Source organism: Ictalurus punctatus, chromosome 4 (assembly GCF_001660625.3).
Source record: "Ictalurus punctatus breed USDA103 chromosome 4, Coco_2.0, whole genome shotgun sequence".
Lineage (NCBI taxonomy): Eukaryota > Metazoa > Chordata > Actinopteri > Siluriformes > Ictaluridae > Ictalurus > Ictalurus punctatus.
The window spans coordinates 6,245,097-6,389,275 of record NC_071284.1 but is presented as its reverse complement, the minus strand read 5'-3'; the positions used below and the strand labels follow the sequence as shown (position 1 = coordinate 6,389,275).

At 37.7% G+C, this 144,179-nt stretch overlaps 1 protein-coding gene across 3 annotated transcripts; it reads left to right on the top strand.

Moving 5' to 3' along the window:
• The first annotated feature begins 25,493 nt into the window (after positions 1 to 25,493).
• b3gat1a (beta-1,3-glucuronyltransferase 1 (glucuronosyltransferase P) a) lies at positions 25,494 to 140,688 on the top strand. 3 transcript variants are annotated; one of them, XM_017465208.3, is made up of 10 exons: positions 25,494 to 25,978; positions 82,797 to 82,966; positions 117,846 to 117,992; positions 118,708 to 118,825; positions 119,803 to 119,945; positions 124,475 to 124,546; positions 124,639 to 125,153; positions 135,579 to 135,875; positions 138,264 to 138,367; positions 140,112 to 140,688. In XM_017465208.3, exons 5-9 carry the CDS (start codon positions 119,834 to 119,836, stop codon positions 138,348 to 138,350), a joined length of 1,083 nt encoding a protein of 360 aa, XP_017320697.2. In that variant the 5' UTR covers positions 25,494 to 25,978; positions 82,797 to 82,966; positions 117,846 to 117,992; positions 118,708 to 118,825; positions 119,803 to 119,833; the 3' UTR covers positions 138,351 to 138,367; positions 140,112 to 140,688. The 3 variants fall into 3 exon arrangements, with proteins under 3 accessions (XP_017320697.2, XP_017320696.2, XP_017320698.2); XM_017465207.3 differs by lacking the exon at positions 117,846 to 117,992; XM_017465209.3 differs by lacking the exons at positions 117,846 to 117,992; positions 124,475 to 124,546.
• Positions 140,689 to 144,179: the final 3,491 nt, after the last annotated feature.

The window sequence follows — 144,179 nt, the reverse complement described above, 5'->3', positions numbered from 1 at the left end:
TTCACCGGTTGTCCTTCCTTGGACCATTTTTGGTAGGTACTACCCACTGAATAGCGGGAACACCCCACAAGACCTCTCCTTTTGGAGATGCTCAGTGGTCTAACCATCACAATTTGGCTCTTGTCACAGTCTCTCAGATCCTTACACTTGTCCATTTTTCCTGCTTCCAACACATCAACTTCGAGAACTGACTGTTCACTTGCTGCCTAATATACTGTATCCAACCCTTTAACAGGTGCCATTGTAAGGAGATAATCAATGTTATTCACTTCGCCTGTCAGTGGTTTTAATGTTATGGCTAATTGGTGTAAATTGTGAGTAAAGAATTTATTTAACAAGAGTTTATTTAACATTTTAGGTAAATTATAATAGTGTTCTCATTCCATTATCATGGCCGTAACCAAATTTGCTGCATTTGCTCATTCGACTTTTTAAAAACACTGAACCCTGTTACTCATTTAAGAGCAAAATGCATCCGTAGACTGAAAAGAAGTGTTGTAAAAATGAGATGTTGTGTGAGATATTTGTTGTTCTTACAAGGTGACTGAAACCTTTGCTCACTTGCTCAAATAACATTAACCACATGTCATACTAGCTGCTATATTGTAAGTAAAATGATTTTTTTTTAAAAATGGAAACATTTTTATACAGTTGTATACAAATGTGACACTTTTTCACCCTTTCTTTTAAAAATACAGTATATGTCATTCAGGTTAACTTGTTTAGTTTAAAATGTATATGAAATCCTGAGGCTATGTAATATTCTTTTTATTTGTGTAATTAATTCAGTGTTCATCATATTGCATTTCACACAGGTCAGATAATGGCTTGAGCAAAGCTTCATAAAAATAAATGTAAGTGAAAGGCAAGAGTACATTAGACTAATGAAGGCTGATGAAAGATGAGACTGGCTGCAGCAGATTGACCCATTTTGTTATAAAAGCAGCTGAGGTATGCGCCGTAATTTAGATGTATCAGCAAATCTGTCTCACTGTCTGAAAACGTATTGTCCCCTGAGACCATATGCATAACACCCTGAGAAACAAAACAGGCAGCCAGGGATTATGTCGAATCTTTAAAGAGCGCCGATTCTTACTGTTGCAGGATAAACGAATAAAAAAAAATTGTCTGGAATAAACAGATAATGGGCTTGAAATGGATATAAATGCACATATGAAGAGGAGCTGCACTATTGTTTTTAAGGTTTATACAGATTCACAGCCCTATGCTGGTGAGATACTGTACATCCCTGTTGCTTGAGTGTGAAATAAATCCTTCTATATCATACCGAAATACAAAATTGTACTTGTATGGTTTAAAGTGATGATATGAAGGCAAGGAATAAAACATGATGCTCTCAGTTTATTTCCCAATAATGGCATGTACTAAATTGTTTTATTCCTTTCACAGCACAGCAATTTTCCAATTACTTTTATTTATTTATTTATTTATTTATTTATTTATTTATTTATTAAAGAATGACACATCAAACTCCATATAAACAGTTTTTCCTTCATCAGTCTCTCATATTTATTCCTCTTGATATTAATAATACAAAAAAAAAAATTTTTTTTTACAATTTTACTCTAATTTTATTTCTAAATTCCTCTGTCCTGAAGAATCTGTTGGGTCAAAAAATGTCAAGGAACAGCTTCACCTCTGACTCTGGGTACTCCATTCAAAAGTGAAAATGTATTGTCTCGTTATAGGAAACTTGACCATATAAACAATGACACATATTTTAATCCATTTCATGGACTGTGGAGCATCCACTCTACAAGACCTTGTATGAGCTGATACTATAAAAATGATCAAATATTCAAACATGCAGTGATGTAAGCCTTGAAGCCAGAACTGCTGTCAGAACTGAAATGAACAGTGCTGTGGTATAAATAGATTTTAAACATTACATTTTCCTATTCTGAAGCAGCAGTACTACGGTAATCACACTAGTGATGCAGTTCTTGGGCCTCAGTGGAACTTCTGATAAAATCAGATGAAGGAAAGGTCACTGTGGACCTTATCTGATATGATTAGCAGCAGTCGTACAAGCCAGTCATAAATGTTACACACCATGAAATCAGAAAATCACAATGGAAATATACTGTATAGTTCAGCTACATGATATAGACTGTACTGTATAGTGCAGACAAGACATATACAGTGCCCTCCACTAATATTGGCACCCTTGGTAAATATGAGCAAAGAAGTACTGTGAGAAATTGTCTTTATTGATTAACCTTTTGATTTTTTGTTAGAAAATTTCACAAAAATACTCTGCTCTCATGGATATCACACAATCGCAAACACAACACAGGTTTATCAAAAGAAAACTTTGTTAAATATAGGTGTGCAACAATTATTGGCACCCCCAATGAAATCATGTGAGAAAAATATAGTTGAAGTATATTCCCATTGATATTTTACTTTTTATTAGTATACCTGATTGTCTAGGAGCCAGAAATTGTTCAACCATGATAAATATCAGTACAAAAATAAAATCGGGATCTATTCATCCCTACTAATGACAGCAGATGCACAGTAATTAGTCATTAAGGAACTGCTACACCCCACAATATCATATGATATGATCTCCTAGAATTGGTCTTGGATTTTGAATGCTTTCCAGGGAAACCTTTTGTGTTATTAGCTTGAGTTAATTTAGGCTAATGTCACAGCAGGTGGTTATTATGACTGTGTACACATAGTATACACAGCAGGACAGAAGGTTTACTGGTTAAATAGTGCTGCAAATACACAAGTCAAAGGAATAAGAACATGACAGTGCTGATTGTTAATGAGTTTCAAGTTATAGCTTTTCGGTCAAGAGGTGCCACAAAGGAACTATTGAAAAAAAAAAAACATGCACACAAACACACACAGTGAACTAATATATGGTTAACATCCTGCAAAATAATTCAACTGTGACAATATGACATCTGAACATATATCCATTTTATCCTTCAGATACAAGGAAAGCTGTGAGCTCCTGCAGTGCTTGGCGAGACATGCTGGCTGAATTATGGGAAATTGTTCACTCAGAAGGAAAATTATGGTCAGTTCCCCAACTGACACACTGCTGACAGCCAGAAGGCAGAGAAAACACCCTGGCATATACAACAGGGCATAGCAGGAGGTGGATAGAGCTTGTTTATATAAACCAAAGAGAACAAGAGACAGGACTGGAAGAGTGCATTGAAGACATGTGAGCATATATCGGATTGAAACAGAAGTATGATGGAACTTGCCTTGAAGATGACCTGCACTTTTCATATGTATGTATATATGTATATGAAAATATATATGAAAATAAAGGCACGTTAGCACGTTCGCCTCACACCTCCAGGGTTGGGGGCTCGAGTCCCACCATGGTCATGTGTGTGTAGAGTTTGCATGCTCTCCCCGTGCTACGGGGGTTTCCTCCAGGTACTCCGGTTTCCTCCCCCAGTCCAAAGACATGCATGGTAGGCTGACTGGCATGTCCAAAGTGTCTGTAGTGTATGAATGGGTGTGTGAATATGTATGTGTAGATGATACGATGGATTGGCACCCTATCCAGGGTGTACCCTGCCTTGTGCCGATGCTCCCTGGGATAGGCTCCAGGTTCCCCGTGACCCTGAAAAGGATAAGTGGTGTAGAAGATGGATGGATGGATGGAGACTACTCTCTCTCAGACTCTTTTTCAGGAGGAGTGTCCAGTGAGCTGGAATCAGCATGGCATTTGCCAGTAAGTTCACTCCCATCTCTGACCAGTGTCTGACCATAAAAATTCAATCCAAGTCAATTTAATTTACTTCCCTAATCCCAAAGGGAGGGTAACATGGTGGTAGCGTAGGTAGTGTTGCCACTTCACAGGTCCAGGGTGGGTACTGTATTGATCCTGATCTAGGGTTACGGTAGAGTTTCACTTGTTCTTCCTGTAATCGTGTGGGTTTTCTCTGGACTTTCCCAGTTTCCTCCCATCTCCCAAATACCTGGCAGTAGGTGAACTGTCTACTCTCTATATTGCCCTAGATGTGAATGAGTATGTGAGTCTGTGTTTGAATGCTGCCCTGCAGGATTTACAGTATCCATGCCCAGTGTTCCTGTGACAGGCTCAGAAACCACATACAGGCATGTTTTTGAGAGATAGGAAGAAACTGAATAACACAGCACAGACCCACATACAGTGGGAAAACATGCAAAACACAAAATACATCCACACAGATAGTAACCTGAGCTCAGGATCAAACCTCAGACCTTGGATCCATATATTGACCACTCAAACCAAAACAAAATCAAGAAGGATGTTGGTTGGAGTTTAAATTGTAGAACAATAAAATATGGACAAGTTCAAAGTTCAAAAGGATGTGTCAGAGAAGCAAATCTTCTGAGGGTTTTAGGTAAGTTCCTAACACAGGTAGCATAGCCTACATAGCCTACATCTATGTTCTGGTCATGTGACCTATAATGAACAATTTGTGCTGCTAACATCTCTACAACAAGTGACTATTATAAAGGTTACAACATACAACATACCATATTAGACATGCAATTTTTTGTGTGACGACCGTGCGTACATTTTACATACATATTGAAATTTTATCCAACCAAATAAAACTTATGACACCTGCTCTGACATCGTTACACATCAGGTAATGTGTAAGTCCAGCATAGCTCTCAGCTCAGAGAAAATGCAGCATGCAAATAAGAAACTAATGGAAGTAATGATGGTTGGCTTCACAGCTCTTGACCTAATGAAGTCTTGTCCCAGTTGGTGCTTGGACATGATTAATTGAAGTAATATTTCTTTCTTATGAGTGGCTAAGGGGAAAACACAGCAGTTTCCCCATATAACCTTGGGAAGGCCCACCAGCTAGTTTAGCTTCGTGCACTCATAAAACAAAAGAACACTTTGACAGCGGGTTTTGTTTATAAAGAGCATTTTTCATCTGATTTGTTGCTCTCTGTTTTGGTGTTAACGAGGTTCACTATATCTGTCTGAAATATCTGCACCATAAATCACTGGTAAATATCCACCAAGAACTAAAATAAGAGCCTTTTCTGCTCGTTACTCTGGGAAGCTTTAAAAGTTTTAAAATCTGACCTCAATGCCAGGTCACAGGTACAGGGATGCATGGGGAATAAACATCTTACCGGAACTACATGCTAAATAATTGTTTGCAAATATTTATTTAAACTATCATTCTGCAGGTATTAGGGGTGTAACTAAATCAATGATCTCCAGATTAGTCCACTAGTGCCATATCGGCTGTGTGTATGTAAAAAAACAACAACAAACAAACAAACAAACAAACAAACATGGTTTTGTGAATTCCAGAGCATTGTTATAGTGAAATAGAAAAGCTTGTTTTTCACATTGTAAATTTAGCAGTTAGTAACAATTATGAGCACTTACTACGGCACTGAATTGAACTTCTAACTCTCTTTGCATTTTGCTTGATGAGATATTCAGGTTTATAGTAAACCTGTTTTTCTGTACTGCATGCACCAATTAGTGCTCGTGCATTAGTAACTCCTATGCCTACTATGTCATACCTAAAAGCCTCTTTCCTGTGATAAAACCACTGTAATTCATGCCCTCGAGTGGCTTAGTGCATTTTTAAAAAAGGTGACAAAAACAATATGATAAAATACAGTATTTCATAAATAATTTAATTCATTATTAATAATACTAGCAAATAAACAATTCTTCCACAATGTAGTCTGGTAGCAGTAAGCTTTGATTGCTCAGCTAAATTGCAAAAAAAACAACAACAAACAAACAAACAAAAAAACTAGGACAATCCATGCCCTGCTAAAAAATAAAGATAAAAAAATTAATAGAAAGCACAACAGTATTTCTAATGGTGTCCACTATAAACACCATTACAAACCGTCAGCTAACCATTAAAACCTTTACCATTACTACTGTCGGTCCTTAATGATATCCACTAGAGGTAACATGCCACCAAGAGAAGGCAACAAATTACCAATAGAGACCCACAGGGACCAATACCGTTTCCACTGTTTCCATTATAACCATTAAAACAATTACAGATTCTATTAGACTTTCTATTATTATTATTTTTTTCAGCAGGGTGGACAGAACAATGGCTTGCGTTGTAATATTTTCAAAGAAGGTTTTTTTTTATATCTTCTTGGCTATGCATCTTGTAGTAAGAATAGTGCTGAGAAACAGATAATAAGATCATGTGCAGCAGAATCCTGAACCCATTTTCAAATCATCCATCTTTTTATGAATAAAAGTGAGAGCACAATGTAAACACAGTAATGTTGCTGCTATGATTCTAAACAATTATTTGTCATGTCATACCCAAATTGTTGTTAGATAAAAAATAAACACAACATGATTCCAGCTACAGTAGCTACATTTCTTGTAAATATACCGCCAGTTCTCTTTGCAGAACAGACATCATCATTGCCCACATCTCCACAACAAATCCGTCCTCTACATTTTTCTCTCATTTATCTTTTTTCTTGTTATTATTATTATTATTATTATTATTATTATTATTATTATTATTGCAACCATATAATGCAAAAATCAAACAAAAAGAGTCCTTTGAAAACCGTGTACTATTGAAAACACATCGTTTGATGTTTTAGTTTTGAAAATATACACTCATTTCATATCTGATGACTGAAACACACTCCAAAAAAGTTGGGACAGTCGATTGTTTAACACTGTGTAACATCACCTTTTCTTTTAATAACACTTATTAAGTGTTTGGGCGCTGAGTGAAGACACCAATTGGTTTAGTTTAGCAAGAGGAATTTTCCCCCATTCATCCATTATGCATTTCTTCAGCTGTGCAACTGTGCCACACATGCTCAATTGGAGACAGATCAGGATTGCAGGCAGGCCATGCTAATACCTGCACTCTCTGCTTACACAAACATGTGCTTGTAATCAGTGCAGAATGTGGTTTGGCGTTGTCCTGCTCTGGATGGCAGCATATGTTGCTCCAAAAGGTGTATATATCTTTCTGCATTAATGATGCCCTCACAGATGTGCAAGTTACCCCTGCCATGGGCAATGACACACCCCCATACCATGACAGACGCTGGCTTTTGAATCTGATGCTGATAACAGCTTGGATGGTCCTTTTCCTCTTTGGCAAAGAGAACACGATGGCTGTTTATTCCAAAAACTATTTGAAATGCTGATTCATTGGACCACAAAACACGATTCCACTGTGCTACTGTCCATCTCAGATGAGTGCGAGCCCAGAGAAGTCTACTGTGCTTCTGGACAGTGTTGATTGATGTACGACTTCTGCTTTGCCTGGTAAAGCCATAATTTGCATCTGTGGATGCAGCGGCGAATTGTGTTGTCTGACAAAGGTTTACCAAAGTATTCCCAAAAGATATCCATTACAGACTCATGACGGTTTTTAAGACAATAACGTCTGAGGGATCTGAGATCACGTGCATTCAGAAGTGGTTTTCGGCCTTGCCCTTTATGCCCCGAGATTTGACCGGATTCCTTGAATCTTAATTATATTGTGCGCTGTAGAAGGTGAAATGCCCCAAATCCTACCGATTTGTCTTTGGGGAATGTTGTTCTCAAAGTGTTGGATTATTCACTGACACATCTGTTGGCAGATTGATGAGCCTCAACCCATCCTTGCTCTTGAAGGACTAGGCCTTTTTTGGAGGCTCCTTATATACTATGATTAGATGATTGCCTCACCTGTTTCACGTCACCTTCTCATTTCAACTTGTCACAAATAAATGTTTATCTTCAAAATACTATGCTGTTGATTAGGTAAAACATCAAAAACTTGTCTTTATATGTTATTTGTTTAAATACAAGTCAAAGTATATTTACAAATCGCTCCTCTTTGTTTTTATTAGCATTTACCATACTGTCCCAACTTTTTCAGAATTGTGGTTGTATTATTATTATTATTATTATTATTATTATTATTATTATTATTATTATTATTAATTTAGTATTTTGTTGATCTATAATTATAAAATCATTTGCGTCTATCCTGAGAGTACCACAGTAAAACTCACAGACATTTTATTTTTGTGTAGTTTAAATTTATTTCCTGGAAATTTCTCTATTGCTTATTTAAACATTCCCTTTTTCTGAAAAGAATAGCAAAGCAGAAGGTCTGACTGTGGTTGATACGCAATGGCTCATTTGAAGCGCAAAATGTACTTAAAACACCTAGATACTGTTCTCTCCATGTGGCTCTTTTTCATCCCCCTGATCAAAGCCAGAGCTGCTTCAGATAGACAACGATCTAAAACGGAGAAGACACACCGTGGAGAGCTCAGGAAGCCTTTTCAATGTTAGACTTTGATTAAAAGAGTCTGATGACACATGCTCCACCATGATTCCCATTATCTTATCCTCGATAATAGGACTCGATAACTTTGAGTCCTATATAAACAGACAAAAGGACATGAAGGAGACATCATAATAGACTTGAGGCTCATTTTGAATAAGACAAAGTGATAAGATCACCTTGGTAAGGAATGATAATTTCGCACTTACAGAAATAAATCTCTCTTTGTTTTAACTAAATTCAATCCTGAGAGAGAAATGGGAAGAAATGAACAATACACAGCTCTTGTAGCCATTTCAAACCTATTACTGGCTTTTATAAAAGGCTGCAAAGACAGGAAAGCTGACAATCATTTCTGTGAAGAAATACTACACAATCACTATCTAGGCTCAATCCAGATATCGGTGTGTGAAAGCTGTACAAAACGGAGGAAAGCATTTTAGCCATAGAAATTGTAGGTCATTTCTGCAACATGATCTGGGATCGTATCGACTGAACTGCTTTAAATCAATATGACACTCCTCTGAAAAGTGTCACCATAAGAACAATATATGATTTAGATTCTGGAAGGCTAATAACTATAAAAGGTTTTTGGAGAACACTAGTAATCTCTTTAAGTAAAAACATTCATTTGCTCCATAATATCAATGACATTAAAGGCATAGTATATAATGCTATAATGTAAGTAAGGAATGAAACATGTGCTGTCATTGGACAATAAAACGATGACGTGTCAAACAATTATTTTAAATGTTCTTGCTCAAACGAGGTTGGCTTATTTGAGGTGTACTAAAAAGTCTATTTATATTTATTTAGAATTATTGAGTTATTTAGAGTTATTAAGTTAATATACAGATATAAAAAAAAAAACATTTTAAATGGTATTTTTAGTTAAGATTTGGTCGAGTAACTTGATTTTATTTTGTAGCATATTGGATGACATTTGCCCTTAAATGTGCTATCCAATAAACAAACGTGAGTGAATAAATATACAAATTATTCCAAATATAAAAATCAGGGGCATGTTGGCTATCTAACATGAGACTAGGATAGTTTTGTGTCCCTAGCCCAGAGGAGGAACGACTAAGCTATCACTGTATCAGTTTAGCTGGCTGCAGCACCATGCAAAGTATGTGACAGATGTGGCCATTGAGAATGCGTATCAATGGAAAAGGAATCCTGTGATTTCATGCGGTATCACGCACGTGCTGCGGGCACAGGAAAGACAAGACAAGTAGGGGCTGTCATGTTTCATTTGAACAAACACAGCTTGCTAGTAGATACAGTAGTTTTGCCAGTACATATACCGTATACAACATATACTCGTTTACCAACCAAACGTTGATGTTTCTTGTACTGAAGCACACGATCTGCCTGTGCTTGGCCCGCGGATCTGTGAACCTCTCTCAGTGTGAAAAAACAAACACGCATTCTTAAAGGCCACATCCGTCGCTGTCCTTATGCTCTGCTCATATCATGTTCACGTAACTTGGAACATATAGACATTTACACACAGTGTTTTCCTGGCTCAGCATGTGAGGAGTCTATTGTTTCATTTTCTGGTCAACATCCCTTAAAACCCCTTGTTTGGGTCTGGGAAAACATGTGTTTGAAACCATATTTGTAGTTCGAATCCACATTTGTACTTTGATGGGAAAATTTATGCTTAGTCTAACTACTTTTAATTTATCCTCAAAAGGCATTTTTAGGGGCAAAAAGTGTAAACAATCCACCTTGTTCATGTTCATTACACCCACGACTGTATTTTACATGCACTTTCTCAATCACTGCTGCCAGGGAACCTGGGGCCTAAGTCAAGGGACACCCTGGACAGGTTACCAACCCATCACAGGACACAATCACACACACATTCACATACTATGGAGAATCTGGAAATGCCAATCAGCCTACAATACATGCCTTTGGACTCGGGAAAGAACCCGAAGCACCAGGAGATCATGCAAACTTCACACACACAAGGTGGAAGCAGGATTCAAACCCCGACCCCGGAGGTGCATGCTAATCACTAAGCCATGTGCTAAACACTGAGCCACCTTGCTAAAATATGATTATAAAGAAATGTAGTGATGTAGTGTTTGAGAATGTGAGTGCATAAGATGTAGGGACTTTTCTTTTGAAATGTAGAAAGACAAGGTCAAAAGCCAAAAAAAAAAAAAAAATTAAGTAAACTACAGATATTTAAAAAAACAAAAAACAACAACAACAAAAAACGACTTTAGTAGTGTAAGAAAGCGATTGTAGTTTGTGTATCAGAGGAAGCACGTTTACCCTCTCATGTTGGTAGTGTTTGAGTGATAGGAAGATAATTACCTAGATTTTTATGCTTTTTTTCTCTCAATAATTCTAAGCATTCTTTAATGATGTCCATAAGGAGTTTAGTGTAGTTGAAAGCTGTTAGTAAGAAAATGTATTTACCCAACGTTGATCCACTAAAGCATCTTTTCTTTCCCCACTCAGTCCAGTTGTGTGAATTGGGCCATTGTGACATGAAGCCATGGGCTGTGAAGTGCATCAGGGAAATATCCAGCTGTGAAAATTTTATTCCCACAGCAGAAGTACAATTACGCCCTTAAGATAAACTAAATCTATGTTCCAGACAGATGATATTTGTCCACATTATTCGCTGGACATCCCTCATGCCATGTAATCTCCAGTTGCTCAGTTTTCTCCTGCCACAGTGTTTGACCTTCACACAATGCACAACTGTTTGCTACTGTATACAGGCTTTGTGGTGCCTAGAGAAGAAGTTACGTCATAATTTGGCCAGAAGTGTCACTGATACTGTGATGAATGAAATGGTGCTGTGAGTATACAGCTTATGCAGTGATCATGTACACAGCTTCACTGATATCAGGGGCTTTGTATACTATATATATATATATATATATATATATATATATATATATATATATATATATATATATATATATATATATATATATATATATATATATATATATATAACTTCAATGTATCTTTTGTTGTTGTTGTTTCTTTTTGAAACACAGGGGACTTAGCCTCACTGGCAATTTTCTGCTGTTGCTGCTGCAAAATGATATTTTATATTTTAGCAAGTGATAATGCTTTGAGTATAGTCACATTTATCTATTATGTCCTACAAGACTACACTAAAACAAATACAACATTATTAAACCTATTTATAGATGTTTGTTCAAGCTTCACATGGCCTTGTTCTATTGGTAGATACTTTTGCTGATTTTAAGCGTTCCTATTAAAAGAAGAAATAAAATAAGCAAAAGAAGCGAAATATTCTGTCAATAGAATACGAAAATGGAAAGCTTGAAATTAATAAATGTCTACAAATGGTTTCTTATATCTTATAATTGGCTTAGTGTAATCTTAACAAAAGAAATACTAGATACATTTGACTATATTCAAGTGTATTTAATTTACCTTATTTATAAAAGTAATTTACCTTATTCTAAATATTTATGTTTTACACATTTCATATATGACTTGAATCAGGACAAATCCAAAAAATATCCACCACCCAACTGTGATTATTTATCTTTTTTTTCTGCATTTTCAGTTTTAATTATATGTACCACAGATTTGCTGTTATAAAGATCAAATAACTGCCGTGAAGCATCGAGATCAAGTTGTTAGGAGGAATAAAGATGAAGAAGGTTATTAAAACATGAACAAAGCTTTGAATCCTACTGTGTACTGTGAAATCCATTATAACAAAAAACATGGCACAAACCAGACACTACCAAGATCAGGCCAAACTGAGTGGTTGAACAAGGAGGACATAATTGCCAGAAAAGTGTCCAAGAAACCAGACAAAACACTGAAGACGAGAACCCGTGCAGACATAAACATTATCATAAGCTCTCCACAGACCCAGCCTGTTTGAGAGAGTGACCAGACGGAAGCCACTCCTGGGCTTTGGGAAAAGATTGGAAGAAAATAACCAAATCAAGTCATAGAAAATCAAATTTGTATTTTCTGCAAAAGAACAATTCAATTTAGGGGGTGAATACTTATCAATATGGGTTTTTTTTGGTCTTTTATATTCAAATTATTTGACAGACATCTAAATATTTAATTTATTATTATTTATGGAGAGAGTCATTTCAAAAGGAGCAGAAAAAAATATGCATGTAGTTAAAAGCATATTTGATTTTGCAATACAGAAAAAAGAGAAATAACGAATGCGGGAAGGGGTGGGGGTGAATACTTTCTTGAGGCATTGATCTGTACATTGATCTGTAAATCCTGGATTATACTATTGGACTTCTGCATTATATATGAGAAAAGCTACAGCATATTCAGGCAAGACTCAACTGGATGATTGTTCAAACTTCTGAATTCAGAAGTGTTTTATTTAGAGTTTTATTTAGAGTGCTCAAATGCAAAGTCACTGGGGCTCACACTGAGGTGTTTAGCAGTACAGTCCATCCTTGCCTTTACTGAGCATAAGTCTGTATGGCTCAAATCTGGTCTTGGACTTGAGTCCAGTCTCAACACATTGCTTGCACTTGTTTCGTTGGAATAGTTTTATAGATTCATAGATATGGGCTTGTTTCTTGGGCACTGGTCGATTGAGTGTGTAAAAATAAGATTTGTGTTGTCTTTTACAAAGTTTGATGAGAAGTAATTCCGTCTTATAGAAAACAGTGTAATCACTACTGCACTGCATGGACTTGGGGTGGCTGTGGCTCAGGTGGTAGAGCGGGTTGTCCACTAATTGTAGGGTTGGCGGTTCGATTCGAACATGACTCCACATTCTGAAGTGTCCTTGGGCAAGACACTGAACCCCAAGTTGCTCCCGATGACAAGTTAGCACCTTGCCACTCACACACTTTGGTCTGTGAGTGAGTGTGTGAATGAGACACAGTGTAAAGCATTTTGGATAAAAGCGCTATATAAGTGCACCATTTACCATTTACAAAGCCAACTGGTTGAAGTAAACGCTTGACATTGACAAGGATTTGATGGTTTTTATTTGGATTGATATTGACCTGCACTCAACTCCCTTAAAGCTTGGCATTGACTCAATCTCGTTTAGTCATTGTCTTGGACTTGTCTTAGACTCGACAATGCCCTCTTGAATATAGCCCAACATAAGCAATACTTTAATACCAAAAAAGCTGAGAGGAGCAGTTTGAAGAGGAATGGTGTATGCCCCATCTACATCTGTAATCTACTTCATTCTCTCATGTGCTGTCTCTCCAAAACACCGAAAAATGAGACTGCCAGTGAGCATGCCAGAGTTACTCAGTACATTCATGCTTTAAAACACAAGTCAGTGAACTAGGACCACAGTATAAATAGCATAAGTGATGCGATGATGTTTGTTTTGAAAGCATTTTTTTTTTTTTTTTTTAATGCAGCACCAAATTCTAACAGTAGTACAAGGCCAGTAAAGGTTACGAGGGCTAAATTGAGAGTCAGTCAGGTTTCAATTTCAATTTAACTAGATACAATGTTAAGTGCATATTGTATAGAGTGAAAACGCAAATCAAAAATGATTGCCTGTGTAATTTGCCTGAGTAGGGTGTGATTTTCATCTGGGAAAGGTGTCAGCATCAAGCCTCAAACACTGCTTTAATAACATAGGAAATTCCGATACCTGCAAAGAACATGTCAACCTGATCTTTTTGAATACGGTGCTGTGAAATAGTATTTGCCCCCATTCTGATTTCTTATGTTTTTGTGTATATCTCATACTAAATCGTTTTAGATCTTCAAACAAAATACAACTTAAAACAAAGGCAACCTGAGTAAAGACACAATACAATGTTTCCGATAAATGGAGATCCGTCTTTCACAGTGCTGTGGTGGAATTTTGGCCCACTCTTCTTTGCAGAACTGCTTTAATTCAGCCACATTGGAGTGTTTAAGAGCATGAACTGCCCATTTAAAGTCCTGCCACAGCATCTCAATTGGTTCAAATCAGGACTTTGACTAGGCCATTCCAAAACTTTAATTATGCTTTTTTTGAGCCATTCACGGTGGACTTACTCATATGCTTTGGATCATTGTCTTGCTGAATAATCCAGTTGCGCTTAAGTTTCAAGTTATGGACTGAAGACTGGACATTTTCCTTTAGGATTTTCTGGTAGAGAGCAGAAATCATGTTTCCCTCAATTGCTGCATGTTGCCCAGGCCCTGAAGCAGCAAAGCATCCCCACACCATCACACCTCCACCACCATGCTTGACCATAGGTATGGTGTTCTTTTTGTGGAATACTGTGTTCGGTTTACACCAGATGTAACGGGAATCCTGTCTTCCAAACACTTCCACTTTCGACTCATCAGACCACAGAACATTCTCCCAAAAGGATTGAGGATCAGCAAGGTGTATTTTGGCAAAATTCAGTCAAGCCGTAATGTTCTTCTGGGTTAGCAGTGGTTCTCACCTTGCCATTCTTACACGGATGCCATTTTTGCCAAGTTTCTTTCAACTTTAGCATAGTGTGTTACTGGGTAAGACCTTTTACCCAACTTCATGCTGTTGAAAAAGTTCTATTTAAGTGTTGATTTGATTGAACAGGGTTTGTAGTAATCCTGCCTGGTTTCGTTTAGTCCAGCTGAACCCCATTATGAATTCAGTTTCATAGATTTGGGGAGTTGGTAACTCCGGGGGCAAATAAATTTTCACACAGCCCCAGTTAATATTTGATAACTTTTTTTTTGCTTCAATAAATAGGCCTAACATTATCATTTAAAAACTGTATTTTGTGTTTACTCAGTTTTCCTTTGTTTAATCTTAGATTTGATTTTAATTTCTGAAGTGATTTAGTATGAGATATACACAAAAACAGAAGAAGTTAGATACTTTTTTTAAAGAATGCAAATACTTTTTCACAATACTGTATAAAAAATGTCTTGCTTAAATCATTGCTTATATGATTGAGTTTGCATATGAGCTGATTAAATAGATTAAATGGTGTCCTTTATTATGAGATGACAGAAAGTTACAGATTAATGAAACATTTGCCAATGCTAATCAAGACAGCTAAATATACTCTAAGACTAGTCCATGAACAAGGATCTGTATTATGCACCACATTATGATTAACTCTAGCTTTCTCTCATGATGCTAACCATCCTCTCTATTTCAGTCTAGTTGCTGAAGGTTAACTATGAGGACACATCACTTAAAACCTCCGCTGACTACATTTGTGCAGTAATGGTTCCTAAAAACAGTGCTATCATCATTAGTGTAAACGGCACATGACTCAAATCATCTCTGTTTTTGTTTAATCATCTCAGTGATTCACTAGGGAAAATAGTTTTATATTCATCCTTAATAAAAATACTAAAGCTGAATGCAGTGTAAATTTGAATCATGTTGGCTTGACAGAGCCAACGTACTGTTCTCCATATTCTTCTTCTTATTCTGTATGAAAATTTGTACCGTTTACATGGGTTGCAATTTTTGATGTATTGTAAAGCCACAAATATTTGGCAGAATCATAGATCCCACATGGGAATAGGATGCTTGTGCTTTTGGGAAAGCACTTAAAACTTAAAACTTACGTGTATATTTTTTGTGGTATGTGTTATTTGTGTTATTTTATGTCTAGTGGATACCATCAAGGACCAATAATAGTAATGTGATGGAAATGTAGTGGAAACCATTTGAATTTCTGTGTTGGTTTCTACCGTTTGTTTGTTTTTTTCAGCAGGGATTGTAATATTGTTTAAGACTTTTGGCATTTTTAGCAGGCCCTCACAAGCTAACATCAAAGTTCATCCATGAACTTGAGCCTTTTAGTTATTTTACATATAACCTTTCCGTTACTTTAATACGACTTGACAAAACTTTGTTTATGGAACATAGATGTAGCAAAGAAAACAGGATGACAATTTTATGATCATAATCCAACTATACAAATATTAGGCTCATTATTTAAACAAGGAATAAACTATGACAGAGCATGCTGATATAGGAAAATAATCAGTGGCAGGGTGGTGTGATGTGGCCTGATGTAAAGAGTTACTGTTACCAACCTGAAGTTAATTATTTTCCAGTAACAGCTTGTCCTGAAGTGTTTTAATGCTCTTTTACTACAGCAATGTCAATGATCAAATTTTTTTCATTTATTAATCAACATCATGTCATGCTTTTACCAATATACAGTTATGTTTAATGTCATGAAACCACCATGAGACAAGTGCTTTATATTATTACTGATAGTATATAAGCAGCTGTAAAGTCTAGACTCTTAATAATTAAATGTAATAACAAAAATCACACCCGATTGGTTATGGTTCATGAAGTCCAACACTGAGAATCGATTTTTATTTATTTATTTATTTATTTATTTATTTATTTTTTACTGTACTTCAGTCTGGTTTTTAAATGTCACTTTTCAGTTATATGTTTATAAAGTCATACAGTGAGCTTTTTTCCAGCATCAGACAGCTTCACGGCATTGATCTAAAATCCTAACAAATCTAATTGCTAACTGATGTGACAGAAAGAATGAGACCCAATATTAATATTTACTGTGTCAAGGCAGTTTGTATTGTGACAGCTAACAATTGGCATTCAGCTAATTTAGTTATTGGAAAAAAAAAAAGAAAAAAAAAATTCACACCCTGCCAGATTTACCAAATATGGATTTCTATGTTATTACGGATGAAAACGTGTAGTTATTCAACCGAGCATGTGCAATTCTGTTAGGTTTTATTTTATTTAATTCAAACAAAGATAGGGTATAAATAAAATCTCTACATTAAATAAACACTTTACAATGTTTGTAAACTTTTATACAAATTGAGTCATGTGAATGACAAAATTAGAAAAATTAGATATGGTGGTGGGAAAGAGCAGTTAAGCAAAAAGAAAAAAGTAGCAAAAATTGACAATTGTTCCTTTTTGTTCTAAAAGACCTGATGTCCAGTTGTTCCGACTACCTACCAAATCACTGTAGCATCAGTGAAATTAATTCATCAATGAAATTAGTTCAGAATTCTTTGCTTTTATAGGTGAACTTTGACTCACAAAAAGCACTAAAAGATCTACTGCTCTCATCAGATATTAATATAATTGCGGGTCTTCCATTTCTTTAGAATAATGAATTGATGATGTGAGTTAGATGCTCAGAAAATAAGGACATAAGAACCAATTTTCTTCATATTTGTTCCTTAATAGATTACAACAATGCTGATCTGAGATGTCGCTCTGCCTAATGCACACAAGGTTCTTTATTAATAGTGTCATTTTTTATGTTTCTAAATCCATGGTTCTTGCCAAACTGTGGTTTGCAGTTGGGCTGAGTTTTTGTTCCCATGGTTACCAGACAGTCTGCCTCCTCGCATGCACAGCGACTGTCAATCGAAGATTTGAGGATGCCTCAAATCACCGACGCTCCAACTGAGCCTGATTTTATGTGTCAGTGCAAAAACATGAGTTTGTTTTCTAAGAAAACACTAGTTCAAGCGCAGCCCAGTTTTCTACCAGCATTGCCTAAACATGGCTTTTCGAGACATGGGGTAATGTCGGTGTGGAGTCAAAACTAAAACTTGGATATAGAACTCTTTATTTTGCTTTTGCTTAACAGGTAAAATTTATGGATGCCCATGCATATGTGAATGTCTGAGAACTGATCTCACTTAAAAAGCAAACCTCATGCAGTGGCAGCGGTGCAAGCTGGGTGAAGTAAAAACCAAATGACAATTTCCTTGTGATTTACCACCTAATTCATAAGATGTACTCCAAAGAAAGCCATATCAAAAGATTCTACTGCGATCTACTGTCTACTATCATAGTGACTGGTCTAAATCAGTGTTCACCAACCCTCTTCCTTGAGATCTACCTGCAGGTTTCATCTCCAACCACAATCTAACACACCTACTTTAGTTCATTAAGAACTTCCTAAGGCATTGATTACATGGTCAGGTGGGAATGATTATGGTTGGATCTAAAATCTTCAGGAAGGTAGATCTCCAGGAACAGGGTTAATGAACACTGGTCTAGAGTCTCCAGTAGACTTCAGAGAAATGTTTGATAGGAGACATCAAGCTGAAGTTAACAGGATCCACCTTACCATTAGAAATTTGCATCAATGTGCACAGCTTTTAAGTGTACCCTGGTGGACCCAGTATTACATTAATCCTTTTTGTACCTACTTACCTTTCCTATCAGTATCGCTAGTTACTAAATAATAAGCTTCATTATTTATTTTAATGTGATTTTTTTTTTGGCTTTCTCATTTGTTTATTTTCTATTTAAAATTATTCATATATAACATATTACACAGCAAATGTTTCAGTAAATCCAACTTGTATTGTGTGGCAGTACGTCCATTACCACTAATTGAAATATTTTTTAAATGACATTGCTTTTGCACACAAGATTGTGAAAGGCCTTTCGAGTAGGGATGCATCAGTACCAATAATGGTATCTGTTATCAGTCTGATATTGTTCTCATTTACTCAAAAAAAAAAAAAAAGCTCCTATACCAACATCTGATCAATTGTGAGAGTATGATACATAAGCTCAATAAACGGTATGCTGGCATGTAAATAAACAGATGACATGAAGTGACAGCAATCTAGTCTTATTTCACTATTAAAAAAGTTAGATCCATTATGTTATGGGTAAAAATGACTTCCACAGTTTAAATACACACACACACACACACAAAAAAAAAAAAAAAAACAGCGAAGAACAGCTTAAAACAGTAAACGGCTTGTTTTTATGGCTTGTCTGAGACCACAAGAAGAAGAAATATTTGCATATAAGTTCATGACCCTAAATATCAAGATAAGGAACTAGGGAATCTTCCTACAGTACAAGTAATACAAGTGGTAAACCATCTTAAACATAAAATGCAGCACTAGGAGTTCATTGCTAGCAGCATAAAGCAATAACCAATGCTGCAACAAATGCTGGTTAGCCAAAAATAAGTGACAATGCTAGGTGAGTAAAATAAGAGAATCCCTTACCAGCTATATTGCTCTTGAAGTTTCACTCAGCCGCTATTGCTCATTTGCTTTACTTACCGTTGTACAGAAGCACTTTTCCAAGGTGGAACAAAACCCACTCTTGACTCCAAACCATACTCTAATCCAAGGTAACTAATGTACCTAGCTAATAAAAGAATGAGCCTAGTTGAGCAAGTGATTAAACCAGATTGAAACTATTTAAACAAGAGAAACATAAACAGAAAAACATAAACAGAGCGGTGTTGGTATCGGTGAGTACCCCAAACCAGGTACTTATACTGGATCTAAACTCTATAACACTTTTATCATAGCTCAGTGACATTGAGTCTTCTAACATGTCTTATTTCAGCTTAACTGAAATCTTTTCCTCCGTGGTTTGCTATAAAACCGATTACAATGCATCAAACAATTTAGAGGAATGTTAAGAAGTTACACACCTACAAAAGTTGCCCCTGTTCATTAAGATGTGATGAATTTACAGGATATGAAGCTCGGTATGACCACACTTGGAAAATAATGGACGTCATGCATTTTTACACCACATTTTCACCATCTCCATCCAGTGTCAAGACAGAAGAAGCGAGCAGAAATTGTGTTGTTGCTTCTCTAATGACAGATCTCACGGCTGAAGCCAGCATCACGCGAGATATTACTGAAATTCATACTTGTCTATGTGTCACCCCTGACAGCTCATAACCATCACACTCTGAATTGTTAATTACTCATATGCAACACTATGTCTATTCCGATAGACGTCTGTCCCTAAGCCTTTGTGTGCATTCAGTACATGTGCATGTACACACACATTGATGCTAGATTTAATCATTATGGACATTTTCCATCCGTGATATCTTGTATATGCTGGCTAGGCAGCTCATCATGAAGTTGTAGCTGCCATCAATAGATGGCTCGCGTTCAGCACAACTCTGTCCTATCTTCATATATCATAACTGCTAATCAGGTCCTTTCTTCTTCTTGATCTGAATAACTGGCCACTATCTATAAGAAAACAGATGGACTCACACAGTGTAGTGTGTTCACCCTGTCAGAAGTAGCAGAAAAAAAAACATTTGATCTGTCTTCATAAGCAGTTTCAGATGCCAAGGAAATTTCATATCATCTAATTAAATAGTGGGAAGAAAATGCATAATTAATGTTCACATTAATAAATCGTTGTATGTTTTTTTTTTTGAGTGAGTGTGTGTTAGACAAAAACTTCCAAGGAAAGAGACTAGAATTTAATAGTGGCTACATACAATATGTTATGTAAGAAATAAAATACTTTGGGACGTCTTGTTATAGGAAAATAATCAGTGTCGGAGTGTGTGATATGGCCCAGTGTGAAGCGTAAATACTCTTACCACCCCAAAGTTGATTGATTTTGAATAACATTTCCAAAGTGTATTAGTACTTATTACACCATGGTAATTTGTCAATGATTAGAAATTTTGAAATTTATAATGAATATATCATACTTTTATTCATTTATAGATAGTTCCTGTTATTACTCATTATTATTCCTTTTTCACTTACCATGAAATAATATTAATAAGACAAAAAAACACAGTCATATCACTAAGAAATTGGAAAGCACAAAACCCTTCATTCTGAAGACTTTCCCCGGCACTGGAGACTCCTTCCATAGCTATTATGGAAGTGCCAGCACTGCCAAGCTGCCACTATTGGGCCCTTGAGCAAGGCCCTTAACCCTCAACTGCCTAGTTGTATAAATGAGATAACTGTAAGTCGCTCTGGATAAGGGCATCTGCCAAATGTAATGTATATATATAGGGTCCATGGTTGTCATAGCCGGGGGTGGTGCTGGGGATGAGCTCCCATCATATAATGCTCCCATGGCGTGCATCTCATATAGCCTCTGACAACCAAGTCCAACTCCTGGCCTGCTCGAGTGGCTAGTTTCTAATCCCAGCGGACCTGCTTTTACAGACAGGAGAAGGGGCGAAGACGGGTCACTGGCGCCTTAAAACCAGTTTCTCACGGAAGAAGGAAAACGTCAAACCTCCGCTGCCTTGCGGCTACATCCATCCTAGGCATGGAAAAGGCTTCAGGAGTAAACCTCAAGGTCAAATCAGGAGCCGGAGTCCCGAAGGCGGTTCAAGGCCAAATGTAGTCTTGTCCCAGCAACTCCTGCGACGTTATTGGTGCCAAGCTGTATCGGCTTGCGTCGTTCCATTGGGTTCACCAACTGCGTGGAGAGGGGGCGTCTGCTGCATGGGCAACAGCTGATCCTCCATATCACCCTGCCCAGGCTTTTGTAGCTCAAGTACAACCACTCGAGAAGATGCAAATAAATTCACCCGAAACGGATGCTACACCATCGTCTCCCGAAGACGGAAGGATGCCAGACATATATATATATATATATATATATATATATATATATATATATATATATATATATATATATATATATATATATATATAATATATATATATATATATTATTTGAATGTGTCCTTATGAACGTGTCTATACCATATCAACATCATATCAGATACTTTGCTTTGTTAAATAACGTTTTTTTTTTTATCAGTTCATTATTAGCCTTAAGCCCCATCCACAGGTTCTGTACTGATGGGTTCACTGTATTACAGTTACCATGTCATTTACTATTAATGACAATGTTTTAATCACCCAAAACCAGTTCTTTATAGAGAACCTTAATGATTTTAGCTCAGTGGCCTTGATGTACACAGGATCAGTGACTCACATAGTCACATTAGGATACTAAAAGCCATAACAAAGTCATCCCCAAAATACTACATAACACTCTTCGGACAAATGCAACATGAGGTTGCAAGATTATCTGAGGGTTTGCTTTGCTGGCACTTAAAGCATCAGCCCACTAACTGGCTCCACTTTAAGGAGAGCAATTTATTCCCACAGTGCATGCCACTGTATCTTCAACTTGGATGGTACAGGGTACTTCAGAAAGTGTTAGAGTAAAGGAGAATTATGCATGGTTGAGGAAGTATCATAGTGTTTATCTTTTAAAAAAAAGATTGATACAGGCCATTAGACCTCACTTGTTATCTGGTTCAAATACTTGACCATACTAAATAGAAACCATTCCTGCACAGAAGAATCTTTAAAGGATTTCGTTTAGTTCAAAATTCAAAAGTTGTCCCTGTTCATTAAGATGTGATGAATTTAGAGTATATGCAGCTTGGTATGAACACTTCACACTTGAAAATAATGGACGTCATGCCTTTTTACACCACATTTTCACCATCCCCATCCAGTATCAAGACAGAAGAAGCGAGCAGAAATTGTGTTGCTGCTTTTTTAATGACAGATCTCACAGCTAAAGCCAGCATCACGCGAGATATTACTGAAATTCATAGTTTCCTATGTGTCACCCCTTGCAGCTCATAACCATCACACTCTGAATTGTTAATTACTCATATGCAACACTATGTCTATTCCGATAGATGTCTGTCCCTAAGCCTTTGTGTGCATTCAGTACATGTGCATGTACACACACATTGATGCTAGATGTAATCATTATGGACATTTTCCATCCGTGATATCTTGTATATGCTGGCTAGGCAGCTCATCATGAAGTTGTAGCTGCCATCAATAGATGGCTCGCGTTCAGCACAATTCTGTCATATCTTCATATATCATAACTGCTAATCAGGTACTTTCTTCTTCTTGATCTGTATAACTGGCCACTATCTATAAGAAAACAGATGGACACACACACACACACACACAGTGTGTTAACCCTGTCAGAAGTAAAATAAAAAAAATATTTGATCTGTCTTCATAAACAGTTTCAGATGCCAAGGAAATTTCATATCATCTAATTAAATAGTGGAAGCATCATAGTGTTTACCTTTTAAAAAAAAAAGATTGATACAGGCCATTAGATCTCACTTGTTATCTGGTTCAAATATTTGACCAAACGAAATAGGACCCATTCCTGCACAGAGGAATCTTTAAAGGATTTCATTTAGAAATATAACAACAAAGTAAATAATTAAATCATTCAACTCATCCCACTGCGAGGAACTGTGTTCTACTGTATGTAGATGGATCCATCCCTGATTGCATGTCAAAGAGTGAAGTAGAACCATGAAGCAAAAAATTCTTAACGGTCCAAAGAACCCATTTCTGTATTCACTGTATATTCTCATTGGATATTTGTTTTGCATCCATGAATCTTAATGGGATCTGGGAATACTCGTAGAAAAAATGTTTTTTCAAGGGTCTTTTGGATGATTAACATTCCCACCCTTCTAAAGAAGTTCTATGATGAACCTATTCAAGGGGAACCCCACTGTTCAAAGTTTATATGAAGAAGGGTTGACGATCCTGTCAGAGGACCTGTCAGATGGACGTATGTACCCTTGTTTGTTGGACCTATGAATCCTTGGTTCATAACCCAGTGATTAAAATTCAGTGTTAGCAACCAGATCAAATCAAATCAACAATCAAATATGCCACTTATGAATCATGTCCTTTCTCAAGGGTGAGGCAGAGAAAGGTAAGCTTATTATTCTAGTTCTGGGTGGGTCACTGAAAGTTAGTGTTTATTCAAAATGCCTCACTATGTTACTGCTCTCACATGTCTATGATGGTCCAAGATCCTGGAAGTGTCTATGCCTCAATCGTTCTCTCTCGCTTTTTTCTTTCTGGCTGTCTACTTTGTAACATTTGTCATTCTCGCTTGATGAGCATGTGTATTCTGGGTACATTTAACCCACAAAATTACATTCCTATATAATTATAAAGTAAGGTGCACTATTTGTGCTAGTTTTCCAGAAACATCATCCTCATTAGAGGCCAATCACTGATAATATCCCCTGCAGTCTGTATCATCAGATGTAAATCAAGGGGTCTGTTGTTCTGGCTTTAGAGCTTAGTGCTTGATGGAACAATTGATTAAGGATTAATTACCTTGTGCTTGTTTATGCATTATTCATGAGCGTAAAATCAGATGTTTGAAACAATACAATGAGGCTGCTAGAAGTGAGAGTGCAACCTTGTTTAAGAATTCCAGAGTTGGCAGAAATGCAGGTGCTCCTAATCTGAAGCTAAGCAGGGTTGAGACTGGCCAGTACTGGATGGGAGACCTCCTGTGGAAAACTAAGGTTGCTGCTAGAAGTGGTATTAATGAGGCCAGCAGGGGATGCTCACCCTATGGTCTGTGTGGAGCCTAATGCCTATGTATAGTGTCCCTGGTGTATGCCTATGTATAGTGTCCCTGGTGTATGCCTATGTACAGTGTCCCTGGTGTATGCCTATGTATAGTGTCCCCGGTATGGTGCATTACGGATGCTGTTGCATCATCCAGGTGGATACTACACAATAGTTGTGGTTGAGGAGGACCCCTCCCCATACAATGTAAAGTGCTTTTAGTGTCTAGAAAAGCGCTATATAAATGTACCTCTAACTAACTAACTAAATCTGAAGAGATGTATTTGGAGTCTCGGGTGGTTATAGATTCTGTTGCAAGATTTCGATCAAGACCGAAATCGATCAAGATACGAGCTCCTACTAAGTGATCCTCAGATATACCCAAGCCAACTGTGAGATACAGTATAGTTTCTCCAGTGGGTCCTGAGTCTGCCCCGAGGTCTCTGTTCAGTGCTAGTGCCTGATATAGGTCTAGCTGGATCTGACCAGAGGGCATCCTTGTACGGTGCCCAAACCACCTCAACTGGTTCTTCTCAATTTGGATTAGCAGTAGTTTTACTCCAAGGTTCTTCTAGATTATCAAGCTTTTCACCCTGCAAGTAAGCCCCAAACCCTGTGGAGGGATCTCTTTTCTACCACCAGTACTTGAGACCTTATACTTCTGGTCTATACCCACAGCTTATAACCATAGGTGAGGACCTGAGAGCTTCATCCCACAAAATAGACTCTTTGAAATCTTTAAGAAGCATCCATTTTAACCTGGTGGTGGAGTGTGGATTAAAAAAGTACTTTTGACATAGTCAGGATTCATTGTGTATATGTACAGAGAATAAACCAGAAATAAATCCAGCTGCAATGCATTATTGCATTAACCTTACAGATTAGAGAAGGGAGAAGAGCTGAAGAGGGAGAAGTACCTACACACATATTACCCACAGAGTCCTTTACCTCCTCCTTTCTCCCTCCTCTCTCTTCCCCTCCCTGCCCTACTCTCGCTCCCCCCGCCTTTCTCATTTCTTTGCGACAGCCCACCCTGCTACAAGCTGTAATGGTACAGGCCATTAGCAAGACCATCGCAACTGGAGGAGGGGGGCCCCTCAGCCTCAGCGAGGAGGCGACTTTGGATCCACATGAACACATTCGCAGATGTCTCACCATGCGTTCTGACAGCCTGCCTCCACCACAGCCATCTCACTAATCAGAGAGCAAGAAAAAAGGACAGAGAGGGCAAGCATCACCCCGTTGTGCCTTCTTCTCGCCTACATCCATCCTTCATTAGTCTTTAGTCGTGAGAGGTGTGGAGAGAAAGAGAGCGTGTGTATGCCAGAAAAGGACATCAGGAAAATACGCCGGCAGCTTACGTCCTCAAGCATCAGATTATTGAATCCTGCTTTCCTCAATGCTGGACTCTGAACATTCCCAGCAGGAGAGAAATAAGGACATGATTAGAAGGCAGTCTGCAATTTGAAAGGAAACAAAGGAAGGAGGAAAAACAAGCTGGCAATAGAGTAGATGGTTTGAATGAATGAAGCAGAATGTGGAGGGAATAGAGCTGCCTGAACGAGGTAAGAGAGCTTTCTGTCTTGCTGTAATATATAGATTTTTAAAAAATCACAATGAAAACAAGTCAGAAATGTGCAGCATTGAATAAGCAGATAGTTATTACATCCTGAGACTGGAGACTCTTTCTGTTGACATTGTTATATTGAAGTTAACTGGAAAACAAGGCTGACATTTGTTAAGCTGACCACATGCATAGGCTGTTGACAGGAACCTTAAGCCCGGAGCGGAGAAATGACTGATTGTCTTCATTGAAGCAGCACACAAAGCACTGAGGTATTTGCGAGGCAGACTCATGTACCAGTTGGGAATGGTCATGGGCATAAATCTAAGTCAATGCAAACTATCTTTGGATGTAATATGATGAATTGTTACAAAATGCACAATTAATGATCACATAATGAAGCCAGATCAATTAAGGGTATCTTATTAAGACGTCTCCATTACCGAGAAGAAGAAGTTTTCTCTTGAGTCTGACGGCAAGCCGTACAGTAATGACTGCAAACTGTCAGTACTATTACCACAACAGTGTCCTCAAGACACACGTGAACGGTTTCACTTGAAAATTTACCTGGATAGATTGGGTGTACAGTTATTACAGGTTTATCACATTCTGTGCCCTTCCCCCAGTCTGACCCAGAGAGGCAACATGCTTCTCACGATGAAAACAATCCAGAGAACAAAGCACACGGGAAGATACAGTACATAAGATCAGTCATAGTAGGTCAGCCTTTTCTTTTCATGACACAGATCCTGATATGGATAAGCTGAAAAGCTCTTGATTACCTACCTGGCTATGATGTACTGATTACAAGCCTGGCTTGTGACTTCTGTTATAAATCCTTTCAGCATTTAATTTGTGATATATGTATTAGAATTAAAAAGCAAGGACTAAAATTCATTATAAGGGTTGATGGTGCTATTTTTTTTTATTAAGGAAAGTTACCACTGAAATATCATTGGAAAGTACTGCTGGATGTTGTTTCGAGCCCAGAAGTTTATGTCAGAATTTTTCAACGGACACTGGAACACACGGGAGAGAATTACTCATGATCGAATCGATGCCATTATGACTTCAGCGATTCCACACTAAAAAAAAAACTTTTCACTGAAAACAAGCAAACATCTGTTTAAAGCAGACTTTGGGCTACTGTCATAAACAGACGCTACCTATCCAGGTTAGTCTCATTTGTCCAATGAAATATTTCATGACTTGCCTCAGTGTGAGCCAAAAATCGAAGGGATTTCAACACAACTTCTTCTGCTGCCGTCTTTTCTAGGCAATTTTAACAGTACATTACAGACAGACCAGAAACCTGCTATTGTACTTGGCATGTAGTCCTGTGTTAAGTTGTTTCTCTTGAATGTGAGAGCCTAGGTGTCCATTTTTAGCCCGTCCTCTGGTCATGTATATGTCAGCGCATTGCCGAGAGAGCTTGGGTATATGTGGCTATGGAGCTTGTATTTCAACTTGCTAAATGTTATCCAGAAGTCCGGTCACATTCACACTGCACATGAAGTCATGAGTTGGGGTCATACCATTCATCACTTGGAAATAATAGGTCATTTATTTCAAAGCGGGGACAAGAGTGTGGTGCGATCAAATAAAAAAAAAAAAAGAATGATTTCCTCGGGAGCTTTATAGCAGAAAAACTACATTTTATAAGTCAAGTGTGCTGCAGACTCAAGCAGCAAGGTGTTTCTTAAAGCCATAATAAGGTTATTATTCCAGGAAAATTCATAAACAGATTTATGAAGCTGCAGTGATGTTGACTACTTTGTAGAAAACTTGTCTATAGGCCGGACACAAGTGTGAACTCAGTATGCGCTTTATTTGGGCAAATCAAAAAATCATATTCAGGGAAGAGTGGGAGTCAAAGCACAGGCAGGAAAAGGTAAACTAGCATAATCCATAATCAGAAACTCTAAACCCAGAGAATATTGAACTAGGAAACACAGAAATCAAGACTTGGACATAACAAAACAAATGGAAAATAAGATAGCAGGGTATAAATAAAAATAAACAAACTAACCAAGGGTTTACACAGAATAGGTTAACACAGCTACTATTGTAGTCGAATTATTCATATATATTTGTGTCGCCTTGTTTCGTTCTCCAAGAGATTTAGTTATGTCATTTGCATTGATAACCTATATTCTAGTTATGTTGATCTTTGGTTGTTGTGTTGTTGTTGGCGGAGTGATATGATGATATATCTATATTGTTACATAAAATGATTTTTCTTATTTTTAATTGTTGTGCAACATCTGGGAAACAAGTTAGTCCTGTTATCACTGATATTATAGCAGCTATAAACAGTCATTCCCTCATAAGCCTCTCCTTTTCTCTGTCCTAAGGCTATCCATCCATCCTCTATACCACTTATCCTTTTCAGGGTCACGGGGAACCTGGAGCCTATCTCAGGGAGCATCGGGCACAAGGCGGGGGACACCCTGGACATGGTGCCAATCCATCGCATGGCACACAATCACACACACACACTCACACACCCATTCATATACTACGGACACTTTAGACCTGCCAATCAGCCTACCATGCATGTCTTTGGACTGGGGGAGGAAACCGGAGTACCCGGAGGAAACCCCCGCAGCACGGGGAGAACATGCAAACTCTGCACACACAGGGCCACGGTGGGAATCAAACCCCCGACCCTGGAGGTGTGAGGCAAACGTGCTAACCACTAAGGCTAATAAAGCAAAAAATAAATCGTAGCTTGTCATGTTACTACGAAACTGCAAAGACTATCCTGTGTCAGAAAATGTAAAATGACAGCTATATTGCTATAAAGTGCTGACATTGGAGACTTAAAAACTTCACCATATCAATAATTACAAGGTTTTTTAATAAGTTTATCTGTAGTATCTGCCAAACATGTCCTTGTGTAAGTTGGTGCTATATAAACTGTACATTAGTTTGAGCATATTAATTTGCATATTTAATATTGCAGCCAGAACTACTATCATAGCTGTGTTATTATAGAAAATTAATCAACAACTTCTGACCAATCAGAATTGTGCATTAAACAGCGCTTTGGTATAATGGATTATATCAGAAAATCTACTTTACTTTGATGATGTTACCTCACATGGTAACAAGCCATTTTTTTTTAACTTTAATTTCATTTTCCTTTTTTAACGTTTCATTATTTCTTACATTAAATAATGAAATTAATTATATCAATTAATATATTATATATATATTATATTATTATATATTAATTATATATATATTAATTATAATAATATATGTTATTAAGCCTTAATATTATGATGCATTTCATGTATTATGACGAGATATTTTCCTCAATATGGTGCTATGATATTTGTCATTATATCAGCCATGTCTATGTTATGTAATAGTGTAACTTGCCAATTACATGACTTCAGGCAGAACGTTGGAGAAATCAATATATAACTTTTTATTTTTTCTCCAGAGCACTTTTTTAAATTACGGCAACACAGGTAACAGGAATAATATTATGTCAACGTGGCAGTCAAAATGATACAATAGACGGGAGAGTGATACAAGTAAATATCATGCAGAACGATTGAAAGAAAACTAAGGAAATACACATTAGCAGTTGCTACCTAACACTGGAGCCAATGACTGTCAACTCTGACAAATTATTCTATACTTTTGGCACTACTGGAATCTCAGAACTGGCTTTTGGCAGACTTTTTATTTGTAAATGCTTAAAAAAAAAAAAAAAAGATTTGTGTTAACACGTGCTGCTTATGGCATCAATATACTGTTTGGGTTCTGCTCCTATAAAACAGTTATGTGTTTCATGAGGGCCTCTGAATGTGCATGCTGTGAATTTTAACCAGTGCAATTGTTCCTTGAGTGACACTACCATGAATGCATTATTCATCTGGTCCAGCGCTGCCACTGAGAGTCACACTGATTCAGAGCAAGAGCGACCCTGTACCAGCCCTGAGAGCTCCACACACAGCCAAAGCCCCAGCGCGCTCTCTTCAATGGTCAGCTAATGAACAGCTGAGAGGCGGAATAAGAGCCGAGGAAGAGAGGAGAAAGCAGGGAAACAGATTGCCAAGCCTCAGGCTGAGATCTTATTGTAGCTTCTTGAATTCTGCACTGCAGGGTTTCGCGCTTGTGTTTGGCAGCATTCTCCTGCCTACATTACTTGTGTGCTTACAATAACATACACACTGTCATCCTTGAACCATGATAATACCCCCAGGAACGACAGCTGTTACCCCAGAAGAGTTCAGCTTATGGCATCTAATATGGGTGATGACGGTCAACTGAGGTTGCCAGATACTTTCCCCTTTGCAGACACCTCCTATTGACATGCTCACCAAATCATTGTGTTCTTAATTGGGTTTGGCAGATGTACAGTCTGTGCATAAACCCATTACATTAACTTTCTTGCAGCTGTATGTCCCCCTGGCTGCGTGAGATGGAGGTTATGATTAAAAGGCACAGTGCTAATTTGTGTGCATGTGTGTGTGTGTGCATGATGCCAGTCACATTCACATACAGAATCCTGCCTGTTACACCATATCAGTAGACATCACATTCAATGACTGTGATAATACATGCCTTTCTAGAACACACAACATGACAGAGCCCATCATGATTAATAACCAAATATATAATGTAATATAATATAATAATAACCACACGGTGTTCACACAGACAAAGCAATACAAAGCATATATATATATATATATATATATATATATATATATATATATATATATATATATATATATATATATATACACATATATGCGCAACACGGCACTGTGATTTCAGTGAAAGCAGTAAGCCAGCAAGCGACAATGAGACAAGAGATATTTGAAATAAGATTATCTCAATTGTTTGCAAATTACGTGTGGTGCGGTAAAGTGACAAATCCAAATGATTAGCTCAAATGATTTCTTGGACCAATTCTATTAATCTGACTGGTTCTGTAATAATATAGTCCGTCTCCCTAGGGGGTTAAAGACTTAAATTTAACCCTAGGGGGTTAAAGAGTTACTTATTGTCACACCTGACAGTTCTACTCCACACCACCAGAGGTCCCCATCAGTGGGGCAGTGGTGACTCAACGGTTAAGACTCTGGGTAACTGATCAGAAGGTTGAGGGTTCAAGCCCACCAAGCTGCCACTGTTAGGCCCTGGAGAGAGGCTCTTAACCCTCTCTGCTCCAGGCGTACTGTATCATGGCTGACCCTATGCTCTGAGCCCAACTTCCTAACAAGCCGGTATATGCGGAAGAAGAATTTCACTGTGCTGTAATGTATATGTGGCAAAATAAAGGCTACTTCATGACTTGAGCACTGTCCCACTTCTGGGTTACCTTGCTCACTTGATTCCCATCACCTCCTCATTCCGAAACACAATAGAAACACAGGTTTCTGGTTACTCTTTGTGAAATCTTACCTACTCTTGCAAAAATTCTTAGCCGTTTGTTATTACTTGATGGGCATTCTGTTATTTTGAAACTCAGACTGTTTATCGTGGATTTTTTGCCTGCTCCTTTGGATTAGTTCACTGGTTGACCTAGCTTGTTTTTCCAACTACAATTTAGTGTCAGATGTTGATCCACAATCTCTGCACTTGGACCATACACATTTGTTGTGTGATTGTTACACGTATATGTCTCCTTCTCGAAATGCTACAGCTGAAGTGTATGTCTGGTAAAGGCAAAAAGCGGGAGCAAGAAGACAATGGGACCAGAACAATTGAGGGCACATGACAGTTGGTGTTGTTGGTGAAGCAAATGTCCTCCTGTGGCAAACAAAATTGAATGTCTGTGTTACCACAATTGGCAATACACAGTGCTATTTATTCAAGGACTGCAGATGAGACCGTGACTGTGCCGTGCATCACCAATGACAAAGACTTTCAGGCCCACAAAAAATAGTAGGCACTACCTGAAATGAACTGAGACAGATGACCAAGACTAAAGGGACCCCATGTCCTGAGGCCAAGTAAGACCTGTCTTGGTGTGGTTTACTATTCTAGTGAGCACACTTGATTGACATCTCTTTGTCTGAGACTCCGAGCCTGCTTTACCAACAATAGTGCAAGAAATTCAGGATTGTTCGATCCAACATATAAAAGCCTGTTCGAGTCCTCAGCTCTAAGAAGCCTTACTACACTGCGGTATTGAAATAGCTTTATTTGACATGCATATGACAAAAACACTGATAATCATTCTAAATTGGATAATAGACAAATGACCTTTAAAAGCAATAAAATCTCCTGCTAGTCAATTTAATTCTGCTAAGTAGCAATCTTCCCTTGAGGCTGTATGTACGCCTGGTCTCAATTTATCCCAACATTCCCAGACCAGGAGCAGATTTGCCAGCCTGGTAACAGCATTCGATAAGAATTAAATTTGATTTTCTAATCCTGTAGTTTCACGTTTTTGTGATTATGGCTGTTTCGTCCACTGGAGTCAGGTCCAGTCATATTTAATTCGAGGCCTACATGCGTAGCATGAAATAAGATAAACATAACAAAGTTTCTGGCTGAAATTACATCTCCTGTTTTTTTAGGGGGGATGGGGGTTAAATGTTGATGCCACATTTGTTATAATGAGGCTTATCTGGCATGTCATCAGCATATGTTCATTTTGAAGCAGAATAGTGTTTGTGAGATAGATAAGTGCTTTGTTGTCACACTTCACTGCTCCTAACCCACCAAATCTGCAAACAAATAAAGCACCTTATGCATTAGTCCTACTAATTCCTTTATCGGAATTTGTCATACCAACCCATCTGTGCACAACCAGCTGACAGACTTGTATCTGTGTGTGAGGTTTTCCTGTTAATTTAGGAGCACAAGACACAACATTAACATAGCTTCATGCACTTCGTTGTTGGATTGTTGACAATGCACACCCTGATGTGATGCAATAGAAAAGCATTCACCCTTTCATCCGCGATCAGACGTTTGAGTACCGATGATGCCACAGCCATCCGTGAGAGCCAAGGGAAGCAAATTGTCCATGACTAATAACACAACTCTTTCATATTGCACCACAGAAGGTAGTCATGACAAATACAGCCTTCTAACAGCAACATGAGCGGTGTTTTGTATTTCAGGAGGATTAAAATTATGACAATTTCAGGGCCATCATTAAAAAACATTACTCTGCAATTTATATTCTGGATGATGTGATCAAATCTAATGGCAGTCCAGTCCCATGAAAGAAACCATAATTATGATGGAGAAAATTCAAATATCAAATTTGACTGAAACAGCCTGAGGGTTAAGTGCACTACAAAAACAGTCCAATATCTGTGTGTCTAAAAAGATCAAATATTCAGTTGCTGCCTCTTGCCCTCGGCTTTAATTGGCTGTTTAAAAAAGCAGGACTTTTTATTCAACCTCAATATGGCTGGCTTTCATTTACATAAGTAAGCATCTTCACATTCTTGAATACAGTCAGTGCTGCACAAATGTTAACAGGAAGAAATGTGAAGCACAATTACGACTCTTTCAGCTTAAATTTATCACTGAGAAAATTATTATTTAATATGGGTATCTCTGACCAGAGATACAGAACATGGTCCAGTTGTAATGTGTCCAGTTGTCCAGTTTAATATATATATATATATATATATATATATATATATATATATATATATATATATATATATATATATATATATATATTCTATTCTATCATTCTATCACTTTTTGATTTAACAATAATACAGTTTGAACAAACTGTATATTTTAAGCAATATATCTTCATATCTATCATTTATTTATTCACTTCAATACAGTGTAAAGAAAAAAAAACATTGTTGTTTATATTTGGTCAATTTTTAACACTTCAATGTTACAAATTATCTCTGTAATATATGCATTATTTTTAATATAAAATAAAATGTCCTTTAGTGTTTATTAGAGAAATGAGCAGTTTCTTAGGGAGCATAGGTTTAAAGTTGGAAAGATAATTATTATTAATATTTGAATAGTAATTTTCATTCTCTTCGCCTAGCACCTGAAGGTTGGCGTTCAATTCCCATCTCAATCCATTGTACACGCCCTTTTGAACTTGCATTTTCTCCCCGTGCGTCGGGGGTTTAATCCGGGTGCTCCAGTTTATTCCCCCAGTCCAAAGATATGCGTTGTAGGCTAACTGGCATTTCTAAATTGACTGTAGTGTGTGAATGGGTGTGTGGTTGTGCCCTGCAATGTGTTGGCACCCTGTCCAGGACATCCCCTGTCTTGTGCAAGGAGTTCCCTTTGATAGGCTCCAGGCTGTCCGGGAACCTGCGTAGGATAAACGGTACAGAAAATGAATGGATGGATGGATTGTATACTGATGTAGTAAAAATGGACCTAAATAGAACATTGAGCTTTGATGCGATCATGCATATCCAAATTTTCATGTTAAAAATCAGAATTTACCAAATATTTTAATATTTTAAATTGTATCACAATACACATTTCTGAGAGCATTGCAACAATTACAGTATCAATTCACTGACTGGATGTTAAAGTCTATTTTTGTACTGAATTTTTAAAGTTACTTCCTTATCCTTTTTAATAAACATTCATTATTCAGATATTGACTTTGAGATATATTGTTTTTGTAGGTATTTTGGTGCTACTGAATTGTGGCATTACCAAAATATCATTATACTTATCACATATCACATGTACAGTCATGTGAAAAAATAAGTACACCCCATGGATTTTTTTTTTACATATTTGCAAAAATATTATAAATAATATTTCACATATTATCTTCTTTGAAATAGTGCCTATTAATGAAGGTGTTACACTCCATAAAATTACATTTTCAGTAATTTTCAAAAATTAAATTGACAAAAAAAAAAAAAAAAAAAAAAAAAAACCCAGATCAGTGACATGGAAAAAGTAAGTTCATCCCTACATTTATCACACCTAATCCATAAAATTAGAATCAGGTGTTGAAGATTGGGTGCCAGTGATTAGAGCCTACTTAGGGAGTGCAGGTGGAACTGGTCTTATTTATACCCCACTCATACCTAGTGTCTGGTGTTCCCTTTGCTATTGAGGTGTATGGTGTCATCAAGCAAAGAGCTCTGTAATGCTTCAGAAAAAAAAAAGTAATGGATGCCTATGAGTCTGGGAAGTGATTTAAAAAGATCAAGAAATCATTTGAAATACATCATTCCACTGTAAGGAAATTCATATACAAGATTTCAAATGACCTTCAATTTGTCTAGGACTGGCCGTCCCAGCAAATTTAGCCCAAGATCAGACCGTCGGGTGCAAAAAGAAGTCTCGAAGAACCCCAAAATTTAATCAGGATCTGCTAGTAAGTCTTGCAAATGTTCATGTCAAAGTGCATGCTTCTACAATCAGAATGACATTGCACAAATTTGACCTGCATGGGAGGCGTGCCCGGAAAAAGCCTTTGCTGTCTAAAAAGAACATTAGAGCAATACTACAGTTTGCCAGTGAGCATATAGGCAAATACCAGGCCTTTTGGAATAATGTGCTCTGGACAGACGAATCAAAGATTGAGTTGTTTGACCACAGAAACAGCAGACACAGTAACTAAAAAGACAGCTTTTTAGGAGAAGCACCTCATACCAACTGTGAAGCACGGTGGTGGAAATGTTATTGTTTGAGGTTGCTTTCCTGCCTCAGAGTCTGGACAGCTGGCATTCATTGATTCGGCTATGAATTCTGCATCATATCAAAGAGTGCTTGAAAATAATTTGAGGCCATCTTTCTGAAAGTTGAAGTTGAACTGAAAGTGGACCTTTCAACAGGATAATGATCCTAAGCACACTTGGTAACAAATCCACCAAGGAATGGCTCAAAAAAGAAGAAATGGAGGGTTATGGAATGGCCTAGTCAAAGCCTGGATTTAAATCTCATTGAAATGTTGTGGGGGGAATTTGAAATGGGCAGTACATGCAAGAAAACCCTCAAAAGTCTTGCAACTGAAAGAATATTGCATGGAAGCATGGTCAAAAATTCCAGCAAGCCTGGTGGACAATTCTGCAAAACACTTACAAAAAGTTACTTCTGCTAAAGAGGGCAATACTAACTTCTGAGGCCAGGGGTGTACTTACTTTTCCACAGAAGAATATCATGTTTATTGATATCTCTGTTCGATAAATTATTGAAAATCTCATTTTCCGTGTGGTATTGTTCAAGTATGTCAACTTCATTAATAGGCACGGTTTCAAAGATAATCAAATGTTTGCTTGTACAAGTATATCAAAAAAGCCAACAATTTCCATGGGGTGTACTTATTTTTTTCACATGTATTGTGTCTTGTGTATTGATAGGTATTATGATATGATTTTTCACCTAGTCCTATTGGCAGTTCATATTTTTGTTTTTCCATCCTGAAACAAACCCAAAGCAGGTAATTTTTCTACAAGACTTGATTACCTGCTTCAGATATAGCACTGAAATAGAACAAAACCCAGAAAGTTGAGATTGAGGATTAACTGCCAGCATAACGTTTTGTTAAACTTGTTATTATCGTGTTATTATTTGATGCTTGTAGTTAACTACCTGAGGCTAATTCTCTATATTATGTCAGCCTAGCATACCACACCTTCAGGACATAATATATTCCACATTGCTGATATATTAAGCTATTAAGTCGAAAGGCCCAGGCGAACGTTTTACAGCACAGATGTTCGCATTTCAGGCTCATCTACTGAACATCAGTGGCCTTGAAACAGCGGTCTGTCTATGTAACAGAAAGACGAGCCACTGGCTACAATTTGGTTTTGCTCTCAAAGGCGACATAAGAAACGACAAACACTATTCACTGAGAGATATTTTCTAACCCTGGCTTGGTTTGTTCAGTGTCTTGCACAGACACTGCATTCTTAAAGTATTAATTAAACACACTTTTACATGATTAATTAAATACATTAATGCATGTACAGTAGTTGGAAGGGGTGGCTGGAAATTGTACATTTCTACTGGTGTATCCTATGGATCATGGCAATTCAACTCTGGGATCGGCTCCAGGTTCCCTGCGACCCTGTGTAGGATAAGTGGTACAGAAAATGGATGTAGAGATAAGCAGCGCAATTTAATTTATAATTTAGCATTGAACAGCATAAATACGTACATGATATTTGAAAATCCGGTTTTCTCCCTCATGCCATGTAAAGCTTTTTCCTGGATCCAACTTCTTATCAAGTAAATCTGTCACCAGCATGATTGACCATGGTCTTACACACATTTCCTGTGATTGCAGCATCGCACTGAGAATTGCTTGAAGCGCTTGCAGAACTCTATGGGAGCAAATTCAGTTCACTCATCCAGGACACACTCCATTCTAACAGACAGTCTATTTGTCTTATTTAGGCCATCGTTCAGTCTGGAAAGAGTATGCCATTTCAACCCAAAAGCCATTTTTTAAATGTAAGAGTTGAAAGTAAAAGTATTCAACCTTCCAAGGCAATGTGCTCTCTATAAGGGCCACTGTAACACGCTGATAAGTTATTACCTAAACATAAACTGTACAATGTAAGGAATAAAACACAACAAGGAATGTTGCTAGAGAAAACAGTCAGTGACTGTTACGGCCGCAAAATGGATTATTTTACAATAATGGCATATCCTAAAGTGTTTTATTCCTCTTATATCAAAGCAAATTACCAGTGGTTACATTTTTGATGAATTAAACAATGACGCTCAATACTTTATATTCATTTATATTTACATTTATTGTTGTTTAAAGCCCATAAGCAATTACATTATAGCAGCTATAAACATCACTCACTAGCCTCTCTTTTTTCTTTCTATTTTAATTTATATGTTAAATATAAATGTTAAAACTTAAATGTCAAATAAAAATCTCCACACAGAAAGCTTCATCATATAAGTTATTATAAGTATCTTTTTTTGTTGTTGTTGTTAAATAACAATGCATTGTTTTAACTGGTTTATCATTAGGCTTAGATTATGTGATGCTTCTGCCATACAAAGTCCCTGTGAAAGGTCTTACATATTAGAACGAGCACATTGATATGAACCTGAGCTCTGCCTTGCAGCCGAACTACTGTCAGAGCTGCGGTTGTAGAAAACGAATCAACACATTCTGACCTTTTAAAGAAAATCGTAAAAAAAATTATAGTAACTACAGACAAAGAAATGGATCTATTGACAAGTCCGGGAAGTTTATGGTGTTAATGTAACGATTGTTAAATTTATTCATTGGTATTCACGCATATATTAGAGGAACCACGTAGCAACCAAAGGAGAATTTATGGCAACATACTCACATGGCTTATTATTAAGTTATTCATCTTATAGCATATTATTTATTATACACTATGAATTAATAGGTAACTTCCATGAAATGTGTGTAGTTACGAGAGTGCGAAATGTAATTCGGAATATGTTTAATTAATTTGCACTATGTTAGCTTTATTTAAAAGGTATTTACATCTAAATTGGTCAAACTCAGTACAGATCATTTTCAGACATGGGAAAGTCTTTAGTGTGGACAGCTTGGCTTTTTCTCAGTAACATGCTGCATTTTGTGTCTTAACTTCAAGAAAGCAAAAACAAGAGAGATTATGAAATATCTGTGCAGAGTTGCTATAACATAACATAACATAACATAACATAACATAACATAACATAACATAACATAACATGACAACAAGAACTGCCTTGTTTCATGGACGTTCCATATCATTAATGTAAATACAGTATAAGCAGATAAAAGATCAGGACAATGATATATTGTTCTTTAATTGTAAAAAAAAAATGCAATTGGTGGCAAATCGTTGCAGTACAAGAGGAATAAAAGACTTGCTGTTATAAGAAAATATTCAACTTCGGGGTTTGTTCCTGTTATGTCACATCACACAACACTGTCATTAATTATATTCCTATAACAGCACGGCCCATTGTGCTTTATTCCTTCCTAAGCAGACATGAATTTCAAGTACTACAATTATAATAAATAATATGAATGACTAACTGCATGTACAGTATGTGGTCAGTTATGGATGTATAATAGTGGAAATAGGATGTTGTGTAATTAATACTTTAGCTTACAATGTAACCTGTGACTCACAGAAGAACATTGTTTAAGTTGAATGAATATGTCACATAATTGTACAATATAGGTAGCAGAATATAACATTGATCACTTTGAACCATCTCTGCAATGTCTTTTTGGATGCATTAGACGTGATTACTCGGATGAGTGGGATCCATGCAGACTTTCTCTGTGGAGAGCCTAGACAATGATGAAAGTAGTGAGGATGCTCTCTGTTATAGCAGAGTAAAAATTAGTCAGGAGAGACTTAAAAACATGGAGCTTTGTGAGTTAATGCTGGAGGAACAGCATGAGAGTGTGGAAATGATACTGCTTCATTTCAGTATGTTGCAGATGGCATTCCGTAGGAACCTGAATGACTCAGGCATACTTATAGCTGTGTCATTTATACCCAGGGTAACACACGCAGTTGAGTCTTTGCAGAACCTTTTTTGAGCGTTGAGCTGCAGATTGTGTGCCGAATGCGTACCATGACGCTAGATTTTTTTTCTTCTTCTTCATAGAATTCATCTATTAGACGCTGATATGGAAGGTGCAGGCATTTCCGAAATGTCTGCTGCAGCTTAATGAATAGCGGACAAATCCCATTAAAGTCCATCAGTTGCACAAATGATGTTTACACAAGAGCATTAAGCAGCTGCTGGTAATTTCTCTCCAGAGAGGTGCGGACTTTCTATAGAGGGCATTAAGGGATTTGCAGTGTGAGTAACAGACCGTGTGCATTTCCATGGCAAACGTTTCCGCACTGAGGAGTGATCTCTTAATGACATGGCAACATATTTCCCCAGGATCTGCACTCATTGGATTAGATTATTACATTGTTTCCTGAATATCAAGAAGCTTAATTTTTCATGTTGCTTTAAAGTACATCAACAAAGGGTACAGCAACAAAATAATGACCTTGTTAACTGTATGTAAGTAATGGTTGATTAATACATTAGTATCAGCCAGTGCACACAGATTTGTCAAACCGCATAAAGCTATGGACTTTATGATTAATAAACCTAAGCAAGTATTTACGAATCAAGTATTTAATTACGATGCTTACTTTTAATTTAAAATCTAATTTGTAATTAATAATACAGCAATTAGATTATTTGTATTTGATCTTCTATTTATTTTACTGCTTTCAAAAGGTTGGTACTTGGATTCATAGATATGAGAAGGTACAGTTAAGATGAATATTTACATAGATACGTACATTTAAGATGAATATTTATATTTACATCACATGCAAGATGTAAGTAATAAATATTATTACATGTATTACCACAACAAATTTTCAACCATTATTTTTTTTTTTTATATTAATAATAATAACAATCAACTACATTCAATCAGCTGCACTGTAGTATAAGTATAATTATATGATGACGCATGTAGGACGTATATTATCTGGAACAAAGCCAAATTTGTTTAAGTCTTTGTTTAAGACTCATCTTGACTTAGAAGTAGTCTCACAAGCCAGACCTTTACTACTTGCTAGAAAGTTTGGTGCATTTTATCAATAAACACAGCCACACTGCAAGTTCATTTAACTCAAAACATTTGAGGAAACTAATTACTTCAAAATTTTTAAGTCGATAAATTAAGTTCCTTAAGCCAAATACACTTAAATATAACAAAAATTTATTTTAAATTACAAAGTTTGAGTCAATTTTTTTTTGTTACACTTAACTGTATTTGGCTTAAAGAACTTGATTTATCAACTTAAAAATTTTGAGGTAATTAGTTTCCTCAAATTTTTTGAGTTAAATGAACTATCCAGTTTTACAGTGCAACAAAATGACCAACCCCAGACTTTAACAGCCTGTCTGTAAACACACAAGATTACCGTACTTCCTCACCACTAACTGCTTAAAGACAAGAATCTTTGAACATTTTTAGTCCAATGACTATGTTGCTCCAAAAACACTCATTGTGTTACCTACAAAACAAAAATTGTATACATGCACTGTAAAACTGGATAAGTTCATTTAACTCAAAAAATTTGAGGAAACTAATGACCTTGAAATTTTTGAGTCTATAAATCAATTTGTTTAGGGCAAATACACTTAAATATAACAAAAAATTAACTCAAATTTGTTATATTTAAGTGTATTTGGCTTAAAGAAATTGATTTATCAACTTAAAAATTTTGATGTCATTAGTTTCCTCAAATTTTTTGAGTTAAATGAACTTATCCGGTCTTACAGTGTGCACAGATATGTGAAAAACAAACCAGACTGTTACATTCAACATTCTGAAGCTTGCCACCAGAAAAGTGTACATGGCGTATTTGATACTTCATAACCCGTGGGCTGAGGCTAGCTGATAACTGAATCGTTCCACTGATATTGTGCTGTGCCTACTGTAGCAACGATGGCTAAAATTCTTTTGTTTTTGCTATATGCTGAAGACATATGTGTTTGAGATCAAAAGCTGAGCATGAGACAATCAATTGGAATTTCAGCTTTCATTTCCTGATATTTTTTTACATAGCAAAAGCAAAAGATTTGGCCTTGCCGTTGCAATACTTTTAGACGGGACTGAACATCCAAAACCACATGTAAAGAAATGCTGTAATTAAATGACAAGGTTAAAAATGTGGTCTACTACTTATTATGTTACATATTATGCTACTCTATATAATGATATACAATACAAGCATCTCTCTGCTACATTTCTGTCTCCTAACACTAATGCTGAAGGTATAATCAAACCTAAGGTAAAATTTCTATTAAAAATATTAGGATGTCTAAAATGTTATACGTTCCAAACGTATATGTATGTATACTACCTACACAGAGTAGTTTTGGCAGTTTACAAGGAAAATGTTAGAATTGTTAAATACTTGATCATCCTGCACTCACTAGTGAGTCATTTATATATTGAGCACATTGACTAAAATCCTGGTAATTGGGAAGGCCTGGGCATGAGAGCCAGATGTCATGTCATGGTATGTGGAGCTGTGTAGTGCTTTTACTGACAAATAGGCTACTGTAGAGCTTCTTCTAGCTGTTAAAGAGAATGACATACTGTATTCCTGCACACTGGCTCTATAAATCACACTGACTCCATGAATGCACAACAACGAGGATGAACGTCTGAAGTGCCACACTGGTCTGCCAGTTATCTTCCTGTCTCAGCATCATTATAAACGAAGCGGCCATTCTTCATCCCTTGATCTGTGTGGATTAAGAGAGCTAGTGTGTGTGTATGCCTCGCATAACCAATTACGTTCCATAGTTTCAGCTGATTTTAAGAGGGTGAACTTTTTTGAGTGTTACACTAGAGCAGAAAGATGACAGTGTGGCTCACTTCTTGGTATTTATTAGGTAAAAAAAAAAAAAAAGGAAGAATATGGAACATTATATTTGTTATTTTTTTCATCTTCCTCTAGTAGTTTAAAATTCTGGCTTTCATCAGAGCTGTACTCTTGCTGTTGGGCAGTGGCGCCTTAGTGGCTAAGGCATTGGGATGCTGAGTAGCAGGTCATGAGTTCAAATCCTACCACTGCTAAGCTTGTTCAAGGCCCATAATACCGCAACTGCTCAGTTGTAGCCTGTCTTAATTGTAAGTCACTTTTTATAAAAGTGTTAGCCAACTGAGTAAAATATCAATTTCAACTATCAGGTTGAATTAAAGAAACAAATATTGAAATGAAATAATACAACATTCAGAATTCTGATAAGGAATACAGTGGGGTTGCAATTCAGTCATTAAATAAAGGATATGTATGTTCTGAGTATGTATACGAGCAGTTAAGTGAGTAGGTAAGCGTACAGTAGGTAAGTAAGTAAGAGCAAGTAACTAAGAGTAAGAAAGTAATAAGAGCCATTATGTAAGTAAGAGTAATTAATTAATTAAGCAAGAATAGGAAAGTAAGCAAGTAGGAATGAATAAGTAAGTAAGAGTACGTCATTAATTACGTGAGCCAGAAGAGTAAGTAAGTTAGAGTAAGTATGTAAGTAAGATTAATTCATTACTTAAGTAAGAGTAAGTAAGTAAGACTAATTAAATATGTAAGGCTAATTAAATATGTACTGTAAGTAAGAGTAACACTCTGGAATAAAAACATGTTCTGAGCTTTGATTTAAAAATGGAAACAGAAGAGGTATGTCTGAGGTTTACTAGTAGAGAGACCCTGAGCTTTAAGCCAGTGATGTTAAAAGCACAACCACCTTTCTGTTTTAGACAAGATGGAGGAACAGTCAGCAGTAGCGGTGTGGTGGATATTAAAGAACTAGAAGCAATATGTATCCAAAGTTTATCTGCAATGCAACAGGGAGCAGTCTATGTAAACCAGGCTTCAACAACTCAGCGACGGTCTTCTTTTTGCAAACTACTTGTCGCATCAGCATCTTTAGGTTTGTACTTCTTTAAGAAGTCAATGATATTTTGTTGTATTGTACAGCATCAGCATACTTTAGCGAGAGCAAATCACTGTGAAATGCTATTAGTTTGAGGGAGTGATATGCCGCCCACTGTAAAAATGCTGACCCATGAGACAAAAGTTGACTCTCATATCATCCCTCTTGTAGACAGCCTGTTCCTTTCAGTGTGAAGTCCTATTTATCATGCCAACATCTATAATAGCTATTTTCAAATATGCTAATGCTATAGAGTTATGTTCATCGTCTTTTAACATTATTTACTTTGACATTATGGTAATAGTTTTACGGTTGCCATATGATGTATGTTTATAATGGAATAACCATTAGACAGTGAGCAATGAAATAAATACATTTTTACCTCTTGTGTGAGTGAAATGTAGAGAAAGTAGAGTGACTCATTAGTCATATCAGACAATTAAACAAAACCACAAAGAAATATTAGTAAATGCAAGAAAAGTTATATAAATCATTATGCAATTAGGGAAACAAAAGATTAAACCTGTAAATGATTAATGCACCACGACTGTAGTCTTGCTGTTGGCCATGAAAATGTCTGAATGAATGACTGAATTCTGGGTAAATCATTTCATAGGGCTAAATGACACCTACACACTTCCTTCAGGACAACTGACATTAAATTACATAAACATAAATCTTTATTCCAGCAGGTGCCAGCTATCATAAAGACTGTTTAAAAAAATAAAATAAAATTCTGATGTCAAGTAGCTGTAGATTCTTGTTGGCATAAGGTTGTCTTATGATGTGTTACGACAATTTCTGAGCTGACGTGCATTACAACATGACAACAATTGACTTTGTAGCTTAGTATAGTTCTGGTATGTTGATGTCACGTATACAGTCCCCTCTGAAACTATTGGAACAGGAAGGTCAGTTCATTTGTTTGTGCTATACACCAAAGACTTTTGGATTTGAGATGGATATGAGACAAGAGTTTAGGATTTAAAGCTTTTATTTCCTGGTACTTACATCCAGATGTGTTAAACAACATAAAGCTTTTATATAAGACCACTCAATTTTTATGCAAGCAAAAGTGTAGGAACAGATAAGCCTTGAAGTAAATTAAAGTATATAACAGGTAATATTTGGTTACATATTCCTTGCTTGCAATAACTGCATCAAGCCTACTATTTATTGACATCACCAAATTGTTGGTTTCTTCTTTTGTGATGCTTTCCAGGCTTTTACAGCAGTATCTTTCAGTTGTTGTTTGTTTTGGGAGGTTTCCCCATTCAGTCTCCTCTTCCTGAGGTGAAATGCTGCTCATCTGGGTTAAGGTCTGTTGATTGACTTGGTCTAAAACCTTCCAGTTTTTCCCCTGATGAAATCCTTTGTTGAGTTGGAAGTGTTTTGGATCATTGTCTTGCTGCATGATGAAGGTTCTCACAATGAATTTGGATGCATTTCTCTGAAAATTGGATGATAGGATGTTCCTGTAAACTCCTGAATTTGTTCTGCTGCTACCATCATGAGTTACATCATCAATAATAATTATTGATCCTGTTATAGAAGCAGCCATGCAAGCCCAAGCCATGACACTACCTCCACCACGTTTCACAGATGAGCTTGTATGTTTTGGATCTTGAGCGGATCCTTTCTTTCTCCACACTTTTGCCTTTCCATCACTTTAGTAGAGGTTAATATTGGCTTTTTATTATTATTATTATTATTATTATTATTATTATTATTATTTACACTTTTGTGGCTCATCTCTGTATTTCTTTGCGATTTCCAATCTGGCCTTCTGATTCTTAATGTTGATGAGTGGGTTGCATCTTGTGGTATGATCTCTATATTTCTGCTCTCAGTCTTCTTTGAACGGTGGATTGTGATAACTTCATCCCTGCCCTGAGGAGGTTGTTAGTGATGACACTGACTGTTGTTTCTGGGTTTTTCTTCACAGCTCTCACAATGTTTCTGTCATCAGTTACTATTGTTGTTTTCCTTGGCTGACCCATTTGGTGTCTGTTGCTCAGTACACCAGTGGTTTCTTTCTTCTTCAGAACATTCCAAATTGTTGTATTGGCTATGCCCAGTGTTTGTGCAATGCCTCTGATTGATTTTTCCTCTGTTCTCAGCTTCAAAATGACTTGCTTTTCACCCATATACAGCACTCTGATCTTCATGTTGGCTTATCCTTTTTAGCAATAAAAGCAGTCTTTACAGGTGAAACTGAAGGCTAAAGACAAGCTGAGATGTTCAGAGCTATTTATTGTTTAAACAATCAATCTAACAGGACACACCTGGGTAACAAGCTACACCTGTCAGTCACATGTTCCAGTATTTTTTCTCGCCTACAAATTGGGTGGTCTGATACAAAATGTGCTATGTTCTATGTTTTTTACATCTACATGTTGTTTACATTTACATACACAACCCCAATTCCAAAATAGTTGGGATAGTATGGAAAATGCTAATAAAAACAAAAAGGAATGATTTGTAAATGTACTTTGACTTGGACTTAAACAAACAAAAAAAATGTATAAAGACAATGTATTTGATGTTTTTGATGTTTTACCTAATCAACTGCGTAGTTTTTTTGGAAGATAAAAGTTTATTTTGAAATTGATGCATGCAACACGTTCCAAAAACTTTGGGATGGGGTAATTTAGGACTAATAGTGATGTGACAAGTTGAAATGAGGAGGTGATGTGAAACAGGTGAGGCAATCATATAATGTTAGTATATAAGGAGCCTTCACAAAAGGCCTAGTCCTTCAAGAGCAAGGATGGGTCGAGGCTCGCCAATCTGCCAACAGATGCATCAGCGAATAATCCAACACTTTGAGAATAACATTCACCTAAAGATAAATCAATTCGGATTTTTGGCATTTCACCTTCTACACTGCTTCAATATAATTGAAAGATTCAAGGAATCCGGTCGAATCTCAGCACGTAAAGTTTAAGACTGAAAACCACTTCTGGATGTAAAAATAAAGTTTACTTTGGTAAACTTTTGCCAGTCAACACCATTCACTGCTGCATCCACAGATGCAAGTTAAGGCTTTACTATGCAAAGCAGAAGCCATACATCAACACAGTCCAGAATGTGCTGCCAACTTCTCTGGGCTTGGTCTCATCTGAGATGGAGAGTAGTACAGTGGAATCGTATTTTGAGGTCTGATAAGTCAACATTTCAAATAGTTTTTGGACAAAACAGCTCTTGTGTTCTCTGGGCCAAAGAGGAAAAGGACCATCCACGCAGTTATCAGCGTCAGGTCCAAAAACCAGCGTCTGTCATGGTATAGGGGTGTGTAAGTGACCATGGCAGGGGTAACTTGCACATCTGTGAGGGCATCATTAATGCAGAAAGATAAGTACACATTTTGGAGCAACATATGCTGCCATCCAGAGCAGGATAACGTCAAACCACATTCTGCCCGGATTATAAGCACATGGATGCATAGCATGGCCTGACCTGTCTCGGATTGAGAAAGTGTGGCACATTATGAAGTGCAAAATAAGGCAACGAAGGCCCTGTACTATTGTGCAGCTAAAGAAATGCATAATGGATGAATGGGGGAAATTGTGTTTGCTAAACTTAACAGAAACAGTGCCCTTAAGGCTTAAAAAGTGTTATTAAAAGAAGCATCACAACTTTTTTGGAGAGTATTGCAGTCAGCAGATTTGCAATGAGTGTATATTTTCAAAAATAAATTAAATTCTCAAAGTAAAACATCAAATAATGTGTTAATAATGTGTTTTCAATATAGTACAGGGTGAACTGAATTTTCAAATGAATCTTTTTTTGTTTTCTTTTGTTTTTGCATTTGCCATACTGTCCCAACTTTTTCAGAATTGGGGTTGTTAATACCAGGAAGCTGAAGCTCTAAACTTCTAATATCCATGTGTTGACCTCAAACCCAAATGTCTTCAGTATTCAGCAAAAACAATGGAATTGGCCTTACTGTTCCAATAGTTTTGCAGGGGACTGTAATCAGGAAATAGTGACATAGCTTGGCAAGATTTTTATAGATACTTAGGTAGTCGGTACCAATACCACCAAACGTACACGATACTCGATACCACGGTGTGCGATAAAAATAAAATTAAAAAAACTCTCCTGGAGGACATCCTCCTCTGGCTGAGAGAGAGAGAGAGAGAGAGAGAGAGAGAGAGAGAGAGAGAGAGAGAGAGAGAGATTGATTGATTTTAGTTATCAAACACTGTCTGACAATGAGTGGAGGCTACAGTGGAGGTACGATAGCTTCAGTTGCACACCAGCTTCACAGCATCAATTACATTTTGCTGTCATCCACCTCGAACGCAAAGTATTTCCATATTCCATACCACATTTCCTCTGAACAAAGGTGTCGTGGTAGAGCTAAACTTCTGTAGTTTTTCCCATGTGCTCGTAGTTGTTGTTGTTGTTCTTCACTACTTGTGGACCGACTAAAACACTTGCGCATATTTGCTGCCCCCATCAGGTCCGGAAGAATTGCAACCTTGGTACCTCCATTAGAATCGGTTCCAATACTACTCCAGAAAAACAAGTACCAGAATGTTGGTACTGACTTGGTTCTCATGACATTCCTACTATGAACACTGTCCTTAAATAAAATGTTACATCATTTTGCAGTAGATTCTTTACATTATCTCTTTCCTTAAAAACCCTCCTGCGTATATGTTGTGTGTGCCAATCCTTTGACGGCTCTGGCTCTCAGACCTCTTGAGAAGGCTCAAAGAGAGAGAGAGAGAGAGAGAGAGAGAGAGAGAGAGAGAGAGATTAAGAGGCTGTCAAGGTGTCAAGGCGACCGATTAAGATTCTTGGTGTTCACTGCACTCATTCAACACACCATACCACTAAATATATCAGTACTGTATAGACCTGACAATGAAATCATCCTAATTACATAAAGCCTATCTAGCTGGTTTGACCATAATGCTTGATGAACCATCCCAAACCATGAACTTGTTTCAAATAACCCATGATGCCAGCCTTTTGTTTGTCAGTAATAAAGTGTAAGTTTTTTGGTGTACCTTTTTCAAGAGACCATGCTTATTGCTAGATTAATAGAGAACCAAGAGGAGACAAGCTTTTCCTTTCCACAAAGGGAGGTGGGCAAAAAATCAATACACGGTTCAGTGTAGCTGATGAAAAGCCCACACAGGATGATAGTTGCTGTGGATTTTTAATCGACTGTTGTGTTGACTGACCTGGCTTTTAAATACAATATACTAGCTCAAGATTGATGTCCATACAAGTAGCTAAGTGGGTTTATTGCTTATTATGGCTGGCAATATTGGAGTGTTTATTCAGTCAGAGAGGCTGATGAGCTTTGAGGATCTGGGTTTTGTAGTAAATAAAATCATCCCCGCATTGTTATATTCGTCATTCAGCTTTGTGTATTTGGTAAATGCCAGGTGTTCTCATCATAATTTCAAATTCCGCAGTTGAAGATGAATCCGGCTGTTTCTCATCTGAAATCAGAAAGATCATTGATCTAGCCGATAAAATGGCATCCAGGGTGCATTTATTTTTGGACCGAGTAAGAAAGAACACAATTATCTTTCTGTATTAGTATTATTGTATTCGTATAATAAAAATTTGCTGCACTGGCACAGTGTTACATTGTTTAATTGCATGATTTGACTGGGAAATATGAATGAATCTTTTTGTATTGATTCCCAGTTGATTCTTTGTATGATTCATGTCAGTTGCTTGATTCATTGTGGCTAGAAATATTATGAGAATAGTAAGAGATAAAAGGGAAGAACTTGAGACATCATACATGCAAACACACACGCACACACACACACGCACACACACACTCTCTCTCTGGAGTTCGGGGCTCCCCTGAGACTGATTTCGAGACATTCTGGCCAACTGGACCACACAAGGTCAGGGTCAGAGCTTGGCATGACTCGGCGGACTGGCACAGTTCATTTGGTACTCCAGTTTCCATGGCAACGGTCTGTGTGTGTGTTTTGAATGTTTGCTGGGTGGAGCGAGAGCAGGAGTGTGTGTTTTTTGTGCTCTTCACAGTGCAATTTGGATTATTTCCGATTGAAGGCTACAGTTATTACAATGTGAGAGGAGTCATTGCGCTCCTGCGAAAGAGAGCAAGAGAAAGAAAGTGAGAAAGAGTGAGAGCATGGTGGGGTGGTACTTAGGGGCAGATGGAAACAGTACATATGGTTTAGTTCACCATCCTGTAAACAGATGCTGCACTGTCTGAGTGGGACGTTGTTCCTCCTGAGCATTGTGCAGCGTTCCTCTTAATCTTTGTCACAGGTAGTAAGTCCCGCGTACCAGCCGCATAGAGAATTCCTTGTTCGACGTTGCTTTTTTCTCCCAATTTCCATCCTTTCTTTATCAGCATCTCTCTATTGACTGAGAAAAATAAGTGCAAATTACTCATTGAGTCTCCAGCTGTGTGAGCTCTAGTGAGAATTGAGCTGACAGAACCAGATGCTGGCAGCGTAGCACTCCTCTTTCTCTTTCTCTCTTGAGACTGCACGGCTGCAGCAGTGCTTTTAATCAAACTGCCAACCTGGATGGCAGAAGGGACATCTTTTTCATCCTCATTCTCGTCCTCGTATTATTGTGGTCATTTTGATTAGACACCATCTGGAATATGTTCCTTTCTTGATTCACTTGAGAAAGACATCAGTGTTGAGAAGGAGTTGCGCTATGAAGAGGACGAGAATGGATATTTATGTATAAATAATACATAGTATTATCACCTAAATAAGTGCTGTAGCATGTATAGAAGCTAATGTTTGAAATATTTGAAATTACACCACATCGCATTTGAATTCTCATATATCTGACTAGACCTGATGATTAATTCACAGGGACTTGTATCATGGATGCTTCACATAATAATAAAGCCTAAATAATAATTCAATTGATAAAAGTGTTGCTATTTAACAGTGACAAATGGTGTAGGTGTCTGTAAGGATATGTTTATTTATCATTTATGGAAGGAGTCTCAAGTGTCAGTGCTTTGTAACAGTACGTTTTCCACCACAGGAGAGTCTTCAGACTTTCCAGTTTCTCGGTATCATGAGAAGCTGAGATTTTCTCATTTTATAATCTTAAACAGAGAGAAAAAAAACAGAGATGTTGATGAGGGAAGGTTGATTTATACAGTAGCTACTATAATGTAAGTCATAATAGAAAGTCATTTCTTTCACTGATGTTCTACAGCATTAAATTAAATCTAATAATTGCTGTGTTACAACAGGAATAAAAAATTTCAGGACATGATTTTATTGAAAAATAATCCATTTGTGGTGGGAACAGTAACTCTGCTGTGCATCAGGCATCACACTACCCTGCTTTTGATTATTTTCCCATAACAGCCCACTCACGTCATGTTTTATTCCTTACATATAGCTAGATAAATGAAAACACACAATATGGCACAACAGGAAAGGAATATGGAAAGAAATATGGAAATTACGCACAACTCAAGGTATTTCTATATTTATTTCTAATTTTGAAATGACTTGAACCTTCTGTTAATCTTGTAAAAAGTCTCATTGGAAATATGGTTCGCTGCTGAAAACCAGGAGCATCAATCAGACAATGCAATCTCGCCGGTTCTGCCTGGAGAGCAACGCCGTTTGTTACTTGTTTTATTGCAGTGTCTCTTATTGTTCTTTTCCTGCTCTGATGATAATTCAGAGTCTAGCATTAAAACATTTCTTACACCTTGTTCTGATTTCAAAATCCGACCATTTCAGCTACGTTCCAAGGGAACGTAGAAAATGACAACGAAATAGGTATATTCGTTCATGAACGTGCTTCAGTTTAGCTGAAAGTTAGCCAAAGGTACACAGCAAAAAAAAAAAAAAAAGATCTCTTAGCAAGTGAAAACATCTTGAATAAGGACGAATATGTCTTAAATGGGGCGCACGGTGGCTTAGTGGTTAGTATGTTCGCCTCACACCTCTAGGGTTGGGGGTTCAATTCCCAGCGTGGTCCTGTGTGTGCGGAGTTTGCATGTTCTCCCCGTGCTGCGGGGGTTTCCTCTGGGTACTCCGGTTTCCTCCCCCAGTCCAAAGACATGCATGGTAGGCTGATTGGCATGTCCAAAGTGTCCGTAGTGTATGAATGGGTGTGTGATTGTGCCCTGTGATGGATTGGCACCCCGTCCAGGGTGTACCCAACTTTGTGCCTGATGCTCCCTGGGATAGGCTCCAGGTTCCCCGTGACCCTGTAGGTTAAGTGGTATAGAAAATGGATGGATGTTTAAGACATTTTCACTTACTAAGAATTAAAAAAAAAAATTTTTTTGCAGTGTGTGAATTTTATTTGTTTGTTTGTTTGTTTGTTTTCATCGGTAAAAATGTTTCAGTTGTGTTAAAGCACTTTGTTTGGATCTTAAAACCATGAAGGTTACACGACAGTCACGCTTGTTGCCTTTTGGGGCCCTGTGACACACTTATTGAAGCCGGGAGAGTGAGAATCGTCCTGCCACTGAGTTTCATTACCATAATACCCGCTCACCTCGCCACCCCCCATCTCTCCAGAGCCCTGTTATCCGCGCGGTGTTATCCGCACTCAGTGCGTAAGCAGAATCAGGCTTTAGCCCACACAAGCTGCAGATATACAGCACTGGAATCCTGCTGACTGTGTTATCCTGGGTTTAATAGCAGCAACTACAAAAATCCAACAAACAAAAATGTTTTCTTAAAATAAATACATCACTGCTATATATATATATATATATATATATATATATATATATATATATATATATATATATATATATATATATATATATATATATAAAAAAAAGCAATACAATGTATGCTGAAGAAATAATTACGATACAGTCCATAAGTATTTACTCCCACTATTTTCATTTCTTGCTTAACTTTCAACACCCTTACTGACATGAAAATTAAATAATCATTCCGCTAACACAGAGAAACTTTTATGCTTCTCCAGTTTCCAAGTTTGGTGCAAAGGTGAACAGTGCGTTATCCGAAAAATGAGGCAGCTGAGCCTACAGGGGCACTTAAATGGCTGTTAAAGCTCTTTAAATGAGCAAAGAGAATGAAATCCTGTGAGCGCGACAGGCTAAAGACAAATCTGATAAGAGTCTAGGTCTCTTTAGTGCTCTTGGAAGATTAGAGCTTAGCAGATAAAGCAATATGTGGAAAAGGGGCTCTTTCTTTTCATAGCACTAATGGATAGAGCTGAAATTCAGGAAATGGAGAATGGTCTTAGTGCACATCTGCACACCATACAGCAGTCATTTTATACACATGAAACCAGTATGTGCTTCTTCTTTTTACACACCAAACCCAGATCCTCTTTTCTGTTTTGTTAAATTGCTTTTCGAGGTACCTCTTTAATCGAAGCTTTTCCAGCCCTTAATTATCCATTCACAAAAGATATCTAATCCTAAATGCTCCTCCTTCGACTCGACAATTGGTAAATTAACCTAAATTACGGCATTCATCATCTAGAAGAGGTGAGTTTATCTCTTTAAAAAGGAGACGGAATGTTTCAGTCCTGAATAAAACGACGGCAGGAGAGGAACATTTGCATGCTAGAGAATTTCTGGTTCATGATAAAGTAGCACTGACTTGCCAAACTATGAACTTTCCCTTATTAAATATGTTTCACAATTAAAGCGTAAAGCTCAGTGCACTCTTTTCCAAAGCAATTTGAAAAGCATTTGAAAATGTATTTAATTTTGCATTTTTTAATTGGAAATCCTTCTGTTTTTGATATTTCGAGTTTAATTACATTTTTATTTCATTATTTTAAAATTCTTTGAATTACTTTATTCTGTCGTTTTATTTATTTTACTGTACACAGTTTTTTTTTTACTTAATTGCACAGCATTTTGAGATATCACATATTATAAGTGCTCTATAAATAATATTATTATTATCATTAGTAATAGTAATCGTAGTAGTAGTATTTTTAATTAGTGAGGTATGATGTACATTTATTTATAAATAATTCTTTTTTTACTTATTTGTTTACTATTTATGTTTGTTTGTGTGTACATTTATTTATTTATTTATTTTTGTTAATACCATATTTTCTGTTCTAATTTTCTGAAACAAACAAATGGCAACTAAAAAAGTGGTGAGTGTTCTAGGGCCGCCAGATTGTGCAGAATTGCACTGTTAATTGCAAACAAAAAACAAACCCTGTGCTTGTTTTTGTAATTTGTTGGTCATATTTTTGTAATATATTTTGTGATTTGACTGTTATTTCATTTTGATTGGAAGCAGTGCACCAACCAATATTAGTGTTTTTGACAACCCTGAATGTGTTTTAGAGAAGTCTAGAGGGTGTCCGAAAAATCAGAAACCAATGAGAGTACAAAGAAGTACCAAGAAGCACTATTTCTACCTTTACATCTGATGTTAATGCCATTTTCACCTGTAAAGTAAAAATAAATATTAAATATACCTGCTAATACATATATAACAAATACAAAATCACGTATATGTAGTTTTACTAGGATTGGTTCCTGACTTTTCGGACACCTTGTATTGTCCCCTTCCGTTTGTACTGCACTGCACATGGACACCGTTTTCACACACATCATCTTTCCCTGAATTCCCTGATCCACACTGCGGGTGTATAAACCTTCACATTCACATGCCTCCTCTACAATGCTAAATTAGCACGATATGCCTCTTGCTATGAAAATAATTATTTTTGATTATCATATAGTTTTTCTTTCTTTTGATTAAAAAAAGTAATGCATGAATCCATGTTACTACTATCTAAACACATTTGGTGTTACAGTGTGGTCAAAATGCTAAAAATGGAGCTGACATTTAACGTCTGCTGAACATGGAGACAATATTACAAGTGAATTACACAAGTTGAGTTAGGAGGTTCGCTACAAAAACCTGGTAACTGATGCCTGACTAAAAAATCCAGCGCATTAAATTCAGATGCTGCAGTGCAGTGAAAAAACCCCCAAACATATCTATATCTGTACTATTCAAACAAAAGCTTTGTCATTTTTTTTTTATTGTTCAAAATATTCTAGCACTGAGGATTAACACTAGCTAATACAGCATATAATATACAGTATCTACAACTCATGCTAGCAACAAATAGACAGCTACTGTGTTTGTTGCTAATATTAGCAAACATTAAGTGACAAAAACTATCTACATACACTTTAAGATGATGTGTTTTATGATTTTTAAAGCTTGTTGACCATGAAGACACTATAACAAGTGAATTCCACAGCAGTTAGCAGGCAACTCCGAGCCCTTTGAGCCCTGTCTATACTATTCTAACTGTTCTATTACTGTTCAAAAGACTATGGCATTATGTATCCTGAAAGTTAATACTAGTTAATATTTAATGTGCAGCATCCAGAGCTAACGCTAGCAACATTTAAACAGCAAGCACAAATCAGGAGCTACAGTGCAGTAAAGAGAATATTGAGTACTACCTACGTTATTCTAACTAAAGGTTGTTTTTTTAATTGTTCAAAAGACTGTAGCTCTATATTAAGAGTTAGCACTAGCTAATATTCAGTATCCAGACCTAATTTTAGCAACAAATAGAAAGCTATTTTCAGTGCCACAAATGATGTAAATATTATATGATTAACAATTTATGCTAGGAAACTATTTGAAAACAACACAGTACCTTAGGTGTATAAACTTATGAACAGGATGATTATTGTAATTTCTTATTAGTTTGTTTAAAGATCTTTTTTTTTTTCTCAATTATCCTGATATCATGTTGCCTTCTTGAGCATCAGTGAATGTTTGCACCTTTTGTAATAGTTGTGTATGAGTCCTTCAATTATAGCCGCTGTTGGAAAGGGGTCAAATATGCAGAAGATGTTGGAAAAGCAAAGAATGTGCAGGACTTGGAGGAATTTTTCTGAAGAACAGTGGGCAGTTTAACTGCTCAGGACGAAGAAGGGACTCATGAAGAACTATCACAAAACATATAAACAATCGTTGATCATCAAGGTAACAACACACAGTATTAATAATCAAGCATATGTAAACTTTTGAACTGGTTCATTTGTGTTAATTCAGTTATTACTGTCTCATCTATCTATCTAGCTAGCTAGCTAGCTAGCTAGCTAGCTGTCTACAGTATCTAGATAGATAGATAGAAAGATAGATTTTTATCCAGCACCTGGTTTTCAATTTTTCTATTATGTTTTTGACCCAGTGTGTCCTGAATTTCTGATTAAACCAAGACCTCCGACAGCATTCAACTGTAAATGTGCCCTTTTTTTTGGAGTGCAGAACTACTGGGTTTATATGTTCAGCATGCAGTTCATTTAGCATCGGAACTTGCTTTCATGGCTCTTTCAGTCTCCATTGCTTTCTCTTATAAACTGCACAGGTCATTTAACAGTAGGCTACATCAAGGCTCAGTGCTGTTGGAGTCAAATGCATCAAACCTTAGCTTCCAAGCCGAGTAAGCAATGGAAATTGAGTGAAACAACAGGGAGGGATAGAGAGGAGATAGGGATGGAGATAAAAGATGCAGGATTGGATTCTTTAGCACCACCAGACACCAGTAATGAGGATGAAGAGTCAATCTAGAGCTACTGCGTCTTGTCAGAGGCAGACGGCTCTTCTGGTAATGGCTTGTTAGAAAGCAGTACAATGTCAGGACTATGAATAAAGGTGCAAACATGACAGCAGGGTCCCATTTGTCAAAGCACAGTGATATGCAGCCTCCTGAAGACAGCCACAGAAATACGGATGTGTCACTGAAGGGAAAGCAATTCATATTAATCTCATGTCTCGTGAGTTTGTACTTAAGAAGAATGAAATTAATAATGCTTGCCATAAATTAGGCTTTTGCTTGGATTTTAGGAATTAATTCCAAATCACATCACAGTAATTTCCTGAAGACAGAACAGGGGACGAGAAAAAATTGAGTTTCTTAGTAATTTTCTTTATATGAATTGGCAATGTAAAATGATTAGATATTTGAGAATTAGGACTGAGTCATAATGTATTTTACCCAGGATATAGTGTGTTGTCATGGCCACCACCGTGGCTTCCTGGACATCTATTCAAGGTGAATGTATAACAGAAAGCAAGTTCTTCCTGTGTATTAATCATAGCCAGACAACCTTTTCAGCACCATATAGACATTTTGACAAATTAATATATATTACTGTGCATGCAGACACAGCAGGAGGAAAATTCCAGTATGAATTGGATGTGCTGTAGCACCTGATCCCTCATGCTTCCTGCTTATAGTTCATATCCCATTCCAGGTAATGTCTAAAGCACTAGCCGGCTGTGTAATGCATGGTAAATAGATGCCATTGCTTTTAGCTGGCTTCAGTAAAGTCCCAGTTGAATTTTAAATGCTGTGGCGGGAGTGTGACATGGCGTTAAAATAGGCTGCGTAGAACTGAGGCAATATGAGTCTTAGATCTCAAACCATAGGAGTGGATAAAATGATGGACCTGATTTCATAGACAGACTGAGAGATAATGTATATCTGGATGCTTAAGTAGATACTTTTATTCTGTTAAGATGCTTTAATCTGAATAGATGGTATCAGCAAGAGAAAGGTAAATATATAATGTTGTGTGATGTGGCCTGAAGTGAAGCAGAGTTACTAGTAAACTTAGTAAAAAGTGATTGATTTACAGTCTCTACGTTATTTTATTTAATTTAATTATTTTATTTTTTTAAGAAAATTCCTTTTTTATGTGAATTTTGGTCGGTCATTTAAATTATATGGCTTTAATCCAAATCTCAACCAAGTCTAAACCAAGTAGGGCTTTAAATAATGTCATCTTGTGTCCTGTCAGTGGATAGTTGAGGAACAAAAAACTCTTAGTCCCCATAAAAATAAATAGAATATTATTCTCTAATATTTGAACAGTTATTATGTTCAGAAAAAAAAAATCTGTGCTGATGGGGTCTGTGAAGAGTATTTTATGGTGAAAGTGATCCCTGGCTTCAAAATGATTGAGAACCCCTGAATTAAATAAATAAATAAATAAATAAATAAATAAATAAATAAATAAAACTTTACAGAAATCTATAAATTCAGGATATAGATTTTAAATGTATGAATTAATCCCTAATGAGGAAGCCAGAGGCGATGATGGCAAGGAAAAACTCCAGGATTCCTCACCAGCCTCTCTTTTTTGAAGTTAATATATAAGATAAGGTTTTTAAAAAATCAGCTTGTCATGTTACTGTGTTTTCATGTCAGAAAACTTTAAGTTCCAGCTTTACCTCTGACTGGTACAAAGCTCTGAAGTTGGAGACTCCTTCCAAAATTTCTAAATAAACATCTTGTCACAGAAAGCTTCAGCATATCAATAATATAACAATAATGTTGTTAATCTATTTATTATTAGGCTTAGATCATGTGAAGTGTTTGCCATAAAAGTCCCTGTGAATTAGCTCTTAATATACAGAAACGGTAATATATTAGATTGAGTGCTTTTATATAAACCTATGATTTGCTGTCAGAGCTGCTGATATAGATCACTAATCAACTATCCAATCATATTTGAGAATAGGTCTTATTGTAAATGCTGAAGTGAACAAGTGCACTTGATTTAAAAGCACTCACAGTCCCATTAGAGTCCACTATGAGTAATATTGTTAAACAATGAAAAGAAAAATAAGGTATAAGCAACGTAATAACCATAGAATTGATTTTAGGTTAGTTTAATACTTATGTTCAGCTCACAAAATGTAGAAAGGAAAAAAAAAAAAAAAATACCCCATATATCCCATAAATGACATTTATCTGTTGATCTTAATCAAATCTTGGTTATGAAACTTGAAAACAAATCTGTGGCTCATCGCCATGTACATCTTGTCATTTTAACGCATCATATCATTTGCAACATGCAGAGCAAAGAGAGATAAACGCATAAACACATCACAGCCAGTGAGGTGTGAAGTCTAGCTGTTTTTCCAAAAAAATGATGATATCATGATGCCAGGTGATATGACGATAACAGTGCCAGGTGAACCGGTAAGTCTCCGAGGTAATGAAACGCTGATTTATGGCATGATTTATGATACTGCTTTGCTATCTCTAACACCAATATCCTAAGTAGATGAAAATAACTTTGGCTTTGGGCAGCGTTTAATAGTTTTGGGACATTTGAAATGCTCTGAGAGACTTTTCAAGATTAAAAAAACAAAAACAAAAAACAGATTTGTTAAAAACACAGTTTATATGGGATTCTCTTTAGATATTTCTGCTTATAAGCATTTATAGGGTAGTGGTGGCTCAACGGTTAATCCAAGCTGCTACAGTTGTGCCCGTGAACAATGGCCTTAACCCTATCTGTTACAGAGGCACTGGCGCAAAAACTGGGATATCTGAAGTAAAGAATTTTTCTGTAATGTATATGTGAAAAATACAGTTAATTAACACTTAACAGGTATTTTTTAAATAAAAGGGATCATAAAGATTGCATTTTGTTTTTTTAATTTATTTCCACCCTGAACAAGCTATTTCACATAACAGATATTTACATATGCACAATAGTACCTAAATTTACACAAATGAACCAGTTCAAAAGTTTACATATGCTTGATTCTTAATACTGTGTGCTGCTACCTGGATGATCAATAACTGTCTTTATGTCTCATGATAACACACAGTATTAAACTTTTGAACTGGTTCATTTGTGTAAATTCAGTTATTATTGTGTTTTGTTGTTCTGTTATGTGAAATAGCTAATTCACCTAATTTTGCAGATTCTGCATGGCATATGTAAATTTATGAGCTCAACTGTACTGTAAAGGCTTGTAGTTATAAATTGTTAAAAAAATAAATAAATAAAAAAATAAAAATAAAAAACAATGGGAAAAGATTAATAGGAAATCACTTAGAAATTAACTGTAGGGACTGTGTGCCGTGTTCAGAGTTTGCTTGAAATTGCACACATCTGTATTCAGACTTCAAACATAACTACAGACTTAAGTCTTATTCGAACAAAACTCAGATATGTATCTTAGTTACGCATGATTCTGAACTTCGACTTGGAGCCCTTTTTTTTTGTTGCATGATATCAGCTTGAGCGACGGACAGTATTACATCTACTGCCCTACCTCGAAATGTATGTTGTTGGCTGTAAACACACTTAAAGTACTGTGGAATGCTATTCAAGGCCAATATTAAATACACAAATACTATGACAATATTAATTAATAAATAATATCATCCACAAAAAGTTTTTTTCCCCACACAGAAGACATCAAAGAAGACATCAATCGAGTCAATACAGAATATTTTGTAGATAAAATAATGAATTACACTTGAAGTGAGCTGTAAGCTTAGCAGATAAGTGCTCAGTCAGCTTATCCTTCAAACTTTCTTTACACAACAAATTATCAAAAATCGTAGGCCTTATTTGAATAATTTAACAACTTAAAATGGCGAAATGAAAGATTCAAGGTCTTTCATTTTACCAGCTTGTGTATCAAACTATTCCAAGCACCATCTAGTCTGTCTAAACTACCTGTCATACTCAGCTCTACTGCCTGAGCAGATTTCAGCAGCATAAAGCTACTACTTTCAGGGTTTTGCTTTGATGTCGGACTGAATAAAACCCAGAATCCATTTCACCTCCTCAGTTAATAACTCTTTTGGTGAACCACAGGACAGTCAGCACAGCGTGTATTACCCGAGATGAAAGATGCAGATTTCATTTCAGCTTTGTGGGGGACAACAAAGCAGATGTTTTCTTTACAGAAGGACACTGCAGGAACATTTACACTTCTATTCATTTTGGGTCATTATACAAATCCCAGACATTTCCAGGAACGTCTCCTATTTACAGTGCTGTGAAAAAGTATTTGATTTCTTCTGCTTTTGTGTATACCTCATACTAAATTGTTTCAGAAATGAAAACAAAATCTAAAATAAAACAAAGGCAAACTGAGAAAACACAGTTTTTATATGATAGTTACTTATCAAGGAAAAAAGTTATCTACCAACTTGGGCCTGTGTGAAAATGTATTTGCCTCTGTATTTACTAATTCCCCAAATCTATAAAATTGCATTCACACTGGGCTTCAGCTGGACTAGACACAATCAGACCTGATCCCTGCCAGCCCTGTTCAATCAAATCAACTTGAACTTGAACTTGTTTGAACATCAGTTCAACAGCATGAAGTTGGTTAAAAGGTCTTACAGAGTAACAAACTATTCCAGAAATTCCAATTCCATAAATGATGCGGAAGGACATTATTGAAATACATCAGTGTATATATACATATACATATTTTTATCATTAATCACAAAAGTTATTGACTATTCTTTTACTATTTACTCTGGTGAAAAATGACCAATATTTTAGTTAAACAGGGCTCTGTTAACTCTCAGAACAAACACCATACTGTAGCTGTACAATAGAGCATAGCTGCCCCAACAATAAGTATTGTTGCGCAGAGTGATTAGATCCCTACAGTGAGTTTCGTGGTTATTCAAAATACCATATTCATGCATGTTCTTTTCCTCTAGAACATTTAAAGGGAATCTATCAGCAGGATTTTCATCAATTCCGATGTCATTATTATCAGTTATTTTTATGATATGCAAGTCAGATCTTTAATTACACTGCAGGTGTCATGAAATCAGTAAGGGAACTCTGAATTACAGTTCCCAACAGCCATTGCACCACAGTCACATGACCACCTAGACCTGATTCACATTCCTGGTAATTAGCACTCTTGTATATAGTCACAGTTTGCATTGCACTCTTTGTCTCACGTTAGTCTTTATATGCCTTGTCTCTGTAGCCGTGTTTTTGTGCCTTTGTTTATGTTTAATCCTTGCCACAGTGTTTTGCCTCATGTCATTTTGTCTTTGCACTTTGTTTGTTTGTCATTAAATGTTTAAAGATCCGCACTTGCATCCGTCTCTACCTTTGATTCGTGGCAGCAGGGAAACTGTAAAAATCAGTTTTTAAAACATTTTTAAATATAGTATTTTATTACAGGTAAAACTGTACTTTGCACTCACTATTCACTTTAATAGGATCACCTTTACACCTGCACATTCATGCAATTATCCAATTAGCTAATCACATGACAGCAGCATAATACATAATCTCATGCAGATACAGGTCAAGCGCTTCAGGATCTTCTGATCTCCTGGGATTTTAACACACAGTGGTCTTTTAAGTTCACACCTAATGGTGCAAAATACAAAAAAAAAACATCCAGTTATCTGTGCGGAAACACCTTGTTGATGAGAGAGATCAGAGGAGAATAGCCAGACTGCTTTGAGCTGAAAGGAAGGCTAAGCTCAAGTAACTACTCTTTACAATTATTCTAAGCAAAAAAGGATCTCAGAATGCACAGCTCACAGATCCTTGAGGCCGACTGGCTACAACAACAGAAGACCACATCGGCTTCTAATCTTGTCAGCCAGGAAGAGTAATCTGAGGCTACGGTGGACACGGAAACTGAACAGTTGATGATTGGAAACATGTTGTCTGACCTTTTTCCAGTCTTCAATGAGCCTGTGCGTGCGGTAACATTAGAGCTGTTGCACGATAAGCTGACTGGATGATTACATGAAAGTGGCTGTTGAGTGTACGTATATCTTCACATAACTGCGCTAAAGAAAGAAGATAATATTCGGAGGAAGAATTTTTCCTCAATACTGTTGATCAACACATTGATCTGTCAGTCCCAAATCATTGAGAAAAGCATGTGTGAAACTGCAGTGTATGGAAATTCTCACCATGAATGAAATGAGAAGGAAAAGAAGTCCATACTTAGACCATGCTCTTTAATTATTCATCTTCGTATTTTACTCAGCTGCTTAATTCCTCCCTGATGGAAAGTGAAGAAATTTGTGAAGGGCTGTGCTTGCAGGCAGGCGTAATAACTCAGTCTACAGCCAAACTCATTTCTCTGTTTGTTTCAGCCCTTCATTTGTTTTATGGAGAGTGGTCCATGATTGGTGTTTGGTCGGGTGTTTGCATATGTTATTGATTTCTTCTAAGCGTTCACGGCGCTGGAAAGAATAAATCATCCTCGCCGATTTATTGCCTCCATGGCAAGTACAGCTTTGTTTGCAGAGTCATTCCTGTTCTTTGTGTTTTAATCAAGCTGTTAAATGCTGTGAATTGACCGCAGTGCGAGAATTCCACAACATACAGTAGTAGCTGCTGTGTAAAAACTTTCGTATGAGGAAGAAGGGGGAAAAAAAATGACCTTATCGTCATGAAAAAAATGATCATTCCACATATCCTTGGGGGTGTAAATTTATACATTGCCTGTCCTGTAGTGAATATTAAGTAAGACATTCGATGCAGCTGTGTAAAAGCAGATATGAGCATAGAGACCAAGGTGAGATTTTGCCTGCCTGAAATCATCAGCGTGCCAGCCTGCATATTCTCTGACAAGCATTGCAATGATGTTCCTTCTCTGTGTTAGCACATAAAGCACACACAGTTGGCTTCCCATCATGCCTTGTGGGTAACATTTAAGCCGGGTGATGCCATGATTGCAGTTTCTTTTTGCTCTTGTAATTCTTGAATCTAAAAAAAACAACATCATGTATTTAAGCTTTCTAAAAACAATATCCCTTTTGCAAGGTTCCTTGAAATAAGAGTTGAGTTTTTAGCATAGAATTAGCAAATATGCAAAATGTGGTTGACCAGCATGAATTGCACTAGTGGCATGAGGACATTTATTGAGCTAAGTAATATATCTAGATTTTGTTGTTGTTGTTGTTGTTGTTGTTTTTTTTTTTTTTTTTTTTGTAGCATTAGATATCTTGAATTGAGAGTTTATACCGGAAAATGAGATTGATTCATTATTCACTATTAGCAGATAGCGCAAAAGCAGATTTTTTTTTTCTAAGATATGCAATGACATCCTGCATAGTGAACAACATGACAGCCGCAGGAAACCAGTTTAGCGAGAGAACAAATGTCATATCACAGATTATAAGCATTTAATACTAATAGCTATGTCTGATGGATGAGTGAGATGCATGTGGTTCTCCAGTTTCCTCCCAACTCTCAAAAACATGCCAGTATATGGACTGGGTACTCAAAATGGCCCCTAGGTATGAATGAGTATGTTAATGCGTGTGTATGGTGCCTGCTTCCAATCCAAGTTGTATTCCCACCTACTGGGATATACGGCAGATCCTCCGAGACCCTGAATAAATGATGAATGATGACAGGTTCTTGAATGTGATTGCGCAGAAGTTGTGCACAGCTCAGAAAGTAGTTCCGGCTGTAACATAAACAATAGGTTTATATTAATGTCCTTATTCTAATATGTATTGTTTCTATAGTAATAGCTCATACAAAGGGACTTTTATAGTGGTAACTCCACATAATCCAAGACTAATAATAAATGCATTTAAAACAAAGTCATTCAACAAAGAAAATGTTGATGTGGTGATGTTTTTTTTGTTAGGAAGCATTTATTTAACATTTATAGAAGGAGTCTTGGTTGTCAGCACTTTGGAACAGTCCGAATGCTTTGCATGTGCTTTCCAGCACAGGAAAATCTCAAGGACAGAAGAGTTTACACATTCCGTTTTTGGGGTTGTTTTTTTTGCCAAAATGACAAGCTGCATTTTTTTGAGAGCGGGAGTGAGTGAGAGAGAGAGAAAAAGAGAGGTTGGTAATTAAATGACTCTTTAATAGTGATAACAAAAACTTGTCTCTTGGATGTTCCATAACATTACATCTAACTACTGTATAAACCATTAAAATGTGTGACGTGTTTTTCATTAATAAATTAAACATCATTACCAAATCTCTTTGGGGTGGTAATGACACTCCGGTTCACATCAGGCCACATCACACCACCCCTCTGTAGACTATTTTCATAAAACTGCATGATCTGTCATGTGCTATATGACATTAATGGAAGGAGTGACGGGCATGGTGGTTTAGTGGTTAGCACGTTTGCCTCACACCTCCAGGGTTGGGGGTTTGAATCCATTTTCCCTGCAGTGTGTGTGGAGCTTGCATATTTTCCCTGTGATTTGGGGGTTTGCTCTGGGTACATCAGTTTTCTTCCCCAGTCCAAATACAGTCCCAAATTGTCTGTAGTGTATGATTGTGCCCTGTGATGATTGGCACCCCGTTTGGGGTGTCCCCTGCCTTGTTCCCCAAATTCCCTGGTATAGGTTCCAAAAATATGTGGACACCTAACCATCACACCATATGTGTTTTTTGAACATCCCATTCCAGATTTAATTTTGCCTTAGTGTCAACTCTTCTAGGAAGGCTTCCCACTAGATTTTGGAGCATGGCTGTGGGGATTTGCCCATTCACCCACAAGCATGTTAGAGAGGTCAGGCACTGATGTCAGGAACAATGCATCCCAAAGGTGTTCAATTGGACATCACTTTGTGCACATGGGCTGAACCTGTAATTCCAGTGAAGGGAAATTGTAAAGCTACAGCATACAAAGATGTTTTATACAACTGTGTGCTTCCAAATTTATGCCAACAAATGGGTGTGATGGTCAGGTCTCCACATACTTTTCACCATACAGTGTTTACAGAAGAATAAGACTGGTGTTACTGGGCGGGGCGGGGCGGGGGGGGGGGGGGGGGATCCACAATGGGGTGGTAACTGTAACTCTGCTTCATGCAGGGAAGAAAGAGTCTGTTGGAAATCAGTACTGAGAATGGTCCACCATCCGACTACCATTTGGACAGCTGTGGTCCTATGCGGTTAAAGTATGATTTTAGACCCAACACACTGAAAGCCATGTGGTACTAAATCTATTATTCAGTGCAATAGATCTCCAGGAAAAAGAATAGGCAAACATGGATGAGCTGTGGACAGAAAAGACTGAAAAGGAAGAAGCGTAGCATTGAGTGAAGTGAGTGCAGAAGAACAAAGTGATGGGGACAGACTCATTTCCCAGCCTCCTTCAGGGCACGGATGTAGGCAATCTCATTTAGAGTTGAAACCTCCCTCACTCCCTCTCTTGCTTTCTCACTCTTTCTCCGTCATCCCATCTCTGTTCCTCTCTCCCAGTCTTTTACCCTTGCTCCCAATCTCTCTCTGCCGTTTCATCTTCTCTCTCTCTCTCTCTCTCTCTCTCTCTCTCTCTCTCTCTCTCTCTCTCTCTCATCTATCTTTAGTTTTCTTCTTTCAGCAGTGGATGGAGGTTTGACACCCACCTCGTTGGTAATTCTCATGAGAGCCTTGGCATAGCCATGGACCAAAACACTGACAGAATCTTGATTAGATTCCTCATGTAGCTGCCGGGGGGAGGGGGGGGTGGGGTGCACAAGGCGTTAGTTATGAGAAGTTTGAGAATTAATATGTAGTGCAAACTTTTCTGTAACAAGTCAGTAATCAACTTTTTTCAACCATGGGTTATTGTGTGGCATTTTCTGCTAACTCAGCTTTTAGATAAATTATTAAATCCACAGTCATGGTTCCCTGATCCATCAGCATGAATGATTTTCCTTGGATTTCAGCAGACGCAATTTCCACAGTTATGCTGTTGTTGCTGTTTCTGATTATTTGTCACATTTCTACATCTTTGTTTGTGAGATTACAGTTATTACGTATGCGTCCAATAACTTCTTCTCCCCTAGGAAGATTTATTTTTATTCTGTGGGCGCTGAACAAAAATGTAGTTGCATATTTGTTCACAATGCGACTAGGATAAATATTGTGCGAGGGACACAGCAAACAGAAAAAGGGACATATTATTCAACGCTTATGTAATACTGCACTGAGAGAACTAAAGATATAAGCCTGGAGGATTTGTGTGCTGGAAGAACACAGATGAAAAACTACAATACTGAAAGATACGGTTCAGCCATTAAATCTTTTCCTCTCCGATTCATTAGTACCATATTTCTGTAATATACTGGTGTGTAAAATCTGTAAGTTTATGTTAGCAAATTAATGGTACAGTTGCAAAAATGATAAATTTTGTATTTTCCATATGGCAAGCCCATTGTTTTGCCTTCTAAAACATTTGCAGGTGTGTTGTTATAGGAAATAATCAGCAATGGCGAAGTTGATTATTTTCCAATGACACCACATCCTGAATTGTTTTATTATTTGCCCGTGCTAACAAATGTTTGACTAATTATGGAAAGATGTCATACATGTTATATTTATAATTGCATTTAATGTTAAAGCAACTTACGTTGAAACGGATACAACAGTCATTCCCTCATCAGTTTCACTTTCTTGAGGTTAACAAGACAAAAATGCAGCTTTTCATGTTACTGAGAATTCTGAAAGCATAACTTTGTCTGTCCTGAAGACTCTGCCATGGCAGAATGGTACAAAAACTGTTACAAAGCGCTGATACTGGAGACTCCTTCCATAAATGTTAATTAAATGTCCCCTTCATCTTCAACTTCATCATATCAGCAATTTCACATGTTTTTACATGCATCCATAACTTTTCTATAGCACTTTTCCTACAGTGGGGTCACAGAGACATTGGAGGCTATCCCAGGGAGCTCGAGGCACAAGGTGGGGGACACCCTGGTTGGGGTGGCAACCCATCACAGGGCACAATCTCTCACACACACACTCACACACCACAGATAATTTGGAAATGCCTATCAGCCTACAGCACATGTCTTTGGACAGGGGAGGAAACTGGAGTACCCGGAGGAACGATAATGTATTAAAACGAGGACTTTAATATAACCTGTGATTTGACCCAACCTCTGGAAACCATGTCTTCATGGACCTCGCTTTGTGCACAGAGCCATTATCATGCTGGAACATGTTTGGGACCTTTAGTTCAAATGAAGGGATTTTTTATGCTACAGCAAACAGAGACATTATAGAAAATTCTGTGATTCCATCTTTGTGGCAAGAGTTTGTGGAAAGCTCACATACTGTATGGCTGTATATCGTCAGGTTCCCACATACTTTTGGCCTTATATTGTGCATTGCATAGTATTTTAACTGTAGTAGGTCTTAATGGAGTTTTGCAATAGTGAAAAGAACCAAAACTATCTATTTTTGACTTAATTAAGCTTCTTTGCCTTATAAAAAACATATCTGGTTCATAGTGCTAAGACTGGAGGATGAAATCCTTTTGAGTGTTTCCTGTTTTAAAAAAAAGAGTTATGTTTTGTTCTGATTTACAATGTTATGACTGTCACTCAGTGTATGTGACTGAATTCTGACATAATAATAAATATATCTGTGCCTGAGTCCATACGAAATGCCTCCCACTTCCAGCGTATTATTGAAGCCGTAAACAGTTACTTAGCGAGATCCTTCCTCTGTCCCCACGGGGCTGTAATTACACAGGCATGCAGATGGTGCCAAGTGAAATTTCACTTGTAGCAGAAGGCACAGCCGTCCAGTCATGAAGCTCAGGGCACCGCATGCAGCTTAATTTCCACTTTCATTCAATTCAATTGCTGGAGCATGTTAATGAGATTTCACCTTGTGGGGTGACGACACCTGTTAGCTCCTGTTCCCACTCAGCAATGTTCTCTTATAACCAGACAATGTAACATAATGTCACACACGATTGGAGGTCACACTGTATAGATTTTCATTATGTACCATGTTATCTGTCAAACTGGAAAGGTCAATATCACATCATGCAAGTTAGGAATGACATGGGTGAGCGGTATTATTATTATTATTATTATTATTATTATTATTATAGCTATATTTACTGGCTACAGTGCCGTTTCAGTAAAACAATACAAACCTTGTCCTTTTGAGCTAAATCTACAGTGGTACGTACGGTGCTATGAAAAAATATTTGTCCCCATCCTGATTTCTTCAGTTTTTGTGTATATCTCATGCTAAATTGGTTCAGAAATTAAATCAAAATCTAAGATTAAACAAAGGCAACCTGAGTAAACACAAAATACAGTTTTTAAACGATAATGTTATTTATTGTAGCAAAAAAAAAAAATCTAACATCAACTGGGCCTGTGTGAAATTTTATTTGCCTCTGGTGTTACTAATTCCCCAAATCTATGAAACTGTATTCATAATGGGGTTCAGATTAGGCGCAACCAGACCTGACTCCTGCAAACCAACATCAAATCAATCAAATCAACACTTAAATAGAACTTTTTCAACAGCATGAAGTTGTTTAAAAGGCCTTACTCAGTAACACACTATGCCAAAGTTGAAAATGATAAGGAAGAAGGTGATTGAGATACATCAGTCTGGGAAGAGTTGCAAAGCTATTACAAAGGTTCTGGGACTCCAAAGAACCACAGTGAGAGCCATGATCTCCAAATGGAAAAACCATAAAAAAAAAAAGTAGTGAACCTTCCCAGAAGTGGCCGACATTCCAAAATTCCTGCAAGAGCACAGCAACGACACGTCCAGGAAGTCAAAACTCCACTATCAGAAAGACACTGGGCAAAAATGGCATCCATGGAAGAGTAGCAAGACAAAAACCACTGCTAACCCAGAAGAACATTACGGCTTGACTGAATTTTGCCAAAATACACCTTGCTGATCCTCAATCCTTTTGGGAGAATGTTCTGTGGTCTGATGAGTCGAAAGTGGAAGTGTTTGGAAGACAGGATTCCCATTACATCTGGTGTAAACCGAACACAGTATTCCACAAAAAGAACACCATACCTACGGTCAATCATGGTGGTGGAAGTGTGATGGTCTGGGGAGCTTTACTGATTCAGGGCCTGGGCAATTTGCAATAATGAGGGAAACATGAATTCTGATCTCTACCAGAAAATCCTAAAGGAGAATGTCCGGTCTTCAGTCCCTAAATTGAAACTCAAGCGCAACTGGGTTATGCAGCAAGACAATGATCCAAAACACAGAAGTTAGTGCACCTCTTAATGACTCAAAAAAGCAAAATGAAAGTTTTGGAGTGGCCTATTCAAAGTCCTGACTTGAACCAATTGAGACTTTAAACAGGCAGTTCATGCTCAAAAACCTTCCAATGTGGCTGAATTAAAGCAGTTCTGCAAAGAAGAGTGGGCCAAAATTTGGTGGCACAACCAGATTTTAAGTTTAAGGTTGCAATTAATGTTTCACATGGGTGATAGGTGTTGGATGACTTTTTTTTTTTTTTGCTTCAACAAAATAATAATAATAATAATAATAATAATAATAATAATAATAATAATAATAATAATAATAATAACTGTATTGTATGTTTACTCGGTTTGCCTTTATTTTATGTTGTATTTCATTTGAAGATCTAAAACTATTTAGAATGAGATACACACAAAAACAGAAGAAATCAGGATTGGGAAAATATGTTTGACAGCATTGTATATTATATATGTACTCTAATGTTGGCTTCATGTTTTCTAAATGTCAGCAAGGCCACAGTCGCCTGCAACAGCTGCTGTTCCAGTTATGGAACATCTAATGTGAGTCTGTGAGGGTGTGAGGTGAGTGTAAGATTTGTGTAGGTGGAATAAAATTGCGTTATTCTGCACACATGGTAGCTAAAATGTTCTGCAGATACTGTGTGAAAATTCAGAACTGAATGCCTTGAATCGATTCCTTTGAATCGATAATTGTTATTATTGTTACTTTTTGGTTTCAGCCGTTCGGTGCGGCGTTGATGTGTAAAGCCGATTTTAGTGCGATTACAGCTGAATATTACATGCCATATTGTAAGAGATGATTCTAATACAATCTTATGAGATAACTAAGGGTTTGACAATCCAATGATTTGGATGGATGTGCAGATTTAAACAGTAATGATTGAAATGAATCAATGCAACAGTTGTAAATTATTATCTTGATTAATATCAAGATTTAGCTGATTTGCCCATAACTCTGATACGTTTAAAATAGTCCTGAATTAAGGGTAGGTCTACCCCAGATTCTGAATGTTGGTCAATGCTAATAAATCGTATCATATCATTGCAGATACAGATGTATTGTCAAGTATCATGTGGATAAGTCCCCTAGTGGTACCTTGTAACTCATATTATATGAGGAAGATCCTCTAATGATAGACCTGTGATTAAAGAAAATGTACGTTCTGCCTACTTCATCAGCCTGATCTAGGATTGTGCAGTAAACGGGCTAGCGCAAACACAAACATTGTTCAAAGTGAGCTTGAAGTCAAAAGGATATTTTCTCTGTCCATTATCATGTTTCATTTACATTTTGCCATTGCCTCTACCATATTTGTGGGTGTCACATTAGTTTTGCATCATCCTTTGACGTCCTGGTGGCTTTTAGATGAGCGTCATTGGAGTGGTCACACTCTGAGATTTTAATTTAAAAAAAAAAAACAGTGGCTTAGTGGTTAGCACCTTAGTGGTTAGTTTGCCTCGCACCTTCAGGATTGGGGGTTCAATTCCCACCTCCACCCTGTGTGCATGGAGTTTGCATGTTCTCCCCATGCTTCGGGGGTTTCCCCTGGGTACTCCAGTTTCTTCCCCCAGTCCAAGGAGATGCATAGTATGCCGATCAGCTTTTCCAAATTGTGTGAATGGGTGTGCAGTTGTGCCCTGCGATGGGTTGGCACTCCGTCCAGGGTGTCCCCCACCTTGTGCCCTGAGATCCCTTGGATAGACTCCAGGCTATCAGAGACCCTGTGTAGGATAAGCGGTATGGAAAGTGAATGGATGCACTGTCGACCATCTTTGGTTGCACTGACACTAAATTAGCCGCTGGTTAGCATATCTCATTATGCATTGTAATTATATTCCATAATATTATGGAATTCTTTTTACAACATGCAATTTTATGACTACAATAGCAAAATCATACAGTGCTTGGCATTGAATGCAAGTGCAAGTATTTGCCAAGTTGTTCTTTCACTTAATAGATTCTGAGAAGCAAAATATTTTGACTTTTGCATGACTTCTGCACCCACACTGTTCCCAAATCTCACCTCTGTGTTTCTTTATGACAACTCCACCTGGGACAAAGTGTACAATCAGCAAGTTGAATATGTCATGGGCATGGATATTTCAGTGCTAGCACAACAGTGATGTCTATGGCTATTGTTATTCAGGCAGCATAGCGCTCGAGGCCAGGAGAGAGACACACACAAAGAGAGAGAAAGTATATACAGAGCCACGGTGAACCAATCGTAAAAAAAAAAAAAGAAAGAAAGAAAAAAGAAGAGGAAAAGTGGACTGCTGCTCCATGGATACAGGGATTAATTGACTCTTTATGTTAGTTAAAGTGGCCAGGAGAGCTGATTGTCAGAATCTAGAAATCAGACATGCTTTTAATCTGAAAAAGCTCTGGACCATGCAAGTCTGGCTCTCACTGACAAAACACAGGAGTTTACTTGATGAGCTGTGGAGGCTATTTACTTTAAATGTTATGGTTAAAGGACTATTACTTCCCTATTACCCATCAGGGGAAAACGAAAATGTTTAAGTTAAAGTATACACAGAGATTTGGGGGAAATGAAATGGGGAAATTGAAGGATGTAACAACATCTGAAGGTCTGGTGTGAGTTTGTGGACACACAAACCTTTAGGGCATGTTTCCCCATTCTATATGATCAGTATATCTCTTTCCATGGAATGGGGAGAGAGAGAGAGAGAGAGAGTAAGTATGTGTGTGTGTGTGTGTGTATGTGTAAGCTATGATTAGTTTTGGCTCCAGAGCAGTGATATGACTGAGGTGTTTGGCTTCATTTATTCTTTTCTCTATATATGAGGAACATAAGCTGAGATCTGGACTAAAATGCAGCTAATACGCAGGTTGGGTTGCTATCTATGTCCCTGCAGCTGGTCTAACATTACAGTGTCAGCACAGACCCTACTCAGCTTCAGTGACATCGGGTAATGCAATACATTCTGGAACTTACTGATTATCCTATAACAGGGGAAAAAATTAATAAATAAATAAATAAAACTTACCTATGGAAAAAGAACAGAAAGCTGCTGCCTTTGCGGGAACTGAACTGAGTCACCAGCATTGTAGATGTTTCTCAGGTGACACATAAAATGCTTTGTGGTTCGGTTTTATCCATTACAAGGTGGCATTATATTTAAAAAAAAAAATGAATACATCTCACAGAACTAAACAGGTCTCAGACATAGACACATCTCAAACCTAAGCACATCTCATGAGCAAATAAATTACAAATCAAAACACAATTCAGGACCAAAACATCTCAAAACCAAACACGATTCAGAAACAAATACATCTCAGACTGAAGCCTAAGCACATCTCAAAACTAAACACATCACAAATCTAAACACAATTCAGAACCAAACATGTCTAAGCAAAGAACACACTTCGGACCTACTGTAGGTAACAGATCCCTCCATCCATCCATCTTCTATACCGCTTATCCTTTTCAGGGTCACAGGGAACCTGGAGCCTATCCCAGGGAACATCGGGCACAAGGCCGGGGATACCCTGGACACGGTGCCAATCCATCGCAGAGCACAATCACATACACATTCACACACCCATTCATACACTACAGACACTTTGGACATGTCAATCAGCCTACCATGCATGTCTTTGGACTGAGGAGGAAACCGGAGTACCCGGAGGAAACCCCCGCAGCATGGGGAAAGGTAACAGATCTCTTAAATAAATACATCACAAACCTAAACACAATTCAGAACCAAAAAGGACAGAAATCTAAACACAGGACACAGCACACATCTCAGAACCAAACACACCTCAGTATGAAACACTTTGCAAATCTAAACACATCTCAGAATCATAAACGTTTCAGGGAGTGCAACAGAAACCCGTCTCAGACACGTCTCAGAATGAAACACATTTCCGAACTTAACATCTTTCAGACATATCACTATCCTAAACACAATTCAGAACCAAACACATCTCAGAACTAAATACAGTAGCGAGGCACTTTGGGTCGGGTCTTCACTGGCTCTCCATGACCACAACTAAGCTATGCTATGATCAATTTAATCTCACCACTGAGAGACACTTAAAGGTGTTGTTATTCTCCAGATAGACTGCCAATCCCTAAACACACACACACACACACACACACACACACACACACACACACACACACACACACACACAACAAACGATCCTCTGGAGGTGGAGGGATAAGTTAACTTGTTGTCATGGCAACTGCAGGTCTTGTAAATGTGTTTTTGTTCACTTTCTCTTGCTTTGGTAAGGAATGTTTGCTCCACAGCAGTGATGGTAAAGAAAAGAAAGCAGTATAACAGAACCCCAGCCCTTGAGAACAAGCGGTGTAATTAATCAATTAATTCCTCATTGTTGTAGCAGTATGCAGTCTGTACAGCATCACAGAGCTGGTTGTGTTTATTGCGCTGCATTATTATGTTTGGGCAACAGTATATGAAGTAAATTTAAAAGAAAACTAAAAGAAAAATACAGCTTTAGTTAAGCCAGTTATAATCCTCTGTACCATTTAAATTTACTCATTAGGGCAGATGCTTTTATCCAACTGAGCTGAACACATGAAGGTTAAGGTCTTGGATTTAAACCGTCTGATCAGTAGCCGAGAGAGAGTCTGTTGTTCTTTCTTTAAAAGAATGGACTATATTGTAAAATAAATGCGGCCAATTTAATCACAAGTGCCCCTTGTAGTCTATTCTTCTGATCCGGAAAATAAGATCCTTGTAGAAAAATGTGATTCCACTTGACTGAAATCCTATTTTTAATCCAAATTAAAGCTCATTTATTCAACTGCACAATTTCCAACCGTGTCTTCAGCTGTGGTTCAGAGCACAACCAATAAATGGAGCTCAACGATAACTACTGTAGAACTGAAAAATGGATTATTCATGCCTGAAGGTCAGTTTGGATCTGTTTATCTAGTTGTACAGCTTTCCTTTCTTTTTGTTGTTGTTTTTCTTTGTGTTCGTAGGGAACTGGGGGGGTAGTATTATCCTTTACAGGCACTAACCATTGATTTATGTTTGAAACTGAAATATCGTTGTTGTTTTTTGTACTCTATGTCTCACTACATCTGAGAAACAGCCCCAACTAGCTACCATTTCAACAAACTCCAATGTGGTCTAGTAATTTTTTCTCCAGAAAATTGATCTAGTATACTGTACATTATTATGCCACAGGGATAGTAAGTTCTTAAATATGATCGGTAAGAAGGTGTTTGTTGAATTTCTATAACAACAGTTCTGGCTATAATTCATACATCACATTAATATTTTAACAAAATTGGGTAAATATATTGGTCTGAATTACTGTTACATAATTGAAGCTCTATTAATAATTATCATTTATAATGACAAATGCTTTTCCCTATTCAGAAGCTTGTATTTGCCATCATTCGGATGTGATCTTGATACCTAATCACACCAATTACTTCTTCATATACTCAGCAATGTTTAATATAATCTGCTGACCTTTTTGTCTGCTTCTCTCTCAATCTTTCGAGTCCAATACAAGAACTTTACTCTGAACTTGGCCACCAATTAATTATTGATTTTGCCCACTTACGAGAGAATAAAGAAGCATTTACTCGGCCCAAGTTGCCCTGAATTAATCATAACTCTGGCACAAAATGTAGGACAAATTCTTTCATTACAAACCCACCAATTTCTGCTTAAATGACAGACATCTTCAGCGAGCCTGAATCCCAGCTATCATCTGCAGTATCGGTTTACCGTGCATCAAACATTTAGCACTGAGGCTTTTGTTGTCCATTTTCCACATGCTGCATCAAAGCTGGACGTAATTTTGCTATCAGCATTCCAATTGTGCCTTTCTTAAGCATCTTCAATGCCTAAATTAATGGGTACCATGATAGCGGTTGACGAAAGGAGTTGGAAGAATAAGTATGTAAAAAATAAGAACCTTGAACCTTGAATTTTATTATTAAATTACATATGTGGGCCTGGAACCTGGGCTTTTAATCTGGGTATAACTCTATATATAGTTTCCTATTGCATGTAAATATTCACGTAAAAAATGAAGAGTTAACCTAAATTGACTGCAGTGTACTTTTCACATTTTCTGGAAAAAATCCGAGCCTATGAAATGCTGATTTGCACAAACATATTGGTATTGCTTAAAATACAAACTGAAAGCAGTATTATCACAGTATAACATAAATGGTTTAAAGAAAAGTCAAATTTACAATGCAGTAATACATCCAACACATTTTAATGTAAACTTTGCTCAAGATTTAAAAATAAATAAATAAATAAATAAATAAATAAATAAATAATAATAATAATAATAATAATAATAATAATAATAATAATAATCTTAAATAATTTTGTCTTATTTGGCTGTGATACCTGAAAGTTTTTAACAGTTTCTTCTTCTCAATGCAAAACCTACATGAGATTTGCACACAATATTGTCCACAAGTCTTAATCTATAAGCATGGACTAAACACTTATAAAACATTTAAGTCTTTTTAAAGTCATTAAAGTTATGATAACCTTGTTATTCTTCTTGCATTCATTAAAGTGTCACATGTGTTTTTAAAGAGCAGTTTCAACTTTAACTTGTTGTGTTTCTACCTCTACACCGAAGTTCCAGACTTCTGAATCTCAGCAGATTTTGTGTGACCTTTCAAGTTCATCTTTGGTTGTGTACAGGGTTTGAAATAACCGTGGTATACTGGAGTTAATCAAAATGCTCTGAAGGTTTGCAATGATTTTTTTTTTCCTCTTTCTTGACATTTGACTTGGTTAGGAGCCTTCAGCCTTTTTCCTCACCCAAGGTATCAATTAAAGCAAAGTGCTCCTTGTGGGAAGAAGTACAATTCCAGTTTCGGTGTGGAGCATGAAGTTCTTTGAGTGTCATCACTTTTGTTCTATCTGATTTTTTGAGTGCAAAATAACTTGGACTCTGCTTTGTGGTAACACAAAATTCAGCCTAAAGTTGTCACAATGTTGAGGCGGAGACAAATGCAAATGCAGTTGAAACAAAGTCCAGCAAACAAATCCAATGTGATAGGCAAGTGCAAGGTCAAAGCAGGCGAAAAGGGTCAGGTGATCAGCAAACAGGATATCGAAGGAAAACCAGAATACAAAAACCAGGAGCAAAGTCAAAAATTCAGAACAGCAATAATAAACAACAGCTTGGTAAGTCAAAGTATGCACAACTACACAAAGTTCAAGGGCCTGAAGTTCCTTTTAAAAGGTGGTGTGTGAGTGTGTGTGATTGGCAACAGCTGACTGTCATTAGAATTCCAGAGACCGAGAGCGTGCCGGTGTACGGATTTGGGAGTCGTAGTGTCCCAAATATTCGCAGGTGGCAGTGTATACTGGGAATTGGAGTTCAAAGACTGAGTAGAACTGACACAACCCTCCCCAAAAGGGCTCACTCCGAGAGCGCTATTATTTCTAGGTCTCTCACTGGGTCATGGGCCTGGGCGATCAGGATGGTTATCATGGAATCCTCTGCGTAAGTAGAGGTCAAGGATGTCATGTACTGGTGCCCAGCATTGTTCCTTTGGTCCGTACCCCTCCCAGTTGATAGAATACTCTAGTTTACCTCTTCTGCAGTGGGAATTTAACAGGGATTTGATCAGATAGGCAGGCTGCCCTTCAATTTCCAGGGGGGCAGGAGGAGTTGCTGGAGGTGTATTGGTGGCTAGGGGCCATTTGTTATAATTTTTATTTGTCGAAATGTTCTGCCTTTATTCACTTTCACTTATAAAAGTGCCATTTTTGACCATTTTTGGCCAAAGGTTTTTGGTAGCATCTCTAATAAATATACAGTAGCTAACTGATGTTAACTATATACTAATGTTAGCTATGTCTAAGAAACACTTAAAACATTATTTTAACATTCATTTCACGTTAACGACATCAAAACATTCTCAATTTACCTCAACAGAAAGCGGGAGCACAGAGACAGCACATCCTTCGTGCTGGAAAATCTATTCGACTGGTCGAAAGATTACTAATGTGAGATGTGGGGAAAGGAGACTGGGTTTCCAAGGGTGTCTGTTAATATCAGAGAGTTCAAAACACCTACGCAGCTGTCAATCATTCCAGATTTATATGTTGACTGGCCCATCTGCTGTTTTTAATCGGGGAAAAGAGAAGATGCATGGCATATTTTTGAGTGATAACTTGTATAGTCCAATGTTAAAATGCAAGAAGGAATGAAAACATATTTGGTGAACAACAGTCATAAATTTGGACTTTAGTACAGGTTTGGGTGAGTCAGGGTTTAAGATTTGGAGTTGGACTGGTTTTGTCATGCAAACTTGATCATCCCTTAGGATGTTGATTTTCATTTTTTAATGCTATGTGTTGAAATATAAAACAATTATAAATCAATTGCACATATCAAACTATTAAAAATGTCTTCACTTATATGGATATTATTTGATTTAGTGATGTCCACACACTGGATGTCTAAATATTTATTGTTTTAAGGGCCACTTGATCTATATAAAAGCCTAGCTCTGAGCTGAGGCGACTGAAATAATGACAGTAGCGCTGACTATAGCTCTAAGAGGAAATCTCTATGAGTACGTTGGGACAGATGGACTCTGATGAGCTGTTGATTGATCCCTGGTGCCTGTGGGCTGGCCAACTCAATCAATACTAATCCACTGATTCCCCATAGGTCATATTAATCTGCTCATTTCTCTCTGTCAGAGCAGGAAAGTGACCGAGTTAACCACTCCTCAGGCTAACGCTGCTCACATATAGCCAAATTAAATAAACAGGAATTTATGAAGCTTTGGTGTTTTTGATAGTTTTGCCTGCTGGAGCAATGTGTTATGATGAATCAAATAGACATTTTAACAGGATGGCCTTTTTCCCATGTTTATTTTCAAAGGGCACATAGGTAACTTTCCAATCTTTATCACAATATGAATTCAGCCCACAGCCTTCAACATTATTGGACAGACCAGTGTATATGCAGTGGGTGGTAACGGAGGAAAGTTAAGGTCAGAGTGACTGAGACATTTGTTGGCTATTTTTAAATAAAATTAAAGTCTTCGTGAAATGGCAATTGTTATGCTTGTTTTTCAAAAATAAAATGTCACTGACATCTGAACTGTGATTTAATAGAATAACATCAGTGGGCGGTAGAACTGTGGGACTCAAATCTGGTCTTGGACACAAGTCCAGATATTTCCTGTATTCCCTTGGATTTCTTGTACTTACTCGCATTTGTACTTGGACTTGTCTCAGTCTTGGGCATTGGTCTTGCTACATCATTGGCACAATGCATGAATTAAGCCAGCTACTGTAGTTGAAGGAAAGTCTTGGGCTGGAAAAGGATTTGGTGGGTTTCAGTCTTGACCGTGGACTTCGTTTGGACTTGATCTTGACTTGCCCTCGACCCTGTTAAGACTGTAATGAATCTGTCTTGGCTAGTCTTGGTCTTGGACTCATTTTGGACTGTCTTAACAATTGCGGTCTTGACTACAGCCCTAGTGGACTGTCAGTTGCTAGGAAAATACAGAAGGAAGGTTATTATTAAATGGTTGAATATGATTGATGGTTGATTTGTAGGTGGTAGTGGCGAAGGTTCTGCAGTCTTTTTCCCTCCATGGAAAGCCTAATGCCATCATTGGCATATTGTTGTGGCCTAGTGATAGCTTTTAGTCCTGTTTTATCTTCAACTTCTGATGTACCTAATTTGTTTTCCCTCTTTCAGCTGCTCCAGTTTGGGGTCACCACATCAGATCACCCATCTGCATATTTTAGCTCTGGTAGAAGGTTTACCCCAGATGCCCTTCGTGACACAACCCTCCCCATTTTCCAGACCTGGGAACAGTACTTGTTCTGGTTCCATTAATAACTTGTTATGAGATGAAAGCCACATGTTCCCACTTGTACATTAGCTATGAGTATGACATATACTCATCAAAAAAATAAACTTCCTCTCACATTCAACTGCTTTTATTTCCAGCATATTTCTTAACATATGTAAATAACATAAAAAGATTCAGCAACTGAGACTTAAACTGAACAAGTTCCACAGGCATTTGACAACAGTCAGTATCTGGTGGCCAACAGCTGCGTTAAGTACTACAGAGCATCTCATCCTCATGGACTGCACCAGATTTGTCAGTTCTTGCTGTGAGTTGTATTTGCAAGTTCTCTATCACGTCTGTGGGGACACATGGTTACACGTGATTTACCACTGCAAGGACGATCAGCTGTCCTTCCTGTCTCCCTGTAGCACTGTCTTAGGCATCTTACATTACAGACATTGCGGGTTTTTGCTCTGGCCACATGTGCAGTCCTCATGCCTCCCTGCAGCAGGTCTATGGCATGTTCACGCAGGTGAGCAGGAATCCTAGGCATCTTTCTGCTGGTGTTTTACAGAGTAGTCAGCAGAAAGGTCTCTTTAGTGTCCTAAGTTATTAGAACTGTGACCTTAATCGCCTACAGCCTGTAAACTGTTAGTGTCTTAAGGACTGTTCCACAGATGCATGTGCAATTATTGTTTTTGGTTCATTGAACAAGCATGAAAAACATTGCTTAAACCCTTTCCAATAAAGATCTGTAAAACTTATTTGGATTTTCCAAAATTATCTTTAAAATACCGTCTCCTGATAAAGGGACGTTTCATTTTTTGCTGAGTATATGCCAGTGGGCCTTGGGGAGATATGAACAACCTCAATCTACTATTTACTGAAGCAGGTGACACGGCAGGATGACAGATACTACATATGAGGCACAAGACTTATTAAACTTCATCATTAAATAAATTGTGTAGGCAGAGGCAAATCCACCACAAATAAAGAGTACAGTTATTTTTGATCCCTTACAAAGTGGAGGTCTTGATACTCTGCTTCCTGGAGGCAGGCCTCAGAGGAAGCTTTATTTATAGCAGAGGCAGCGGCTCCTGTCAAAGCTGCTCTAGAGTGGGAGAACTTCCTTTATATGTTCTGCAGGTTGGCTCAGAACCTGACACCTACACACAACAGTTTCACACTGTCTTACAGTCCCATGGTAACGATGCAACAAAGGAAAGACTATTTAAGAAAATGTTCATTATCAAGATCTTGTTGTGTTCTTTGAAATTACAGAACCTATGAGTGGCTGGTTAAAAAAAAAAACAAGATTAACATGTTTCCTGACTTTAAGTGCCATTGTTTATTCCCTCAGACATGTACAGTATACAACTATAACATTTTCATATTATTATTATTATTATTATTATTATTATTATTATTATTATTATTATTATTACCTCACCATTTGCCATGGTATTAATATTATTATAGAACAACATAATGAAAATATTCCCTACAATAACTAAATTTGCAGTAATGTTAGCTAGCATTAGTTTAAAAAAGTACACATTGATATAGGCACCTTCACAATGCTAAATCAGCTTGGCTAGGTATATTAGCAGATGCTAGCTAGTCAATTAAAGTGGCTTTATTGTCATTCCTCTCATCACATATGTAATGGTAGGGAAGAAATATCATGGTGCTACGCTTAACATAAAGCAATGACATTAGGATAGTAACACGGTGACAAACATTGCACTGCTAAAAAAAAAAAAAAACACAATAGAAACCATCATAGAAATTCTAATGGTTTCCACTACAAATCCCATTACAAACCATCAGCTGTTAACCATTAAAATCATTACCAAGTGGTTTCCATTATGTAGTAGGACATATTTAGACATACTGCAAGATGAAAACAATAGAAGGCAGCAAATTACCAGTAGAGACCCACATGGACCATTACAGTTTCCATTAAAACCAATATAATTTCCATTATAACCATTACAAATTCTATAAGAATTTCTATTGTTTTTTCAGCAGGATGCACAGTCAACTAACAAATGCTATTTTTAAAGTGATTTGTTTAGCTAGCAAATGTTTGCTATATAAATGTTAGCTAGTTACTAGGTCTATGTTATTAGCTCAGACTCACTTCACGGAGCTGGTATGATTTGTAAAATATTTATTAATCAAAGATCTAATAATCTTTGATTGTGAGATAATGTGATTTTTGGTTTAAAGGTCCAGTCACGCTAGTGTTTTTGGCAGCAGACTTCCAATGAAGTTGGCAAGCAAATTAGCAATGTCAAACAGTAGCACAACTGCTTTGACTGTGTTGCTCTCTAAAGAGGAGGGAATCATGGTGCAGTGCAAAACATCCAAAATGGAGGAAGCGCTAATGTTAGCAGTGTACAGACATGACCAGGATAAAGCAGCTACTGCCATTAAAAGTGGCAGTACTCATTCAGTGAAAGATGTTAAATAATTAAGTGTTATAAATGTTTATTATTTTCTCTTTTTTTGCTTAAAAATTAAAAATTAAAATTTTGCTTTTTGATTAACTCTGATTAGCACCCCTTAAATAGATTTAGGAATGTTGTATTGCATTTATGAACTTGTCAGAACCAGAACAATTTTAGAGATAGAAGCTAAAATTGCTAACTTTTTTTCATTGCCATTTATTCATAATCCCAAGATAAAGGCTTTTGATACTATCTACAGAGGTATACTTGATTGGGGGGTTTGATTGCTGCCGGAGTTTGCATGTTCTTCCCGTGTTTTGGGGGTTTCCTCCGGGTTTCCTCCGACAGTCCAAAGGCACGTGTTGTAGATTGAATGGCATTTCCAAATTGTACGTAGTGTATGAATGTATTTGGGATTGTCCCCTGTGATGGGTGGGCACCCTGTGCAGAGTGTCCCCCACCTTGTGCTCCAATTTTCCTAGGATAGGCTCCTGGCTTCCCATGACCCAGTGTAGGATAAGCAGTATGGAAAATGGATGGATGGATGGATGATAATATGTAAGGAATATGTGAAATATGTAAGGAATAAGACCATTCAGACCATGAGTATGACATGTTACCAAGCCAAAGTGGACTATTTTCATATACCAGCATGGTCCAAAGTGTACTCAAACTAAAAGTCTTTCCTGTATCGGGAAGTATATTGGCTGTTACAAAGTCCCGAGTCCTTCCATAGACGTTACATATATGTCTCCTTACAGAAAGCTTCACCACATCAATGATTATACATTTTTCTTTGTTAAACGGCTGGATGTTTTTTAATGTGTTTATTATTAGCCTTAGTTTATTGTTGTGTGTCTGCCATGCAAGCCTTTGTGAATTAGCTGTTATCATATTAGAATGACCATTTATGCTGCAGATGGAACTAGCTGCTGTTATAGAATATGTATGCATACCTTTGTATTTGATATTTCAACTACATTGTGGTAAAGTGGTAGGAATGACACAAGTGTGGCTGTCAGCAAAACAAGATTACCTTGAGCTCAGCTCTGACCTCTGGAAAAACATTCTTTCATTTCACACATCATGTACTTTTATGTTGAAATGATATTCAACATAAGCCCCAGTACCAATACCAAAGTCTGAGTTTCACACATGAAAATGCCTAATATCTGCTAAGAATGTGACAGGTCTCGGCAGCTGTCAAGGAGTTTTGAACATTTTAGGGTTTGACCGACTGCTACTTGGTCAGCCAGATACATCCTGCCATGTACTGGATAGCTTTCATTTAGTCATTCCCTCCCCTTGACCCTCCAGTCTCAATGTGAGCCTTTGTCTGCGCACGAGAATGGACCATTCTCCTTCTAACACATGAATGCTCTTGTGTCCACAGCCGCCTGCTCTGAGGACGTGACTGGACACGTGGTGTGTATCCCAGCGGTTCCCAGAGACAGATCTCTCTCATCCCCTCCTTTACCCCTCTGTAAAGATGTGTTAGGATTAAGCCCTGGGATTACTGAAAGTGTGCACAGCATCTGCAGTAGGAAGAACACGCAGTCGATCGTGAGTACCCGCCATCAATTCTCTTTTCCTGCAGCAAGAAACAGCTTAGTACTTTGGTTCAGATTGGTGCTGTGAAATCTGGATTAGTTAAAACCTACTGAAATTTACATCAAAACAAAACAGGAACTGATTTGGAAACTTGCCAAACAGTCTAATATTCTTGTTGTGCTTGGACCTAAGAAAGCACTAGCGAATAGGAAGTGGAAAATACTGGATTAATAGAACAGCTTGTAGTGGTCCTTATAGACAAAGATCTGATGTTAATACATCAAAATACACTTTTCTGAGAGTTACGTGTTTTGTCAGTCCATATGTAGCATCAACAGACTCCATTAGTACTCACAGTAAAAATATGCTCATAAGACATCAAAATCAATATAATATTTAAGTTTTAATTTTAATTTAGTTTGATCCTTGTACAAAATATTTAATTTTTTAATAGTTTAAAAAGGATTTAACTTACTGCTACTTTGTTAGCAACCCTTAGCGAAACAGAAGGGTGTATCATGAATATGTTTAAGGGTATTGTGTTGTGATTTTTTCTGACATATCACACATCCTTCATCATCACTTCTATGTGATGTTTTGGGTAAGATAAGTGTGATGAGAATGTGTTTGTCATTGTGCCAATTAGGGATGTTACGGTGTTGCATGTCACAGTTTCACGACTGAGCATATACTGTACAGTATATAGTTAACCTTTATGCATTTTGCATAGGCGCGCCGCATTTTAACATCGACGTACACTATCACACAAAAATACACTAAGAAAAAAAGCAGGTTTTTTACACCCATTGACAAATAGGATACAAGCCAATCAGGGTGTCCCAAAAGTCTCCATACATATGGGAAATTAACACTTTTTTGCAAAATGTCTTCCAAAATGTTTCATTCTAAGTTTATATATATATATATATATATATATATATATATATATATATATATATATATATATATATATATATATATATATATATATATATATATAGCCTTTAAGCATGCCTTTGGCAAAAGAAGACTGTATAGAAATCATTCTCATGGCTGGATCGGGAAGCTCGCAAGGTTGCGATGGACTTTAACAGGAAACATGGGAATCACATCACACGACACTGTTGCCAAACTTATTAACAAATTCAAAAAGACTTCAACACTTGGTAGTGTTGCAGACCAAGCAAGACGAGGACGTCCACAAACATCCACTGACGAAGGCACAAGCAACATGGTGCTGGCAAACATAGTCCCCTATGTATGGAGGCTTTTGGGACATTCGCATAGGTGTTTTGAACTGGTTGACACCTTTTAAGCCCCACCCCCTTTCCCCTCAACTCACATTAGTAATCTTTCGTCTCCACTTGAGTTTTCCCTGCTTGAAAAATGTGCTGAAGCAGCACGCTCGATTTCTGTCAAGGTAAATGGAGAATACTTTGAGTTTGTTAATGTGAAATTATCAATGTGAGTTTGACACGAGACACATACATAGTTGGCTATATTTATTAAGAATGCCACTGAAAACTTTAAGCAGAAAATAGTCTTTTTTTTTAGAATTGTGTAATAAGTGTCAAATCAGAAACATCCATCCATCTTCTATACCGCTTATCCTTCCTTCAGGGTCATGGGGAAACCTGGAGCCTATCCCAGGGAGCATGGGGCACAAGGCGGGGTACACTCTGGACAGGGTGCCAATCCATCGCAGGGCACACTCACATACACATTCACACACCCAGGACATGCTAATCAGCCTACCAGGTGCATGCAGTAGACCATGCAGTCTTTGGACTGGGGGACGAAACCCCCGCAGCACAGGGAGAACATGCAAACACCACGCACAGGGCCACGAACCCCCGAGAGGAATCGAACCCCTGACCCTGGAGCTGTGGGGCGAATGTGCTAATCACTAAGCCACCGTGCGCCCTCAAATCAGAAACGTTAAAACAATTGTAATGGTAGCGATAATTAGAACGTAATTTCAAATGCTGCTTGGTCTCCTGCGCCAGTCAGCGCAGCTGTGTTCAAACAGCATGTTCAAGTCCACTCTCAGTGACCCTGTGTAGGATAAGTGGTACAGAAAATGGATGGAAAATACAGATATGGATAATTTGAGCACTAAATAGATACTGATACACATACAGATAGTGGCCTTACTTAAAACAAGTTCAGTCTGTCACTGTCCTGCCTCTCTGGAGTTTTCATTTTCACATGGAGATGGGTGAAAAGGATTAGAGAGGAGTAACACATCTACTTATTTCAACCATCTGTGCAATCCCAGCTCAGTTTTATTAGTGCACTAGACCTTAGGGGTTTTGTGTGTGTGTGTGTGTGTGTGTGTGTGTGTGTGTGTGTGTGTGTGTGTGGATCAGTTATAAGGGCACAGTTGTAAGAATGGAAGAGTAGATGTTCCAGAAGCTATGTGTACAAATGCTTCGGGAATCAGAGATGAAAGCTGTGTTTTTGTGTGTGTTTGTGTGGTTTGTGTGGTTTGTGTGTGTGTGTGTGTGTGTACATGGAAAGGAAATAGTGCGTGCTGAAGAAGCCTAGAGCAAGACGTTCATTCTCCTGATGGAGGCAGGCAGCTCAGAGATGGCTGATTGAAGCTTTATCTGAATAAACCCCCTTCTATTACAATGTGCAGCTGTATTTCTGCTCTGTGTGCTTTGGTTTGTTTGGTATTTTTTCAAAGATTCCTTTGGGAGCCAAGGAAAGGAATCATAAGTGCAATTTGCGGGAGGCTGTTGATGCCTTCGGTTGGATGTGACGAGCAATGCGATGATAAACTGATGTATTTTGAGTGTTTTTTCATTACTCAGTTGTGAATGCTATTATATTACGAAGATGAATTGACAGAAAGAACACTGGTCACTCCTGTTTAAAGAATTAGGAAATATCGATAAAGTGATAAAACTCATTTCCTAAGAGGATAAATATCTGATCAGGCCTTTTCCTCAACTGACAACCAACCTTATAGATCTTTTCTCGAAATGCTTACTCAGTTAGTGAGCAATGCCAAGACAGGAATAGCTAGAGGAAACTTACTCTCGGTGTCAGCACGCACACACACACACACACACACACACACACACACACACACACACACACACACACACACACACACACACACACACACACACACACACACACACACACGCACTTTTTGAATGCATCAAGAATAATGATATTGAGGTGAACTGATCATAAAGCAGTATAGGCACAGCCTCTATGCCCTACATGGTTTGCATGCACACTGTCTGTCTTCCTATTCTAGCAAAAGAGATACAACATACAGCAATTTAATAAAACAAAAGTGCGTATGTAAACCATTCCCTCTTTTACATCTTAACTAAAACAAACAAGCAGCAGCTCTTTTTTCCCCAAGTGTCTGGTAGTTACCGTAAACCTCTATGTATACCGTATGCACACTCCAGTTTCTACCCCAGCAATACCACAGAGAGGCATCATTGTAGTATTGAACATGTCAGTGCTGACCAGTGCAGGAAACCAAAAAGCATTATTAATCACCTGGGTCAGTCTTTCTGTCATAGCACACAGCATATATTGGTTATACAGCTGTTTACGGAAACCTCAATATCTTGGCTCCGGATGGGTCTGGCTCCTTGGAACAAAAACTGATCTCTAGGGCACATTATGAGGTACATGTACATATTTTGCACATTCTTGTTCCTTAGACTTAGAACTTAAGTCCAAAAGTAATGCTCAGGGTTGCTCACAGTTCCACTTTTAGGGTCAATTTATAATGGGATTCGAGTCTCAATTTTAATTGAGAATTTGAATATAATGGGGTACCTAGGTAAGTATAGTGCGCATGCAGGATATTTCAGGTTTGCGACTTCTCATATATATATTTTTTCATTATTATTTTTTTTAATGGTGCAAGAAAGTGAATTTTATTAAATTCCCCTCAGTTTCAGGTTAAATATCTTTGGTGGAGGACGAGATTCTAACCTGAAATTTTCACAGAAATAAGTCGTCTATAGTAACTTTCTGCTGTAAAAAAATTGAGTTTGAGATTCTACTGGTTACAGAGCTAGAGCTAGTATAAATCTTGGGAAAGCCTTTATTCATGGATTTTGAGACATGAACAGATATAATGCCAAATAATAAAAATGAACAGTATTTTAAAGTAATTATGTAAAATTATGAAGTATTGGGAAAATTACAATTGGTCAAGAAACGATGAACAAACACAAACCAAACAAATACTTATGAACAACAAATGCCAAAATAGGAGTTGGAGACAGAACCAGGAAATAAAACCAAAACATATCACAATAAGAGTCCAATCCGTGCACATCATGCTGTACACTGAGGGCATTCGTGGAAAAAAAATATTTTTCATTATTGACCAACCGGACCAGAGAGCTGGTTCTCAATGAACTGTCTTCTGATTGTATTTTCAAATTGTTCGTAGTGTGTGAATGTGTGTGTGAGTGTGTGTGTGTGATTGTACCCCTGTGATGGATTGGCACCCCTTCTAGTGTGTCCCCTGCCTCATGCCCAGAATCCCCTGGGATAGGCTCCAGGCTCCCTGCAACCCTCTGTACGGTGAATAGATGTGATTGGACACAACAGAGGATCTGCTAAAGAAGCCACAATGGTGTTTGCTGAGAAAAAAAGTTGTTCTACAGTACAGTACGGTATATGTTCAAAGTTTGGTTTAGTCTGCTTTAATGCACTATTGGCTCTGAATCCAGACCACAGTCTGCAGAGTTGATCACCACTGTCCTAGATGACTTCTGTATATAATCTTCATTATAAATGTAGTAAAAAAAAAAAAAAAAAAAAAAAACAATTTAAAAATCTAATATAACAGTACACGCACACGTTTGTAATGACCATTTCTTGTTAAGTAAATTTGGCTCAATTTGACTGAACTCACATTAGTTCTGGCCACTAACAGTCCATTTAAAACATATTGCTTACAACAAATTAGATGGTACGCCGCACAGCAGGGAAATCATTTCAATTGATTAGGTATTGATGTGTAAGTACAGGCTCTCACTGCATTTACATTTGTCAGATGCTTTAAAAGCAGATTACAAGTTAGGGAGAATCTAAAAATACAGCACAGCAAATGAGGCCTAAAGGACTCTCAAAGGCTCATTGACTGGGATTTGAACCCACAACCTTCTGGTGACAAGAACAGTACCTTAATGGCTGTTACTATCCATCCATCCGTCCAGCTTCAACCACTTACTCCTTTTCAGAGTCATGGGGAACCTGGAGCCTATCCCAGGGAGCATTGGGCACAAGGCAGGGTACACCCTGGACAGGGTGCCAGTCCATCGCAGGGCACACAATCACACACATTCATACACTACGGACACTTTGGACATGCCAATCAGCCTACCATGCATGTCTTTGGACTGGGGGAGGAAACCGGAGTACCCGGAGGAAACCCCCGCAGCACAGGGAGAACATGCAATCTCCGCACACACATGGCCCTGGCGGGAATCAAACCCCAGAGGTGTGAGGCAAACGTACTAACCACTAAGCCACCGTGCGCCCTTGGCTGTTACTATCAGAGTTTTTAATAGTTTGGTGTGAGCAGGCTTTATAACACATCACTTATATCATTCATGTTAAAGATGTAACCAATAAAAGGATTCATACTGAATAGATAATGTGTTTTGAACAGATACAAATACAAACATGAATGAGAGCTGCACTATTTGTGTTTTTGTTGTTGTTGTTTTTTGGGTTTTTTGCTTCAGCTGTTTGCTTCAGTAGGCCCATCTAAACAAATAAAACCATATTTATGTAGAACTTCACAGAGCTGCTGCTCCATATAGCCCTCAGACCAAGTGCTGTGTACAGGGCAGTATATCTCAGCTGATTTTGTGCGTCTCTCAAAAGTTAATAATTTAATTAATTAAAAAATATTAACTAATACGTTCATTTTGTATGTTTTCGTCAGTCTTAACTGAACATTCTGCATTGTTATTAAAAGAAAATCTTTGAGAAAAATCATTCCAGCATTATAAAGAAAGCAGCCTTTATTTGTCACATATACATTACATCATAGTGAAATTCTTTTCTTCGCATATCCCTGCTTGTTAGGAAGCTGTGGTCAGAGCACAGGGTCAGCCATGATCCAGCACCCCTGGAGCAGAGAGGGCTAAGGGCCTTGCTCAAGGGTTCAACAGTGGGAATTTGGAGGTGTTGGGGCATGAATCCCTGACCTTCTGCTCAGTAACCCAGAGCCTAATGCTTTAATGCTGCTTAAAGTACCCCGTTTTACCTTTTGATTTCTCTATGTATGTGCATAAATTTGATCTAAAAAATATAATACTTCATCATTTATTTATTGAGGAAAATGATCCAATATAACATATCTGTTAGTGGCAAAAGTGTGTGAACCTTTGCTTTGAGTATCCGGTGTGACCCCCTTGTGCAGCAATAACTGCAACTAAATGTTTGTGGTAACTGTTGATCAGTCCTGCACATCGGCTTTGAGGAATTTTAGCCCATTCCTCGGAACAGAACAGCATCAACTCTGGAATGAATTCCTTACATGAACTGCTTGCTTCAGGTCCTACCACGACATTTTTATTAGATTAAGTTCAGGACTTTGACTTGAAGTTAATATTTATGCAGAAATATAGAAAATTCTAAAGGATCGCAAACTTTCAAGCGCCACTGTAAATAAACCTTCTACAGTAGTCTGGACCACATCCACTTCTGGTTCAAATCTGAATACAGATATAGAGGTAATTATTGGGAGCACTAAACAGATACAGATCATGACATTGCATTGCACACTGTGATATCTGTGTATTCTGACCTCATATAGACAGTGTATGTTTTTAAATTGAGTTCTGTAGCTCAAAAAGGTTACCACTTTCTACTGAGACCAGCTTCTTTTAAAGAACAGATCACTTGTCTGAGAGCTCTACAGAGAGGACATCTGCCATCCAGAAGAAACTTGCCCTAGATGCAACACTGTCTCTATACATTTCCTCTCTCTGGGAATATTCTGTAATACTGCCACTATCAACACATGGAGTTGAATTTCTTTCTATTAGGCACAAGGTTACCATTTTGTTCATCAGCTCTGATGTTATTATGTGATACTGCTGCTATTCAGCTTAACTTATACAAGAAAATTTATTCTCATGGCAAGGCCACGAGCCAAGTATTCACTTGTAGGAATATACTGTATGGCTGCAATGTTTAACAGCTAAGCTGCAACCCCAAATATAATAACACAAAACAGCTCAATCTGACACCTCTAAGCGTTCTTTGGTTTGTCCTTCTGGGTGAAGCCTTAAAGTTTCTATGTAGAACTTTACAAAAGAGGGTTTTCCAATCACTATCCCTTATCTATAGAACCCCTTTAGAAAACACTATAACAGTGTTATAACAGTCTTAACAGTCTTAACAGTCCAAAGAATCCTTGAGAAACACTTCACTCAAAGGATATACAGCAAAAAAAAATATTTCTAAGCAAATCATATTTATGCAGTATTTTTCATTGGGAGATTTTTATAAAAGAGATATGATTCTTATTTTCAGCATATTTCCAGACATTTAATTTCGAGCTTGAAATGGTCTTATTCCTTTGGCAGATCATTTAACTTTTCTTCTAGAAAGAAATAGTCGAATTGATTAAAATGATTGGCCAATTTTCAGTTGCTAAGACATCATTGTTGCAGTTGGATAAAATATGTGCTACCCCAGAAAAGTCCCATCAGTTTTACCATGTGCCTTCATACAGTAAAAGCTAATAATGCTATTCAGAAAAAGGTGAAGGCATCAGTCATCATACCATCTTGCTTGAGTGTCAAGTCTATGTGAGATTAGTTGCGTGTTATAGAAACACTGAACTGCAAGCTGTTGAAAAAAAAAAGAGCTATAATGTTATTTGCACTATAAAGTTATTTCAAGATATTATGTTATTATTTTACTTAATATCTCATTATTTTAAGATTTTATATTTGTATGTATATATATATATATATATATATATATATATATATATATATATATATATATATATATATATATATATATATATATATATATATATAAAAAGATGGAAAAGCCCAGAAAACACCATGACTTTGATCTGAAATGCTGCATAGAGACAGGAAGATGTCTGTCTACACTTTCCCCATATGACTGATGACTTCCCAGAGGTCTTCAAGCTGTGTCAGAAGAGCACCTCAATGAGAGCTCTATTCAGAATTGTTTTCTTTTCTTGTTTTTTTTTTTTTTTTATGTTAAATTAATAATTGAGTGTGAACTCTCTCCCAGCAACATTTCTGTCTGTTTTACAGTACATGTCCATGAAGCTTCCTCGCCATATCCAGGTGGAAGTGTGCAAAGGCATCTGACATGCATAATTTACAGTCCCCTCTGAAACTATTGGAACGGCAAGGCCAATTAATTCGTTTGTTTTTGTTGGAGACTGAAGACATTTGGGTTTGAGATCAAAAGATGAGAAGACAGTTTAGAATTTCAACTGTTATATCCTGGTATTTATATGCAGATGCGTTAAATGGCATAGAGCATAGCACAGTTTGTATTAGAACACCCAATTTCTAGGCTTTTTTTTCCATTTGGTTTTAGGCTTCAGTTTCACGTGTGACGACTGCATTTATTGTTAAAAAGGATAAGCCAGCATGAAGATCAGAGAGCTGTCTATGGGAGAAAAGCACCCATTTTGAAGTTGAGAAAAGAGGGAAAATCAATCAGCGGCATTGTAAAAACACTAGGCATAGCCAATACAACAATTTGGAATGTCCTGAAAAAGATAGAAACCACTGATGTACTAAACAACAGACACTGAATTGGTCAGCCAAGGAAAATATCAACAGCTGATTTGATAATCAGACTCATCACAAGCCCATGTGTTTACTTCATGTTCTCATTAGGAACAGTACTCTGTTTAGTAACCTTTTAGGCCTTTTTTTTTTTTTTTTTAGAAGTTGTTGAACAGCAGATGTGCTGCAAGTGGTGCTGTACTTATACAGATCTAATTATATATCTGCTGCTCACATCAAAATGGCATTTTTTCCAGAGCCTTTCACATAATAGTCTCTTTCAGAAACTGGGTTAGATATTAAAGGCCACATTTATTTCCATTTGTGTTTATCATAAAATCTATGATAACTGTTACTATTTCCTTCAACTTTAAAAGCAACTTTTCTCCTGTCCATTTCCAGATCTCGTTCACGTTAATTGATTAGGGTTTTCCTGCTTCATGTCAAAGAACAGCGCACAATTATGAAATATCTCTAGTTGCAGCCGTATATTTGAGGACAATCCATCCACACAGATCGATTCCCCAGTTTCCGCCCGAGACTCCTCTATTAATAGGCTCCACGTCGTCTATTCATTAAAGGAGAGAAAGAGCGCTTTCATTCTTTGAACGGAGTGTAACCTCTGTGACCAAGACCTTTCAGATATCGACTGCAAATTATTCTACCTCGCATCTCATTGCATTTTCTTACTGCACATGCTGGATGGGCTACTCAAGCATTTATTAGCGTAAAACAGAAAGGCTTTTAGGCTCCTCTAGTGTGTAGGGGTGGGAAGAGTATTCATGGTAGCCGAGGGTGTTTAGCTGTGATATGATTTTTCCTCGTATGCATACAAATGGATGTCAGTAAAAAAAAAACACTTTCATGGTTCATTGATTGCTTTTATTTATTTATTCATTTATTTTTGCTCTTTTGTTAAATTGTAAAGTAACATCGAGTCACATAATTCCCTATTTTGTGTTACTGTTTTGTGCCCAACTGATATACTGAATCACTAACATTATCTGTCCATTGCCTCTCTGGATTTTGTCAATATTTGGAGAGAAGGGATTTATAACGAAAGCGTTTTTTCAAGAAAAGGGATTTAATTGAGTTCTTTGAATAGTTAAGGATTCAAAGCCCTGCTAAAAAGCTTCAGCTTAGAATCCTCTTTGACTGAGATACCGTCTATTGTAAGGTTTTTAGATACAACATTTAAGACAATCTTAAGAATCATTAGGTGAGTTTATTTATTTGTCACCATATAAATCTCTGTATATTACTCTAACATTTTAACACATGAAGCAGTATTTATTTTACCACAGGTCTCCGAGAAAGGAGGCCGAATAAAGTGACAAAATAATAGAATAATACGTAATAATAAGGCATGAAAACAAAGGACATGCTTTTATAGGAATATAGTCAATTATGGGGTTAACGTTGATTCATTTCCTAACACAGTATGTTTTTTATTCCTCTCATACTACAGCAATTTGTCAACAATTGCTTTTTTATTAATTAAAGGACAACATATCATACTTTTTTTTTAATCAGTTGATCAAGTCAAGTCAAGTGGCTTTATTGTCATTTCAATCATATACAGCTAGATCAGTACACAGTGAAATGGAAAAGCGTTCCTCTAGGACTATGGTGCAACATGAAACAAGACAGAACTACATGAGTCTACACAGAAGTAAATAAGACCTACACATTTCTACATAAAGTGCACGTGCAAATGTGCAAACAGCACAAGAAATCTTCTGCCCTGAAGACCCTCTTGCACTGGGAAAATGTACTGACTGTTAATGTACTTTATGCAAATTAGATATGATGCTATAAATCAACAAATTCAGATTCCTTGGACCAATCATATGTTGTGCATGCTACATTTCTTTGTTCCCTCCCTCACAACTTTATGTCCTACCTGCCTTTAGTTCAGTTTTCATCATATCCCGTTATATACAACCTCTCATTAAATGTCAATAGAGATATTACGAAGAACAATAAAGCTTGAACGAAAACAGCTATGATCAGTGGTGTCTCTGGAGAGTGTTTGCACTTAGTGTATTTAGCTTGTGCTGCTAATAGCTACTACGAATATGCCTGGCGTGTAACATATGTCAGCTTTTTTCACATTTTTAAAATATTACATTTCATTTAAAGTAATTTGGCCATGACTCTTTCTCATCAGAGCTGGACTGACGGTACATGTCCACTGGTGACAACAGTAGCTCTCGCTCCATGTCCACAAGCGAGAAACTACAAGATATATGAGCGATTCATCACGCACTAGTGTGAATGTAGGCTTACAAAGCACTGACACTGGAGACTCCTTCCATAAATGTTAATAAAGTATATTCTTATTGAAAACTTCACCATATCAATTAGACTTTGTCTTTGATACATAACAGCATGTTTTTTATATGGGTTTTGTGTGTGTGTGTGTGTGTGTGTGTGTGTGTGTGTGTGTGTGTGTGGGTGTGTGTGTGTGTGTGTGTGGGTGTGTTATTAGACTTTAGGTCCCTGTCCCATACAAGTTCCTATAAATCAGCTGGAACTTCTATCAGAGCTTCTGTTTTCAGAAATTTAATCAACATCTTCAGACCAATCATTTAACAGCATAGTGATATGAGAGTAAATAACATAATAACTAATATAATAACACTGTACAGTTAGTTTCCTTAGTAACCAGACAAGAGTTTTACTTATGAAGTAAATAAATTATGTTAAATAAATCATTTGTTATGCTTCATTACTAATGCATGAACATGAGCAGGAACTACTTGTTTCCCCAGTAAATTTCAGATGAAGTATATTTATGAGATGAACATATATAGTAACAGCTAATGCATCATAAAATCCCAGGGAACACTAATGGTGGAAACAACAGCCTAAAATGCCACATTAGACTTGTAGACCAACTGTAAATAGAATATCAGCAATCAATGAAAGACCACACAATGTAGGCATATTTAATTAGGCCTTCATTAGGTGAGGTTCATTTACCAATTACACAAAGGTATTAGCATACACAATGTAGCTACAAATCTCAGATAAGATTTTAAAGGAGGGTAGACTTACGACTAGAGCGTTATTAATTAGGAGCATATCACTCATACGTTTAATTTGGACTCCCCTATTAGTGGTTAGTGTTGCTGCATCACAGCTCCAGTGTTTCAAATGTTCTCCTGGGGGTTTCCTCAGGGTTCTCCATTCCCAAGATAGGAGCATGATAGCCCTAGGTGTTGTGTGCATGAATAAATTTGAGCTTTCCTCTAAAAGACCAATCTATCACACAAAATACTAATGATATTTTTCTTGCGGGAACAAAAACAACCCATTCATGATTGGTGACATCACTGCTAAATTATGGTAAAAGACTAAATACCCTGATGCTAGTTGTATCTAGATATGTAGCTGTAGAAATATGTGAAGCAAAACTTAACATTTCATTTAACAGAACTAGATTTTTAAGCTAGGTTTTTCTAGGCTATGGTTGGAGGTGGCACAGATCTGATACCAGTATTGGGCCAATATCAACAAAACATGGCGGATCGGATATCGGAGAAATCATATCCGATATGGGATCTTGAAACAAATGGTAAAGATTAATAAAGGATTTGGGGTAAAATCGGGGAAAAAAAAACATTTTGGAACTTGAAATGTTTACATATAAAGAGACCTGATTGCTTTTAGGGTTTTTTATGTTATTATTTTTATATTTTATACTTTATTATGTTTAGAATGTAAGTGATTTTCGGGATCGGATGATACCAAGTTAATTTGGTAGAAACCAACACAAATTATTCTCTGAAATGGTGTTGTTGGAGTGACCATACGTCCTCTTTTTCTTGGACATGTCCTCTTTTCGGACCTTAAAAAAGCATCCGGCTGGGATTTCTACATTTGAGGAAATGTCTGGGATTCGGTTTTAGATTTATTATGATGTGCATATGATACTCTGCGACCATTCATGCACCATAATGAACCTGCATGAGTGCAATTTCAGACCTGCCTTCCTGCAGTTTACGACGGCTTGATGTATTATCTCACTCAGCTTGTATTCTGACACAAATAATGCACAATAAAATTAGTGACTTCATGCATTGCAGCTGCCCCAGTGTTAAACTGATTACTCCGAGATTTTCTGCACTGGCTACCGTATGTCATCGATTAATTGTTAACGTGATTAATATGTGAGCATATCATTATGAAATATGGACAACGTGAAATTGTGCTGTAAATAACAGGGATTAGGTCACGTTGTACAGCGTACACGTTTCTAATCAGTGAGTATGAGCTTTAAATAAGTATAGTTTGCTCATTCTTGGTTAAATCGTAACCTTAATTCCTGCACTGTGCACGATTCTTCTATCCCATCCATTCTGCTTCTGTAAACACCTGCAGTTGAATTATATCCTTTTCCAGTTCACATAGAGCTTTATGAGAGGGTTTAGTAATCAGTCCTCTGTTACTCTGTGCATATTTTATGAGAAGAAGAAAAAAAAAAAGTTAAATGCTTGTGTACTCATGTAGTGTGGGAGTTGCTTATAATGATCGTGACCTGATTTTGGTTAGAAGATGTAAAAGTTTAGCTTAATTAGGTCAGTGTTATTCCTGCACCTCATTGTGATATTAAGAGAAGAGTCTCACCTTACAAAATGACAATGTAAGTTAATGAGGCAGGTTTGTACACACCATGAAAGCTTTCAAGGTTAATCTGTAGATTATTAGGAGTGGTACATTAACCCAAAACTGTGTTGAGCGTTAAAGCTGCTGGGAATATAACACCATGATTGCTTTCTAATTAGGTTATTGTTGGTCTTATATGCACATGGAGCTATATTCAGAGTCAGCGACTTTATGCTTTAAGTATGAGAAGATGGCAAGCCTTGAAATAAACATCTTACAAGAGTCTAGTATTATAGCATATTGTCAATATGTTGCTACATGAATAGTCCTAGTTGTAATTATTACATTAATCACTGCAAATGTGGTTTAAATAAATGATTTTGCTTCCACCTTCATTACTCAGTAGCTTATCCTATTAATTAGCTTTCGTTTAATATTGTATATTGTGCACAGACAGTTGAATGTGTGGCCGTGAGATAGTAAATCCAGCTCATGAAGTCAAAATGCTTGCGTAGGATGTTGCCTATTGATCATGCTTTTAATTTGCTATTTAGAGTTGTTAAATTAAATAAATAAGGGCAATATATATATATATATATATATATATATATATATATATATATATATATATATATATATATATATATATATATATTGCTCATTTTAATGAGCTCTCCCAGTAATAAAACATCCCTGCATATCGATACATGCCCATATTAATATAGCAGCATGTGTCGAAGAGTTTTATTCCTTGTATAGCAGAGCAATTAGGCAATGACAAATAATTTTACATATTGTAGAACCCAAAAAGTCATCTGCCCCAAAACACCTAAAGTTACAGTGTTACCTCTTACTGCTACAAAGCACTAAGACCCCCCCCCTTGCTGTTATAATAACCTCTATATTTTTTGGGGAAGGGGATTTCCTCTCTATTTTGGAGCATGGTTGTGGGGATTTGCTCATTCAGCCACAACAGCATTAGTGAGTTCAGGTACTGATGTCAGGGTGAGGAAGCCTGGGGTGTCCCAGTTCATCCCAACGGTGTTTAATGGGGCTGAGGTCAGGGCTCCTTGCAGACCAATCGAGTTCTTCCACCATGTCTTCCTGGAGATCGCTTTGGGTACAAGGGCATTGTCATATTAGAACAGGTTTGGACCTCTTAGTTCCAGTGAAGAGAAACTGTAATACCTAAAGCATACAAATACATCCTATACAACTGTGAAAAACCACAGATGGGTGTGATGGACTGGTGTCCACATACTTTTGGCCACACGGTGTATGTATATGCCTGTGTTAGTTGTTATCACAGAAATATTAACATTAGAAAGAGTGTATTTATAGTCCTTGCAGCTGGAAGTACTCGACACCTTGACACTGAGAATTCAAAAGTGCTGTGTAATAAAGAATTATAGTGCATTTTAAAATCGTGGTTCAAATCTGAACGTTAAGCACTTATGACATTTTAGACCCCACAATTCAACAAGGCTTTTGAAGGTTTGCACTGTCTGCAGGCAGTTTAACTCATTTTTGAGTCTGGAGAGAAAAAAACTGTAATCATCGTAATACAGCAGAACTCATATATAATGCTGAGGACGGTATGTTCCTATGTCAGTCAAGGATGAAATACACATCAATGGGTCACAAAGCCAAAATTCATAATTTGTCAGCCATAAGTGCTTCCAAAAGTGCTCCTAAACAGAATAATATAAGCCATCATTTCATTTGTGCAGTATATGAGCTTCACTTATCTAATCAGAAGGTCTTAAACCAACCAACAAGAGATCTGAAATTCAGCCTTGCTCCATGATTGAATAGAGCGCTGATGACATGATTACAGCCACCACCACCCCCCACACCCCACCCCACCCGTCCCCCCACCCATGGCATCTCTGACCTCGCTGACTCCATTAAAACTCTTGTGCTTTGTCTTCTTCAGGAATTTATCATGGGGAGGCCTAATTGGAGCCATTTCCATGTGTAATGTGGCTGTCCCATGAGAGTTAATTAGGGTTCGTGCTTCCCTCCAGCCGCTGTTTAATGGTTTGGTCAGAAGCCAGTGCAGTTTGCGCTCTGGTTCCCTAAAGCACTCTAGTGCTGTCACTAAGCCGTTTTAAACCTGTAAAGAGCAGAAAGCGAGGAGCCATGCAGAAACGGTGATAGTAGACACAGGAGGATGTCAATTTCTGGTTGGATTATTAGATTTTATAGACTTGGGCTTCAATGTTCTCATTCTGCCTAATATGGATTAAATATAATTGCAGACAGGGCAGCTGAAAATGTCCTGCAAATTAAGCATAATCCTACAGTTCATCAAATAGACTGTAGTAAATCTTTCCAAATCTTTTCTTGGGATTTTAAACCCCACATCCCCTTTAGCAGTGTTCTTGTTTCTTGCATTTTGGTTACATCTCTGTATTCTCTTCAGAACCTCTGCTTGTTCTGTGTCACAGCTCCTTAGAGATGACATTAGTAATGTTGCTTCAGTCTCAGGTTTCTCAGCAAAATCATCGCTCAAGCTCCGAACCACTGACACAGCACCTCGGTCGCCGCTGATACCTAGCATCAGCATGTCAGTGTTTCCTCGTACTGCACATTTCAGTGTGACTGACTGGGACTATGCAGCAGTGTTAAATGCCAGTAAGTGCTATTGAGGATATGTGGAGTCTTTTCAGGTCAGAACTGAGCTACAACCAATGCTGCATGACATTTTCCTGCTTAATAAAAGCACAGTCATAACCTCCAGCAAGTCCCTGTTTGCGTATAACTCTAATCTTGCCTGATCTGTAGAGCTGGGAACCCAAACAACAGGATGAATCTGTTCACACTTCAGAACAAATTTAATAGTCACACATGAAATGTCAAAGCTAATGCAGTTCAGGGCTGTTGTGTAATTCATTTAAAAATCCAAAAAAGACATTGTGGCAACAATGGCAATAAGAGTAACCAGGTGTCCACTGCACAGGTTCATTGAAACTGGACAGAAAAGCATTGCCTGGTCTTCAGCTGCCCAGTGAGCCTCCGATTCCTGTTCTTGTCTGCCATTAGTGAAAACCGATGTTGTCTTCTGCTGTTGTAACCCACACAACTCAAGGTCTGAAGAATTGGGCATTCTGGGATGTTTTTCTGTTCAATACGGCTGTGAAGAGTTGTTATTTGAGGTACTGTAGCGTTTTTGTCAGCGCAAACCATCTGGTCATTCTCCTCTGACTTCTCAAGGTGTTTCTGCCTGCAGAACTGCCACTCAATGAGTGTTTTTTAGCCCTCTGTACCGTATTGTGTAACCTCTAGCGTCTGTTATGCATGACAATCCCAGGAGAGCTGCAGTTTCTGAAACTGTCCAGCACTAGCAACCATGCCACGGACAAAGTCATTGAGATCGCTGAGATTTTTCCAGCTTATGATGATAGATGTGAACATTAATTGAAGCTCTTGACCTCTTTTACAAGTGTTCCTATTAAAGTGACCATTTAGTGTATATCATAGACTACATTTGCCAGCCTCACTTGAAAACATAAACTCCATTCCCCAAGATCCTTAGACAGCTAACAAACTACAGACCATATCATGTGATTCGTATCACACGAGCCGGTCCTAATTCTTATTATTATGTTGGCTTGAGAAGGACAACATCCTGTTCTGCTCTAGAAGCTTCTTCTTCTTCTTCTACTTCTTCTGCTTCTTCTTCTTCTTCTTCTTCTACTTCTTCTTCTTCTTCTTCCACTTCCTTCTTCTGAGACCCAAAATATTTCATTGCTACTCCTCCCAGAACTTTCAAGCTACATGCACCAAACTCGGCCCAGACCTTCAGGCCAATCACACTGATCAGGCTGTATTTTTCCAAACTGATCGGAGTATCGGTATTCCGGTTGCAACGATTTTCCCCAAATTCCCCAAAACTCCCATTCACTTACATTGAGGGAGCCTGGCTTCAACTGTCAGAACTCACACACACCTGAGTGCACATGGCCTGAAGCCTAAAATTATTGGAATTCTGTCTTGCTCCAAAAGTATTGGGATGCTGTCTTGTTCCAAAAGTATTGGGACACCATCTGGCTTCAAAAGTCATGGGACACTGCCTGGCTCCAAAAGTGTGGGGACGCTGTCTAGCTCTAAAACGGTCTAGCTCCAAAAGTATTGGGACGCTGCCTGGCTTCAAAAGTGTTGGGACGCTGCCTGGCTCCAAAAGTATTGGGCCGCTGCATAGCTCCAAAAGTATTGTGATGCTGTCTAGCTCCAAAAGTATTGGGGCACAGTCTAGCTCCAAAAGTATTGGGATGTTGTCTAGCTCCCTAGCAACCACCTAGCAACCACCCCAACACCCTAGCAACCGCCTAGCAACCACCCCAGCAACTGCCTAGCAACCACCCAGAACACCCTAGCAACTGCCTAGCACCCACCCAGAACACATTAGCAACCACCTAGCAACCACTCAGAACACCCTAGCAACTGCCTAGCAATTCTCTAGCAACTGCCTAGCAACACCCTAGCAACCACCCAGAACACCCCAGCAACCACCTAGCAACACGCTAGCAGACTTTCTTTCTCAGATCAACACCAAAGTTTGTCATGATGAACTTTACCTATCTAGTTCTTATTATTCTTCTGATTACTAATCATGTACACCTGTTCCCAATTACACTAATGCCTTTGAGTAACTCAGACATTCACATTCAGTATATGAGTTTCACTAATGCGTTCTGCTAGTGGCGAGCCTGAGCCTTTTGTTCTGATTGAAATTCTGCTTTTGAATTTGTTCTGTTTGTTTCTGTATGTATGTATGTATATATGTATGTATTTATTATTTATTATTTTATGAAAATGCCCTAGCCTGATGTACTCTGTTTTCACTTGACCCTGATTTTCTCTGAGTTTGCTCCACCCTGTGGATTGTCTACTTGGTCTTTTAATAGATCACATTTTAATTAAATATCCTTCAGCTAAACCCCTGACACTGACATTTCCTGAAAAAAAGTTTGTTTCTTTATTGGAAAGAAATCTGTATTGGACACAGTTCCATTATGAACTGCATGTATTTTGCATGTTGTCTACTCATTTGGCTTTTCTTATTTCTGTTGCTAATTGATCAAGTTGACAAACAGAATTGATAGACACTTACTGTTGCTGAAGTGTTTTATTCCTTTTATGCCACAGCAATTCCTAACAACAGAACAAAGCAGCATACTGTTTATCCATTTATTACCTATGTTTGATTGTGGAACGTCAACCGAACAAGTTAGTTCCTGTTACACTTACATTATAGCAACTACAAACATTCATTCCTTCACCACTTTCTCTTTTATCATTTCTCTTGAAGTTAATGGGATTAAAAAAAAAAAAAAAAGCTTAACATTGACTGTTACAAAGTGCTGAATCTGGAGACTCCCTTTTGCATGTTCTCCCCATGCTTCATGGGTTTCCTCAGAGTGCTCTGGTTTCCTCCCCCCAGCACAAAGACATGCTCTGTAGGCTGATTGGCATCTCTAAATTGTCCATAGTGTGTGAAGGGGTGTGTGCATGTGTGTGCCCTCCGATGAGTTGGCACCCCATCCAGGGTGTACCACTGCCTTGTGCCCCAATTTCCCTGGGATAGGCTCCAGACTCACCATGACCCTGTGTAGGATAAGCGGTACAGAAAATGAAAAGATGGAAATCAGTCTTAGATTATATGGAATGCCTGCTATAGAAGTCCCTGTGTATTACTACAGAAACACTAATGTATTAAAACCAGTGCATGAATATTAATCTTGCAGCCGGAACTACTGTCAGAGCTGCTGTTCTAGAAAATGTTATAGAAGAGCTCACCTTATGACTAAACTGATTTGAGACTTCAACATCTCTGTGGTATAAACTATAATAACTGACTTCACTAGCAATGTTGCATTTAATTCTCTAAACTATTGAGTTCAAGTATATTATACAGCACTAATTTGCACTTTAATGTTTAGACCACTGTGATGTCCAGCATCTCGTATGTTCGTGCATCTTATAAGTTCATAACAACAGGTGTAACACATGCTTTGATGCTAGTAAATGTGATCAACATTGCTATGGTCATCATGAGAAACATACAGTATATCAAGTCTACAGTTCAATGGAACTAGTTTTTATCACTTTTGTAATATTTACACAGATTGTGCATGTGTGATATTTTTTCAGCATAATGACACAAATACATATTTCACCATATTACAATTTTTTTGTTTATTCCTATGAAGAGAATAGCCTTTTTTTAATTGCAGCTTTTATTAAGGCTTCTTTTGTGTTAATGAGTTTAGGGCTGGGTGTAGACAGAGTAGCATTCAGCTACATTAATACATTAGGCTTTGGAAAAAACCCATAATACAAATGTGTGTTTGTGTGTGTGTTTGTGTGTGTGGGTTTCAGTGTATGACAATCGCATTTCCTGCAATCATCTCCGTGCCCTAAAATAATAAAGTGACTGGAGCAGTACTGTAGCACATACATATACGTTTTAATTACTTAAGCCATTAAGAAGTGCATCAGCGGAAATCAATCCTGGTAGCAGGTTCAAAGCTAATGACGGAGTGCCAAAGGAATAAATCACACACATCATCAGCCTGAATAATTATACAAGTAAGAAAACAACGGAGTTGAACGGATGTTTGACTGAATTAGTAAATTACATGGTATTAAAGCACACCAGAATATTGCAATATCGTGATATTTGCAAATTAAACGAGTTCACAAAGGTCTGGCATTCTGTACTAAAAAATTACACCCATAGTGGCTTTTTTTGTTGTTGTTGTTGTTGCTACGTTTGACATCACCTTTCAATTACACTACTGCTTAATTAGAGGACTAACTCAACATTAAAGCAGAGATATAGAGCATGTTGTTTACGCAGTATGTGGAATCATCCAGAGCTTGGTGCAAGCCCACGCTAAAGGTAACTGACCCATGGATAATCTGATAGCCCTTTGCAGCTCTTAAAGGTCATATTTCCTATTTAACAGCAAGCAGCGAGATGACTCAGTATTCTAAGAGATTGTTTTTGTTCTTTCTTTAAAGAGCATTCAAAACTTTCAATCACAGTCGTGACTGATTTCTTGCAAAAACTAAACTGCTTGTCGTTCATCGGTATGTATTTAGTACTCATTGGTTGAACCAATGTCTTTAGATTTCTAACAAATCCAGAGTTTCACCACTCTTTATCCATTGTGTAAATTAAGTGGACATCATATACAAAGCTAAAACTCTCAGGTAATGTATCTACTGTATGAGGGACATATCGGTGCACCTTTAATTAAAACCTGTAATACCCTTCCGCCACCCAACAAAGCTGTCTTTGGGTTATTTCCCTATGGTTTAATTAGCACTGATCAAATTCGTATAATTATGTGTTTTTGCCAACAAACAAGCCTGTAATTATGGATCAGGGACTCGAGGATCTTTTGAAAGTGGAATCTTCCCTCATTAGAGGAGCTTCACTTTTCTTGCCTTCTTGCTGCAGCAGTTCAGTAGATACTCTTACAGAGCGGGAGGATTTTAATGGTCTTGTAATAAAGTTAGTGCAGTTTTATACACTCACTGCACACACATGCAGACTGCATACTTAATGCTAAGTGCCTGGACTGGCCAGCATTGTGGGAAAATGTCAGAAAGACCAGTTTGATTTTTGACTGTTCTTTTTAAGTAATAATTTTACTAATTTATTCACTCGTCTTAATTAAGTGCTTTATCCTGGTCAGGTAACCTATCCTGGGAATGCTGCGCATGAAGCGAAAATACACCATGATTGGGACATCTATTTATGACAGGGCACCATGCTTTCCCAATTTCACAAATATAGACAATTTAGAGTAGCCAGTCCACATACAGGCATGTGTTTTGGAAATACGAGGAAACCGGAGAACCTGGAGGAAGCCAACATGGAAATAGTGAGAATATAGAGCATACAGTGGCAAGAAAAAGTATGTGAACCTTTTGGAATTTCATGGTTTTCTGCATAAATTTGTTATAAAGTGTGATCTGATCTTCATCTAAGTCAAGGGTATTGACAGATATAATGTGCCTAAAATAAAAACACAAAATAAATTCTGATCCCTCATGTCTCTATTGAGAACAACCAAAAAAACTCATAGTGCTTGTGGAAAAAGTATGTGAACCCTTGAGTTAATGACCTGAAAAAAGCTAATTGGAGTCAGGTTTTAGCACACCTGGAGTCTCGTTACGAAAATGAGTGTGGAGGTGTGGACTACAGCTACTTTGACTGATAAAAACCTTTGCGCTGCACAAATGGCACACGCTTATGTGAGCCATGCCTCGCCAAAAAGAGCTTTCAGAAGATCGACGATCAAGAATTGTTGATTTACATAAAGCTGGCAAGGGTTACAAAGTGATTTCAAAGACTTTAGAAACAGTTAGGCAAACATTCTACAAATGGAGACACTTTGGGACTGTTGCTACTCTGCCAAGAAGTGGGCACCCAGTCAAAATGACACCAAGAGCACAACGAAGACTCATCAATGAGGTAAAGAAACAACCCTGAATGACAGCCAAAGATTTGAAGGCATCATTGGAACTGGCTAACATCTCTGTTCATGAGTCTACAATACGTAAAACATTGAACAAGCAGGGTATCTACGGCAGGACACCACGAAGGAAGCCACTGCTTACTAAAAAGAACATAGCTGCACGCCTGAAGTTTGCAAAAGAGCACACTGACACTACACAGCGGTATGGGCTAAATGTTTTGTGGACTGATGAAACTAAGATTGAACTATCTGGAAAAACCACACAGCACTACATCTGGCGTAGAAAGGGCACGGCATATCATCATTAAAAAATCATTCCAACCGTAAAGTATGGTGGAGGAAACGTCATGATTTGGGCCTGCTTTGCTGCATCAGGGCCTGGCCAGCTTGCAATCATTGAGGGGAAGATGAATTCCCAAGTATATCAGACAATTCTTCAGGATAATGTGAGAATGTCTGTACGTCAGCTGAAACTGTGTAGAAGTTGAGTGATGCAACAGGACAACAACCCAAAACACTGGAGCAAGTCCACAACAGAATGGCTTCAGAAAAACAGAATCCGCCTTTTGGAGGGGCGGAGTCAGAGCCCAGACCTCATCCCAATAGAGATGCTATGGAATGAAGTGAAAAGAGCCATACACATGAGACATCCAAAGAATACGACAGAGCTAAAGCAGTTCTGCAGGAAGAATGGGCTAAAATTCCTCCTGAACGATGTGCAGGTCTGATCCACAGCTCCAGGAAGTGCCTGGTTAAGGTTATTGCTGCCAAGGGGAGGTCAAACAGTTATTAATTCTAAGGGTTCACTTACTTTTTCCACTGCCATTTTGAATGTTGAATGAACGTGTTCAATAAAGACATGAGGGATCAGAATTTATTTTGTGTTTTTATTTTAGGCACATTATATTTGTCAATACTCTTGACTTAGATGAAGAACAGATCACATTTTATGACAAATTTATGCAGAAAACCATGAAATTCCAAAAGGTTCACATACTTTTTCTTGCCACTGTATGAAACTCCACACACAGAGTAACTTGAGCTGAAGGTCAAACCAGTGACCCTGGAGCTGTGATGCCATTGTACAACCCAGTGCACCACCATGCTGTTCCATAATAATTATACAGTAGATGTAGTTAAAGTTAAGCATAGTACACAAAGATTCCATAGAGACAGGATGTTTCAGATAAAAATCCACCATCTCCCACACATATTCTATCTAATTCTGCACACATATTCTGTGTGTTCAATTTTTGGATGCTGTCCCTGCTGGAAAAAAAAAAAAAAAAACAACAACAACAATAGAAACCCTCTTAGAATTGTTGATGGATTTATGCTTATAAAGGGAATTGCACTGATTTTAATGGAAACTATAATGGTCCCTGTGGGTCTCTACTGGTAATTTGTTGTTTTCTATTGGTGCCATGTTATATCTAGTAGACACCATTACGGACCAATAATGGTAATGGTTTTAATGGTTAGCTGATGTTTTCTAATGTTATTTGTAATAGAAACCATTAGAATCTCTGTGATGTTTTCCTTTTTTCCAGCAAGGGTGTCAGGTCTCATTTGACTGTACATGGCAAAGAAAAAAGAAAAAAGCGCAAAAAGCAAAGAGGATTGTGTTGCAGAAGGTTACTGGAAATAGGGGGGAGGCGGGGGGTTGTGTGTGGGATAATGATAATACTATTACTCTTTTACTATTACTGTTATTAATAATAAAAAGTATAATAGGTAATAAACTATAATAAAATATCTTTTAGTTTAATTAACCTCCAGACTTAAATTCCTCATATCCTTTTCCTAGTTTACTTTTGTTAATGATGAATTCATAGCAGTTACTGAATAAACTGCTTTAAGATTAATAACTAAATAATGAGCCAAGAGTTTAATAGGTTAATTGCTGGTTTTTGAAAAACCACTCCATTACTTGGCACGAAGACAACATTAAAATCCCACAGTAGCCCAGTCTCTGCTTCCTGATTCATCTTTGCACCCACACAGAGTGATGAACTTTCGCACATCACACACGCTGTCCCAATTTAGCAAATGACTATTTGATGAGAATCTCTTGTGTAATTCTCGAAAAACAAAAAGTTTGTGGTTGAAAAGTTTGGGATTTTTATTTTTGAAGCAACTTTATGAGCCCGGCTTTATGCATCTAGGGATTTCTGTTATGATCTTGAACTGAAGCTTTGTCTTATTTTGTATATGTGTGTGTGTCTTGCTCATTAGACTTGTGATACTGGCATTTGTGGGTTGCTGTGTCTTGTACTTGTGTGTTTGTGTGTGTGTGTGTGTGTGTGTGTGTCACTCTCACAGAGTCACTGAGTGAAGCTCAGTGCGCTGTAATTGAAATTTGCTCTGGTTACAATCAGCTTTGGCATTAATTTCTTTCCATGTTTGAAATGTATTCTTAACTGTGGTTCAGTCTCCACCAGCAAGAGCTTCTATTGTCCAGCTCTACTAGAGCTTGAGAGGTGAGAGAACTGGACAGATTAAAGGATTAAAGTGCCGCTATATCGCTCTCTTTAGGTATAGATGAAGCAAGGGCGAAATCACACTGCCAACATCTGCAGGTAGTTGAATGGCAAAGTCAACTCATAGTATTTGCTGATTAATGCAACACAGAAAAACTGCACTTATTAAAGGGGTCATATCATGATTTTTTAAAATGTTTTAAAATATTTTGTTCATTGGGTGTAATAGAATAGGTTAACATGCTTTAACGCCTTGTACTCGCATAGGTTCAGGAAGCTGTCCTCTGTAAAATGTGCGGTGCACAAGCAAACGTTTGGGTTGTACTACTCAGGAACAGCGTTATGAATAAACAGTAACCACTGATTCATAATTTCATGCGTTTTCAGAAGGCTAAACAAAGGGGTTTTGCTTTCGTACCAAAACACAGAGCGTCTCTACGACCTGTCGCCAAACAGTTCACTGACGCTTCGCCTTCTTTTTTCGCACGTGCTTTTAGGCGGGATTATGCCGATAGTGCACGGTGTGTCGTAGATACGTTAAGGAAATAATATCTGGACTTCGAACGATGTGTTTTGGGCAGGTCTGGAGCAGTGTTCTCTGTTAGATAAAATAAATCCATTTGGGGAGACTATGAGCTTTGTGATTTTGCAGATCTAATACATGCACAAACAGGTACATCACACACCCAAACAAAAGGAAAACATTAAAAATCATGACATGACTCCTTTAATAATTTGGGAGATGATTGAATCAAGAGTGTTTTTGCTCCGGCCTCGGTTACACTTCTACCAAAAGCTAATGCATGTAAATATATTTATCACTTTCTTGTATGAAATTCAATATGAATTTTTCAGTTAAAGCCCAGACTCCAAATTGCATCAACTGGAGTGTATAAATCTGTGTAACTGCTGGCAGTGAGCCTGCAGGAGTGGAGCCAAGTCCTATCCATAATAAGTGGTCTATTAATATTTGATTTTTTATTTTAAAAAAAAATGTAAAAAGAAGAAGATGGACAAATCCATTCTTGGGTATTAATAGACCCTAAAATGAAATATACAGTTTTTAGTTATTAGTTCAGGCACTTGTGTTGGATAATGTTAAATGGTTAGGTTATGAGAGAAATATTCTTTCAGAACAATGATATTTCTTTCATAAAGAAAATGAGTGAATGAATGAATGAAAAAATCTGCATGGATTTAAGTACTTGCACAGAATTGTCAGTCCATCCATCCATTTTTCATACCGCTTATCCTACACAGGGTTGTGAGGGAGTCTGGAACCTCTCCCAGGGAACTCGGGGCACACACATTCACACGCTCCGGACAATTTGGAAATGGCAATCTCATGTCTTTGGACTGGGGGAAGAAACCAGAGTACCTGGAGGAAACCCCTGAATACAAACTCTGTATACACAGGACGGAGGCGGGATTCAAACCCACAACCCCGGAGATGAAGGAGCTGAAGGAGCTGCTGTTTGTTAGAGACTCTGGCTAGTGAACAAGTCGGCTCTTTGAGTCGGCTCTTATAGGTGAACCCTGAGAGCCTCGCTGATTTTTATTCGAGGCGAATAATGATATTTTGTTCATTAGAAGATAAAGTAAGTTTTTACGAAACTTCAGACATGGTTAAGCAAAGAAGGACAATCACTGGTCAAAACATTACAGACTTTAACTGGCTTAGAAAAAGAAATGGCAATGAACCGTTTGGGAGTCGACTCTCATTGAAATACTGATCCACATGAACCGACTCATTGAAAAGGGTGGGGAAATTGGCACTACACAGGAAACTAGTTACATGATCATTTCAACCACTTTCAATTAGCCAGAAGTAGAAAGGATTTAGTAAGACTGTAGTGACAATATGCATTTGTCTGGCATTGTAAACATTACATGTATACATTGAAACATTGTAATGTATACATATAAGTTGTGGAAACTTATAAAGATGATAAAGGGGACGATTTAGAGCAAAAAGGAAGGCTTCAGTTTTAGTCAATAAGTCAGTTTTAGTCCCTATAATTCTTCAGATGAATACTTTTCAGTTTTATTTGAATAAAGTACCAGTATGACGGAGCTGAAAATTAGTTACTAACGGTGCGGTGTGATGCGGAGGGCCATTAACATCTTGAAGTTGATGATTTTTCAAAATAATATCTTTATTGAAGAATGACACATCGTACATTTTATCCATTCGTAGTTATGTTTAATATTCTGGAGTGTCCACAAAGCAAGTTAGTTACTGTTATTACCTTTGTAAGTTATAAATAAGTCATTCCCTCACCTGCCTCTCTTTTTTTCTCTCTTCTGAAGTCTATGACGCAGAAATACAGCTTGTCATGTTGCACAGCAACAACAAAGTGCAAAGTCCTCTATCCTGAAGACTTTCTCATTTTGTTGTAGAAATGATAACGCATTAGAATGATTGTATTAATATGAACCTGTGATTTGACTTGGAGTTAGAACTACTATCAGCGCTGCTGCCGTAGAAAATGAATCAACATCTTCTGACCAATCAGGTACGAGAATTTAGCAGAGTTGTGGTATGGTATACTGTACTACAACTATACTATGGTATGCTGTACTAAAAGAATAAGAGTTGGAGAGCTGCAGCTTCCCAGGTCCAGGGCTCGGCTGACCCGTTTAATTTTTCATCAGCACTGAGGCAGTGTGTTTGACTGAGACACGCCCCAAACCATCAGTCTTCATCACCTTCTGCTTACTCACCTTTTACAGAGAATGAAAAAGTCATTCGCTTTTAAATCAGAGCCAGGAAGACGCTCAGCGCAGTAGCCTGATTACATTATCAAACCATATAATTACACACAAATGTGTACCTGAGGCAGTACTGGCATTCAGTAGCGTACAATATCAGCGATGGTTAAACATGTTTCATCTCTTAATCCTCAGGTTCTGTTCACTGCTTAGCAATGGATGACTCACTGATGCAGGCCATTTATTTAGATTTCACAGCAATGTACTTGTAAAATTGTGACACAAGCATGATCTGACAGTGGAAAATCTCGAACTATCAATAAAAATCTAATTTTGTAAAAATAATAATAATAATAATAATTTTTACATTATGTATGCAATAGACTAAATACACAGAATGATTTAACTGACCGAATTACCGTAGCAGAGCTTGTTTTCCTTTTATATTACTGATTTACAGTACTGTGCAAAAGGCCTCCTATTTTTCGACACTCTTTTTTTTTTTGTACAAATTTTGTAATAGAGGTTTATTTTATGACTTTTGCATTATTGAGGCAGAACAAAACATTTTATATTTCCAAACATTACTTTTCCAAGCACAAATTAAATGCTACAGAAGAAGAGTTTGTACAGCAGTAAAGAAAGAAACATATTATGTAACAGACCACTTTCTAGGGAAAAAAACATAAAGCTGGGTTTTGCACGCAAATAAATTTGCGGCAGTCAGAGTCTCCAGAACTGTAACAGATTCGCCAAGCCAATTTCCTTATAAAACTGCACCAATTGTAGTCCCCGGTTTTTTTTTTTTGTTTTTGTTTTTTTTAAAGCAAAGGGTTGTCACACCATATAATGAGTTTGTTTAGTGCATCGTGGTCTGCTATGTTTTTTGTAGAAATGTTTCATTTCATTATTTTCTAAGGCATCATTGCTTTACAGCATTTCTTTGCATGTACCTAAGACTATTGCGCCGTACTGTATATTATACACACTCTGTTCACCTTCATCTATCCATCCATCTATTTTCCATACTGCTTATCCTACACAGGGTCATGTGGAGTCTGAAGCCTATCTCAGGGTGTTTGCACAGCTGGCTCGTTTGGAACGTTTGTTTTGGAACCTGGCATGTTTTCTCCTTTGGTTTGGTTCGTTTAGACGTATATGAACACGGCAATTGCGCTCGGATCAGCACCAAAACAATCGGACCGATATCGGCTTGAAACAGGGGAGTATCCAGGACCAATATGGTTGGGCTGGAGTCAACATGCTCTGACTCCAAGGTCTTTACTGCGCAGAGTCTGGCTCCAATTTTGACCAGAGCTAAAATCAAAAATGGCGACTTTCAATTCGACCAAACCAAAAGGCTTTAAATGTGCACAATGGTACGTTATGTTGTCCACTCATGTATACAGTCATTGGTCCTCCCAGAGTTAAACACAAACTAGGTATATTAACGTCTGGTTAATTAGTCCTTGTTTCTGCTCATTCCGTCAACTCGTACGCTACTTCTGATTAAAAATGGGTCTTGATAAATACACTTTATGTGTAATGCATCACTGACTGAGCGAGACTGAACATGAAGCCATGACTCACTCGCTCCATTCATTCATTTTATACAATTATTGGTTAGGAATTTAATATTTATACATAATATTAAACAGTTGTTTAGGAAAATATGTTAAATCTAACATATATCCAAGCAGGCATGTAGGTCAATTTCAAATTCACCCACAGCTTTCTGATGTTGTTTCTCCCCTTTTTTTTTTTTCTGTAGACGTGTGATACAAAGTACAAAGAGGATTAGTCAGTCTGTACAGAATTCCGTGGAGTTTTTTTTTTTTATGATTGTTGCGGCTAAAAATGTTTCATTTTGCTGTGGCTTTTTGTGCTTTTTTTTTTTGCAGAAAACTATTTGAATTGGCGAAACGACAATGGCACGGAATAGTTCTGCACGGTCTTTCGAAGTGACGTTTGTTAATAAATGAGACCTTTTAGCTGTACTCATGTTTGACGCACATGAATCGAAGAGGGCTTTGGCTGAATGTGCCTTGTGATGATGTCACATGTCCCACGTCACATAACCCAAATCTGTGGAATTTTTTAAAAATTGCAGGCTCCTTAAAATATTATAGCGTTTGATTGATTTTGTGTTCATTTCTGCGATCACAAAAGCGCTAAATCCTGGAGGGACTGATTAGTAGAAAAAGTGAAAACAAGTGAAAATATCTTGAATAGAGTTCATTTGATCTAGTATTTACTATTATAAGATTACAGTAAGCTAGGTGTAAGATTTTTAATCCTTTACACATTCTTTACTAACATAAAGCTTGAAACAATCTCATTCTATTTTCAAATAATTTTTATAATTTTAAGTATTTACTTCATGAAACAAGGACAATTATTTGCCAACAGAAAAAAAAACAATTTGAAGCTTGAAATGAGTAAGATCACCAAAGAAAGGATGAATAATCTTATATAATCATTTCAATACATTTGCCCATATTCAATATATTGTCATGTGATACACAAGATACTTTTTTTTTTTTTTTTTTTTTTTGCAGCATCCCCATATGTTATTATTTATATATATTTTTGCATCACCTCTGTATTGAAAGACTTTTGTGTCTTATCCAAACATGATATTTTCCTAATGGTTTCGATTTCAGTGGATTTAATTTCCATCCATCCATCCATCTTCTATACCGCTTTATCCTTTTCAGGGTCAGGGGGAAATCTGGAGCCTATCCCAGGGAGCATCGGGCACAAGGGAGGGTACACCCTGGACATGGCGCCAGTCCATCGCAGGGCACACAATCACACACACCCACACACCCATTCATACACTACGGACACTTTAGACATGTCAATCAGCCTACCATGGATGTCTTTGGACTGGGGGAGGAAACCGGAGTACCCGGAGGAAACCCCAGCAGCACGGGGAGAACATTGGATTTTATTTGAACTTTTTTAATTCGTTCATTTTCCATTCAGTTTTTAAAGTGCACCTTTTTCCTACCTGCATAAAAGAGCCCAATGAAAACTCCCTAAGTTAAAATAAATAAATAAATACAAAAAGCTCTCCATGTGCTTGAGGAGGCTGGGCAGTATCACCTTATTACTCACAAGTCAAAAAGACAAGAACACAAACTCTTCCACATACAAACTGGATTTTAATGTTCTTCGGAGAACTCGATCCGAGCACATGGAAATGACATAATATTCTCCAATTTGATAAAAGGTTAATAGACCTTTTATCTAATGGGTCATTATGACCTGAACAGAACGCACAGGTTATGATCTGTAGGATGGAAAATGGTGATGCTCCTGAATAAAAAATGAGAATGTGGTATTAAGCTGTCAGAAAGGGTTGGAGATTCTAATAAATAAAGTCAGTACATAGTCTGTAGAATGACTGTATTCCCTAATGCGGTTTCCTTTTGTCAGAAAATCACTCACTGTCACACCACAGCGAATAGCACCATCCACACATCTCTCTTTTTTTGTGTGTTGATATGCATTCTCCAGAGATCAAATTGTTTTTTAACTTGTCCTGAATGTAATCACTCAATCAGTGTGTATATTGGGTCTGCTGAAACACAAACTGTCCTTGGTGAATATCAGTTTATTTACTTGTCCCCCTCCCTTACCCCTTCTCTGTGATGCATTCTCTGAGCAAGCTGCGTTTTGTGCATTCCATGTGAATCCTCTGGCAAAAAAAAAAAAAACCCTCTCTGCCTGGTTTGACCTGTTTGCTCTTTTCATTTTGATGTTTATGGTCTAAGGGGTCAGAGTGAATCGTGCTTAAAGCTTTTTCTCTCCAGTCTCCTGTAAATAAAGCTGTGTGTGTGTGGAGAAGTACAGTAGTGAAGAAAAGACTGTAGTTACATTCATGATCACAGAGCAGGGTCTAATGATGATGGCTTATTAGGCAGTTATGAATGAAGCAGAAGAGGTCAAAGGACAGATAAATAGAAGTCGAGAGCTTCCTTCAGGAGTTTTTCCAAACATACAGTAAAATTAGTCATATCCACCAATAGCAGCGGATAAGTGTACAATGTTAGCATGTCAAGCACCTGGATGAATGCAAGAAAATACATTAAATAAAATGCCTAATTCATATAAATTAATTAATTAATATAAATATACACTGATCAGCCATAACATCAAAACCACTGAGAGGTGACGTGAATAAAATGTATTATCTAGTTGGAGTGGCACCTGTTAAGGGGTGGGATATATTAGGCAGCAAGAGTTACAGTCTACAGTTAAGTCTCACTAGACAATAAGAGTAAATTGCTGTTAAGCCCCACCCACATGTGAGGTTTGTGCCAGAATGATGAACGTAAACTTGCAGAGTGTAAATGAAAATTTTGAAAGCGTAAACGAAACCTCTGGCAGTGCATTCAAAAACCATGATTAACAACGAACGCTGTTTATTTGAAGACCATGTTAAAGTTTTGTCACTGAGTTCACTGTTTTTCTTCTTTCTCACTGTATATTTTCAATATATATAGAGTATATACAGCACTGTGCAAAAGTCCAACTTTTTTCAGAACAAACTGTTATAGATTTTTATTTTATGACAGTCAGTACAAAAACATTTTAGATTTCCAAACATAAGTTTTCTATGACAGAAAAAAATTTTGTTTTTTTGGGGGGTTTTTTTATGTCATTGAAGAAACCAGCATATTAAGTGGTAAGAGACACTTTTCATAATGATGATATATAAAAACACAATGAAGGCTGCTGGGTGTTGCTGGAAAAATAAGAAGCAAGTGCAACAGTCAAAGTCTACAGAAGAACTATAGCTGGTTGAGCAAGATGCTCAATAAAACTTACAGCTCATTTCCTTATAAAACTGCACTAATTCTACCTGAGACTACTTTTTTTTAAGCAAAGGGTCATTACACCAAATATTGACTTTGTTTCATTTATTACTGTTTATTGCTCTTTATAGTATTTTTTTAAAATGGAGAAACATTTAACTGAATCATTTTTGAAGGCATCTTTTCTCTACAGTATTTCTTTGCATGCGCCTGAGACTTTGGCACACTACTATATATATATATATATATATATATATATATATATATATATATATATATATATATATATATATATATATATTGTTTCACAACAATAAGGTGGCAAAGGTCTTGGGAGAGCTCTTTGCTTTTACCCATCATGAGATGTTTCTTGTGTGACACCTTGATAACAAAAAGCCATTATATAGACCATCAATTTACTAACCCAGCTGATATTACTTTGCACAAATAGGGGGTATAATTACTTACGGATTTCAGCTGGTTCCTTGCCTTACCTTGCCTTGGAGAACTGCTTTTTCTTAGCATCTTCAATACTTTTTTTCCTTTGTCATTCCCCTTTATTACACATAACTTCATTTATGGACATTAATGTTTGGATTTCTTTATATATGTGGATTTCTTGAGTTAATACCAAAGTCTGGTGTTCAATACTTATTTCCCCCACTGTGTGTGTGTGTGTGTGTGTGTGTGTGTGTGTGTGTGTGTGTGTGTGTGTGTGTGTGTGTGTGTGTGTGTGTGTGTGTGTGTGTATACAGTATATATATATATATATATATTGGGAAATATATATACATATAAAAAATACCACACATTATAACTCATTTAATTAATGATTCTACAAGGGTTTATGGAATTTATTGTATTTTACAGTTAAAAAGTTTGGGTCCATGCAGTGGAAAACTTGGACTTATTCGAAGCAGGTGGAAAACACTAAAATAACTTATGGGTACAATTTCCATGCATTTATCTCAAGATACTGATAGCATCCTCACCTGACAGGATGATTGCCTCCAGTATTAAGGCAAGAGGAAATGTAATCAAGCATGAGAAAAGAAATGACACAATTTCTTCTTTATTTTTTTTTTATTCCATGGGATTTTTTTGGTACATGGATAGTGACGCTCATTTTTGTACATTGTCCTTTTTGTAAAACCAGCTTCAGGCATCTGAAATCAATACGTCACTTTTAGATTTCACCTTTGCTGACGTGCACAAATAAAGTGACAGGCACGTCAATAATGACCTTTTGTGGCTCCTCTCCTCAGGGAAGCTCCAGTCATTACTGAAACGTATTCAAAGTGCTGGCTAGACTTAAGAAATGAGCTGCTAAGTATACAAGAGGCTTTTCATTAAGCTCCCTCTTTGTTCTGCGACCCAAACATTAGCAAGCGCAACCGAATCAGCATGTTCAGTAGACACAGTGGAGATAAGAGATTATTATTTGAACAGAGGTGCCTTGCTCGTCTTCGGCATAATAAAGAATCAGAGTGTCGCCGTGTCACGAACATGGCAGAGTCGTCACTGTTCAATTTGCATCTTGTGCGTTGAACTTCTCTTGTCGTGCACCAGTAATCTCTGTGACAACTGGTTAGCCACCAGTTAGATGATGATTTGTTCACGGCTGGTTAGCTCTGCCTGTTATCCGGACCAGCTCAGACATTGATTGTTAAGGTCTATAACTCAGCCTGTGATGTTTAGCATTCTCCTCCACGTGCTTTTGCTGATGATACATGCATTACCCGTTCAGGGAAGGAGGAAATTGACAGATAATTGAACTCCACCCCCTCCACTCCACCTCCACATTTATTTCTCTAGCACACACTCAGAGTATTGCCGCAGGCATCTGGACATCACCTGTGTGATTGCTTGGTTGTAACATCAGCAATGACGAGACCAGACCTGCCTGAGCAAATGTCTATCAGAAAACTCATGTCTTCACATGCTCGTCAGACGCAAATCCATTTTATTTATTTTTTACATCACTATTGTAAATATTGACAAAATTCTCTCTCTTAAAAGAACTAACACGTCAAACTCCCTCAGGGTACAGTGCCTCCACATAAAAGCCTCCATTAAATAGACAAGCCAGCAATAATTAATAATGCAATAGATGTAACACCACTGCTCACCAATCGACCACTGAGTGTCATTTCGTCTACCATAATGAAAGGGTAAAGGTCAGTAACATGCTTCTGAAGCCCCAGCTTGTAATTATGATTTGATCACACGCTCATTAATAAATTAATATCAAAATATCTTCTCATTTGTTTTCTGCCATTGACACAAATGAACACATTTTCCCTTTAATGATGAAATGTATTCACAATTGTCTGGACTCAAGAAATGCGTTTTATAATTTTGAAATGAAAGCATTTCTCTCTGATGCATGGCATCAATCTTCTTATTATTATCACTATTAAACCATGGTATTTATATTGATTTATATTTCCATTCTGTCAGCTCCTGTTGCTCTTCGCATAAACCAAATGTGGGGGAGTGTGAATCAACATTTAAACAATAGCACACACACACACACACGCACACACACACACACACACACGCACACACATGCCTTCATCATATATGCATGTCGGGATGCGTTTCAGTTCTAAATGTTTTGGAACAATGTCATTCTTCATTGTTTACAAGAAACAGGGCCCAATAGACTCTCGCTCTTTTAAAGTCGGACTCATTTGCTGCGTCCCAATTCGCCTGCTTATACTACGCACTAAACGTATGTACTCTTTTTGTGTGTAGCAAAAGAGTATGCACGTACTGGGACATACTAACACGTCACGTAAAGGAAGAAAATGTTGTAGCCTAGTTACACGCACTCTCACTATAAACAAACTCCTCTTTGCCTTTTGAGCTTTTCTTCTTTCATTATTTGTTATAAAATTTATACTATATAATTGAATTTACCATTCCCTTGATTTCTTTTTCCACATTTCATTTCCACCTCTTGTAATTAAATACTGAAGACCCATCACCGACGTTACACTCGTCCGCCAGGTTGAGTTTGGCGAAGCAAACCGTTACGCAAGGAGATGTGGGCAATATCAGCTGAAAAAGTGTCCACGGAACCACATTTCGAAAATCTGCCGGAAATACTGTAGTAGAGCATCCGGGTACGTTTGGGATACTCATTTCAACATACTATGATTTTGGGCATGCTAATTCTCATTTCTGATACTATTTAGCACGGACAGTAGGTGAATTGGGACCATCACTTGTGCTTCTGAGGCAGTGGGAGGGATGAATATTATAAATATTGTATCTGAATCCTATTAGAAAGTTATATTAACAAGGTCATGTGATGTCATACATATGTGAAGTGTCATAGTATCGTATGATGTCATAAATATGTGAAAAGTGTCATAGTATCACATGACGTCATACATATGTGAAAAGTGTCATAGTATCACATGACGTCATACATATGTGAAAAGTGTCATAGTATCACATGACGTCATACATATGTGAAGTGTCATAGTATCGTATGATGTCATAAATATGTGAAAAGTGTCATAGTATTGTATATATGTGTGGTTGGAATTTGGTTGAATTCAGTTCTGTATTGTAATAGCAAAATTCTAAGAAATGATCCCTAACCTTAACTTTTGCAACTCAAGTTATGAGATTTTTTACTTTGTTGAGGTTTTTTACTTTCTTTAATGTAGTAAATATTCCCAGATGAAACGTTTTAATAAGATCTATACTATTAGTATTTTATTAAAAGTCTAATTACTCAAACTCTTTAACTTTTCCATGTAGAATATTTGTTTAGCATACTGTATCTGTTGATTAAATTATTTTGTTATATTGTGTGTGTGTGTATTGTAGGTTCTGTTCTTTGCTGTATAAGATGACCTGGGCGGTGATGGCCTGGTGCGAAATCTCTAACAAGCGGCTTTTGGAGCTGCACGTCCAACACACATCTGTCCATCGCTTATAACCACGGGTAAGAGAGGATACCCTATATAAACACACACACACACACACACACACACACACACACGTACATTCACCAATTCAGTTTACTTCATCATGCAGTCAGTCAGTTTATGGTCGGTTATAAATCTAGTGCTGATGTCAAAGAGGCCAAAATTACACTTTTCATTATTAGGATATGTCACATGTCATGTTCATGTTCAGGTATTATAGTCTTTACCGTACAGTTAATTCTCGATCCTTATTTGTAATAATGTAATAATAAACAGATTTAAATCGTTAATCACTTTTAAAACATTATTTAACAAAGGACATTTTGGAAGGAGTCTCCAGCACTTTGTAACAGTCCGAGGTAGAGGTGTAACATTAAGTCTTGTACCACGTTTATGTTTTGCACTTTTAACAAGTTACATTTTAGTATTATTAACTTCAAGAGGAAGTGAGTTCCCGAGTGTTTATAGCTGCTATAACATAAGCGATAATATCAACGAACTTGTTTTGCGGACGTTCCACAACATTAAAAGTAACTATAAAGGGATAAAATGCGTGACACGATATTCTTCAATGAACGAACAATTGGAATCATTGGCAAATTGCTGCAGTATATGGGAAATAAAACACTTCAGAACATGCTCTTATTGTAAAATAATATACTTCAGGGTGTCATGTCAGGCCACATCACACCCCTCCATAGTTGATTATTTTCCTAAATCTGCACAACCTGTAGTGTTTTAGTCCTTATGTAATAGTGAGTCACAAGCAAAGCATTCAACACCAAAAGTTGGCTCTGATAATCATTTGCTTGTAGAACCCCGCAGTTAACCAAAAGGAAGCTTCAACCTCCACTTATCTTAATAGCACACATACAAATAGAGTGCTAATGTGCAGGAGCACTAAACAGGATAGACATGTACAACCACAATCAGCCTATTTTAGTAGGCCCACATTCTCTTTTTCACACTGATGCACTTTACCATCTTCATGCAGGTAATGACCAGGCACAGAATCAACCCTGGAGATGCCGAAGAGAAGAGACATTCTTGCCATCGTGTTAATCGTGTTACCTTGGACTCTGCTCATCACTGTGTGGCACCAGAGCGCCATCGCCCCCCTGCTCGCTATCCGCAAGGGTAATCAGACCTCTTTGTGTTTCAAAATTACATATTCACATCATGTCACGTCAACAAACAAAATGTTTCATTGGAGGTTTTCTTCTAATAGTTGGTACATAAATCACACACTATTAGTAAACTGTTGCTGCAGTCACACGCTCAATAGATGGTCTTCAGTTTTCCACTCGGCTTTTGTGCACCGCTAGTGCCGGCTACTGTAGTTAGCTATTACAATCTCGTGTTGTGGCATAATCTCAATATTTGAAACGATTTCATTTACCAACAAACATCACTGAGAAAGACCGTGCAGAACAATTTCGTGCAATTGCAAATTTGCCAATTTATGCAGTTTTTTGGAAAAAAAAAAAAAAAAAAAAAAGCACAAAATACTCTTGCAAATGTAGAGAAAAAATAGCCACAGCAAAATCAAGCATTTTTGGCTGTAACAATCACAAAACTGAACTATGTACTATCGACTGACGATGTCCCTTCATGTTTCTAATGAAACAGTAATGAATGGTTAATAATAATGTATATTCAAAAGTTGTTTTTTTAATCTACAACATAATATTTTTTAAGTACATGATTTTGACCTGCTGTAAGTCTGTTTGTTTATATTCAAGCAAAATTTTCCAAAGATATAGAGTAAAACATTTAGTTTATATACAACACCAATTCCGAAAAAGTTGGGACAGTATGGAAAATGCAAAAAAATAAAAATAAAAAAAATAACAAAAAGAGTCCTTTGAAAATTCAGTTCATCCTGTACTATATTGAAAACACATTATTAACACATTATTTCATGTTTTACTTTGTGAATTTAATTTATTTTTGAAAATATTCACTCATTTCAAATGATGATGACTGCAACACACTCCAAAAAAGTGTGTTGTGCGACAGTCAATTGTTTACCATGGTGTAACATCACCTTTTCTTTTAATAACACTTATTAAGCGTTTGGGCGCTGAAGACACCAATTCAATTCAATTCAGTTTTATTTGTATAGCGCTTTTAACAATGGACATGGTCCCAAAGTAGCTTTACAGAAATATATAAATTCAGGATATTGATTTTAAATGTATGAATTTATCCCTAATGAGCAAGCCAGAGGGGACTGTGAAAAGGAAAAACTCCCTGAGTGAAGAAGAAACCTCGAGAGGAACTCAAAAGGGAACCCGTCCTCATCTGGGTAACAACAGATGCAATGTGCAATTATAAATAAATCCCTTCTATAAATGTGCTAATATTACATGGTCAAATAGTGCAGTTGTGTAACCAGGAAAATTAATTACAGTTTTTACATGAAGTCTGTTTTGTTGAACTTATCCACTGTTCACTGATGGAGACTTGAGGGCAAAACTGTTTGTGGCAATTGCAGTCCTAAAGCTATCATAGCATAACTGTTCATATGAACTGATCACCCGCACTCTCTGCTTACGCAATCATGCGTTTGTAATCCAGGCAGAATGTGGTTTGGCGTTGTCCTGCTCTGGCTGGCAGCATATGTTGCTCCAAAATGTGTACATATCTTTCTGCATTAATGCTGCCCTCACAGATGTGCATACCATGACAGACGCTGGCTTTTGAACCTGACGCTGATAACAGCTTGGATGGTCCTTTTCCTCTTTGGCTCAGAGAACACAATGGCTGTTTTGGCCAAAAACTATTTGAAATGTTAACTTGTCAGACCACAAAACACGATTCCACTGTGCTACTGTCCATCTCAGATGAGACCGAGCCCAGAGAAGTCTGTGGTGCTTCTGGACTGTGTTGATGTATGTCTGCTTTGCATAGTAAAACCTTAACCTGCATCTGTGGATGTAGCGGCGAATGGTGTTGACTGAAATAGGTTTACCAAAGTATTCCTGAGCCCATGTCTGGATATCCATTACAGACTCATGACGGTTTTTAAGACAGTGACGTCTGAGGGATCGGAGATCACGCACATTCAGAAGTGGTTTTCGGCCTTGCCTTTACGCACCGAGATTTGACCAGATTCCTTGAATCTTAATTATATTGTGCGCTGTAGAAAGTGAAATGCCCCAAATCCTACCGATTTGTCTTTGGGGAATGTTGTTCTCAAAGTGTTAAATTATTCACTGACACATCTGTTGGAAGATTGATGAGCCTCAACCCATCCTTGCTCTTGAAGGACTAGGCCTTTTTGGGAGGCTCCTTATATACTATGATTAGACGATTGCCTCACCTGTTTCACATCACCTTCTTATTTCAACTCCTCACATTGATATTAGTCCTAAATTGCCCCTGTCCCAACTTTTTTGGAACATGTTGCATGCATCAGTTTCAAAATGAGCGTTTACCTTAAAAAAAAAACTAAGCAGTTGATTAGGTGAAACAAAAAATACCACATCTTTATATGTTTTTTTTTTGTTTAAATACAAGTCAAGTACATTTAAAAATCACTCCACTTTGTTTGCATTACCATTTTCCATACTGTCCCAACTTTTCAGAATTGGGGTTGTAAACTGTAATAACCCAGTGCTGTTGTTGTTTTGAAAGAGAGTTTATCAGAGATTACATTCTCATATATATAAATATTCGTGCAGCTGCAATTTCATCACAACATTTTCTCTGTTACAATATTTAAGGAATTTCTTTCTTTCAGTCTCAATAAAACTCGCCCTATTTTTGCCCTATCACAGCCTGTATTGTGAAACCCCTGACAACACCATCCCCCCCACCCCCCACCCCCCACACCTGGTTGCACCTGACTGAAATCTAAACTTGTTCAGACCAAAAGTCATCAGGCTAATCTGTTTAGCAGCTAAACTCCAGTAGCCAAAGTACTCTGATCCATTTTAATCTCTTGAGTTATCAGAGCCAGTTATCAGATTTCTGGCTCAGGTCTCGGGTCAGCTCTCTTGCTGTCCATACCGATTTGTCATTGTGTCCTACATTTCAAACAGAAGCAGTGCTTACACTCAGACATTCTGCACCCACTATAGTCTTCTGAATAATTCAATAATGATCCCATAATTCATCACACCACTTAAGCCTATTTCACACTGCACCGACAGACACTGACCAACAGCAACACACAGTACATGTTTGTCTGGTTTTGTCAGATCTGTGTGTTAACCATGTCTCTTTGCGATGGTTGGTGTTTGTCGTTCATGGAATGTCTGAGCAGTGAGGAATGTTTTTCCAACAAACTCTGACATAATCTGACATGGGTACAAACCATCGCCATGACGGTGAGGCAAACGTCCCTGAAAACTCCATAGAAACGAAAGTCTGTTCGCTAGGTGCTAGACGTGCTAAATCAATGTAAAATGGCAGATTTCTGGACGAATCAGAAAGAAGAGGATAAATGATGTATTGATGTATTTAAAAAAAAAAAAAATAAGTTTCTTTTGTCCCATGATAAGGATCATTTGTTCTTTGTGTTTTAATCAGGTTCGTCCGCTAACCGTATGCCAAATTCCATACTCTGTTTCGTGAAGTAAGAAGCAAAATCACAACAAACGTTTATAACTTACATTTGCGTCAAAATATTATACATAATGAATGATCTAATAAAGGTCTCAGCTTACCACATAAAATTCCTTAAGATGTCTTACCCGGAATTGTTGAAACTGCTTGGCCAAGCAACATTTTGAAAGCTCCGCACATCCTAAATTTCAGAAAGCTGTCCTGCCTCTCATGTCGCAACGACCAAGGCTTTACCCACAACCTCGTTCAATTCACTCTTCATCTTTTCAGGTGAAGAACGATACGTAAAAAACCTTAGTAATAGTAAAAGGTTGAATTTGGTAAAAGGATCATCCATTTTTAATCCAGTCTGTTGGTGCGGGTTGGGGCAGTGTGATCATGACGCTTGTGTTTCCTAACATTCTAAATCCAGCGACCAACTTTTACACGCCGGTGATCGTCAGCGTCAGTCTGCGTCTGTCTGTGCAGAGTGAACTAGGCTTTACGCACGTTAAGTACATGTCATATAACTCGGATGACAACACAGCATGACGTCACTCTTCTAAAAAACACTATTCTGAACGCATCTCGATGGACGACGATGACAAACCTGTTAACTCAGTGTGTGTGTGAGGAGTAGAATGCGTGACAGGTGTCAGCTTCAAGAAGATTTTCATGCTGAGAACAACATGTGTCAGAGCGTTTCATTTCTCTACTCAATGTCTTGTTTGTTTTATTAATGGTACTTCTAAAAACTTCTTACAAACATCAACGTGTACATCCTTTGGGTCAGATTTGCTACCAAATGAATTACATACTTACATTTAACCTCTATGTTATTTTCATTGAATATGTTTAATGTATTGTCTAAGCACTTAGAAAGACAGATTTCATTATACAATAATAGACTGAGAGTGTAAATCATTATATTTGTAATTGTGAGCGCATCATTATTTTTGCTCAAGTATTTGTCATTTTTTTCCAAATGGTCCAGCTCTACTCCTGAGATTGGACAGTTCTTTCCAAAAGCTTTAAAGGTGAAAATGTGAGGATTTGCAGCAGGTCTGAGTTTGAGGGTGTTGCCCTCTTACATTGCCTACTTTCACTCTTTCCAGCTTGTCACCATCTAGTTAAAGAGATCTTTATCATACCCGAGCGGCTAATGGTCCAACGGCACCGCCTGTCAGGTACTCCTCTTGGGCTCTTGGCATGTGTCAGACATAGTGAGAGCAGCTCCGGGGCGTTCTAATGCCTGAATTCTCTTTCTCTGTCCCTGTAGATGATGGAACCGGTGAAGGCAGACGCGACGCAGGAAGTCAAACAAGCGACTCGAAGGAGTTCTGCTCCTCTGATAAGGACATAGTGGAGGTGGTACGCACCGAGTACGTGTACACACGGCCACCTCCGTGGTCCGATGCCCTGCCTACCATCCACGTCATCACGCCAACCTACAGCCGGCCAGTGCAGAAGGCTGAGCTCACTCGGCTCGCCAACACCTTCCTGCACGTCCCCAACCTGCACTGGATCCTGGTGGAGGATGCACAGAGGAGGACGCCGCTGGTCACACGTCTGCTGAGGGAGACTGGCCTTAACTACACGCATCTGAACGTTGAGACGCCTCGTAACTACAAGCTGCGAGGGGATGCACGGGATCCCAGGATCCCACGGGGAACCATGCAGCGGAACCTGGCTCTCCGGTGGCTACGGGAGACCTTTAGCCCCAACAGCACTCAGTCAGGCATCGTCTACTTCGCTGATGATGATAACACCTACAGCCTGGAGCTATTTGAAGAGGTAAGTAGAGAAATGCAACCTGTTGTGCTATTTTAAGCAAGTATATATATATATATATATATATATATATATATATATATATATATATATATAAAATTATTGGCACAAAAAAAAACGAGTGTTTTTGGCCGCAACAATCCCAAAAAAACTCTGCAAAATCCTGTATGGACTGTTTTCTATGTCATTATCATTTGGTAAGTTAATGATCGGTCTGCTCCAGATTTTGAACGAACTTGGTCACATGTCGATCGGAGGCCACTAAAGCGAATCATGTTGTATCATATTGTGTCGTATCAGATTATCAATGGTATCGTGAAATATAGTATCAGCCTTACGAATTGAAATCTAGGTAGTGACCTACAGTTACATGGTTAGGAAATTTGCAGCCGTTGCATTGTTTCATTTCAAAACAAATGAGTAGCAGTGAAAACTGTAGGGATTTTTCTGGAATGATGGACAGGAGCTGAGATGGTTGATGACTGCCCTAATATGAGCAGCTTGCTGAGTCACCTACGTGTCTGCCTGGCAAAGAAGAATAAGAAACTGATGTATAATCTGCTTGCTGCAGGCTTGACTGCACTGTTACAACATTTCATACAGGGACTAGATGTATAGTGAAGCATTAGTATACAGTCTCAACACAACAACATGAAGGAGAAATAACGTTCACTGTTTATTATACACTAGCGCTAATTCATATCGAGACATAAAAAAAGACATGAAGTTCTCAACTTCCAGAAGGAAAAATCTAAATCTGCATGTGGATAATTTCCACCTTGACAGCAGGACTGTATTGATCAAATAATAGGAGAGCCATGGGTGAAGAATGGGCTTTTGTTTGTAGATGGAGATTGAGTGAAAGGCTCTCCATGACATATTGATGGCACTGTCATTACCTTTGTCTTGGGATCACCCGTAATGCTCAGACAGTGTCAGACATCTCCTGTCACTTCAGAGCCTCTTACTGTATAAGCTCTTTGAGACTTCTTGTCTTCTTTTTCTTGTCTCACTTACTGATCATTACAGGCTTTACAGTCTAGCCCGGTTCTTCAGCTGACGTTAAATGCCACTTTCTCATCGCATGTGCCTGCTAACAGCCTTTAGCTAATGAGAGAGCGAGAGAGACGATCCACACAGTCCTGTGCTCACTGTGTAAACAGAAATAGCTGCAAGAAAATGGCTGCACCGGTTTAAAATATCTCACAGATATCACACATACATACAGTATGTACTAAAAGAAGGATTGATTCCCACAAGGAAGCACTTCCTACTGAAATGGAATATTTGCTTCAGTTCCTTGCAGTTATGTTACAGTGCTCATTTCCGATTGGTCAGAATGCAGATGCCAATAATTGTTGCACACCTATATTTAACAAAGTTTTTTTTTTTTTTTTTTTTTTTTTTTTTAATAAACCTGTGTTGTGTTTGCAATTGTTTGATATCCATGAGAGCAAAAGATCAAAAGGTTAAACAATAAAGACAATTTTTCACAGCCTTCTTTGCTCATATTTACCAAGGGTGCCAATATTAGTGGAGGGAACTGTACGTAAATAATAGAAATGTCGACAAATCGCTGTAGAGGAATAAAACACTTCTGGAAGTGCAGTTATTAATGATCAAAATTAGTAATTGCAGAAAGTATTCCATATCTTGCATACAGAATGTCTGTTTGAAATATGGCCTCACTAATTGGTTGGACTAAGTTCGGTATTACAAATAGCACTAGACCGTAATAATAGAGGACAGGTGAAATTTTTTGGTTCAAAAGTCAAATTATTCAAAAGTCATGTTCCCATCCATGTATTTTATGCAAATTTTGGTATATCGCATAAAAAACACTGCATGGAAACACCAGATGCAAGTGAAATCTTGGCAGTGGTGGCTTGGCGGTTAAGGCTCTGGGTTACTGATCAGAAGGTTCAAGCCCCAGCGCTGCCAGGCTGCCACTGTTGGGCCCTTGAGCAAGGCCTTTAACCCTCTCTGCTCCAGGGGCGCTGCATCATGGCTGACCCTGCGCTCTGGGGTATCCGAAGGAAAGAATTTCACTGTTCTGCAATGTATATGTGATTAATAAAGACTCATTATCATTATTAAATCTCCAAAATGTATGTACTCAATTGAGGTGGATTTTATCCAATAAGAAGACGAGCATAAACTACGATGGAAACACATTTACTGAATAAATTACTCGATGTGCATCAAAAAATTCATGTGACTTTGCCTCAACAAATCATGTGATTGGATATTTGGCTGATGTTATAGGATATTCAGTGCATGTGGCCAACTTTTACAGCGCAATGGTAATGCATTATTCTGTCGGAACTGGGGCGCGGTGGGTCGGCATAACTGGACTAACCAGCGGATTGTTCAATTATAATTCATAATGGTATAGTATACATTTACTATGCTTTAATTAGAATTCTATGATTAGAAAAGAAAGCATAACATCAATTGATCGAGCATAACACTCTGCATCGATTGCAGTTCATCCTTACGAGCGTGCAAGTTAGTGTGCACATCTTTTGTGTCTCAGCCACCTTTCACAACAACCTGATACACCTCTTAAGCAAGATGTAGTTTCTAACAGTGTTTATACTTACACAGCAGGTCACACCCATGATTTCTGGCTTGCTTGCAAACAGAAGAAGCGTGCCTGAACTCTGAAAGCTATGCTAACAGTTAGTGAACATGAAATGAGAGATTGTTTTTTGTTGTTTGTTTGTTTGTTTGTTTGTTTGTTTGTATGTTTTACTTGCATGGCACAAAATGGGTTTTTCACAAACAAGTAACAATCGTTCTGGCTCCCTCACAGTAGTAATATCACATGTCCATTTTAAAATCATCTGAACTAGCAACATGCTTGAACAGATGGATGGAAGTCTCTCTCTCTCTCTCTCTCTCTGTCCTTCTCATGAATTATGAATTTGCCTCTACTAGAAAACAACACCAGGATACAGGTGTATTAATTACTGAGCTTTTATTAAACCTGCTTATGAAGGCGGTCTATATACCAAGATTTATTTACAGACTGCCTCTATTTTTAACCTCTCATCCTTTCTTCCTCCTACGACTCCGGGTAATCTGAAACATTCACAGCCCATGAGCCTGTCATCCCTCTATAAACACAACTAATCTGCTGGAGAAGAAGCATTTTTTTCCTAACTACTTTTATCTGTATTTTGCTGAGCTTCTCTCCATTTTACATGACGATAAGGATTAAAAATAGGTTTGTAATGATACAGAGTACTATATCTTATTGTTTGATATAAGGCTCTTGATTTAACGCATCTGCATATCGAACCATACTTTCAACAAACTGCATAATAAAATAGGCTATTCATTATAAAATGCCAACAAACTAGCTTTCTCTTTGTCTCGATGCAAGAGAGGCAATGGGGATTGATGATGCGACATGGCAACCTGGAACACCAGTGAAATACTTGGGCAATGAGCTTTTGTTTTATTATATGGTGTTAATAGTCTGAAGAAGTCTCAAATATTTTAATCACTTAAAAATGAAACCTAAGGCACATATTCAGGAAAAGCTTATATTAAAAAAGTATCCTATCAAGACACCATGGTATCATCCTGTATCGAATTTGAATTTGAATTTGAACCCTGGTTTTGGGTTTTTTTTCTATAGTGGATGATAAATTGATTGATGTGGCATTTTCACAAAAAAAAAAAATGTCATTAAACGTCAACTGAAAAAGCCACAGAAACGTGCCTACACCTGTCAATCAAGATTCTATTAATATGCAGTTGGTCTATGCTGCCTGACACGTTCTTGTATTATAATTTGTTGTAAATGTAAATCATAGTACGGCATAACGATGATGCTGATTATAACAAAGGTGTAATATAGTTTTACAGTGCTTTATAGACAAATGACTTCAAGCCAAATTTGTAAAGTAGTTTTCCTTCACTCCAAGCAGCTGTTAAAGGCTGTGTGCATACATTTTCTATGGTAAAGGCTTTACAGAATGTGATATGTTATCATTTGAAAATGGATAAAACGTAAGATCTGGCCAAAGTGAGTTAAATTACTCTAGGGCAGAGGTTCTCTCTATATATATGTATGTGTGTGTGTGTGTGTGTGTGTGTAGTGTAGTGTAGTGTAGTGTATATATATATATATATATATATATATATATATATATATATATATATATATATATATATATATATATAATCTCTGTTTTTGATAGATACCGAAATGATGCCCTGTCTGTGAAATCTAAAAAATTTTAACCACGCCCCCCTGGTTGAGAACCACTGGTCTAGGGGGTAACAAACTAGGGATCATGGACCCACATGGGGTTGCTTGCTTTACAAATGGGGTTCTGAGAGAAACTCACAATCTCCTATTTGTTTCGAAATACAGAAAACACTGAATACTGAATTTTAAAAACCTGTCATGTAGCCTTTAAACCTACCGAATGGTCTGCTTACTAACAGTACCAGTCTTCTGGATGATCTAGATTATTAAATACTTTTGAATGCAAGGTCAGCATTTTTCAATTTGAGACGCAGCTCAGAAAGTTTCAAGTCAGTGTCATCATAATGTCCATTTGGGGTTGTTTGCCAAAAATATTAGTATGAGAACCCCTGAATTAAGCCTCTAGACAATAATCAGATATATGGAAGACTTGTTTTAATACATACTTGTTATATCACTGTTCCCACATTGTTGGCACCATAGCACTATCACACCTCCCTGCCTTTGCTAACAAATTCTACAAAACAGACTGATGTAGTTTTGGGTATACACAGATCTCATCCTTGGTCTTGGCCGCCTTAATGGTTTCTGTCTCTGTGACAGAAACTTTTATATCCTGCCTGACTCCATTGTCATCTTCCTCATGTTTCTGTCATTCTCTCTGCTCTCTTTCTTTGCTCTTTCACTTACTTTTCCACATTCTTATCCTGGTAAAACAGACAGTAAGAAGCAGCAAATCGCAGCAGCTATATAAAAAAAAATTAAAAGAAGAAGAAAGAAATCAATACCTTCCAGCCATTTTTTCTCTAACAACTGTGTAATATTTATGCATATATCAAAACAATGTGTAATGAAGTGCTGCAACCGGAGCTGAAGCATACATGGGCGACGTGAGAGCGTAAATGAAAAAGGCAAGTTTGGGCCTGAAGTGTTGGATTTCACTAAAATAGAACAATGCTGGTGGAGTCACTGAAAATAAATGGCCACGACCGTGAAGAACAATCGTAGTTTCCGGCTCGTTCTGAGACTAGCACACAGTGCTGCGCAACATGGATGCATTTCCATAAGATTTGGAATACATCACACGTGTAATTAAAGTGCATGGTTTTGAATATGTTCTCAAGACACGAAGACCCGGCTCAAAACTGCTGACTCAGGGACGTTCTAAAACACTTTTAAAATATGTAACATTGCTTAATGTACTGTATATGATAACAACAACGAAGCAAAACCTATTTTTTATATTTAGATTTAGTCATTCTTTTGATGGTAGACAGAAGTTATAATTGCCTAGCACCTCCAGGCTTGGGGGTTCGAATCCCACCTGTGCCCGGTGCGCGTGGAGTTTGCATGTTGTCCATGTGTTTCAGCGGTTTCCTCTGGGTACTCTGGATTAGTCTCTCCAAAGACATGCACTGTAGGCTGACTAGCATTTCCAAATTGTCATTAGGGTGTGAATGGGTGTGTGAGTGTGTGTCCAATTGTGCACTGAGATGGGTAGGCACTTCGTCCAAGATGACCCCCGCCTTGTGCACCAGGTTCATTGGGATAGGCTCCAGGATCCCACCTGACCCAGTGTAGGACAAGCGGTATGGAAAATGGATGGATGGATGGATATTTAGTTTATGAGGTCAGTTTAACACAGTTTTAACACTGTTTCCAGGTGTACAAATATACAGTACCTAGGTAAGATTATCCACTCAGGTCTGTTTTTGGGAAGTTTAAACCCTTAGGATATCTATTTGGGACCATTCACAGCAATAGAAGTGAGTCATGCATGTAGTCGAGGACAAGACACTCAACAAGCTGCCTGCCTGATAGAAATGTACACCCAGTCAGATAAGTACATTACTCTGGAGAAGAAGTGAAAGTGATGATGAATTCTCAAGCTTTATAGGAATTCAGTCAGCAGTTCTCTCATCATTCTCTCAGCCCCAGAGGAAATGGATCCCGCTGTCCTAAGCTCAAAACCTCAATCTGCGTGAAAATAAAAGTAGAGCAGCTCTCTGTTGCTGTGGCAGCGTCATTATTCAGCAACGTGGCGCACTCATTCCATCTATCCTTCATCAATTTGTAGTCTGAATAAAAAAGCTATGCTATCAGATTCAAAACGGGAGTCGGAGCCGTACGCCGGAAACTCATCAATTAGTCTGTTTTTTTATGACTGTCTTCAGAGTTCACTACCTCGCTGCCTCTTTGACATCAACACAATCCCCAGCTCACTCTGTCAGACAGGCCGATAGCATTCAAGTATACGTGAATCTCCCTTTAGACTGTCCCGACTTCAGAAGTGCAGCTTGCCTCATCAGATCTCTCTCATCTCTCGCCTCTCCAACAGAGCAGAAAGCAAGCACAGCTCTAAGAATGGCCAAAACAGGAAAAGCACTGTACAGTAAACTAGGCCAGCCTGCTGCTGCCAGCCTTCCCCTGAGACTGTTCTGGATGTAGCTGTACTCTGTATTCCAGTAAATATCCAATAAACAATCATTTTTTTAAAAAAATATAAAATAAATAGTCATGTGAAAAAATAAGTACACCCCATGGAAATTGTTGTTGTTGTTGTTGTTTTTTTACATATTTAGACAAGCAAACATTTAATCCTCTTTGAAACAGTGCCTATTGATAAAGGTGATACACTGTCAAATGACACATAAAACTGACGTTTTTTAGTAATTTTCACAATTTAAATAAAAAAAAAAAAACAACAGATCAGTCAAATTGAAAAAGTAAGGACACCCTTACATTTATCACACCTTCAACTCCATAAAATTAGAATCAGGTGTTCAAGATTGGGTGCCAGTGATTAGAAACTGCTTAGGGAGTGCAGGTTATTTATACCCCTCTCATATCTGTCTGGTGTTCCCTTTGCTATTGAGGTGTGTGGTGTCATCATGCCAAGATCTAAAGAGTTCTGTAAGGCCTTTAGGAAAAGAAAATGTTGTGAATGCCTAAGAGTCTGGCAAGGGATTTAAAAAGATCTCCAAATTATTTGAAATACATCATTCCATTGTCAATTTGTCCAGGACTGGCTGTCCCAGCACATTCAGACCAAGAACAGACTGTCTGATGCAAAAGGAAGTCTCCAAGAACCCCAAAATTTAATCACTTTAATCAATTTAATAATTTGCTAGTAAGTCTTGCAACTGTTGGTGTCAAAGTGCATGTTTCTACAATAAGAAAGAGATTTGACCTGCATGGGAGGCGTGCCAGGAAAAAGCCTTTGATGTCTAAATAGAACATTAGAGTAAGACTACAGTTTGCTAATGAGCATATAGGCAAGACCAGGCCTTTGGGAATAATGTGCTCTGGACAGAAAACAGTAGGTAACATCAGATTTGTTTGGTGCTGACCAAAGGCAGCTTTTCAGGAGAAGCACCTCATACCAACTGTGAAGCACGGTGGTGGAAATGTTATGGTTTGGGGTTGCTTCACTGCCTCAGTGACTGGACAGCTTGCATTCATTGATTCAACTATGAATTCTGCATCATATCAAAGAGTGCTTGAAGATAATGTGAGGTCATCTGTCGAAAAGTTGAAGTTGAACCGAAAGTGGACCTTTCAACGGGATAATGATCCTAAGCACACTAGCAAATCCACCAAGGAATGGCTCAAAAAGAAGAAATGGAGGATTATGGAATGACCTAGTCAAAGCCTGGATTTGAATCCCATTGGTAAGTTGTGGGGGATTTGAAACATGCAGTACATGCAAGAAAACCCTCAAACATCATGGAACTGAAAGAATATTGCATGGAAGAGTGGTCAAAAATTGCAGCAAGTCGATGTCGATGTCGATGTTGGACAATTATGCAAAACGCCTACAAGAAGCTATTTCTGTTGTACTTACTTTTTCCACAGAAGAATATCACATCTATTGATATTTCTGTTGAATAAATGTTATTCCAAAAGCTATTTTTCCTTGTGGTTTTGTGGTAATAGGCACTGTTTCAAAGATGATCAAATGCTTGTCCAAATATGTAAAAAAATAAATAAATAAAAAAATTCTATGGGGTGTACTTATGCTCTCACACGACTGTATATGAGAGAGGTTTTTTTTTTTATTATTCTTGAATGATAGGTACCTAGTGCCAAGTACAGTGTGATTTGTTGCCAAATGAATTGTAAAATGATTCTTGCACAGTTAGGGTAATGGAGTATAGATTACAGAATTACAGATAAGTAGTTATGGGACATGAGCCAGCCATCCCATTTATATTACTGATTCAAGCACCAGCTCTCTGTTGAATTTGACTGAAGTAAAAAATAAAATAAGAAAAAATGCAGCAGTTTCTCACTCCCTTTAGAAAAAACTTTCAGGTACTTCTGGCTGGTGGAGTACATGCAAGCACAGAACAACTACAGTACCCCGAGCTCCATTTTTACCATTCATTAGCCTGATTCCTTTCATGTTGTGAACCACTCGTGTTGTATAGCAGACTATGGATGGAGGAAGCGGGCGAGGAGCAAGGAGGATGCAGAAAGATTAAAGAGTGCCTTTTTTTCTTTCTCAGTCTGATACCTGCTTACGTCCAGTCGTGCCACTTTATCTGTTTGTGAGGTCTGTCTGTCTCACCAGTCCTCAGAGATCAGGGCATACAGACTGTCTGGATGGCTCTAATAGGCTCTGTGCACAAGCTGTCCACTTCAGCCATTAGGGAGAAAATAGTTTGGAGTGGGAGACCTCAGTAGCTCAGACAAACAAGGAGTAATTTTTTTGACTGGAAAAGGAAACGTCTGAACAAATCCTAATATAGACTCGCTGACCACTTTATTATGAACACCTGTGAACCTGCACATTCATGCAATTATCCAATCAGCCATTCATGTGTCAGCAGTGAATTGCATAAGATCATGCAAATATAGGTCAAGAGCTTCAGTTAATGTTCAAACATATCAAACATCAGAATAGGAAAAAACTGTGATGTGATGAACTGGTTTGAGTATTTCAGAAGCTGCTGATCTCCTGGGATTTTCACAACAATCGCCAGAGTTTACAAGTAGAACTCAACACCAGTGGCGTAGACGAGAATGCCTCCACCACCACCAAGTCTAGTCTTTCTTGTGACTCATTTGTATGCACCAAATACCATTAAAATAGACGTACAACACAGAAGAAGCTATTGAAGAAAAACTATTTCTGACATTTGACCCTGCTCTGACCCTGACCCTATTTGGGTCAATTCCAAAATCTAATCAGTTCATCTGCTGGTTACAACAACAATTCCAAATACTGTAAATCATACAAACATTCAACCACTCGTACTTGAGATATCATGCTAACGAGAATCTTGGACAACCCGAAAGCATAATGCCTCCACCACCTTGAGGCAGAGGCATAAAAAATATCCAGTGAGTGGAGGCAGAAATCCTTTGTTGATGAGAGAGGTCAGAGGAGAATGGCCAGACTGGTTCGATCTGACAGGAAGGCTACGTTAACTTTACAACACGTTAAAACTGTGATGAGCAGAAATGCATCTCAGAATGCACAATACTTCGAACCTTGAGTTGTGTGGGCTACAACAGCAGAAGACAAAAGCATCTCAGACCACACAGCATGTCGAACATTGTGGGGGATGGACTACAACAGAAGAAGACATTTAACTGAGGGGGTGTTTTAGGGGACAGGCCTAAAAATGTACTCATAACGCTCGTTCATTTAGTGGACAGAAATAGAACAAACATGGAAATCAACCAAGCAATTTTTGGTCCAACAATCCAGAACATCCTGTATTAATACTGGAGTAATAATCCTCTAGCATCAGCACTTCAGCTCTGAACCTAGGGTCTGTATTTTCAATGCCAATCCTGTACCATGCACAGTCCCCAGTGCCCTATGATGGCGCATTTGACAATTCCCAAACCAAAAACTCAAAGCATCATCAGCCATGTTAAACAGAATCTAACAAATACTGCAGAACTAGCACAACTACATGCTGCAATGGTAAATGCTTTTCACTAGAGTCAAATATGTAGAAGTACCTCAAAATTGTAATATTTAACTACACAGAATATGATTAATCTGTATTAATTATTTTTGATCATTAGACAGCCTTCGAAAAAATATATATATTTAAGCAATGTCATTCTAGTCTCATATTCAGCGCTTTCCAGAGGAGTATACTGAAAAAAAATGTGAGACAAATTAACTTCTTCAGTAGTGTACACACTGATTAACACCTACTCTGTGCCATGTCTCTCTGTCTCCGCAGATGCGCTCCACGCGTAAGGTGTCCGTTTGGCCAGTAGCTTTTGTTGGAGGCTTGCGCTACGAGTCCCCCAAGGTCAACGCCGCTGGCAAAGTGTACGGATGGAAAACAGTGTTTGATCCTCACCGACCTTTTGCTATTGACATGGCGGGATTCGCCATCAACTTGCGTCTCATCCTGTTCAAACCGCAAGCCTATTTCAAACTGCGGGGGGTTAAGGGGGGCTACCAGGAGAGCAGCCTGCTCCGAGAACTCGTCACTCTCAACGACCTGGAACCGAAAGCTGCTAATTGCACTAAGGTAATGGGGATGTTTTTATTATAAAATCAGTTTCACAAATTGAATCAATAGTTTTACGTTGTATTTCCACTGACCGAATAACCTTTATACGGCGTAGCAGGTCCGTAATTCCTGGTCCATTCATTTCCACTATATTGAAATTTAAAATATGTAGTAACTTATGTGAAAATGATGAGAATTATGCAACAGCAGAGTTGCCAAATGGTGAGTTGCCCAGGTGGTTTATTTCATATTAGCTTTTGATTCATAATTGCCAGGTGGACAAGTACACTGAATTAAACTACTTCTTATTGACTTAACAAAACATTTCATATCAAACAAGTCGTAGGGACTCCCATAACAACTTTCTCACTTTTTATCGACATCACAAACACAGTATAACACATTAGAAACTTTGCTATGCTATGCGGTAAGATCTAAAGAGCTCTGAAAGGCCTTCAGAAAAAAAGTTGTGGTTGCCTATGAGTCTGGTATAAGGATTTAAAAAGATCTCCAAATTATTTGAAATACATCATTCCACTGTAAGGAAAATTATCTACAAGTGGCGCAGATTTCAAACAACTGCCAATTTTTAAGTCCTGCAACTATTGGTGTCAAAGTGCATGCTTCTAGAAATCAGAAAGAAACTGCACAAATTTGACGTGCATGGGAGGCGTGCCAGGAAAAAGCCTTTTCAGTAAAAAAAAAGAACATTAGAGCAAGACTACAATTTGCCAATGAGCATATAGGCAAAGACCAGGCCTTTTGGAATAATGTGCTCAGGACAGTCGAATCAAAGATAGAGCTGCTTGGCCACAGAAACAGCAGACATGTTCGGCACAGACCAAAGGCAGCTTTTCAGGAGAAGCACCCCATACCAACTGTGAAGCACGGTGGGGGAAATGTTATGGTTTGAGGTTGCTTTCCTGCCTCAGAGTCTGGACAGTTTGCATTCATTGATTCAACTATGAATTCTGCATCATATCAAAGAGTGCTTGAAGATAATGTGAGGCCATCTTTCTGAAAGTTGAAGCAAAAGTGAACCTTTCAACAGGATAATGATCCTAAGCACACTAGCAAATCCACCAAGGAATGGCTCAAAAAGAAGAAATAGAGGGTTGTGTAATGACCTAGTCAAAGCCTGGATTTCAATCCCATTGAAATGTTGTGGGGGGGTTGAAACAGGCAGTACATGTTTATATGCACACATACATGCATACATAGAGTACATACATGTCAGATTTTAGACCTTGACTTCAAGTACTCCAGTATGTTTTCTTGCATTCGTTTTTGTACTTGCATTCTCAAGTTGCAAAGTGAACCCCATATGAACTCAACCTGAGGCCACAAAAAATTCATACAAAGTTGAAACTAAAGAGCATGTGCTGAAAAAGTATGAATCCTAACTCACTGTTTTCCCTCCATTGAAGATTATGCAGTGGCTGCAGTAAAATTTCAGACCACCTCATATGAAAATGAATCAGGAACGAGTTTTTGTTTTCCTATTTTTCACTTCATTTTCACCAGTCTCTACCTATTATTAAAAGTATATTATTTGATACAGTATATGCCCTATAACACTATAAGCAAATTACTTCAGTTATTAAATATTTAACTATTAAATACCAGGGAGTTACCATATTGTAAAACACACACACACACGTGCGCGCATAATTAATCCCACTACTCAAATCAAATGCCACAGTTAGCCTTTTAACCTGGTTAAGTGGGCATGAGGATGGAAGAGTCAGCTCTCAGTCACTCAGGGCACGAGGGAATAAATCTGAGGGAAGAAAGATGAGGTTTATCTTATCCTTTATGAATAATCAGTGTGAAGGACCATCTACACCTAAGCAAACATTATTAGTGCCTTCCTCGGCTCGAACGCTGCAGCCGCCTCACTGCTTATTTCTCAGCACAATAACAAGTGTTTCAGAGGAAGCGGGGTGATGCATATTTACAGGAACGATCAGGAAGCATGATGCTGCATATTTATAATAGTTATTAGGCAGCATGGTGGCGCATATATTACCTATCATTTTTGAATAGTTGATGGACACAGTGTAGAATTGAAATCTAGTTTTCGAAGCATTCATTTGAGTACACTGTTTTTCTCACAGTATTCAGTTTGGAAAAAGACTGCAGCTGGTACACCTCTGCTGAGAGCTTTGCATATGTGTGTGTGTGTGTGTGTAGAATAGAAGTGGAGCCAAGTGCACTACAGCACTGAGAATTCAGTGTTAGGGAAACACATCACACACTTAGAGTTGTGAACATCTTGAAAGTTTAAACCCTGCAGATGCACAAGAGCAGAAGACATTTTGTTGTTGTTGTTGTTGTTGTTGTTGTTGTTGTTTTTTGTTGGATAAACTGGATAAATACTTTCTATTTTATGATACATTTGTGCAGATTCTCGTGTGGCACACAAGGACAGAAAAACCTGTCCTGGTGAATGAAGGCAAGAAAGGTTTCACAGATCCAAATGTGGAAATCTGACATGTTCTTCAACACTGGTAAGTAAACAACACACACACACACACACACACACACACACACACACACACACACACACACACACACACACACACACGCAGCCTCTCCTGCATGTTACTCTTGTAAATGTTCTGTTTTTCTCCATGGCTCATTTCAGTGAGAAAGAGATGAAAATGACCAAAAAACAATAAACACTTAAAAAAAAAAAAAAAAAAAAAAAAGTGAATCATTTCTTGCATGATGAAAACTGATCTCGTGAAACATTCATCCAACTTAATACAAATGAAAATATGCCATAAGAAAAGGTATTCAAGTGTAAAATCAAGCAGGATGAATGTTTTTATGTGATGCAGCCAGACGCAAAGCAGACTCACTGCTACAGCACCAAAGTGGATTATTTTTCAATAACAGCACATCAGAGGGGGGAAAGAAAAATATGAATATGTGTTACCAGGACAGCCAACCTGATTCAAAGTAAACACAGTTGTGCCTCAGATTCTGCCAGATGGCACAAGTATACCAGAGAACCTTGAGGAAAGCACAAATGACTTTTTTTTTTGGCGGGTGGAGAATAACGCTGACATGGCCGATCTGGATGGATGTAAAATCACAGCATAACGGGAAATCGGAAATTACCCCTGGAACCCTTGTACATTTAATCCCATCTAAACAGATCTATGGGGACATAGACTGCTTATCAATCTTTAAGCAATTTCTTCCTCCTGTTGTCTTTACAGGAGAGCACATCAAATTAGCCAAAAAAAAAAAAATCAACATAAAACAGCCTTAAAAAACCATAAAATAACCTACATTCTGCTCACACATTATGATTTCATGATCCCGATTTAGAAACAAGCTTCATTAAGAAAGAAGTAACTGCCACTGCATGAGATGGAAGAATATAAAGCAAACTAATAGGATGCTTCTGGCAATCTCTGGCAACCCCAGAGGCGTGAACCTCCTGCAGGTGACTTGCTAAATCTGAATGGCGTACTATAACTATGCACTTACACCATGCACTATATACTCTACCGTCTAATGTATGAATTTTAGAAGGATAGTATCGTCTCAAATGAAAGACGCATTAGCAGAATACCCAGAGTCAATGAAAAACTCATCTCTTCATTTTACTGTTTATGTCAGTGTTACCGTTTATGCCCAACAGGACCTCAGTCGCCATCAGACAGCGGCGTAATCGTCTCATCAGGTGAATTTTACTCGGACGATTCGAAATGGTTGTGGCCATGGCTGCTGGCAATGTGAACATTTAAGTCACATAGTGCCCCACAAATGGAAAACGTAGTAATTCCGCCTCAATTTAGTGTGTATTTGGTATTTAAGTTTTCACACTCCTTTCTTTTTTAAATCTGAGCAAATCTGAGCTAGCGTGAGCACCTGGTAGCCCTTCCCCGCTTCCGCTACATAAGCAAACCTTCAACCGTTGAGTGCATGAAGCGCCCAACATTCCACAGTTCGCTTTTTCGGTTCAATAAGTGCATCACACGGACACTTGAAGTGCACTCCTTCTCGTTGGAATTTTCAATGTGTACACACTACTTGCAATATTTATACTGCAAAATGGCGTAGAATGGTGCATAAGTATGCGATTCGGGACACAACTCAATTTAAGCAGCTGCAGCTCTAAAGACGTGCATAAATCCCTGCGTAAATATTTTACACTTAAAGTTGCTGAAAATAAAGTGACATTTAGAATGCTGGGTTGTTGTTTTTTTTTTAACTTATGCCTGTTTTAATGTGTTTCAGGCACTTGGATCATTCGAGGCCCTACAGGAACAAAGAGGCAGCATCTCAGAACCTAACCTTCAGACATGATTTCTTGTTCCTGCTCACTGCAGAAAAATGAACTGACTACCGTAATTAAATCTTTCAAAGCACAGATTGGTTCAACAAGGCAATATCTCGCGGTATTTTGTAGGTAAAGCTGTTTATGATTGTAGAAAAAGACAGGAAGTGAAACAGCAAAACATCGAAGCATCTGTTCTCAAGCAACACACACGCAAACAGCAGAGATGCGAGGTCCCTGACTCTTCCCAGAACAGGAGTGTATTACCGAAAAAGACACACTGGATTTGGACGAATCATCTCAATCTGGTTGCTCTTAATAATAAATAAATAAACTCACAGACAGAACTCTTTTCAGAGATTAACACCTGCAGTACATAGAAGGGAATGTGTTCTTCTGTTTGGTTTTGTTTTCTTATCTTAACACAATGTCTCCTGTTCATTCAATGTCCTTATGTCCGTCGTGTTCATTCTCTTGCTAGTTCGGAACTACTGACTTGTTGTTCTCTGCTTGACTAAAATACAGGTTCTCAAAGTGTTTCAGGAGCGCAACTGCGATATTTACTCACATCCCGAGCCTAGCAGCCATGTTGGATTCCACAGTGAGTGACCATATAGCACTGTTCTTATGACTAGAAATGAATATGAGCGGCACTTAAATGTTTTGGGTTTTTTTTTTTTTTTTTTTTTTGGGGTGGGGGGTGGGGGGGGTGGACATTATAGTATTGTAAATATGAACAATCATAGGCTTTAAAATGAAGTGTTCTAGCATTAAACCGAACAAAGCAATGTAACTACTGTATTTATAGTAACTGAGTATATAGTGAGATTAAAGACATCAACATGCCACAACAGAAGCCTTTGCACATGCTCAGTGGGGGTAGAAAAAGCGTCGCGTTTAAATGCGGAAAAAAGCGTCGAAGAACAAAATCCCAAATAGTAAACTGGACTTCGTGTCACGACGTAAGCCATGGATTTTTTTATTTTTATTTTTTTTTTAGAGGAGTCCTCTCAGGCGAAGATGCAAAGCTAATATGAGCCCAGTGGCAGCTTTGGAAGGGGGGTCTGCAATAAAACCTTCGCAGTATTAATGTATTAGGGAGATTCTCACAAAGCCCTCTCCCTGTATGGCCCTCTCCCTGTATCATTTTTAAACTGTTGGTTGTCTGCTATCAAAATGAGAAAAGACACCATAAATGATGTCAGTTTGGTTCAGATCGTAATCTACAGCCACCATAAACGCCGTATATTAAAACATAACAAAATAAACGGAAGCATTTAAGTGTTCGTAAGGTATCAGTTGTGCCTTCGGGGGGTTAAAAAAAATGTTTAAAAAAAAAAAAAAGCTCGTAATACTACCTGCATGCCACAGAAGCTTCTCCTTTTTACGGGTAGAAATGAGTTCCTGTGCACAATTTCTCACTGCTACTGACAGGCTAAATATAGCTAATCAAGCACAAGATCCTGACCTTGTAAAAAATATTTAGGAAAAATTGCTATTGTCTTGTATACATAAAACCTTCTCAACACTTGAGCTCCTTTACGTGCTATCGTACCTCATTTGATCAAATCCTGTTCCGAGTTTAGCGATCAGATGATTACCTGGTAACGCTTCATGTTTTATATTAGACATTAATGAATAGCTAATGAGTGTATAAGTAGTGAATACAGCACTGATTTGAGAACATTAACAAGAAGTCGAGTAGCTTTGCCTGTTTTTTTTTGTTGTTGTTGTTTTTGTTTTTTAGCCCCCAGACACACTTGACACGCTTTTAATTTGACTTCACACTCTGATGATAATTAGTGCCTATTAGTGTTTCTATACACTTATCTTTTTATCATGTGTTAGCGGTTTCTCAGTAATTACAACTGTCTTTCAGGACTTCTGACCGTTTAAATACTCATATAACACCCGAAACCTGATAAATGACTATCATGTGAAGACCGTTTTTGCATTTCCTTAAATACGCAAGTATTTTGGGATTTCCCATCACTTTTACTGCAAAAACGATATCGAGGGGAAATATTTCTCATTATGAGATGATTAGGATAAACCATAATCACGGAGCATCTGATTTTCCAGAAGTAAATATTTTTGTATTTGAACGAGACAAATTTATGCCTGATTCCCACCGTGGCCCTGTGTGTGTGGAGTTTGCATGTTCTCCCCGTGCTGCTGGGGTTTCCTCCGGGTACTCCGGTTTCCTCCCCCAGTCCAAACACATGCATGGTAGGCTGATTGGCATGTCCAAAGTGTCCGTAGTGTATGAATGGGTGTGTGAGTGTGTATGTGAGTGTGCCCTGCAATGGATTGGCACCCTGTGCAATCATAGTTTTACAGGAAATATTACATTTACATTTACATTTATTCATTTAGCACACACTTTTATCCAAAACGACTTACAAATAATGAAATACAATTTTTACACCTCTATTCAAGATGTTTTGATTGGTTAAGATATCTTTTTTTTTCTGTTTCCACTATAAAATTAGACCTACCACAATGCAAAAAAAAAAAAAAAAATTTATAAGCAAGTTAAAATATTTCAAATATATATTTTGAATATCATTCTATTAGACTTTAATTCATCTGCACATTTCCAGAAAGAGTAGTTATTAGAGACAGGAAGCAGGTACACTGTAAAACCGGATACGTTCATTTAACTCAAAAAATTTGAGGAAACTTATTACCTCAACATTTTTAAGTTGATAAATCAATTTCTTTAAGCCAAATACACTGAAATGTAACAAAAATTGTACTCAAACTTTGTAATTTAACCGTATTTGGCTTAAAGAAATTGATTTATCAGCTTAAAAATTTTGAGGTAATTAGTTTCCTCAAATTTTTTGAGTTAAATGAACTTATCCGGTTTTACAGTGAAGCACCTACAATAATAAGGTTAGAATACGAGAACATTAACTGAATTGCTAATGTTGCGATATAACTGCTGTATTCACTATTTATATGTAAATAATAAAAATGACTGCTCTTATAGAGAAGTAATCAACAACACAAAGCAAACTGTTACCACCCTTAAGTTGATTATTTTACAGTAACATGTTGAAGTGTTTTCCTTTTACGCCACAGCAATTTGCCAACTATTATCATTTTAATTTTTTAAAGAAAGACTCGTAATAGTTTTAGCGATTTATAGTTACAATATGAATAATCACGTAGTAATACCTGAATTAACACTTACTATATCATGAACTAACGATGAGTTAAGGCATGTACTAATCATGAACTAATTGAGAGCTAACCTTAACTATGACGTGAGTCTTATGAATTCATGCCCGAATAACAACCACCTTAAATACACGTTAGTACACGTTCGTTAGGTAATGTATTAAATAACACATTAAATAACAACATGCTCTATAAGCAAGAATATGAATTAAATGTGCATCATTTTTAATCGTTTATATAATTTGCCATGTGCGACTGTGTACACAAACATCACTGGATGGCGCGGGATTACTTTAATCATTTTTTATCCTTGAGCCTTCTTATTGAACGTAGAAAGACGCACTAATAATAAACACCAATCATTTCATCTCAACCCGGTTCACATCATCCACCATCCATTTCTCTTGAAATCCCACTGTAGTACTAGTACACGTTCTGCATGGCTAGGACCCGGAACAGACCACTGTTCTTTTGCCCACAAGGGTTCATTTAAAAGAAGGATCGATGTCAATTATGAAAGTTATCCAGCGCCATCCAATGATGTTTGTGTACGTGGCTGCACATGGGAAATTATATGAACGATTTGACATTATGCACGTTTAATTTGAAATATTCTTTCTTATAGAGCATGTATGATTTAGTTGACCCCTATGCGTTATAACACAGTAACTAAGAAAGGTCGTTATTCACGCATGCGTTCATAAGCCTCACGTCGTCGTTAAGGTTATCTCTTCATCAGTTCATGATTGGTCCATATTTGAATAAGTGTTCATTCATGTACGAGTGCGTGATTATTCATGTACTGTTACTGTAAAGTGTTACCGTTACAGTTCCTCTCGATG

Bases quoted from the DNA above. Each gene is read 5' to 3' on its own strand.
- b3gat1a (XM_017465207.3), top strand. From the start codon at position 119,834: ATGCCGAAGAGAAGAGACATTCTTGCCATCGTGTTAATCGTGTTACCT. The intron at 124,547-124,638 runs GTACTCCTCTTG...CTGTCCCTGTAG, and splicing joins CCAACGGCACCGCCTGTCAG to ATGATGGAACCGGTGAAGGC. The intron at 135,876-138,263 runs GTAATGGGGATG...ACATTTGTGCAG, and splicing joins AAGCTGCTAATTGCACTAAG to ATTCTCGTGTGGCACACAAG.